Raw genomic sequence first — 121,048 nt, 5'->3', positions numbered from 1 at the left:
ATGGTTTCGCAACGAATTTGTCAATGCCATAAAGTTTTACCCTGGTCCGTCATTCCATAATTCCGTAATTCCGTCATTCCCCGACAAACCATTATACATAGTTTTTCTAGACGCTTTTGGTATGTGAGTTAACCACGATGACTTTCTTTCAGATCAAGTTTAAGTTTCGTTCCGCTTCGCTAATCTTTTGTCGAAATAACGAGCTTTGGACTTTGATAAATTGTTGAAAATCACAGTTATACGGACTTTTTTTCTAAACGCTTTTAGATATCTGGAAGATTTTTGGTATGTGAGTTACCGATCAAGTGTAAGTCTTGTTCCGGTCGGCTAATTTTTGCCGACATTCCGAAATTACAAAATTTGATAAATTGTTGAAAATCACAGCTATACAGACGTTTTTCTAAATGCTTTCAAATATTGGGCTAATTTTTGGTATGTGAGCTAACCATGATGACTAACAGATCAAGTAAAAGTTTTATTACGCTTCGCTACTTTTTGCTAAAATTAAGGGTTTATAACTTTGAAAATTGTTGATTATCACAGTTATACTCTTATACGGACTTCTTTTCTATACGCCTCAAGATTTAGCTGATTTTTGATATATGAGACTACCATCATGTTTGTGTCAACATGTGTTATTGAAATTCCAGATTTTTCAACTTTTTGAGTCGAAGCCATTCGTGACGCTTTGACACATCTAATTATTGTTTTGTGTTGTCAAAGGATTTTTTACTCATCTTTCTTATTGAGTTATCATTTTGGGTGAAATATAAGGCCGCCTTTAGATTTAATGTTTATTAGTTTTGTCTTTGTTTTATTAAATTCAAGTTAAATTATTCATAACCATATTTGAAAGAATTGTGTAAAATTCTGTACATTTTTGTTTTAAATTTTAAATTTACATTTGAATTCGTTTATTAATTACACCTTTACTGCAAACATTAAAAAACATGATATATCTTGTCTTCTGTATCATAGGTATTTAGCTTGTTCAAAAATAATGTACAATCAAAATTATTCTGTTATTTTTGTTTATGAAGCTTAAAAATAGCATCAATTTTAAAATGGTAGAAACTATTTGATTTATATCTATTGATTTTACTATTTTCCATCCATGAATTGTCTGCTTCAGCTTTATGTGTACATATATTCAATAAAAAAAAGTAACAGTAAAACTTATATTATTAATTCCTATCAAATAAAGAAGGATTAGCACATACATATCCATTAACGTTCAACACTCAAGAATGATCTATAACCCCACAACGCATAAATTGCTTTTTGTTCCGTTTTGTGTTTCTTTATCTAATACGTTCTCCTATTTATTTGTATTGTAGTCCTGTAATATTATGTTGTCATTTCAATGTTATATCTAAAATTGCCATTAAAGTGCGAGATTTGTTATGCCACAAAACCAGGTTCAACCCACCATTTTTATCTTTAAAAATGTCCTGTACCAAGTCAGGAAAATGGCCATTGTTATATTTTAATTGTCAGTCGTAGAGCAATAACTTTGAATTATGTTGTTCTGACGCTATGACTTAAAAAAAAAGATCAGAAAAGTGTTGTACCTTTACTTTGAGTATTTATCATGAATTTATCAATCATATTCTTTCTTCCGTAATGCATATTATTTCTTATACTAACTTGATAACAAGAAATTAAATTGTTGTTGTTTTTAAAGTGTTCAATGCAAGAATTTATAATAATTAAAATAATTTGAGTTCAAGCTATATTGATATAAAACTGTAAATGATTTCCGTTGCCTTTCATTTCGTTTTAAAATTCATTTAATTAAGATCTATTTCATATAGAAACAAAAACATTTTATTAAAAAAAGTAATCTCACGACTGGTTATGTAAATAAAAAAAGTAACACTTTATTCTAGTAGCTGAAAATTCTCTGTAATGCATCTGAGCATTTAAAAAATTTGGAAGAAATTAAACATGAAAATTGATAGTTCAACATCTGTGTGGAGATGCATTCAATACACGTTGTCAACCAAGTGTTGGTGTTGTATTGATGTATAGTTCATACATAATAACCCCATACCAAATTAAGAAGCACTGAAATTAATTTTTAGTTAAAAGAAGATGGAATCAAAACAACATTTGATGATATTGTCTGTTATTCTAATTGCAAAGTGTTACGCGAATATTCAAATGACACGTACTAATTTTATTATTGAACCAAACACTACCATACTAAAGTCAGGGACTACACTTCAAGTAACGGCGAGATCAGCAATTGAATGTGTTAAAATATGTAGCAGCACGCATGACTGTTGTAGTGGAAGCTTTGATACCTTATCAATGGAATGTTACTTGGATCCTGATTGTGTGGTTAAGAGACATACTGTGCTAGACTCTATATCATACAGTAAAACAGGTTAGTACAGCTTGTTGTTTGGTGTGAGCCTATGCTCCGTGTTGAAGACCGTACTTTGGCCTATAATGGGTTTCTTTTATAAATTGGGACTTGGATAGATAGTTGTCACATTGGCACGCATATTGCATCTCCTTATATATAGTTAATTGCTTTAGAATACTATCATCAATAATTATTTTAAACGAACAATTATAAGGTTTACATTTCTTTTCATTGTTTAATTTTATGTACTATAGAATGTTATTCTTATAAGTTTGAATTTTATGATGATTTCCCAATGAGATAACAGTCTAACATAGGACAATTGTAGAGAATGAACACAACAGTAGGTGAACAAAACCCATACCGTATAAAAAACTATCAAATGCATCGCATGTGAAACATTTAAGAAAATTGAACAAACGAAGGGGTATTCAATTCATGGTCAAATATGGACATGGGCGGATCGAGGGATTTATTTTAAATTTTTAATAAAAAAAAAAGAATGTACGACCTTTTAACCCGACCTGAATATTTCAATGCCAGTATAAAGAAAAACAAAAAAATCTACAGAAACAACTCAAGACTAAACTCACAGAATCCATGAATAAACTAAGGGGGTTACAGATACTTAAGGAACGGCTTTTAAGATATCTATTGTTTTCTCCCGGCTATGTCATCTGTTGGGAACATGGGATTTTAATCCTGGTATCTATGAAGAGTTTATTTGCAACCCCTGGGTCGATGCCACTGTAGGTGGATATTTATTTCCCCGAGGGTATCACCAGTCCAGTAGTCAGCACTTCTGTGTTGACTTGAGTTATCATTGATATGTTCATAATAATAAATTAACTGGTTTAAAACAAACAAAAAATGGGGAAAAAACTGAGGCATTTCTACCTCAGAAATAGATTACCTTAGCTGTATTTGGCAAAACTTTTAGGAATTTTGGCCGTCTATGTTCTTCAAGTTCGTACTTTAATTGGCCTTTTGGGTCTTTTTTTATTCGAACGTCACTGATGAGTCTTTTGTAGACAAAACGCGCGTATGGCGTAAATATAAAATTTTAATCCTGGTATCTATGATGAGTTTCTTTGTTATTATAACTACACCAAAATTTTCGGAGCGCAACCACGCGAGTCATTTAAACGGTCGTACAAGTTTCTTAAAGATACTCCAACATTATGAAATCTTGGCACAGAAGATTTATTAAAGCATCACTATGTTATCTACGTAATCCTGATGGAAACAAAAGTTAAGGAATAAAGTTTCAACTGGGTTTTGTTTATACTGGATATGTAGGTTCTTTTGGAATAAATAACTAAGGTAGGTTCACAATTGGAATTTTCAGTGTTTTTTGCGTACAATTTTTCTAGGTGTTAGAAAAAGAATAAACTGTGCTATAATAACCTTTGTTATATATTTAATGGAATTAAAGTAAACAACATATTTTAAGTAGATTTCCATCTTCCATATTTCTTATCAAGATTCTTTATTAAGTTAAATATTTTTTTTTTGCGATGTTAAAATGATGACATTTTGTTCCGAAACGTTTTATGTATGGAGTTATATCAATATTTTTTTTTTCATAAAGACATATATGTAATTAAGGAATAACAGTACTGTAGTTGAAGAGTTGCCACCGTCAATTGTAGATTTGACGGTCGCAAATGCAGTTTTACTGGCGACGCGTAGCGGAGACAGTAAAACGGAGATTTGCGACCGTCAAATCAAAATTGACGGTGGCAACTCTTCAACTACAGTACTGTTATTCCGATTCTAATGCATTTCAAACAGAAAAAATACGATAAAACTTGAAAATAGACTTAATTTGTCAAATAAAAAAAAAATCCGCGAAACTTTATGAATGATTTTGGCACAAAGACGTCATGGCTAAACGTGACGTCATACAAATGAAAACTTACAAACTGGAGGTTATTACGTTACCTGTACGCTTCAAATTCGGATAAAATTACATTAAAACGGCAAATTCGAGGTAGGTGTTGTTTTATTTTCGATTATATAGTAGTAATCGAACATTTGTTGATTCATCAATTCAAAATGGCGGGTCTCTCCTTAGTTACGCCTGGTCAACTGTAGATTTGACGGCAACTTTTAGCCAATGAAAAAAATGGTTACATCCAAATTGCATTAGAATTACTTTTCTTTCAGCTATTTGTAATGGAGGTGCGTTTGAATATTTTTTTACAAATGCATACATTAAGAGTGGAATTTGTCAAAAGAAGCTTTGTCTAAAACAAGATGCCCAACATGTGTGTCAGGAGAACAATGCAACACTCATTAGACTGGATTCTCCTGAAAAGAACATGGCGGTACAGACTTATCTTAGATCGAAAGGTCAGCATTGAAGTTTCATATATTATTTTGATGAACGATTGATAATGAAGCCTATCGATGTCTAGTAAAGCTCATCTGTTTTTCTAAAAGGAGAATTTTTGAAACTTTAATTAAAAAAAGACCGTCAGTGATATAACATTAAGATTACTTTCTTATAATAACGATCCAATTAAGGTAAATTCGGTCGTCGTTCGTTTTACTAGGTGTGTTCTACATTTTTTCTAAAATTATGTAAAAATGAGACTGTGTACAATGCTTTAAAAATTACCCTTTAGATTTTCTTTCTACAATTGATTTTATGAATTTCATATTAACAATGATATTTCTATTATAATTCTAGGTTCTTTGGGTGTTGCCTACTTCACTGCTGGCCAAAACTGCTTCCTAGTGCCTCCTCGTGGACAGATAATGCAGTCGCCCCATTTTTGTAACCGTCAAGACTATAAACGTGGATTTATATGCGAAAAAAAACTCCCATAACAGCACAATCTAACTGTCTTTTGTTACTATAGAGATAGTCAAGAAGACACACATAACCACGTTCATGTTGAAAATTAAAAAAACTTTTATTTTTCAATACAAACTGGTCAGATTTGAAACTTATTACAAAGTCTGATAAAATGATTTTGTATACTAATTGTTGTTTTGTATTGTTCCCGTTTATTTATTAGAAATACTACATTTTATCATGGAAAATGAAGGAAAGAACAGAAAAGACAGAATTCATTAAAGTTTTTAAAAAAAATGCAATTACTGCCAGTATTTCTTTCCAACGTTTAATTTAAAATCAATTCTTACTAGACAAAATAACACTAGAAAAGTTTTTTTATACGTCTCTTTTACTAGTTATTGTCTTGTATAAAGCTGTTAACATCATACGACATCTATTTCATAAACCGGATGGACACTTTGACAAATAATGACTTTAAATGGTGCTCGAGCTTTACGAAAATTAGATTTATCAAATTCAATAAAAGAACAAAAGAGCCAAAAAAAAAATCACAACAAAAAATCTGGCACAGGATTCAATGCCGTTTATAAAGAAGATCTTACAATGGTAAATCAGTTCATCATTGCAAGGACTCATGATACCTCTCAATAATTGGTACGCTGTATTTTTAATATTCAAATGGAATCAATCCTATAAAAAGTAATCGTGGAAACTATATAAGAAATAATTAATTAAAAGCGTTATATACTGACCGAGCTTAGAAACGCAACACTAGATTATTTTTGTGTTAATTTGAATGAATGTGTCCCCGTCAAAAGCGATGACTGCATGTTACAAACGCCAAAATAATTTTCAGAAAGGTCAACAATTCTGTCTGACATGTTTTGGGTTCTGTTTTACACCTTCTGGATTTGCATTTGTTCAACCCATTAATTAGTTTTGGCAATAATGCGGTTGGAACTTGAGGGCTTTTAAGGTTTTCCTTCAGTCGATTCTGTGGCAATTCAGTTGATGGGATACATTATTGGCATGAATATGTACTCAATGGCACTCGGCAATTTGATTAGCAGTTGACGTTGCGGCCGTAAACATGTCTGACAAATGACGCTGCGTAATCAAATTCTGTTGACGTTTCATTGTCACTAAACGTTTATCTGTTCATTGATGGCCTGCAACAAATCTTGTCTACTTGTATCGTTGTCGAAAAAATAGTGAGACGAGTTTCTTAAGTCATACAGTATGGTTGCAGCACGTTTATGTTTTAATGTTTGCAGTATTCATAAGGGGTAATTCAGTTTTTTGTTTGTCTTTGCAAAATGGAGAAGCAACATTTTCAAACTGGTCGAAGTGAGGCAAAGGATTGAAAGAACTGTTTCACAATGCAAAACAACTGAAACAATCTTTCATGGTTCCAAAATTTTGCTTTAAGAAATTAGTGCGACTTCAAAAATTCGGTATGTTCAATAACCAAAGGTAAGTCAGATTTTGATATTTTTTGTACGGAGAAAGAAGTATGATAAGCATGCAAAGTAGTTGTAAGAAAATCAAATACGATTTGGTAAAAAAATCAGCAAATTGAGTGTTGCGTTTCTAAAGTCGTTCAGTATATAATGAATGAATTTCTCTTTTGTATACCATGCAATCAGAACAGTAGGGTAGGCTAACGGAGTATTGTGTAAAAAGAGTTTCGTGTAAATTTGGTATAATGTGTTCTCTTGATCTTCAGGGTGAGCTATGCATGTTTATTAACTTTCGATATTAAAATTATGGGTTTAATTGTTCGTCATTTTGTTTCTGTATATATTTGAAAGGCTGTTTCTTCTACAAAATCAATGTGCTGCACAATAACAGCCTTAATTCATCTCTACACAATGATCAACTTGTAAACTTTAAAACATTGCTTTAATGAAAGGTTGATGAGATAGAGGATGTGCGGTGAAATGAAAATCAGTCTTCAACTCATTTCAAGTGAGTTACTGTTTATTGCAGGAAAAGATATAAATATAAAAAAAAAGATTTTGATCTACGGAATACGGGTTAAAAATAATTAAAAAAATATAACTTGAAGATATGTTTCAGGTTTTGATTTTGCCATTTGATAAAGGACTTTCCGTTTAGCATTTTCTTTAAAGTTTGGTAATTTTTCTATTATTGTTTTTATAGTAAAATATGATATTCAAATGAGTTTATTGCTTTGTTTCATAAACAGAAGTTAATGTTTTTTTTGCTACAGCAGAATCAATGAAATTGTATCTGCAAGGCATATACAACATTAATTGCCACCCTTTAATACGATATTCCTGACTTGGTTCAGAACATTTTAAGAAAAAGAATGGGTTGTACCTGGTTTTATGCCTAGCCAAAGCTCCCGCTTATTTGACAAGGTTAATGAATATTGCTAAAACTGATATCCTTTCATGGTATTTAAAAGATACTTTAACCAGTAAACCAAGAGTTTCAAGTAGTGAAGTTGATATCATCCCTTCGTAGGTTTTACTGACGTCATCACGAGTATAAGCATCATGATACGTGTCACATGTGCAACTGGATCTGGTTACCATTCGGAGCACCTGAGATCACGCTCAGTTTTTGTTTGGGTTCGTGTTGCTCAGTCTTTAGTTTTCTATGTTGTGCTTTGTGTACTGTTGTTTGTCTGTTGGTCTTTTTTATCCATGCCGTTGTCAGGTGTTTTTGTTTCGACTAATGAAGTTGAATGTATCTCTGTTATCTTTCGCCCCTCTTGTAAATGCCAGTACATTTTCAACCTGTTTTGTTCTAACATAACTATTCATCAAGTGTACTAAGGGGATACCGTATATGTGCGGTGATTAAATCTATGAACATTATAACACTCACTGACATCGTTTGGTGTAAGAAAACAACAGGATATCAGACCAGCTCATTGTGTTGCTTAAATAATTGCAAATTAGCCATAATAGCTTTATATTTATTTATGAAAAACATGACAAACTGAAAAACATCGAGCTTTCAGTGTTCAAACTGTCTCATATGCTCCATATCAACGATATTATCACATGGCATACTATACTTGTGTTTTAGATGAATGCCCTACTCTCACAAATAGAGGAAATTTCACTACTACAACGGAGTTCAAGCCATGCAAAAGATTGATCGACTGTTCTAAAGAAATATTGTATACAATCAGCATTTGTTGTACCATCATTGGATGCATCGTCAGTCTGACCCGGGCCCCAATTTGTATACGTTAAGTTCTGACCAGATATCCATTTGAATTGTCCCTCATCCCATACGTCACTACCGCCAATCCACCATCGTACCTCCGACGTCATGTCTACAAAAAATTAACTATTATGATAAAAAGTAAAACAAATTGCAAATCACTTTCGGGAAAACATTCTTGTTCATTTAAAAAAATATTAAAAAACAAAAACAGTAGTTTGCCGTCATATAAAGAAATACATAAGATCAAACTATTTGTTTCAGGAACGATGTGATATAATATTACATATGGTTCAGCAATTTACTATTTTAATTGGATATAACGATCACGTGTTTCAAAGCATATTTTACGTATCCGTACGCCTTGTTTCTTTTTTTACGTATATTGACGCTATATTTCTATTTATATGTATAGTGGTGGTCAATATAAAAAAAGTCTTGCTAAATTTTAATTTTTAACGTCATGAAATAAAGAATAAACACAGAGGAAGCGCCGCAGCACACACACAGAAAGTTTGTAAGTTTATGACTAGATATTTCAAGAATTCAACGGTTTAATGCAGACGCTAAGAATACAATAAAGATAATGCAACAAGCTATGACGTTGTTAGAAATATTTATATTTATATAAAATGTTATAGTTCTTGCAAAATGTTTAATATATTTACAAATTCACAAACATAGCATGTTAAACGTCAATTACTTAATACATTGTTTACAAATGTTATATATAAATTAAGGATTTTCATTCAGTCAATAATTTATATATGGACCTGTTAGATTATATTTACACTCTGAATTCGTCCTTGGTCAATATAATCTGCACAGGTCCATATATAATGTAATGACCTCGCCAGAAGTCAATAATTGATAACTATAAAACAGAAGATGTGGTACGATTGCCAATGAGACAACCCTCAACAAGATACAAACTGACACGGAAACAGCTATATGTCAATGCTTATCAACTTTATAAAAATTGAAGATGTGGTACGATTGCCAATGAGACAACTCTCCAAAAGAGTCAAAATGACAACTTTGTACTTTATTTGGCCTATTTAGCTTTTTTTGTTTCGAGCGTCACTGATGATGGCGTAAATATGAAATTTCAATCCTGTTATCTATTAGGATTTCATTTACTACCACCGGGTCGATGCCACTGATGGTGGAGTGTTAATTCCCAGAGAGTATCACCAGCCTTGTAGTGAACACTTTTCTGTTAACTTGATTAACTGTTTATTAACAAAACTTTGATTTTTGTTTTCAACACTTAGGCTTTTCTACCTCAGGATTAGATTACCTTAATGCTGTATTTGGCAACACTTTTAAGAATTATTGGCCTTCAATGCTATTCAACATCGTACTTTATTTGACCTTTTTAACTATTTTTAATTCGAGCGTCACTGATGACTCTTTGTCGACGACGAAACGCGGGTTTGGAGTAAATATAAAATTTCAATACTGGTATCTATGATGAGTTTATTTATATAATGAGTTTAATACCCGTCAGGCCTTCAACAATGAGCAAACCTCATGCCGCATAGTCAGTATAAAAGTCCCCAAAAATTAGAAATTTAAAAGTATTCAAAGGAGAACTAACGGCATAATAAACGTGCAAAAAATAATGAACGAAAACCAAACATGAAACAGAGCAACAAACGACAACTTCTGAAATACAGGCGCCTACCTTAAGGAAAACAGCTACATTCACAATGTGTCGGGGCTAAGCATGTGAGCGGGATCACAATCCTCCCCTAACCTAGGACAGTAGTGTAACAGTACAACCTTTGAACAAACTATAAAAACATTTGAAAAAGACTTAACTGATCAAATGGATACAAATTGAATACATAAAAAAATCATAGTGTGTACGTGGCTTGGTACTTGTACATCCCTACATTAATAAGACACTGTGTAAAGATAGGTGAGTACTCGCAGTTACTGACAGCTAGTTAGAAGCCAATACCAACTAATAAAAAAGCATGTGTCTAAAACAAATTAATCAATAAGTGCATAGCCAACATCTAATGGATTTAGTGCAAATACACAAGAAAAGTCATGACCTTGTGTAATGTAAAGATAAGGAATCGACAGATTGAAGATCCATGAAAGTGCATATTTATATAACTAAAAAAAACAGTTAGCTTTTAATTAATTAATAACAAAATTAATACTTTTACCAATAAAAACAATAATAAAGATAATAATAAAATGTTGAATTGGTAACCGTTTATAATAATAATAAAAAAGAAGATATGGTATGATTGCCAATGAGACAACTTGTCACAAGAAACCAAAATAACACAGAAATTAACAACTGTAGGTCACCGTCCGCTTCAACAATGATCAAAGCCCATAGCGCATAGTAAGCTATAAAATGACAGTGTATAAGTTTATTTGAAGGATCGATATGTTAACCAGAATCGTCTCTATATCTACAATAACATTTCAATAAACATGTGCTATCCCATTTGAAATAAGTTTTTAACAGGTAATCAAACTTTGTAACCATAAGTCCTATTTATTATTATAGTGTTAAAGTGTAAAACAAAATGCAATAAATTATTTTTGTAAAAGAAGATAATACAATTTGTTAAAATTGCAAAACAAAAGGTTTATACAATTCACAGTCTAGCATACAAAGTATTAAACTTTGTTCGTGTTTTTGTCCATTGGAAACAAATCTGTCTATCAAAACAAACTTACTATGTATTTCATATAAATATATCAGGAACCGTTTGTCTTTCAATTCACTGTCTAATACAATTAGGTCACCATTCTCGTTTTGACATCTGTTTCTGGATTGAGACCAAGATAATCTTTCCGTCGAGTCAAAGTAGAACTTGAGACACACGTCTAATTCCCATGCGTATTCGTAGCCATTGTATAAACAAGTTTTAACCTCTGTAAATGAAATGAGTACGTTTTCTTTAAAGATTATCTCGGTGTGTAGACTATAGTACCTATGCAAAAGTAGCTTTGTAATTTAAATACTCCTATTGTATTGACTTCCAAACTCATAAGGCAAGAGACCATGCTTACGCTTTGGTCTACATCGAAACAACGAAACAATAAAAAGTTCAGCAAAACGCTACACAGAAATTTGATATCTGATTGTTCCATACGAAAACATTCATTTTTTTTCTATTTTGCATTAAAAACTTGGATGGCTTGACTATAATTCTCCTTCATAAGTGTGAATAGTTTAATTTGATAGAATTGGATCAACATTTTGAGTGAAGTCCAATATACGGAACGGATCACTTATTAGCAACATAAGGTTTCAATACCAACTATTTTATCTTTGAATTTTTGTTTTTTTTCTAAATTTACTAATTGCAAAAGAATTAATCATACGAAATACTAAGGATTTTATTATTCCAGGCATAGATTACCTAAGGCGTATTTAGAACAACTTTTTGAAATTTTTGGGTCCCCAATGCTCTTCAACTTTATACTTGTTTGACTTTCTGACAATTTTGATCTGAGCCTCACTGATGAGTTTCATGTAGACGAGACGGGCGTTTGACGTATCATAAGCCTGGTACGTTTGATAAAATTATTAATAGTTTCAAAAATGTATTACAAATATATTTATTGAGCCAACAGGACAAAACAAAAAGGCAATAGTTCTGACTACTATGAAATTGGTACCATCAATAATATAACTGCAACAGAAACATATGCATATCAATCAAACAGATAACTAACGGCAAAAGTCATTTATTGATTTTTCATCCGAATAATTAATTGATAAATTCAAAACAAAGAAACTGACAAAACTGAGATAATAGCATGATCTTCTAAAACAAATTTAATAAAAAAAAAACTAACTCCAAGGTAGTTTCAAAAAAGTCCATGAACCCTGACAAAAGTATTTGCTCAACTGTTCGATTAAATGAAACAAATGGGAAATTACTGTCAAAAGAAATGTCATATTCCTGACTTGGTAAAGGCATTTTTTTTTTAAACAATGGTATGTAAAACCATATTTTATATCTCAATTTCAAACTTGTATTGGAGTTGTTAAGAGTAAACATCGAACGAGACTGTGTAAGCATCTCTTGCTATGTGTGCATCATTCGGCGTCACTAATGAGTCCTTTGGAGACGAAACGCGTGTCTGGTATCTAAGATGAGTTTATTCCCATCACGAATTCCTAAAGCATTTATTAAATGTGTCAATGAGTTTGGTCTTTCAATTTAGCATCGGGCAAATAGGACAAATCCTAAAATAGTTCAAAGGAGGCTCGAGGGTACAAAAATTTCAGCAAAATTTTAAAAAATTTTGTTTTCATTACAAATTTTATTCATTACACTATTAGTTGTTACTTTATGAAATGGTACAAAAATCCACTTAAACAATCGATTCATTTTTGCGCCAGATGACTTTTTAAAAAAACTACAAATTATCTCCCACTCTTTCACTATGAATATATATATATACATATATCAATATATATAAAGAACATCAGTTGTTCGACCTGTTAGTCAAAAGCATTTTGTTTAAATATACTTTTTCACTTTTTTGGTCTTTTAGAAAGTGTCGTTTGTGCTGTATTTAGACTCTTCTACAACGAAATTTGTTTTACATGCACACGCATAAAAATTGCGGTTTTTATCCAACGCAATCATAGGTTTGAACGTAGTTTTCAATTTAGACTTGCATATATCAATAAATATATAATGATCTGGATAATAGAATAATAGCCAACGATAAATCTTAAAGGATCATATAATTATGATACAGAACACTACAAAATATAATATATAACAAGTCTAAAAGGGTATAACATCAATTAAAAAATAACAAAAATCGAAAAAATATGTTAGATATTTCGGATAACAGATATCCTTCATCAGTATGCTAACAAAGTTAAATAAATCATGTCAATCTATTCTAATTATAAAACTATCACAATCTTGAATTTATACACACACAAACAACAAACAGTTTAAGCGAACATTAGAGACGCTGTTACAATTTTAAAACTTTCAAACACGACCCAAATACTGTTAAGATATTCCAAAATAAAGAAAGTAATGAATAGATGTTGGTTTTTGATTAGAAAAATTAGTGATACATTTTTACTAAGGTTAAGTTAAACGTGAGTGCGTACTTATACATCCCTTCCAATCCAGTAACTTAAACCAGTATTATTAAAAAATGTCTTTATGTGTTAGAGTCCAGTTCGGAAGCCGGAGTTACTGGAAACAAGTTTAGGCAGGAAAATGAGTTATGGTAGGGATCATGAGTGACTCGTTCTACTTTTCTTTTCATTAATGCCCTCTAAGGAAACTGTCATGAGCTTTCTCGTCCAAAACCTTTCCCGAGCAAGTATGTCGGCCCTTGTTCAACCCTCCTTATGATCTATGATAGTGATGGTAAGATTTTTTTATATCAGCTTGGGCGTGCCAATGTGATCTCAAATGACGTCTTATGGGGAAGTCGTCTGTGCAGTGCACTTGTTTCATTTAGAGAAAGCGTTTTGCTCACATTTACACGTATGTATCTCTTTCTTTGAGGTAGTTTAGTTACATCGCTATTTAACCTCAAATCCCCTGCGATGCGTGAAAGGGGGTTTCTTTATTTAATTTTGTTTTAAAAAGACAAATTTTCTACCGTTCGATTTGGTATACAACATTTGACTTATTTTTTATAAAGTTGACTTATACAACAGAAAACGGTTACTCAAACTGTCTGGGAAAAAAATGAGTTTTGAAACGGGGAACACGACCATGGAGCAGACAACAGCGGAAAGCATATGTGTACACTTCTTCATTTATCACTTGGGATTAATCGTTCATTTATCTATTATTTTTACCTTTTGTTCTAAAATAAATACCAGACAGCTCTGTTTGAATTGAATAATTATCAGTCTGGGTGTGAACCGTTGTGCATCGCCTTGATGAATGGTTGTAATAAATTGCATCACAGAAGTCTTCAGAGTCACACATACAAGCGCATTCTATTAGGCCTAGGGTAGTTATACTTTTACCAATGACTCCCTGTACAGGACTAAAATCAAGTTCAGGAATGTTAATCAGGAATTTTTCTGCTTTACCTGAAAACATTAATAAAATCATCATTGTTAAGACTATTTGTTTAAGAATACATAGTTTGACATTTTTAACCTTGAGCTTAAGGAATTCTAATGGAAAATTCTTTGGAATAATTGAACAATCTATTTAAAAAAAATGTGTACTTATATTTTTGAACTGTTGGCAAATAAATATGAGTTTAGACTTTCTAATCATGAGCTTAGGAAATCCCTAATGGAAACTTACGTAAACTGATTATCCAGCCTTTTTTAAAAAACAAAATATGAAGTTTTCTTTGGTAGGATTGTTCTTATTTATGCTGTTAGTAAAGGCTCAGTAATAATGAAAGCATGAATTATGATACATCAAACGAACTGAAATAATCAACATGTGATCAAAAAGTTCCATTATAGGTAATGACCGTATCTTAGATATAAGTCAGATAAAACAGCAAATTGAAAAAAAATATGCATGTTTTTATTATAGCGAAACGGATAGTTTTCATTATAAAATTTATGTACATATAATTATTTGGTAGAAAATTCTTTAATTTGCCCACATTTAGGATAAGTTTACTTTTTCTAATTGCTTGCTTCCACGCAATTCGCCGAAATGTTTTCCGTATGCAAGTGACCCTTCTCGCAGAAATCCAGTGATTGCAATACGCATATATCTGTCATTGAAATACACTATTACCCGATTGTAAATGGTAAACGTGTGCTCAATATCCATTCTTCCTTCTTTGTTGATTGTTTACTATAAGGAGACAATTCGTAACTACGGCTTCAAAACAAGGCAATTGATGAGCTCCCATATTTGTTAAAGCATAAAAGACAGACAAAAAAATGACGAGTTTACGATATTTTTGCGTAAGAAAGGATAAAATTGTTTACAGAAGACTAAGTTTATGATATATTCATGCATGGATTAAAACATTGGACAAAAAAAATTGAAATCAAGACGTTTAATAAGTGTATGCCTCGGAAGCTCTTTTCTGGATTTACCTTCATTCAAAGCCAAACATTTGAAATCCAAAGATGCATAAGTATCAAAACCGTTGAAGAGCTATATGACAAAAATACCCAAAATAACTGTAATGTTTTATTATATTTCTTTAAAGTGTTGTTCGTTTAAATAAAACACCAAAGTCATATTTAAGCAATGTCTCACTAATTGCAGAACCATGTCGTTGAAATCTTATATAAGAGAATTCCGCAAAACTGCTTAAAATATATTTGATGAATTATCTCTAACTAATGAACTATTATCTGTTTAACGAAAAATTCAAAACCGTTTATAATTGGTACAACTCCTTCAAAAACGTATTACCCCATATAGATTGTTCTCAATTAAATGACTAGGGCTAAAGTATAAAGTAATCCAGAAACGACATGATAATGTTTTTTATGATCACTTTTCTTTAAAGTAACATCGATTATTTTATATAATGGGGTTTGATTTACAGTGTGAATAATGAATGTACTATATTAATGTAAATATTCCTATATGCAGTCATGCTAAAATATACAAAAAGCGTTGAATTTCAATAACATATTTCGCGTTTATGCTTTTAGCATATATTTATAAAAAAAATGTTGCCGTTAAGAAAATAAGCTATTATGAATTGATGAAGTATGAGTACTGCCATTTTGTAACTTAGGAACATTTGCATAATTTAAATTATATAGATCATGTGATGCTCACTCGACGGGCAGTTATAACAAGCATTTTCAAAACTTCATTTATATCAACATACAGATATAAGGGAAAGAATGATGTTGGTCTGAGATCGAGACAAATATATTATCACGAATGTATATGTATAGGCTACTGTCAATACTGTATAGAAAAGGTCGTATACATCATGTAGGTCAGATTAAAAGAACACTAAGGAAACTAACCGTGAAAAATTAGAAAAAAAATCTTCACGCCATTGAAATCTTATTGTCTAGTACCAGTTACCTTCAAACCTTCGCAGTTGTTCTCAAATATTTCAGAAAGGAAGCATGTTTACAAATTTTCATGCACTGTGAAAATATTCTTTTACTTGTGCCTCGAATTTTAAAGTTCCAAAGACCTATAAAGATCGTTATGTAATCAAAGTGAGAAATTATTTATAAATTGAGAATAGATGCTTATGCTGAATCGAATTTTGAATAACTTCATTTATCCATACAATCATAACCATTTCCCTAAAATATGATATTTTTATTTGTTTATATCCTTTGGCTTTAGATTTCACTTCCTAAATTAAATTAAGAATATCTCAAAATGTTAAATGCAAAGCAGTGTAAATTTTCACTACTATACGACGTGTTCTGGTATGTTGTACATCTAACAATTTTGTATTAATTTTTTATGTTCCTGTTACAGTTTCGGTTGGATAATCTGTGACTTCTTTTCGTTTATAGTCAAAATAATTATAAAATAGCCTTTCAATAACATAACTGTGATGAAAAGTTCTGTCACGCAATGTTGTCATTTCAGCGATATTTTTGTATAGTGTCATAACACGGGAGGTTTGGATAGTCATTAAACCAGGTTCAATCCCAATCTTACATTTCCTGTTACAAATGAGGAATATGACAGTTTTTATCAAGTAGTTCGAATCTATGAATGTTGCCGTTTGTTTTAGTTGCACTTCAGTGTTCTTATTGTTCCTTTGTCTTCGGAGTTCCTCTTAAAGTTGATGTGTTTCTCTCGGTTTTTGTTCGTAGACAGCAAAAGTTTTATCTCAATCGAATTATGACTTATGAACACCGGTATACTACTGTTGCTTTTATTAAGTTCATTATTAAGATTATATTACCATGTTGACTTCAATAAATTCTGTATCCCATATTGTTGACGTTTTTGCATGTTATGTCTGTTTGTTTTTTCACCATTTGCTGCATAAGGATATGCATGTATCAAGTTAGGGGTTCGTGTTGTTTATTATTTAGTTTTCTATGTTTTGTCATGTGAACTGTTGTTTGTCTGATTGTCTTTTTTATTTTTTGCCATGGCGTTGTCAGTTAATTTTAGATTTATGTGTTTGACTGTACCTTTGATATGTTTCGTCCCTTTTTTAGGCGTATGACAGTTGATAACCTATTCGTAAGATGAGTTTGAGGTTTTGATTTTTTTGTTAATTTACTTTTTTAATGAGAGGGGAACTTACAACACACTTCCTTATTGGACAGGCATCAATCATTGGTCAGTCATCCACATCTTATAGCAAGATATACACTATATGTCTGGCTTTAGTCAGAGAGAATATCACTCTTTATATGTAAAGTCCAAAACTCTTAGACATTTTATCTAAAAAAAAAAATTTGTGTTTTGCCAAAGAAACTGTTTTCATAAATTCTACCTATAACTTTTGAACTAGTTTGAATATCGGTCTATTTCTGTAATTTATTCTAACATACTTTTGACTTTTTAACCCTGTATGCTTACATTGCCTATGTAAATTTTAAAACTGTTTGTATGCACATTGAACGACAAATTTATGTGACGTATAAAATTTTCTGACGTCAGACATTCAAATCAATTAATGTGTTCGTAGATAGAAGATGTTTTTGTGTTCGGTTAAATTGTCCCCTTTTAAAATTGTTATACGATGATGACTGATGTACCCATATTTTGACTATTTTATTTATTGTGACTGTTTATTTAACGCATCATGTAAATGTAGCGGAATTTGATGAGACTGTTATTAAAGTGAGAGGGTTAGCGCTATAAAACCAGGTTTAATCCACCATTTTTCTACATTTGAAAATGCCTGTACCAAGTCAGGAATATGACAGTTCTTGTCCATTCGTTTTTGATGCGTTTTGTTATTTGATTTTGCCATGTATTATGGACTTTCCTAATTGATTTTCCTCTGAGTTCAGTATTTTTGTGATTTTACTTTTTTCTACACAGTTCATTATCTAATGAAATCAAGTGAGACACACATGTTCCACATAACTCTAACTCAAACAGTGCGACGTATGGAACATTAGTTTTTTAATACTTCTAAAATTTATAAACGACTCGAATCATATCAATTGGGAAAATCTTACGAAATTGATAATTGTTAATTGCATTCAGGGTATGAGGGGAAAATATAATACATTTTAATGCACATTAATACATTTTAAAAAAGAAATATGTCGAAGGACTATGATTTATAAAGGCGAAATCAGTAATCTATTCAAACGTGTTGATACACATGACCTCTGCGATCTGGTTTTACACAAATGTTACTCATTTTGTTTAAATCGGTTGTCGAATATTTATTTATCCTATTCTGCACATTTCTTGTTGACAGTAGTTAATAGTTTTCTCCACGTCTTTTTTCTTTTTAAGACTCGTGTGGAACCATTTCTTTTCCTGGATATCAATTTTGGTGGAATTAGGAAAACTCGTGTTTTATGGATAAATGATGTCGTGGTTTTGCTAATCCCTGCATACGAAGTATTACGAAAATTCGAAATTCGTTGAACAGTAAAATTCGTGGTTCGCCTGTATCCAAGAAACCCATAAACGAAGAAAAGTGTATGTATCTTCTTGTCATTTGAATATTTTCATCTTTCCATAATTTTAGATCATTATTCACATTATACCCATTCATAACCCTACTAAAATAAATATATTTTTTAAAGAAGTTATACATTCATATTTACCTGTTGAAAAAATGAGAATTAGCAAGCCCTTCCAAAGCAATTCCATCATAAATTCTAATCAAACTGTCACTCTGCAACTTATATATCACCAGCTGATGCTATCGGATAAAATAGATTTTAAATATATGTATGTACATGAAAGAATTCCTTATTCCGTTCCGATATCATGCATGGTAAACTGATGGATTGGAGTGTAAATTTTACGTGCAATATAAAGACAACAAATTTATTTGTCTGTAAAAAAAAATGTAGGATTTGGAACTTCTTACCCATACTCTAACAGAAACGAATAAAAAAGGAGCCATGGGTCGAGATTACTTTAACCTGGAAACGTATTGACGTTTGTTTAACAAGATATGGGTAATATTTCCTTTCCATTAAACAAATGGCCAATTGATCAACATTGAATAAATTTGTTAAATTATTAATAAAAATTAGAATAAAGTCTAAGCATCTCAGCTAATTGTGAAATATATGATTTACATCGGGATATTTTTTATTATAAATATCAATAACTGCTGAACACTTATGGTGTGTCCTTTGTTAATGTTTTACCTTTTAACTTCTATATTTCTAACATTTTCTGATATTTATTTTATTCTCCTTTTGATTTCACAGAGAATATCAATCTCATATATATTGATTACAACACAGTTTAAGGTGGGGGTTTTTCCTTCTTTAACAAAATTATTTTTGGTTTCAATGCATTTTTCGAGGGAACCTATACTAAAAGATTATAGCTCATAACTACAAACTTGAAAGATCATCTCAAGTCTCGAAGTCCTTCCAGTTCGGTATTTTTTATGTTTTGCTTTGTAATATATTTTTTCTGACGTAAGAGAAAATTAAGCATATTCTGTATTTACACAAAAACTGATACAACAAATTTACGAGGAGGCAAGATTAAAATGACACTCAGTAAATTTTATGGACTCATCAATTGGTTGATCCATACGATTTGTCTTTGTCTAAAAAAAAAACTAAGGCTAGTGTTACTGTTACAAAATATTGGAAATTATTATAAATAAAGGAATGTATCTCCCTCATGCAAAGCTTTGATTCCTTTCACGGATTTGGCTATACTTTTTGGACCTTTTGAATTATAGCTCTTCATCTATTATATAAGCTTTGGATTTCAAATATTTTGGCCTCGAACATCACTGAAGAAACATGTTTTGTCGAAATGCACATCTGGTGCAAGAACATTGGTACCGTTAATGTTTATCTTTACAGTACTGCGATTGTGGTTTAAAATTTACGTCGTCTTGTCTTTTAAGTACCGAACATGACATATTCCCGATTATAACTGTTTTGCTGAGTGTAAATTAGCTATAAGATGTGTCACGGTATTTGTTTATACAACATTCATGTATCTAAATACGATGTTGTATTTGTGATTCTGAACGGATGTAGTTAAATGTCTTAACGTTTGTAGTTGTAATACTATTGTTTTTTTTAATTTCTATTCGTATTTAAAAGTAAAGATAATGCATCACCCAATAAGTTTCTAGTTTAAATCATCTAAAAGTACGCGAATTATTAGTTTGACAGTTTTATTTAGAAGAAAAACCGACATAAATAGATAAACAATAAATTATATACTTAATGACACAATCCTTCACGAATAGTTTTGTATTTGTTATCAAATACATCTATTTCTATAATTACAAACCTGATTTTTAACTATATCATCTTTTTAGAAATGTACATGTGTCGTCACTGTTGGGGCGTCGATTCAATCGTGTGACTAACATTGCGGGGTTTGGTTGTGCTGTCCTATGTTGTTTAAGGTTTGATTCGGTGGTTAGTCAGCAATTCGGTGTTGATATGGATCATCAACGCTCTTAAAATTTAATTTTTAATTTAAAAAAAAAAGAAGAAAACAAAAGCGACGTTTAGTGAGATGGTGAAATCGATCATTCAATTGAGCATGGGGAGTAGAATTGTAATGCGTAGAAGAACCAAAGGCCTGTAAGTTGTTGCAAAATTGCAGGGATTTTTATCTAAAATTCAGCAGTAGATTCTTTAAATTTTTAAGAATCCACATCTGATTGACACTACAGGTTTAATATATATCATCACAATATTTTTAAAGACCATCTTTCACTATAGAAAGAATAGTAGTCAACGCTTTCGAAAGATGTCCTTTTCCGTTCTATTGATCAGTACTTCTGACTTGTGTGTCTTTATATGCCATGCTAACATAAAAATCGTAAACCATTAATGCTTTATGTTTATCCCATTTTAGCTAATTAAATAACTTTTAAAGCAGCTCAATTGGGAAATTCAAATTAAAGGTGCGGCATGGGATAAGTAGTTATTTTTACCCTTTTTGTTAAGTATGTAATTATTTCATTTGATTACTGATGCAAAAGGACTCAGACACATACTCTTTATCTGCTTTTTCAAAGATAGCAATATTATATGGCGCAAATAATTAATCTTCACAGAGAAGAACTCAATAGATAATTAAAACTATTACAAGAAAGGATTATAGAGAGAAAAAAATGAAAAGACAGTTACATTATTGAATGCAGTAACGTATTTTGCCAAGGATTATCACAGATATAAAACAAAAATATACTTTAATGTATCTTAAAAGTATCTGCTTTACCTTTCAAAGCACCTGAGATCACCCCTAGTTTTTGGTGGGTTTCTTGTTGCTTAGTATTTAGTTTTCTATGTTGTGTCATGTGTACTATTATTTTTCTGTTTGTCTTTTTTCATTTTAGCCATGACATTGTCAGTTTATTTTCGATCTATGAGTTAGACTGTCCCTCTGGTATCTTTCGCCCCTTTTAAAGCAGTACGTATATTACTCGTGTTATCAAAACAAAATATAATAATATTATAATTTAAGCTTTTTGTCAAAAGGGTTGATCCATGGAGTATGGTGAAGTTTTTAATTGACAGCATATAAGTTGAATTTTGAGAATTTTTCCAGCAGACATTGGAAACAGATGTGGGTTTCTCCTTTTTGTCTTTTTCGTTTTTAGCCAGGCGTTGTCAGTTTATTTTCGAATTATGAGTTGGACTGTCCATCTGGTATCTTTCGTCCCTCTTTTACAGTCTTTTCTTATTGTCCTATAAATCGGATTTGCTTCATACACTTTAGAGAAAACAAAACAAGAAAATCAATGAAACTAGATCATTATATCTTTCTTACAGGTGTGTAAATGAAAAGTTAAATAACAATAAAAACGAACTCCGATTGAAATTTAAAACGGATAGTCAATTACATGTATCAAATGACAGAATCTGAAACTCAAACTAGTCAAACGAATGAATAACAAATGTCATATAACTGATTTGGTACAAGATCTGGTGGTCATTGAAATGAAAAGATATAGAATGTTGTAAGTCAAAAGAGCCTTATAAATGAGTTTCGGTACAAATTTTCGTGTAACCTTGTATTTTTTGATATTCATTGGGTAAATAAGGATCCTGTTGCTTGTTTTACTTCCAGTTGTAGCCCATATAGATTGGATCATCACTATTTATATTTTTATAAACAGCTGAATCTTTTCGATATCGAGCATAAGATTATTAAATAATTTTACTTGTATTGAGTTGCTTCTTCATTTGCTTTCTTTTATATTCCTATGCGTCCTTGTATTTAAAAAAAAAACCACTCAGTCTGTCATTTTGTTTTATTATCATCTTGTAGTGAAATTGTGCCGTAGAAACAATTGATGTGCAATTAGGAAAACAGAAATATAATGCATGTCACATTGGTTATAGGGTATATTATTCTTGATTCCAACTAAAGGCATAATTATTGTTATCTCGGTCTCTAGAGGAGAGTTGTCTCATTGGCAATCCGTCCACATCTTCTTTTTATATATATCTTTATAATCATCTTTAAAAATGTCGATATGATCAATTAGACAGAGATGATTGAAAACCAATAAAACTCGATACACGCATCTGCAACATTGTAATCACTAAAATGACGTACTGATCCTCAGGACATCATTAAGAATTCTTGTAATGCTACCGAGATTTATCAAGACAATGTTCAAACATAAAAGTTTACTTATTTTAAAACAAAGTGGATTTTGTTACATAAGAATTACTTTAAATGTGCATGTCAGTTTGAAATTTCTAATATCCGGCGGCCTTTACATTATAAAATTTTATTCTAGATTGAAATAACAAATAGTTGTCTTATAAGAACAAGACAAATAGAAAAACAAATAATCCGTTTGCGGAAAAAAAATGATAACCTTGTTGCTACAACAAATCAATTGCAAAAATCTAAGTTGCAATATATAAAGAAATATATAACACTATTTATCTAAATAAGAGTTTTTACTGATGACTTGTAACAATAGCTGTTGAGTGGTAAAAAAAGGAAAACGATAATAAACGGGAAATTAAAAAAGGTCGAATTCCAGGATGAACAAACTACATCATGGCGAATATAAAGAAAGATAAAGAGACAAAGAAGGTTCAATAGAATGCTACAGATAAAAGTTAATATTGATCAAAACGAACCGCACGAAACCGGAGATGAACTCAGGTAATAACTAATTTTAAGCCTTGAGGATTGAATCTAAAAATATTTTTTTAAAATGTATTAGGAAAAGCCAAACAAACAACTTTATTTTAGTACGTGGAGACCAAACAACCCGATCTTAATCTTCTAGAAAATACTGAATTTAATTTTAACAATGTTCCGTGAAACCTTTGTCGTCCCTATTGCAAGATCAGAATCGACAAAAGAGTAAAATAAAAAAAAGAACTCCGAGGAAATTTCAATCGGAAAGTCCCTCATCACATGGCAAAATCAAATGACAAAACACATCAAACGAATAGACAACAACTGTCATATTCCTGACAAAGTAACATTGTACATTATTTTCGAAGAAAATGTTTTCAACGCAGCAAAATTCTTAAGACCAAGGCATAAAGCTAAGACACCAAAACAAACTTCAAACCAACTGAAACCTTTCAATATCTGCACAAACACAGCTGACACTTAAAAAGCATTTCATAGAATTGTTTTAAGGTCAAATATTTAGATTTTTAAAAAAAAGGCAGTAAATCTTAACTTTTTAAAATAGGTCTTCTTTAGCGAGAGTATGACATTTCCAAAGTCAATGAATTTGTGATAGATAACTACTTTTTTTATAATTATTTGTTTGTATTTAATGATCCAAACTTTTTATTTGTTTCTATCGTTGAACACGAATATTAGCATCCGACCTGATACAAATCCGTTCTCGTAAACTGATCAGTTGCAAATGTTCCCAAGTTTGTTCAGAACACAATGGCACAGAGCTTCGAGTGTTGTTTGTATAAAAAAAATCATGTAGCCATTTTTCTAGGTCTCTTGTTATGTTATGTTCCTCCAATGATTAAACAACTATAGCCAACTTGAATGTAAATATTGATCCCAGAATAAAGACCTATGGAAATCGTTTATTCTACTAATTTCTTTTTTAGTTTTGTTTTAGTATAAGTTTGACTAAATGTTTTATGTCTCATAAATACTAAGAGTACAATGTGAATCCATACTTTAACCAAATTCTACTATTTTACCAATTGTCATATGATAATGAAATCAATTCCTTTTTCATTAAGAATTATTATTTGTAAGTATGAGATTTTATCAACAAGTGCCATGCATATACATTAACAGTTAAAAGTAAATGTTAATACAATAGAATCGTATAAAGATAAGAGGTACCAAAGGTATGGTACATTTCAGCAGAATATTGAGAAAATTCGTGATTATTTAAAAATAAATATCATCAACATGAAAGTAACGGTAAGTGTTGTTTTTAACAATTAAAAGCAATTTCGACGGGTCTTTACTGAGTTTAGTCTGTGATTCGTAACCGTACAAAAACAGGTCTGCTATTAAAGGGGCAAATTAGTGCCCATATGGATGCCTACAACCTGTCGATAAACTTTGTTGCAGAAACGAACATACAAATTATAAAGGGAAACAGCTTCAATCATCTCATCACATCTCCAGTAAGTATATCTAGGATATGTACCTTTAGCATTAGGGAAGAACGCTTTAAATGAGTTGCAGCAAATTTATTTGCATTCAGATTTACAAAAAGACCATTTAATTAAATAGGAAAACCTTTTTAGATAAGATAGTGTGGAAGTAAAGTGTAAAGAGAAGAAAAATCAAAACTGTCAACAGTATCAAAAGGGGCATCAAAAGCACGTAATCTATCTAAAACATCAAAATAATATTTTTCACTCCAAAAATAGTTTATTCCACTATGTACATATTTTAATACACAAGTTTATGATAAGCTCTTTAATAGAAGTTAACGAACTTGTTCAAAGCACCGAAAGATTAGTTGTAGAGCACTTACTAGAGACCGACATGAACCGATATTTCAATGTTTTTTTGTGTAGTTTGTGTAGCTAATACATAGTAGGGACCTTCAAATGTTCAGACGTAGCCTTACGCATTGGTGCAGTAGTGATATGTTTGTTTTTAATATGACTCTCTGTGGAGCGGATGGACTTGAATGTAGATGAATTTAAAAATCCATTCTTAAGAAAATCCATGTAGTATATGCGGCATACCACCACCTGATTGTTGACTGATGGAATATCTAAAGAAAAAATGGCAGGTTGAACCTGGTTTTATGGCTAGCCAAACCTCCCGCGTATGTGGCAATGTTGAATATACCGTTAGAATTACAGCATTGCATGACAGGAATACAGTAACAAATAACACAAGAATACTCAGGCAGATACATACATAAATTAATCATAGAACAGTACATTACAAACATGTAATAATATTCACTTTTAATTTGAAATTAAATATTAATTTAAGAAATATATCTATTGGCAAATTTCAACAACATTTCATTACAATAAACCGCCGGCTCTGGAATTTGTATTAATATTTTTTAACAGTCGAGTGACATTGTTTTATTTTTGTTCAATCGCACATTGATTTTTTTCATTAAATCTAAATAGAAATTCTCAAACAAACGATTCTGATTTTTTAAATATCAAAAAAAAAAATACCCGGGGTAATACAAAAACAAATCTAAACTCATGAAAACCTACAACAATCATTCAATGAGTATTTCTATTTATATAACTCTGAACTATCAATGGCTATACCTTTGAAATTGTTATCGTGTTTTTAGGTTAAATGTGGAAAACGTCAGCTAATATCAACAAAATAATGTGAACTGACATGAGCAATCTCTGAGACACCATCTGCTTGTCTGCGATTACTTTGAATAAGGAGCAAATAGAATATCAGCAAAATAGTACAAGTATTTGTGTTAAAAGACCGCTGAAATAACAAAATTGATTGTTCAGGACTTCGATTTGAACATTTCCCCAGTTTTTGGTGAGGTTCGTATTACTAAGTCTTTAGTTTTCTATGTTGTGTCTTGTGTACTAGCCATTTCAGCAAAATTTTAAACATTTTTGTTTTCATTACAAATTTTATTCATTACACTATTAGTTGTTACTTTATGAAATGGTACAAAAATCCACTTAAACAATCGATTCATTTTTGCGCCAGATGACTTTTTAAAAAAACTACAAATTATCTCCCACTCTTTCACTATGAATATATATATATACATATATCAATATATATAAAGAACATCAGTTGTTCGACCTGTTAGTCAAAAGCATTTTGATTAAATATACTTTTTCACTTTTTTGGTCTTTTAGAAAGTGTCGTTTGTGCTGTATTTAGACTCTTCTACAACGAAATTTGTTTTACATGCACACGCATAAAAATTGCGGTTTTTATCCAACGCAATCATAGGTTTGAACGTAGTTTTCAATTTAGACTTGCATATATCAATAAATATATAATGATCTGAATAATAGAATAATAGCCAACGATAAATCTTAAAGGATCATATAATTATGATACAGAACACTACAAAATATAATATATAACAAGTCTAAAAGGGTATAACATCAATCAAAAAATAACAAAAATCGAAAAAATATGTTAGATATTTCGGATAACAGATATCCTTCATCAGTATGCTAACAAAGTTAAATAAATCATGTCAATCTATTCTAATTATAAAACTATCACAATCTTGAATTTATACACACACAAACAACAAACAGTTTAAGCGAACATTAGAGACGCTGTTACAATTTTAAAACTTTCAAACACGACCCAAATACTGTTAAGATATTCCAAAATAAAGAAAGTAATGAATAGATGTTGGTTTTTGATTAGAAAAATTAGTGATACATTTTTACTAAGGTTAAGTTAAACGTGAGTGCGTACTTATACATCCCTTCCAATCCAGTAACTTAAACCAGTATTATTAAAAAATATCTTTATGTGTTAGAGTCCAGTTCGGAAGCCGGAGTTACTGGAAACAAGTTTAGGCAGGAAAATGAGTTATGGTAGGGATCATGAGTGACTTGTTCTATTTTTCTTTTCATTAATGCCCTCTAAGGAAACTGTCATGAGCTTTCTCGTCCAAAACCTTTCCCGAGCAAGTATGTCGGCCCTTGATCAACCCTCGTTATGATCTATGATAGTGATGGTAAGATTTTTTTATATTAGCTTGGGTGTGCCAATGTGATCTCAAATGACGTCTTATGGGGAAGTCGTCTGTGCAGTGCACTTGTTTCATTTAGAGAAAGCGTTTTGCTCACATTTACACGTATGTATCTCTTTCTTTGAGGTAGTTTAGTTACATCGCTATTTAAACTCAAATCCCCTGCGATGCGTGAAAGGGGGTTTCTTTATTTAATTTTGTTTTAAAAAGACAAATTTTCTAACGGTCGATTTGGTATACAACATTTGACTTATTTTTTATAAAGTTGACTTATACAACAGAAAACGGTTACTCAAACTGTCTGGGAAAAAATTGAGTTTTGAAACGGGGAACACGACCATGGAGCAGACAACAGCGGAAAGCATATGTGTACACTTCTTCATTTATCACTTGGGATTAATCGTTCATTTATCTATTATTTTTACCTTTTGTTCTAAAATAAATACCAGACAGCTCTGTTTGAATTGAATAATTATCAGTCTGGGTGTGAACCGTTGTGCATCGCCTTGATGACTGGTTGTAATAAATTGCATCACAGAAGTCTTCAGAGTCACACATACAACCGCATTCTATTAGGCCTAGGGTAGTTATACTTTTACCAATGACTCCCTGTACAGGACTAAAATCAAGTTCAGGAATGTTAATCAGGAATTTTTCTGCTTTACCTGAAAACATTAATAAAATCATCATTGTTAAGACTATTTGTTTAAGAATACATAGTTTGACATTTTTAACCTTGAGCTTAAGGAATTCTTTGGAATAATTGAACAATCTATTTAAAAAAAATGTGTACTTATATTTTTGAACTGTTGGCAAATAAATATGAGTTTAGACTTTCTAATCATGAGCTTAGGAAATCCCTAATGGAAACTTACGTAAACTGATTATCCAGCCTTTTTTTAAAAACAAAATATGAAGTTTTCTTTGGTAGGATTGTTCTTATTTATGCTGTTAGTAAAGGCTCAGTAATAATAAAAGCATGAATTATGATACATCAAACGAACTGAAATAATCAACATGTGATCAAAAAGTTCCATTATAGGTAATGACCGTATCTTAGATATAAGTCAGATAAAACAGCAAATTGAAAAAAAATATGCATGTTTTTATTATAGCGAAACGGATAGTTTCATTATAAAATTTATGTACATATAATTATTTGGTAGAAAATTCTTTAATTTGCCCACATTTAGGATAAGTTTACTTTTTCTAATTGCTTGCTTCCACGCAATTCGCCGAAATATTTTCCGTATGCAAGTGACCCTTCTCGCAGAAATCCAGTGATTGCAATACGCATATATCTGTCATTGAAATACACTATTACCCGATTGTAAATGGTAAACGTGTGCTCAATATCCATTCTTCCTTCTTTGTTGATTGTTTACTATAAGGAGACAATTCGTAACTACGGCTTCAAAACAAGGCAATTGATGAGCTCCCATATTTGTTAAAGCATAAAAGACAGACAAAAAAATGACGAGTTTACGATATTTTTGCGTAAGAAAGGATAAAATTGTTTACAGAAGACTAAGTTTATGATATATTCATGCATGGATTAAAACATTGGACAAAAAAAATTGAAATCAAGACGTTTAATAAGTGTATGCCTCGGAAGCTCTTTTCTGGATTTACCTTCATTCAAAGCCAAACATTTGAAATCCAAAGATGCATAAGTATCAAAACCGTTGAAGAGCTATATGACAAAAATACCCAAAATAACTGTAATGTTTTATTATATTTCTTTAAAGTGTTGTTCGTTTAAATAAAACACCAAAGTCATATTTAAGCAATGTCTCACTAATTGCAGAACCATGTCGTTGAAATCTTATATAAGAGAATTCCGCAAAACTGCTTAAAATATATTTGATGAATTATCTCTAACTAATGAACTATTATCTGTTTAACGAAAAATTCAAAACCGTTTATAATTGGTACAACTCCTTCAAAAACGTATTACCCCATATAGATTGTTCTCAATTAAATGACTAGGGCTAAAGTATAAAGTAATCCAGAAACGACATGATAATGTTTTTTATGATCACTTTTCTTTAAAGTAACATCGATTATTTTATATAATGGGGTTTGATTTACAGTGTGAATAATGAATGTACTATATTAATGTAAATATTCCTATATGCAGTCATGCTAAAATATACAAAAAGCGTTGAATTTCAATAACATATTTCGCGTTTATGCTTTTAGCATATATTTATAAAAAAAATGTTGCCGTTAAGAAAATAAGCTATTATGAATTGATGAAGTATGAGTACTGCCATTTTGTAACTTAGGAACATTTGCATAATTTAAATTATATAGATCATGTGATGCTCACTCGACGGGCAGTTATAACAAGCATTTTCAAAACTTCATTTATATCAACATACAGATATAAGGGAAAGAATGATGTTGGTCTGAGATCGAGACAAATATATTATCACGAATGTATATATATATAGGCTACTGTCAATACTGTATAGAAAAGGTCGTATACATCATGTAGGTCAGATTAAAAGAACACTAAGGAAACTAACCGTGAAAAATTAGAAAAAAAATCTTCACGCCATTGAAATCTTATTGTCTAGTACCAGTTACCTTCAAACCTTCGCAGTTGTTCTCAAATATTTCAGAAAGGAAGCATGTTTACAAACTTTCATGCACTGTGAAAATATTCTTTTACTTGTGCTTCGAATTTTAAAGTACCAAAGACCTATAAAAATCGTTATGTAATCAAAGTGAGAAATTATTTATAAATTGAGAATAGATGCTTATGCTGAATCGAATTTTGAATAACTTCATTTATCCATACAATCATAACCATTTCCCTAAAATATGATATTTTAATTTGTTTATATCCTTTGGCTTTAGATTTCACTTCCTAAATTAAATTAAGAATATCTCAAAATATTAAATGCAAAGCAGTGTAAATTTTCACTACTATACGACGTGTTCTGGTATGTTGTACATCTAACAATTTTGTATTAATTTTTTATGTTCCTGTTACAGTTTCGGTTGGATAATCTGTGACTTCTTTTCGTTTATAGTCAAAATAATTATAAAATAGCCTTTCAATAACATAACTGTGATGAAAAGTTCTGTCACGCAATGTTGTCATTTCAGCGATATTTTTGTATAGTGTCATAACACGGGAGGTTTGGATAGTCATTAAACCAGGTTCAATCCCAATCTTACATTTCCTGTTACAAATGAGGAATATGACAGTTTTTATCAAGTAGTTCGATTCTATGAATGTTGCCGTTTGTTTTAGTTGCACTTCAGTGTTCTTATTGTTCCTTTGTCTTCGGAGTTCCTCTTAAAGTTGATGTGTTTCTCTCGGTTTTTGGTCGTAGACAGCAAAAGTTTTATCTTAATCGAATTATGACTTATGAATACCGGTATACTACTGTTGCTTTTATTAAGTTCATTATTAAGATTATATTACCATGTTGACTTCAATAAATTCTGTATCCCATATTGTTGACGTTTTTGCATGTTATGTCTGTTTGTTTTTTCACCATTTGCTGCATAAGGATATGCATGTATCAAGTTAGGGGTTCGTGTTGTTTATTATTTAGTTTTCTATGTTGTGTCATGTGTACTGTTGTTTGTCTGATTGTCTTTTTTATTTTTAGCCTTGACGTTGTCAGTTTGTTTAGATTTATGTGTTTGACTGTCCCTTTGATATGTTTCGTCCCTTTTTTAGGCGTATGACAGTTGATAACATATTCGTAAGATGAGTTTGAGGTTTTGATTTTTTTGTTAATTCACTTTTTTAATGAGAGGGGAACTTACAACACACTTCCTTATTGGACAGGCATCAATCATTGGTCAGTCATCCACATCTTATAGCAAGATATACACTATATGTCTGGCTTTAGTCAGAGAGAATATCACTCTTTATATGTAAAGTCCAAAACTCTTAGACATTTTATCTATATAAATAATTTTTGTGTTTTGCCAAAGAAACTGTTTTCATAAATTCTACCTATAACTTTTGAACTAGTTTGAATATCGGTCTATTTCTGTAATTTATTCTTACATACTTTTGACTTTTTAACCCTGTATGCTTACATTGCCTATGTAAATTTTAAAACTGTTTGTATGCACATCGAACGACAAATTTATGTGACGTATAAAATTTTCTGACGTCAGACACTCAAATCAATTAATTTGTTCGTAGATAGAAGATGTTTTTGTGTTCGGTTAAATTGTCCCCTTTTAAAATTGTTATACGATGATGACTGATGTACCCATATTTTGACTATTTTATTAATTGTGACTGTTTATTTAACGCATCATGTAAATGTAGCGGAATTTGATGAGACTGTTATTAAAGTGAGAGGGTTAGCGCTATAGAACCAGGTTTAATCCACCATTTTTCTACATTTGAAAATGCCTGTACCAAGTCAGGAATATGACAGTTCTTGTCCATTTGTTTTTGATGCGTTTTGTTATTTGATTTTGCCATGTATTATGGACTTTCCTTATTGATTTTCCTCTGAGTTCAGTATTTTTGTGATTTTACTTTTTTCTACACAGTTCATTATCTAATGAAATCAAGTGAGACACACATGTTCCACATAACTCTAACTCAAACTGTGCGACGTATGGAACATTAGTTTTTTAATACTTCTAAAATTTATAAACGACTCGAATCATATCAATTGGGAAAATCTTACGAAATTGATAATTGTTAATTGCATTCAGGGTATGAGGGGGAAATATAATACATTTTAATGCACATTAATACATTTTAAAAAAGAAATATGTCGAAGGACTATGATTTATAAAGGCGAAATCAGTAATCTTTTCAAACGTGTTGATACACATGACCTCTGCGATCTGGTTTTACACAAATGTTACTCATTTTGTTTTAATCGGTTGTCGAATATTTATTTATCCTATTCTGCACATTTCTTGTTAACAGTAGTTAATAGTTTTCTCCACGTCTTTTTTCTTTTTAAGACTCGTGTGGAACCATTTCTTTTCCTGGATATCAATTTTGGTGGAATTAGGAAAACTCGCGTTTTATGGATAAATGATGTCGTGGTTTTACTAATCCCTGCATACGTAGTATTACGAAAATTCGTAATTCGTTGAACAGTAAAATTCGTGGTTCGCCTGTATCCAAGAAACCCATGAAAATTGGCATCCAACGAATTGTAATGAGTCGACAGCAATTATTTCGATTTAAACGAAGAAAAGTGTGTGTATCTTCTTGTCATTTGAATGTTTTCATCTTTCCATAATTTTAGATCATTATTCACATTATACCCATTCATAACCCTACAAAAATAAATATATTTTTTAAAAGAAGTTATACATTCATATTTACCTGTTGAAAAAATGAGAATTAGCAAGCCCTTCCAAAGCAATTCCATCATAAATTCTAATCAAACTGTCACTCTCCAACTTATATATCACCAGCTGATGCTATCGGATAAAATAGATTTTTAATCTATGTATGTACATGAAAGAATTCCTTATTCCGTTCCGATATCATGCATGGTAAACTGATGGATTGGAGTGTAAATTTTACGAGCAATATAAAGACAACAAATTTATTTGTCTGTAAAAAAAATGTAGGATTTGGAACTTCTTACCCATACTCTAACAGAAACGAATAAAAAAGGAGTCATGAGTCGATATTACTTTAACCTGGAAACGTATTGACGTTTGTTTAACAAGATATGGGTATATCCTTTCCATTAAACAAATGGCCAATTGATCAACATTGAATAAATTTGTTAAATTATTAATAAAAAATAGAAAAAGTCTAAGAATCTCAGCTAATTGTGAAATATATGATTTACATCGGGATATTTTTTATTATAAATATCAATAACTGCTGAACAATTATGGTGTGTCCTTTGTTAATGTTTTACCTCTTAACTTCTATATTTCTAACATTTTCTGAGATTTATTTTATTCTCCTTTTGATTTCACAGAGATTATCAATCTCGTATATATTGATAACAACGCAGTATAAGGTAGGTTTTTTCCTTCTTTAACAAAATTATTTTTGGTTTAAATGCATTTTTCGAGGGAACCTATACTACAAGCTTGAAAGATCATCTCAAGTCTCGAAATCCTTCCAGTTCGGTATTTTTGATGTTTTGCCTTGTAATATATTTTTTCTGACGTAAGAGAAAATGAAGCATATTCTGTATTTACACAAAAACTGTTGTCTAAAAAAAAAACTAAGGATAGTTTTGCTTTTACAAAATATTGGAAATTATTATAAATAAAGGAATGTATCTCCCTCATGCAAAGCTTTGATTCCTTTCACGGATTTGGCTAAACATTTTGGACCTTTGAATTATTGCTTTTCATCTATAATATAAGCTTTGGATTTCAAATATTTTGGCCACGAACATCACAGAAGAAACATGTATTGTCGAAATGCACATCTGGTGCAAGAACATTGGTACCGTTAATGTTTATCTTTACAGTACTGTGATTTTGGTTTAACATTTACGTCGTCTTGTCTTTTAAGTACCGAACATGACATATTCCCGATTATAACTTGTTTTGCTGAGTGTACATTAGCTATAAGATGTGTCACGGTATCTGTGAATACGATGTTGTATTTGTGATTCTGATAGTTAAATGTCTTAACGTTTGTAGTTGTAATACTTTTGTTTTTTTAATTTTGTATTCGTATGTTAAGATAATTCATCACCCAATAAGTTTATAACGTTCTAGTTTAAATCATCTAAAAGTACGCGAATTATTAGTTTGACAGTTTTATTTAGAAGAAAAACCGACATAAATAGATAAACAATAAATTATATACTTAATGACACAATCCTTTACGAATAGTTTTGTATTTGTTATCAAATACATCTATTTCTATAATTACAAACCTGATTTTTAACTATATGATCGTTTTAGAAATGTACATGTGTCGTCACTGTTGGGGCGTCGATTCAATCGTGTGACTAACATTACGGGGTTTGGTTGTGCTGTCCTATGTTGTTTAAGGTTTGATTCGGTGGTTAGTCAGCAATTCGGTGTTGATATGGATCATCAACGCTCTTAAAATTTAATTTTTAATTAAAAAAAAAGAAGAAAACAAAAGCGACGTTTAGTGAGATGGTGAAATCGATCATTCAATTGATCATGGGGAGTAGAATTGTAATGCGTAGAAGAACCAAAGGCCTGTAAGTTGTTGCAAAATTGCAGGGATTTTTATCTAAAATTCAGCAGTAGATTCTTTAAATTTTTAAGAATCCACATCTGATTGACACTACAGGTTTAATATATATCATCACAATATTTTTAAAGACAATATTTTACTATAGAAAGAATAGTAGTCAACGCTATTGATCAGTACTTCTGACTTGTGTGTCTTTATATACCATGCTAACATAAAAATCGTAAACCATTAATGCTTTATGTTTATCACATTTTAGCTAATTAAATAACTTTTAAAGCAACTCAATTGGGAAATTCAAATTAAAGGTGCGGCATGGGATAAGTAGTTATTTTTACCCTTTTTGTTAAGTATGTAATTATTTCATTTGATTACTGATGCAAAAGGACTCAGACACATACTCTTTATCTGCTTTTTCAAAGATAGCAATATTATATGGCGCAAATAATTAATCTTCACAGAGAAGAACTCAATAGATAATTAAAACTATTACAAGAAAGGATTATAGAGAGAAAAAAATGAAAAGACAGTTACATTATTGAATGCAGTAACGTATTTTGCCAAGGATTATCACAGATATAAAACAAAAATATACTTTAAGGTATCTTAAAAGTATCTGCTTTACTTTTCAAAGCACCTGATATCACCCCTAGTTTTTGGTGGGTTTCTTGTTGCTTGATATTTAGTTTTCTATGTTGTGTCATGTGTACTATTATTTTTCTGTTTGTCTTTTTTCATTTTAGCCATGACATTGTCAGTTTATTTTCGATCTATGAGTTAGACTGTCCCTCTGGTATCTTTCGCCCCTTTTAAAGCAGTACGTATATTACTCTTGTTATCAAAACAAAATATAATAATATTATAATTTAAATTTTTTGTCAAAAGGGTTGATCCATGGAGTATGGTGAAGTTTTTAATTGACAGCATATAAGTTGAATTTTGAGAATTTTTCCAGCAGACATTGGAAACAGGTGTGGGTTTCTCCTTTTTGTCTTTTTCGTTTTTAGCCAGGCGTTGTCAGTTTATTTTCGAGTTATGGGTTTGACTGTCCATCTGGTATCTTTCGTCCCTCTTTTACAGTCTTTTCTTATTGTCCTATAAATCGGATTTGCTTCATACACTTGAGAGAAAACAAAACCAAGAAAATCAATGAAACTAGATCATTATATCTTTCTTACAGGTGTATAAATGAAAAGTTAAATAACAATAAAAACGAACTCCGATGGAAATTTAAAACGGATAGTCAATTACATGTATCAAATGACAGAATCTGAAACTCAAACTAGTCAAACGAATGAATAACAAATGTCATATAACTGATTTGGTACAGGATCTGGTGGTCATTGAAATGAAAAGATATAGAATGTTGTAAGTCAAAAGAGCCTTATAAATGAGTTTCGGTACAAATTTTCGTGTAACCTTGTATTTTTTAATATTCATTGGGTAAATAAGGATCCTGTTGCTTGTTTTACTTCCAGTTGTAGCCCATATAGATTGGTTCATCACTATTTATATTTTTATAAACAGCTGAATCTTTTCGATATCGAGCATAAGATTATTAAATGATTTTACTTTTATTGAGTTGCTTCTTCATTTGCTTTCTTTTATATTCCTATGCGTCCTTGTATTTAAAAAAAACCACTCAGTCTGTCATTTTGTTTTATTATCATCTTGTAGTGAAATTGTGCCGGAGAAACAATTGATGTGCAATTAGGAAAACAGAAATATAATGCATGTCACATTGGTTATAGGGTATATTATTCTTGATTCCAACTAAAGGCATAATTATTGTTATCTCGGTCTCTAGAGGAGAGTTGTCTCATTGGCAATCATTCCACATCTTCTTTTTATATATATCTTTATAATCATCTTTAAAAATGTCGACATGATCAATTAGACAGAGATGATTGAAAACCAATAAAACTCGATACACGCATCTGCAACATTGTAATCACTAAAATGACTTACTGATCCTCAGGACATCATTAAGAATTCTTGTAATGCTACCGAGATTTATCAAGACAATGTTCAAACATAAAAATTTACTTATTTTAAAACAAAGTGGATTTTGTAACATAAGAATTACTTTAAATGTGCATGTCAGTTTGAAATTTCTAATATCCGGCGGCCTTTACATAATAAAATTTTATTCTAGATTGAAATAACAAATAGTTGTGTTATAAGAACAAGACAAATAGAAAAACAAATAATCCGTTTGCGGAAAAAATTGATAACCTTGTTGCTACAACAAATCAATTGCAAAAATCTTAGTTGCAATATATAAAGAAATATATTACACTATTTATCTAAATAAGAGTTTTTACTGATGACTTGTAACAATAGCTGTTGAGTGGTAAAAAAGGAAAACGATACTAAACGGGAAATAAAAAAAAGTCGAATTCCAGGATGAACAAACTACATCATGGCGAATATAAAGAAAGATAAAGAGACAAAGAAGGTTCAATAGAATGCTACAGATAAAAGTTAATATTGATCTAAACGAACCGCACGAAACCGGAGATGAACTCAGGTAATAACTAATTTTAAGCCTTGAGGATTGAATCTAAAAATATTTTTTTAAATGTATTAGGAAAAGCCAAACAAACAACTTTATTTTAGTACGTGGTGACCAAAGAACCCGATCTTAATCTTCTAGAAAATACTGAATTTAATTTTAACAATGTTCCGTGAAACCTTTGTCGTGTCTATTGCAAGATCAGAATCGACAAAAGAGTAAAATAAAAAAGAAGAACTCCGAGGAAAATTCAATCGGAAAGTCCCTCATCACATGGCAAAATCAAATGACAAAACACATCAAACGAATAGACAACAACTGTCATATTCCTGACAAAGTAACATTGTACATTATTTTCGAAGAAAATGTTTTCAACGCAGCAAAATTCTTAAGACCAAGGCATAAAGTTAAGACACCAAAACAAACTTCAAACCAACTGAACCCTTTCAATATCTGCACAAACACAGCTGACACTTAAAAGCATTTCATAGAATTGTTTTAAGGTCAAATATTTAGATTTAAAAAAAAAAAGGCAGTAAATCTGAACTTTTTAAAATATGTCTTCTTTAGCGAGAGTATGACATTTCCAAAGTCAATGAATTTGTGATATATAACTACTTTTTTTTTAATTATTTGTTTGTATTTAATGATCCAAACTTTTTATTTATTACTATCGTTGAACACGAATATTAGCATCCGACCTGATACAAATCCGTTCTCGTAAACTGATCAGTTGCAAATGTTCCCAAGTTTGTTCAGAACACAATGGCACAGAGCTTCGAGTGTTGTTTGTATAAAAAAATTATGTATCCATTTTTCTAGGTCTCTTGTAATGTTATGTTCCTCCAATGATTAAACAACTATAGCCAACTTGAATGTAAATATTGATCCCAGAATAAAGACATATGGAAATCGTATATTCTACTATTTTTTTTTTAGTTTTGTTTTGGTATCAGTTTGACTAAATGTTTTATGTCTCATAAATACTAAAAGAGTACAATGTGAATCCATACTTTAACCAAATTCTACTATTTTACCAATTGTCATATGATAATGAAATCAATTCCTTTTTCATTAAGAATTATTATTTGTAAGTATGAGATTTTATCCACAAGTGCCATGCATATACAATAACAGTTAAAAGTAAAAGTTAATACAATAGAATCGTATATAGATAGGAGGTACCAAAGGTACGGTACATTTCAGCAGTATATTGAGAAAATTCGTGATTATTTAAAAATAAATATCATCAACATGAAAGTAACGGTAAGTGTTGTTTTTAACAATTAAAAACAATTTCGACGGGTCTTTACTGAGTTTAGTCTGTGATTCGTAACCGTACAAAAACAGGTCTGCTATTAAAGGGGCAAATTAGTGCCCATATGGATGCCTACAACCTGTGGATAAACTTTGTTGCCGAAACGTACATACATATTATAAAGGGGAAAAAATAACAGCTTCAATCATCTCATCACATCTCCAGTAAGTATATCTAGGATATGTACCTTTATCATTAGGGAAGAACGCTTTAAATGAGTTGCAGCAAATTTATTTGCATTCAGATTTACAAAAAGACCATTTAATTAAATAGGAAAACCTTTTTAGCTAAGATAGTGTGGAAGTAAAGTGTAAAGAGAAGAAAAATCAAAACTGTCAACAGTATCAAAAGGGGCATCAAAAGCACGTAATCTATCTAAAACATCAAAATAATATTTTTCACTCCAAAAATAGTTTATTCCACTATGTATATATTTTAATACACAAGTTTATGATAAGCTCTTTAATAGAAGTTAACGAAGTTGTTAAAAGCACCGAAAGATTAGTTGTAGAGCACTTACTAGAGACCGACATGAACCGATATTGCAATGTTTTTTTGTGTAGTTTTGTGTAACTAATACATAGTAGGGACCTTCAAATGTTCAGACGTAGCCTTACGCATTGGTGCAGTAGTGATATGTTTGTTTTTAATATGACTCTCTGTGGAGCGGATGGACTTGAATGTAGATGAATTTAAAAATCCATTCTTAAGAAAGTCCATGTAGTATATACGGCATACCACCACCTGATTGTTGACTGATGGAATATCTAAAGAAAAATGGCAGGTTGAACCTGGTTTTATGGCTAGCCAAACCTCCCGCGTATGTGACAATGTTGAATATACCGTTAGAATTACACCATTGCATGACAGGAATACAGTAACAATTAACACAAGAATACTCAGGCAGATACATACATAAATTAATCATAGAACAGTACATTACAAACATGTAATAATATTCACTTTTAATTTGAAATTAAATATTAATTTAAGAAATATATCTATTGGCAAATTTCTACAACATTCCATTACAATAAACCGCCGGCTCTGGAATTTGTATTAATTTTTTTTAACAGTCGAGTGACATTGTTTTATTTTTGTTCAGTCGCACATTGATTTTTTCATTAAATCTAAATAGAAATTCTCAAACAAACGATTCTGAATTTTTTTCAAATATCAAAAAAAAAATACCCGGGGTAATACAAAAACAAATCTAAACTCATGAAAACCTACAACAATCATTCAATGAGTATTTCTATTTATATAACTCTGAACTATCAATGGCTATACCTTTGAAATTTTTATCGTGTTTTTAGGTTAAATGTGGAAAACGTCAGCTAATATCAACAAAATAATGTGAACTGACATGAGCAATCTCTGAGAAACGATCTGCTTGTCTGCGATTACTTTGAATAAGGAGCAAATAGAATATCAGCAAAATAGTACAAGTATTTGTGTTAAAAGACCGCTGAAATAACAAAATTGATTGTTCAGGACTTCGATTTGAACATTTCCCCAGTTTTTGGTGAGGTTCTTATTACTAAGTCTTTAGTTTTCTATGTTGTGTCTTGTGTACTAGCCATGGTGTTATCATTTCATTTTCGATCTAAGGGATTGTCCCTCTGGTATCACTCGCCCCTCTTTTTTTAACACTGCCACTCGAACTCGACGCAGCCAATGTCAATGCCATTACAACATGACGCTTGTGTTAAGTTTTTCATTGGTACATTAACGGCTCGTGACGTTGTTTTGTCGTTTACGACCCATTTATGTTGCTCGACTTTTGTACGAAATTTCAGAACTTTGCACTATATTTACACAGGTACTAGTACTTACATTCAGATTATCTATTCATTGAAAAGAATTAACACTTATGATTGTCTTTTTTTTTAAACTGTACTCCTTTTCAGCATCAAATTAACTTATTCAAAGTATATATAACAAGTAATTGCCAATGCACAAGATTGTTCATTAGGGCAATTAGCGTACTGTATGGCATGTTCAAGATACCATCATTACAAATATATATGCAAGTCTTGACATATATATCGCGTGGAAAGAACATGTCCCAAAGCTTGTTGATCTTCAATAGTTTAAATTCATCAATCCGTCTTCGTCAGGAAATTTGAAAAGCACCTCCATTATAAAACTGCTTGCATTTAAATTTTTTTTCTTATTTTCAAGTCTTACAAAATAACAGAATCATAACGTTTTTTTCAAAAGTGCACAAATACAATTATACAATAAAAATACATGGATTCTGGATCAAGAAGAACTATGCAAATCCGTCTGCCTATTGCTAAAATAAACAATAGACATTTTATAATGTAGTCGCACTATCTAGAACCGAAACAACAATGACAGAGACAGAAATTGGGGTACCACTGACTGCCTAAGAGGGCTCCTCTTCTAAATCCGCCTCTGAATAAATAGTTAACACTGTATAAATCAGTTTGTATTTGATTTCGATTCAAATGACGAATCAAGACAGTTTGCTGTTTCATAATTTTTTTTGATACGAAATCCGGCAAAGAAGTCACTGCCTATGAAAAAAAATGTGTCTTTTTCAAAGAAATAAAATTCCTTTACCGTGTCAGGTTCAGACGAGAATATTTGACGAGACTGTAAAGCTTGTTTTGATTTCTTTTATACGTACCTTTATCATAAAGGGGTATGAGATGACAGAAATAGGTACGACTTGATTTGTTCCGAGTAATCAATCATCATTTAAGTGGCAGATATTGCAATGTTGGATTTTGCTATTTTTGCCGTGACATTTGTTGGAGGACTTATAGCAGTTGTTATTTATCTCTATCCAGTTAGATTTGAATATATTTGATAGCTTAAGCGTTAAAATTATTAAGTCATTTCACCAACTGCGTACACTGAAATGACTAACATACCCTGCTTTCAATTTGACAGAATGTGAACATTTTTTATGGAGTGATTTCGCAAAAGATTGTGTATTTTACAGTGCTGATAAAAGACTTTACAAATGCCTTGACAACTACATATAGAGAATTATGAGGTCTTGAAAGGATCATTTTTTTTATGTGACAGCTTCCTCACGGCTTATAATCTACACACGCAGAACATTTGGTTTTGTAATAAAAACTGTGGGAGAATTTGCAGGTTGTTCTTGAGTGGAGTACCCCATTTAAAAAGGTATGTTCATTTCAAAATCTCAATTTTCTGATTCAACTGATCAAAATATTGAGAATCGGAGACTGATTTGATGTGGTGCATACTTTAACGAAGAGATACATGTATCATTTACTGTTGTAGGTTGAGTTGAAATTTGACAAAATCATTATCCCCATAAAAATTGCAGAAAAAGGAGACATTTAAATTTTGAAATGGTTCTAATAACAAATCAATAAATTCATAATTTTCTTTTTTCGGTCAATTGATATGAATGTTGTTTTGGGAAGGGCATGTACGCTGTCCGGTGTTGATAGACATCTTAATAAATCAGAAAACTACAATTTTTCATTATGCATGCGTGAGGGGATCGGTTTTGATTGAGGACATCTTGAAGCATGACGGGAAGGACAAACATTTTTTTTAATTTTCGGCTTTGTGAATTTTGTTAACTCAATAAATGTGATCAATGCTGATCAGAAAGCACAGATTTGTCTATATACTTAAATAGATGTAAACTGATCACAGATTCAATGAAATCAAACTATAATTTGTTTGTTCAATTTCAGGAAATGCAACTATTCAAAGGAAAAAGGAAGTGAGGACTAAAATTGGCTTTCTTCAAAAAGCCATGAAGATATCCAGTATCCCCGCCTACGAAACGAACCAAAACCTCTGGGAGTAGTCCTGTCTTCAAATGTACGTCTGAGGTCACCACATATAGTGTCGCCAATCAAAACCTCGACACCATTAGACGCAGTCTGTTCACTCAAAATTACAAAATATTTAAAACAACAAAGACAGGTATACGGAACTTATCATTTACGAACATCGATGAAAGCCATGATTATCTCGAGGAAGACCATGTAGTAGACAAAAAGGAAGACATAGAAGAAGACGATGTAGTAGACCACGAGGAAAACCACATAGAAGACCTTGAAGAAGGTATAAAGTTTTCCAAAGTGCTTTAGATAAACTCTAAGAGGTAGGGGAAAGTGAGAGAGTTTGGAATTTTTCATGATTACAAAGTGGACGTTTTCTTTTTAACAACATTGCATTCGACCCGTTTTTGGACATCGTTGAGTGGTTTGAAAAAAGACGAATCAAGACGAATGAGATCCTCCCCATCATCTCTGCAGTAGTTTTGTTTTTTGGTTAGGAAGCAAGTTGTTTGGATGTATGTCGCTTTTTTAGATTCATGTCTGGTGCAAAACACTTAAAGTGACATTTTATCAGGAACTTTAGCATCTTTGTCTCCGTTGACATCTAGAGTATATTTTGCATGTCCAAACGAAAACATTTAAGAGGCATCAATCCACTAGGGTCAGACTTCCCGTCAGTGTATAGTCCAGGTTTAATAAATTCAATGATTAATATAAAGGTCGAAAAAATTGCAGAACAAACGTCCTACATACTAATGTTTGATGGAAAAGAAGTCAGGAAAAAGGGGTTTTAAGGATGAACAGTCATTGCAAGATGGAAAGGAAATCAATGCCAAAGAAATAAATGCAATTTCAAAGCTCGTACAATTAATTAGGAACATAAATATGATAGACCCATTTGTTAAGTACACACAGTTACATGAAAGACAGAATGTTTTTGACCTTCTCAAAAAATGCTTTTATATAATATCCTCCAATATCTGGGAACTCAGAGAATTCAAGAAACGTAAAGAGGGTTCGCTTAGACGATTGAAAAAAATATTACAAAAATGTCATCATATTATGTGTTAGCCACAGAAGGACAGTTCTTAACATTAAAACACTCACTGACAAAGAACGATAAACCACTGTTGATGATGTATGAAAAATAAAGTAGTGTTAGAAAAACTCGTTTTGTTGCTTAAATGATTGCATTGGCTCTTACTAGCTTCACTGGAATTTACAAAAGACATGACAAACTGATTCAAATTTAAGTAATCTAGTCTATTTCAGGTGTTGAGGTATATTCAAATCCCATTCAAAAGCTGATTTTCAAATTAATTTTATAAAATGAATCTGATGCGGCAAACCATCACTATGACTTAAACCTTAACACGGAGATTGAATCTAGCTATCAGTTTTAAAGTGTCCAATATGCTCCTTATCAACGAAGGAGAGCTCTTGCTACATGTCACCATATACTTGTTTAGATAATTGCCCTACTCTCACAAATAGCGGATCTAACCCAATCAAAATGAAGGTCATACCATGCAAAAGATTGCTATTCTGTTCTAAAAAATATTGAATACAATCGGCATTTGTTGTACCACCACTTGATCTATCGTCAGGCTGACCCAGGCCCCAATTTGTATACGTTGTGTTTCGACCATATATCCATTCGAATTGTCCCTCATTCAATACGTCACTCCCGCCAATCCACCATAGTTGCACTGACGTCATGTCTACAAAAACAACTATCATGATAAAAAGTAAAACATATTGCAAATCCTTTTTCGGGAAAAACGTTTATATAAAAAAATTATTTAAAAACAAAAACAGTAGTATGTCGTCAAATCAATCAAGACAAAGCTCATGTCGCATAGTTCTTTATAAAAGCCCTCCGAAATCACAAATGTTAAACAATTCAAATGAGAAATCTAGCGGCATAATAAATATACAAAAAATAATGAAAGAAAACAAATTTGTAACAGTGCAACAGACGATAAATCACTGAAATACAGGCTCCTGCCTTATAAAGAATTACAGCTACATACCTAATGTGAGCGGGTTCACAACCCTCCACTTCCTGTGACAGTGGTGTAACAGTATAACATAAGAACAAACTATAGAAATTAGTTGAAAGAGGCTTAACTCATCAGATGGATACAATAGAAATACATATTAACAAAAAGATAGAGTAGACATGGCCGGGTACTTCTACATTTCAACAATTAAAAGACACTCTAAATAAAGATCTGAGAGTACTCGCAGTTACTGACAGCTAGTTCAAAGCCAATACAAACTTATTTAATTATTATAAAATTATAATCCTGGTACTTTTGATAACTATTATTTTGCCTTCGACTGTTGTCTGCTATTTGGTCGGATTGTTGTCTTTTTGACACATTTCCCATTACCTATCTCAATTTTTATTAAAAACAATATGTGTCTAAGACTAATTCATAAATCAGTACATATCCAACACCTGATGGATTTATTGCAAGGACATCAGAAAAACATGACCTTGTGCAATTTCAACATAAGGAATCGACAGATTGAAGAGTCATGAATGTGCATATTATGTATCTCACATTAATATTTAGTTTGCTTTTAATTTACTGATAACAAAATCAAAACACCAATAAAAAATAGTATTCAAAGATAAAATAGAATAAGTTTATTTAAATAATCGATACGTTTACCAGGATCGTCTCTAAATTAACGGGCGCGATAAATAACATTCCCATAAAATAAGGATGTGCTATCCCATTTGAAATAAGTTTTTTTTACAGGTATCAAACTTTGAAACCATAAGTTTGCTCTATTGTTATAGGTTTATAGTGTATAAACAAAACGGAATAAATAAACTTTTGTAAAGGAAGTTAATTCAATCTGTTAATAAATGTTGTCCATTGGAAATAAATCTGTCTCAAAATATGAACTAACTGCGTATTTCATTTAAATATATCAGGAACAGTTTTTCTTTGAATTCACTGTCTACTACAATTAGGTCGCCAGACTCGTTTTGGCCTCTTTTTCTGGATTTAGATGATCTGTCCGTCAAGGCAAAGTTGAACTTTAGACACAAGTCTAACTCCCATGCATATGCATAACCATTGTATAATCACGTTTTAACCTCTGTAAATAAAATGAGTACGTTTTCTTTAAATGATATCGCTATGTGTAGACTAGATTATATTAGCACTCCAAATTTATTAAATTTCGAACTCATAAGTCTAGGGAACATGGCTACGCTATAGTCTACATTGAAAGGCGACAAAACGACTAACAAGTTATCAAAACGCTACAATAAAAGCTGGAAGGCGGCTGATTGTTACATACCAAGATTTTATTTTCTATTTTGCACTTCTATAAAATTGAGAATGGAAATGGGGAAAGTGTCAAAGAGACAACAACCCAACCATAGAGCAGACAACAGCAGAAGGTCACCAATAGGTCTTCAATGCAGCGAGAAATTCCCGCTACCGGAGGCGTCCTTCAGCTGGCCCCCTAAACAAATATATATGCTACCTTTGATGACTTGACTATATTTAGAAGATAACTGTGTTGTATTCTAAGCTTGGCCTTCGTAAATCGGAGATTTTACTGTCGAAAATTGAGTTGACCTAACGACGCGTAGCGGAGCTAGGTTAACGGATATTTGCGACAGTAAAAAACGTTGATTTTACTGTCTCAAATTGAGTTTAGGTAGCAATACACAGTTAGGAAAAAACTTAAAATTGACACTCATAATTTTTAAACACTCTCTCTCCCCTCCTTTCTAACAAATAAGGCTTAATATTTGTGTTATGCATGTACATATTTATAGAAAGTGAATCTTCATAGATTTAATTTTTAATGGTCATAATGGTGAAATATAATCCCTTTTGAGTGTAACAATGGCAACAATCTGCCTTTCTTTGATAAAATATTTAGCAAAAAAAAGGGTTTACTTGTCATAAAAGTCTCCAAATTTGGTCCAATGGAAAATTTCAATCAATTACAGTGATACCTTTCCTGAAAGCATAGCTTTACATCTATTAATTGGTAAAAAATAAACATATTAATTTCTGCTCGTTTTTTTCATAAAATTGAATTGAAAAGATCGAGCGCAGAATCTTTTTTGATAAACACTACAATAATTTATGGACTTATGGACGGTGCGGATGGAAAATACGGATTGTCAAACAGATAAAAGGCATATAAAATGTTCATATAAACCCACTAAGAAGGCTTTATTATTGTACATTGCTACCTTAATAAGCAACGCGTAGCAGAGCTATTTACGGATATTTGCAACAGCAAAATCAAGTTTTACGACGATCAAGCTTAAGATACAATACAGTTATCTCCATTTTTATGCAGAATATTCAAATACACACCATTTTAGATATCATATGGCTTCAAGTTTTACCAAAAACAAATTTTAGACTCAAAATGTGACTTTCACATTTGTTTTGTGAGATTTCACATACCAAAAAAAGATCGGATTCACAAATGGTGGCTTTCTTAGTCACGGACATGTTGAAGGTTAGAATTCACCCCTTCAAAATATTTGTCAAACTCTAATGAAAAAAGTCGTTACAAACGGATTGCATCAGCATTCCCCTTCATCAGTGTGAATAGTTTAATTTTATAAAACAAATTGCAATTGAAGCAACATGGTATACAACGTTTGTCTTTTTTTTTAAGTTAAATCATAGAACAGAAAACTGTTACTTCAACTGACTGGAGGACTATATATGTGTGCACTTATCTCTTGAGATTCATCGTTCATTTATTTATTATAGTTACCTTTTGTTCTATAATAAATACCAGACAGCACTGTTTGAATTGAATAATTATCAGTCTGTTTGTGAACCGTTGTGCATCGCCTTGATGACTGGTTATAATAAATTGCATCACAGAAATCTTCAGAGTCACACATACAAGCGCATTCTATTAGGCCGAGGGCAGTTTTTCTTTGACCAATGACTCCCTGTACAGGACTAAAATCAAGTACAGGAATGTAAATCAGGAATTTCTCTGCTTTACCTGAAAACAGTTACATAAGCATCATCGCCAATGTTAAGACTATTTGTTAACAAAAATTAGATAGTATTTGCATAATTTGACGTTTTAACCTTGTGTCTAAGGAAACCTAATAGAAACTATTTGAAATGATTATTCAGCTATTTCAAAAATGTGAAATGATTTTCTTTATTGGCCTTGTTGGTATGCATTATCTTTAAAACATCTTACTTAAAAACTATTATCTATCGAACGAAAAATACAAAATCGTTTATAAATAGTACAACCAAACATGTCTTGCAATATAATAAGGTTTAACTACTTCAAAAAATGCATACCCCATATACCCATATAGATTGTCCTCAATGATATGACTAGGGCTAAAGTCAGTGTTAAAGTTATTGGAAATCTAAAATAATTCAGAAACAACAGAATAACTTTTTTATAGTCCCTTGTCTTTTAAGTATAGTATCGATTATTTTATATAATGGGGTTTGATTTACAGTATGAATAATGAATGTACTATATTAATGTAAATATTCCTATATGCAGTCATTTTAGCTTACTCATCAATGGAGAAAGTATACAAACAAACGTTGAAATTCAATCACGTCTAATGTTACAGAATTGTATCTAGCTTTTATGTCCTTATATAGATATAGGAAGATGTGGTGTGAGTGCCAATGAGACAACTCTCCATCCAAATAACAATTTATAAAAGTAAATCATTATAGATAAGTGTACGTCCTGCAACGCAGAGCCTTGGCTCACACCAAACAACAAGCTATCAAGAACCTCTAAATTACTCTGAATATAATTATGTTATCAGGAATACATTTACAGGCTACAGTTCATTATATACAGAAAAGGTCGTGTACTTTATGTTGGTCAGATTGACGGAGCACGAAGACAGCCTACCATGAATACCTCTGAACAAATCCTCACCCTTGAGAAATATATTGGTCAGTACCATTTACCTTCAAACCTTCGCAGTTCTCAAATATTTGTAAAAAAAGTTCGTTTACAAATATCTGTGTACTGTGCTTGATAATACCATTTTCATTGTGCAACGAAGTTTCAAAGTTCAAAGACTAACAAAGTTCGGTATGTATCTAAAGTGGAAAATTATTCATAACTTGAGGATAGATGTTTATTCTGATACAAATTTTTGATGGGTTTTTTATTTATAAATACAAACATAAATATTCCTCCAAAATCTAGAGCAACTTGATAGTTTTGATTTGTGTATCCTTTGGCTATTGGCTTTCACATCATAAAATTAACGAAAACTGACTTAAAATGTTAAGCCAAGTAAATAAGTGAGTACAATAAAAAAAAAAATAGGAAAAATAAATTACATCCATTGTTGTCAGTAGAAATGAAAATATTCAGACAATAGGAAACTCCAACTACAATATCAATGTCACGTCGTTTAGTCAAATTAGGAAAATTTATCATTGATCGGATATCAACATCAAAATTCGACTTAAATCAAAAACTATTCTGAAACAATAAATCATAGCAATCCCCGTTTACTGTAAGAAAATCATATTTAATTGAGTTAGAACATCCATATAATATGGAAGATTCTAGAATGAAACTTGTTAAAAAAAAATCTCTATTATCAAGAATAAATATGCTTCCAGTTTATCTCGGGTAAAACATATTCAATTTTATATACAACATAAATTGTAGCTGCTTAAACTGTTTGCATCGTTTTAAACAGGTAGTGCTTATGAAAAGAACATGAAATAGGAAACGACCTTCGATAAGTAATCAGATTGAAAAGCAGTGTTATATGTAGTTTATATTTTTGTTTCTATATAACACACCACCCAAAGAACACAAACAAATCGACATTTGTTCTTTACTGTAACTTTAATAATCATTCAAGTCGCCTTTAAAAACATTTGGATTAAGCACATGTATAGTTCATTTTAAAGTTTGTACCCAAATTTTTTGACGTTTTTACCTACTATGTGCATTTTTGCGCCTGTCCCAAGTCAGCAGCCTCTGGCCTTTGTTAGTCTTGTATTATTTTAATCTTAGTTTCTTGTGTACAATTTGGAAATTAGTATGACGTTCATTGTCACTGAACTAGCATATATTTGTTTAGGGGCCAGCTGAAGGACGGCTCCGGGTGCGGGAATTTCTCGCTACATTGGAGACCTGTCGGTGACCTTCTGCTGTTGTTTTTTATTTGGTCGGGTTGTTGTCTCTTTGATACATTCCCCATTTCCATTCTCAATTTTGTTGTTTTGCTCATACATTTTTGTCAATAAAAAGGAATTCAATGCAACTGTCATACAATTCAGAGGTATAGATAGCTATAAACCCGTCTTTAGTCCACCGTTTTTTACATAAGTATATGCATGTACCAAGTGAGAAAAATGAGAGTTGTTATCCTATTCGTTTTATATATTTGAGTTTGGTTTTTATCGTTAAAAGGACATTCCGTTTTTAATTTCCCTTAAAAAAAAAAAATTGTGTGTTAATTCACTTTTTTCAATGAGAAGTGAAGTTACAAGACACTGTGATCCAAACTAGCCCTCAATAAACAGACATCATTGGACAGTCATCAACATCTTATAACAAGATATATACTACTGTAAACCAACTTATTTTCGCGGATACTTTATTTCGTGTTTTACCCTTTCTTGACCACTTCGCGGCTATTTAATTTCGCGATTATTTGATTTACTTGATGACTTTATTAAGGAAAGATCAAAGATTGACACATTCACGACGATTTATATTCGCGTTATTTTTCTACTCGCGAAAGTCTCGAAAATAAATCGCTCGCGAAAATAAGTTGGTTTACAGTATTTGCCATGCTATTATCAAAGAGACCACCTCTCTATATATGTATATTCCAAAACTCTTTGGCATTTTATATATCTGTTGATAGTAAGGATTGCAAAAAAGTGCTTGTATGTAAAAGGAAGAAGATGTTACGGGTAAAGAGAAAAGAAAACACCAATCGAAGAGATATAGTCAACACCTTATCCTCTTCATATAATAAAATTGATAATACACATGACTTCAGCGGCCTGGTGTTATACAAACGTTACTCATTTTGTTTTAAACGGTTTTGGGATATTTAATTGTCCTAATCTGTACATTTCTTGTTGTCAGTAGGTAAGATTTTCTCTACTTCTTTTTTTCCCTTTTTAGACTAATCCATTTGGATCCATTTGTTTTCGATGGTATGAATTTTTGTGGACTGCTCAAATTTAGTTTTTAGTGGATTTTTTAGCGTATACAAAAGTTTTGATTCGTTGATCATTTGAATTTGTGGTTGACCTGTGTCCACGAAACACACGAAAAAATGGTATCCAACATATAATAATGTATCCGCAGTAATCGTCATGATTTAATAGAAGAAAACGTATGTATATTCTTATCATTTGAATACTGTCATCTTTCCATAACATTAGGTCATTATTCTCGTTAAACCCCCTGAAAACAAGCATATTTAACAGCAGTTACACATCAATATTTACCTTTTGACAAAATGAGAACTAGCAAGCTTTTCCATATCAACTCCATCATAAATTGTAGCAAAACTGTCACCATGCAACGTATATATATATATATATCATTAGCTATTGGTGAAACCAGATTTAATCTATGTATGTACATGAATGAATTCCTTATTCCATTTCGATATATCATGCATGGTAAACTGATGGATTGAAATGTACATTTTACGAGCAATATAACAACAACAAATTATGTGTCTATAAAATAAAGTAGGATTTGGAACTTCTCGTTCAATCTCCAACAGAGTAAAATCGAATGACAAAGAAGGGATGTGTCGAGAATACTTAAACCTTGAACAACATTATTTTGGTTTTCAATAATTATTTCTAGGGTAACAATACTAAAAGATCATAGCTCAGAACCACAAACTTGAAATTCATCTCCAGTTTTGATAATTAACCGAATTTCGTTTTGTTTCTTTTCCATAATGTTCGAAGAAATATTTTAATGGCAATGATTGATATTTTGCTTTTTAATATCATTTTTTTCTCGTAAGCGATAGTGAAGCTATTTTTACCACGACTTCGATTGTGGTTTACCATTTACATCGTCTTGTCTTTTAAGTACCGAACATGACCAAATCCTGAATATGACTGTTTTGCTGATTGTGAATTAGCTTTTCTATAAGACGTGTCACGGTATATGTTTATAGAACATTCAAGTATCTAAATACTATGTTTTATTTGTAATTCTGATTGTATATTGTTAAATGTCTTATCGTTTGTAGTTGTAATACTATTTTTTTCTATTCTGTTGTTTTCACACTTTTTGTTTAGTATGGCATTATTTCGTTTGATAACTGATGCAAAAAAGAGTCAGACATACTTACTTTATCTGTTTTTTTCAAAGATATTATCATTATATGGAGCAAATAATTGGCCTTCACATATAAAATCTGTTTTAAATCTATTACAGGAAAGGATAATGGGGGGAAATCATAAAAAAAAAACATCGAACGTGATTGAATGGAGTAAATTATTTGATCTAGCGATGTTCACATGTTGCACATAACCTTAACTCAAAGAGTCCGACTTATGGAACATTAGTTCTGAGTTTCTTAATATTTTTTCTGAAATATATAAACGACTCGAATAATATTAGTTTGGTAAAATTTTGACAAATTTATCAATGTATATTGATTTCAGGATATACGAGGAAACCAATGCACAGTTATACATTTAAAAAAGAACATTAGTCTAAAAACTACAATTTCAAAATAGTCATAATCAGTAATCTAAAATCGTGTGACACATTCTAAATAGTAGGCAAATGGAATTTTTTTTAAATCTTGTTAGAATTATTTTCAGTTATAACAAAATTCTGTTGATAGTAAGGATTGCAAAAAAGTGTTTGTATGTAAAAGGAAGAAGATGTTACGGGTAAAGAGAAAAGAAAACACCAATCGAAGAGATATAGTCAACACCTTATCCTCTTCATATAATAAAATTGATAATACACATGACTTCAGCGGCCTGGTGTTATACAAACGTTACTCATTTTGTTTTAAACGGTTTTGGGATATTTAATTGTCCTAATCTGTACATTTCTTGTTGTCAGTATGTAAGATTTTCTCTACTTCTTTTTTTCCCTTTTTAGACTAATCCATTTGGATCCATTTGTTTTCGTTGGTATGAATTTTTGTGGACTGCTCAAATTTAGTTTTTAGTGGATTTTTTAGCGTATACAAAAGTTTTGATTCGTTGATCATTTGAATTTGTGGTTGACCTGTGTCCACGAAACACACGAAAAAAATAGTATCCAACATATAATAATGTATCTGCAGTAATCGTCATGATTTAATAGAAGAAAACGTATGTATATTCTTATCATTTGAATATTGTCATCTTTCCATAACATTAGGTCATTATTCTCGTTAAACCCCCTGAAAACAAGCATATTTAACAGCAGTAACACATCGATATTTACCTTTTGACAAAATGAGAACTAGCAAGCTTTTCCATATCAACTCCATCATAAATTATAGCAAAACTGTCACCATGCAACGTATATATATATATATCATTAGCTATTGGTGAAACCAGATTTAATCTATGTATGTACATGAATGAATTCCTTATTCCATTTCGATATATCATGCATGGTAAACTGATGGATTGAAATGTACATTTTACGAGCAATATAACAACAACAAATTATGTGTCTATAAAATAAAGTAGGATTTGGAACTTCTCGTTCAATCTCCAACAGAGTAAAATCGAATGACAAAGAAGGGATGTGTCGAGACTACTTAAACCTTGAACAACATTATTTTGGTTTTTTAATAATTATTTCTAGGGTAACAATACTAAAAGATCATAGCTCAGAACCACAAACTTGAAATTCATCTCCAGTTTTGATAATTAACCGAATTTCGTTTTGTTTCTTTTCCATAATGTTCGAAGAAATATTTTAATGGCAATGATTGATATTTTGCTTTTTAATATCATTTTTTTCTCGTAAGCGATAGTGAAGCTATTTTTACCACGACTTCGATTGTGGTTTACCATTTACATCGTCTTGTCTTTTTAGTACCGAACATGACCAAATCCTGAATATGACTGTTTTGCTGATTGTGAATTAGCTTTTCTATAAGACGTGTCACGGTATATGTTTATAGAACATTCAAGTATCTAAATACTATGTTTTATTTGTAATTCTGATTGTATATTGTTAAATGTCTTATCGTTTGTAGTTGTAATACTATTTTTTTCTATTCTGTTGTTTTCACACTTTTTGTTTAGTATGGCATTATTTCGTTTGATAACTGATGCAAAAAAGAGTCAGACATACTTACTTTATCTGTTTTTTTCAAAGATATTATCATTATATGGAGCAAATAATTGGCCTTCACATATAAAATCTGTTTTAAATCTATTACAGGAAAGGATAATGGGGGGAAATCATAAAAAAAAAACATCGAACGTGATTGAATGGAGTAAATTATTTGATCTAGCGATGTTCACATGTTGCACATAACCTTAACTCAAAGAGTCCGACTTATGGAACATTAGTTCTGAGTTTCTTAATATTTTTTCTGAAATATATAAACGACTCGAATAATATTAGTTTGGTAAAATTTTGACAAATTTATCAATGTATATTGATTTCAGGATATACGAGGAAACCAATGCACAGTTATACATTTAAAAAAGAACATTAGTCTAAAAACTACAATTTCAAAATAGTCATAATCAGTAATCTAAAATCGTGTGACACATTCTAAATAGTAGGCAAATGGAATTTTTTTTAAATCTTGTTAGAATTATTTTCAGTTATAACAAAATTCTGTTGATAGTAAGGATTGCAAAAAAGTGTTTGTATGTAAAAGGAAGAAGATGTTACGGGTAAAGAGAAAAGAAAACACCAATCGAAGAGATATAGTCAACACCTTATCCTCTTCATATAATAAAATTGATAATACACATGACTTCAGCGGCCTGGTGTTATACAAACGTTACTCATTTTGTTTTAAACGGTTTTGGGATATTTAATTGTCCTAATCTGTACATTTCTTGTTGTCAGTATGTAAGATTTTCTCTACTTCTTTTTTTCCCTTTTTAGACTAATCCATTTGGATCCATTTGTTTTCGTTGGTATGAATTTTTGTGGACTGCTCAAATTTAGTTTTTAGTGGATTTTTTAGCGTATACAAAAGTTTTGATTCGTTGATCATTTGAATTTGTGGTTGACCTGTGTCCACGAAACACACGAAAAAAATAGTATCCAACATATAATAATGTATCTGCAGTAATCGTCATGATTTAATAGAAGAAAACGTATGTATATTCTTATCATTTGAATATTGTCATCTTTCCATAACATTAGGTCATTATTCTCGTTAAACCCCCTGAAAACAAGCATATTTAACAGCAGTTACACATCAATATTTACCTTTTGACAAAATGAGAACTAGCAAGCTTTTCCATATCAACTCCATCATAAATTATAGCAAAACTGTCACCATGCAACGTATATATATATATATCATTAGCTATTGGTGAAACCAGATTTAATCTATGTATGTACATGAATGAATTCCTTATTCCATTTCGATATATCATGCATGGTAAACTGATGGATTGAAATGTACATTTTACGAGCAATATAACAACAACAAATTATGTGTCTATAAAATAAAGTAGGATTTGGAACTTCTCGTTCAATCTCCAACAGAGTAAAATCGAATGACAAAGAAGGGATGTGTCGAGACTACTTAAACCTTGAACAACATTATTTTGGTTTTCAATAATTATTTCTAGGGTAACAATACTAAAAGATCATAGCTCAGAACCACAAACTTGAAATTCATCTCCAGTTTTGATAATTAACCGAATTTCGTTTTGTTTCTTTTCCATAATGTTCGAAGAAATATTTTAATGGCAATGATTGATATTTTGCTTTTTAATATCATTTTTTTCTCGTAAGCGATAGTGAAGCTATTTTTACCACGACTTCGATTGTGGTTTACCATTTACATCGTCTTGTCTTTTAAGTACCGAACATGACCAAATCCTGAATATGACTGTTTTGCAGATTGTGAATTAGCTTTTCTATAAGACGTGTCACGGTATATGTTTATAGAACATTCAAGTATCTAAATACTATGTTTTATTTGTAATTCTGATTGTATATTGTTAAATGTCTTATCGTTTGTAGTTGTAATACTATTTTTTTTCTATTCTGTTGTTTTCACACTTTTTGTTTAGTATGGCATTATTTCGTTTGATAACTGATGCAAAAAAGAGTCAGACATACTTACTTTATCTGTTTTTTTCAAAGATATTATCATTATATGGAGCAAATAATTGGCCTTCACATATAAAATCTGTTTTAAATCTATTACAGGAAAGGATAATGGGGGGAAATCATAAAAAAAAAACATCGAACGTGATTGAATGGAGTAAATTATTTGATCTAGCGATGTTCACATGTTGCACATAACCTTAACTCAAAGAGTCCGACTTATGGAACATTAGTTCTGAGTTTCTTAATATTTTTTCTGAAATATATAAACGACTCGAATAATATTAGTTTGGTAAAATTTTGACAAATTTATCAATGTATATTGATTTCAGGATATACGAGGAAACCAATGCACAGTTATACATTTAAAAAAGAACATTAGTCTAAAAACTACAATTTCAAAATAGTCATAATCAGTAATCTAAAATCGTGTGACACATTCTAAATAGTAGGCAAATGGAATTTTTTTTAAATCTTGTTAGAATTATTTTCAGTTATAACAAAATTCTGTTGATAGTAAGGATTGCAAAAAAGTGTTTGTATGTAAAAGGAAGAAGATGTTACGGGTAAAGAGAAAAGAAAACACCAATCGAAGAGATATAGTCAACACCTTATCCTCTTCATATAATAAAATTGATAATACACATGACTTCAGCGGCCTGGTGTTATACAAACGTTACTCATTTTGTTTTAAACGGTTTTGGGATATTTAATTGTCCTAATCTGTACATTTCTTGTTGTCAGTATGTAAGATTTTCTCTACTTCTTTTTTTCCCTTTTTAGACTAATCCATTTGGATCCATTTGTTTTCGTTGGTATGAATTTTTGTGGACTGCTCAAATTTAGTTTTTAGTGGATTTTTTAGCGTATACAAAAGTTTTGATTCGTTGATCATTTGAATTTGTGGTTGACCTGTGTCCACGAAACACACGAAAAAAATAGTATCCAACATATAATAATGTATCTGCAGTAATCGTCATGATTTAATAGAAGAAAACGTATGTATATTCTTATCATTTGAATATTGTCATCTTTCCATAACATTAGGTCATTATTCTCGTTAAACCCCCTGAAAACAAGCATATTTAACAGCAGTTACACATCAATATTTACCTTTTGACAAAATGAGAACTAGCAAGCTTTTCCATATCAACTCCATCATAAATTATAGCAAAACTGTCACCATGCAACGTATATATATATATATCATTAGCTATTGGTGAAACCAGATTTAATCTATGTATGTACATGAATGAATTCCTTATTCCATTTCGATATATCATGCATGGTAAACTGATGGATTGAAATGTACATTTTACGAGCAATATAACAACAACAAATTATGTGTCTATAAAATAAAGTAGGATTTGGAACTTCTCGTTCAATCTCCAACAGAGTAAAATCGAATGACAAAGAAGGGATGTGTCGAGACTACTTAAACCTTGAACAACATTATTTTGGTTTTCAATAATTATTTCTAGGGTAACAATACTAAAAGATCATAGCTCAGAACCACAAACTTGAAATTCATCTCCAGTTTTGATAATTAACCGAATTTCGTTTTGTTTCTTTTCCATAATGTTCGAAGAAATATTTTAATGGCAATGATTGATATTTTGCTTTTTAATATCATTTTTTTCTCGTAAGCGATAGTGAAGCTATTTTTACCACGACTTCGATTGTGGTTTACCATTTACATCGTCTTGTCTTTTAAGTACCGAACATGACCAAATCCTGAATATGACTGTTTTGCTGATTGTGAATTAGCTTTTCTATAAGACGTGTCACGGTATATGTTTATAGAACATTCAAGTATCTAAATACTATGTTTTATTTGTAATTCTGATTGTATATTGTTAAATGTCTTATCGTTTGTAGTTGTAATACTATTTTTTTCTATTCTGTTGTTTTCACACTTTTTGTTTAGTATGGCATTATTTCGTTTGATAACTGATGCAAAAAAGAGTCAGACATACTTACTTTATCTGTTTTTTTCAAAGATATTATCATTATATGGAGCAAATAATTGGCCTTCACATATAAAATCTGTTTTAAATCTATTACAGGAAAGGATAATGGGGGGAAATCATAAAAAAAAAACATCGAACGTGATTGAATGGAGTAAATTATTTGATCTAGCGATGTTCACATGTTGCACATAACCTTAACTCAAAGAGTCCGACTTATGGAACATTAGTTCTGAGTTTCTTAATATTTTTTCTGAAATATATAAACGACTCGAATAATATTAGTTTGGTAAAATTTTGACAAATTTATCAATGTATATTGATTTCAGGATATACGAGGAAACCAATGCACAGTTATACATTTAAAAAAGAACATTAGTCTAAAAACTACAATTTCAAAATAGTCATAATCAGTAATCTAAAATCGTGTGACACATTCTAAATAGTAGGCAAATGGAATTTTTTTTAAATCTTGTTAGAATTATTTTCAGTTATAACAAAATTCTGTTGATAGTAAGGATTGCAAAAAAGTGTTTGTATGTAAAAGGAAGAAGATGTTACGGGTAAAGAGAAAAGAAAACACCAATCGAAGAGATATAGTCAACACCTTATCCTCTTCATATAATAAAATTGATAATACACATGACTTCAGCGGCCTGGTGTTATACAAACGTTACTCATTTTGTTTTAAACGGTTTTGGGATATTTAATTGTCCTAATCTGTACATTTCTTGTTGTCAGTATGTAAGATTTTCTCTACTTCTTTTTTTCCCTTTTTAGACTAATCCATTTGGATCCATTTGTTTTCGTTGGTATGAATTTTTGTGGACTGCTCAAATTTAGTTTTTAGTGGATTTTTTAGCGTATACAAAAGTTTTGATTCGTTGATCATTTGAATTTGTGGTTGACCTGTGTCCACGAAACACACGAAAAAAATAGTATCCAACATATAATAATGTATCTGCAGTAATCGTCATGATTTAATAGAAGAAAACGTATGTATATTCTTATCATTTGAATATTGTCATCTTTCCATAACATTAGGTCATTATTCTCGTTAAACCCCCTGAAAACAAGCATATTTAACAGCAGTTACACATCAATATTTACCTTTTGACAAAATGAGAACTAGCAAGCTTTTCCATATCAACTCCATCATAAATTATAGCAAAACTGTCACCATGCAACGTATATATATATATATCATTAGCTATTGGTGAAACCAGATTTAATCTATGTATGTACATGAATGAATTCCTTATTCCATTTCGATATATCATGCATGGTAAACTGATGGATTGAAATGTACATTTTACGAGCAATATAACAACAACAAATTATGTGTCTATAAAATAAAGTAGGATTTGGAACTTCTCGTTCAATCTCCAACAGAGTAAAATCGAATGACAAAGAAGGGATGTGTCGAGACTACTTAAACCTTGAACAACATTATTTTGGTTTTCAATAATTATTTCTAGGGTAACAATACTAAAAGATCATAGCTCAGAACCACAAACTTGAAATTCATCTCCAGTTTTGATAATTAACCGAATTTCGTTTTGTTTCTTTTCCATAATGTTCGAAGAAATATTTTAATGGCAATGATTGATATTTTGCTTTTTAATATCATTTTTTTCTCGTAAGCGATAGTGAAGCTATTTTTACCACGACTTCGATTGTGGTTTACCATTTACATCGTCTTGTCTTTTAAGTACCGAACATGACCAAATCCTGAATATGACTGTTTTGCTGATTGTGAATTAGCTTTTCTATAAGACGTGTCACGGTATATGTTTATAGAACATTCAAGTATCTAAATACTATGTTTTATTTGTAATTCTGATTGTATATTGTTAAATGTCTTATCGTTTGTAGTTGTAATACTATTTTTTTCTATTCTGTTGTTTTCACACTTTTTGTTTAGTATGGCATTATTTCGTTTGATAACTGATGCAAAAAAGAGTCAGACATACTTACTTTATCTGTTTTTTTCAAAGATATTATCATTATATGGAGCAAATAATTGGCCTTCACATATAAAATCTGTTTTAAATCTATTACAGGAAAGGATAATGGGGGGAAATCATAAAAAAAAAACATCGAACGTGATTGAATGGAGTAAATTATTTGATCTAGCGATGTTCACATGTTGCACATAACCTTAACTCAAAGAGTCCGACTTATGGAACATTAGTTCTGAGTTTCTTAATATTTTTTCTGAAATATATAAACGACTCGAATAATATTAGTTTGGTAAAATTTTGACAAATTTATCAATGTATATTGATTTCAGGATATACGAGGAAACCAATGCACAGTTATACATTTAAAAAAGAACATTAGTCTAAAAACTACAATTTCAAAATAGTCATAATCAGTAATCTAAAATCGTGTGACACATTCTAAATAGTAGGCAAATGGAATTTTTTTTAAATCTTGTTAGAATTATTTTCAGTTATAACAAAATTCTGTTGATAGTAAGGATTGCAAAAAAGTGTTTGTATGTAAAAGGAAGAAGATGTTACGGGTAAAGAGAAAAGAAAACACCAATCGAAGAGATATAGTCAACACCTTATCCTCTTCATATAATAAAATTGATAATACACATGACTTCAGCGGCCTGGTGTTATACAAACGTTACTCATTTTGTTTTAAACGGTTTTGGGATATTTAATTGTCCTAATCTGTACATTTCTTGTTGTCAGTATGTAAGATTTTCTCTACTTCTTTTTTTCCCTTTTTAGACTAATCCATTTGGATCCATTTGTTTTCGTTGGTATGAATTTTTGTGGACTGCTCAAATTTAGTTTTTAGTGGATTTTTTAGCGTATACAAAAGTTTTGATTCGTTGATCATTTGAATTTGTGGTTGACCTGTGTCCACGAAACACACGAAAAAAATAGTATCCAACATATAATAATGTATCTGCAGTAATCGTCATGATTTAATAGAAGAAAACGTATGTATATTCTTATCATTTGAATATTGTCATCTTTCCATAACATTAGGTCATTATTCTCGTTAAACCCCCTGAAAACAAGCATATTTAACAGCAGTTACACATCAATATTTACCTTTTGACAAAATGAGAACTAGCAAGCTTTTCCATATCAACTCCATCATAAATTATAGCAAAACTGTCACCATGCAACGTATATATATATATATCATTAGCTATTGGTGAAACCAGATTTAATCTATGTATGTACATGAATGAATTCCTTATTCCATTTCGATATATCATGCATGGTAAACTGATGGATTGAAATGTACATTTTACGAGCAATATAACAACAACAAATTATGTGTCTATAAAATAAAGTAGGATTTGGAACTTCTCGTTCAATCTCCAACAGAGTAAAATCGAATGACAAAGAAGGGATGTGTCGAGACTACTTAAACCTTGAACAACATTATTTTGGTTTTCAATAATTATTTCTAGGGTAACAATACTAAAAGATCATAGCTCAGAACCACAAACTTGAAATTCATCTCCAGTTTTGATAATTAACCGAATTTCGTTTTGTTTCTTTTCCATAATGTTCGAAGAAATATTTTAATGGCAATGATTGATATTTTGCTTTTTAATATCATTTTTTTCTCGTAAGCGATAGTGAAGCTATTTTTACCACGACTTCGATTGTGGTTTACCATTTACATCGTCTTGTCTTTTAAGTATCGAACATGACCAAATCCTGAATATGACTGTTTTGCTGATTGTGAATTAGCTTTTCTATAAGACGTGTCACGGTATATGTTTATAGAACATTCAAGTATCTAAATACTATGTTTTATTTGTAATTCTGATTGTATATTGTTAAATGTCTTATCGTTTGTAGTTGTAATACTATTTTTTTCTATTCTGTTGTTTTCACACTTTTTGTTTAGTATGGCATTATTTCGTTTGATAACTGATGCAAAAAAGAGTCAGACATACTTACTTTATCTGTTTTTTTCAAAGATATTATCATTATATGGAGCAAATAATTGGCCTTCACATATAAAATCTGTTTTAAATCTATTACAGGAAAGGATAATGGGGGGAAATCATAAAAAAAAACATCGAACGTGATTGAATGGAGTAAATTATTTGAAAAAGATTATCATGAAAACAAAAATCTACATTTATGTATCTTAAAAGTATCTGGCTACCCTTCTATCATGTGTCTGTTTGTCTTTTTTCAATTTAGTCATGGCATTGTCAGTTTTTTTGTCGATGTAATAGTATGACTGTCCCTCTGGTCTCTTTCGACCCTCTGTTAAGCCTTTTTTAAAACCAGATTCTGGTGATCATTGAAATGAAGAAAAAAGATCAATGTTTTATGTCAAAATATTTTAGGAGCCGTATAGATACTAGTTTTCTAGTATTTGTAACCCTGTATTATATCATATTCATTTTGTATATTGGAATTATGTAGGCTTTGTTTACTTGCAGTTGTAGGTCATATAGTCTTGTTCATCAATATTTGTGATTTTATAAACAACTGAATATTTCACGATAAATCGATTCTTCGCTAATGTTTGCTGTTTTAGTTTTACTGAATTTGTCTACTAGGGCTGCTCGTCCAGTGATTTCATAACATAAAACAAAATAACAACTAATTGGCAAACAAGTAGGAGGTAAAGGTATTTTAAAGGCAGGTTCTGGTGATAAATGAAAAGAAATACAATGTTTTATAAAAAAAAAAAAAAAAACGCACACACACACACACATTCAAATGTATTCGATACAAATTTTCTCGTAGCTTAGTATTATATCATATTCATTTGATGAATTGGAATTATGTGGTCTTTATTTACCTCCAGTTTAAGCCCATATATAGTCCGGTACATCAACATTTATAATTTCATAAACAACTGAATCTTTAACGATACTACACTAATGTGTCATGTCCTGTCTCTATATGTTTATGTATGATCTTACTGGTGTTGCTTTGCTTCTTCGTATGCTTTGTTTTATCCTACTGTCCGTCGGATGGGTGCCGTATACGGTGAAGGAAATGCTTACCCTTCCGGAGTATCTGATTTCACTCCCGGTTTTTAGTGGGGTTCGTGTTGTTTATTTACTATTATTTATAACTGTTGATGTAAATGTCCTTTGGTTTTGTGAGTCTTTGTTCACTCATTGGTTTTGATTGTTATTGTCTTTATTATATCTTTATCTTGGAAGGAAATTGTGCTGGAGGAACAATTCATTTGCAATTAGGAAAACAGAAACATGATGAATGTCACATTTCACCTATGGTATATTATTCTTGATTTCAACTATAGGCATAATTTTTGTGTCGTTTGGTCTCTTGTGGAGAGTTGTCTCATTGGCAATCGTACCACATCTTCTTTTTTATATTCACCTTACGGATATCGACATGATCAAATAGATAGATTTTTACAGCAATTGATTGAAAAACAATAAAACTCGATACCTGCAACTACAACACCATAATCACTGAAATGTTTTGCTGATTCTCACATATTACAGAGATTTCTAAATACTATGTTCAAACGTAAAAATTTACTTATTTTCAAACAAAGTGGACCATTAACGTAAGAGGATTAAGTTATTTACGATTTACTTTGAATGTGCATGTCAGTGTGAAATTTATTAAATCCGGCGACCTTTGCATATTAAAACTGTATTCCAGATTGAAATAACAAATGGCCATCTTGTAAGATAAGGACAAATCATCAAAACAATTTGATCGTATTGCAGAAACAACAAACGGTACATAACAGAAGAGATGTGTATTTGAATTTGTGAATTTGCAAATATTTGAATATCATTTTATGGATTAAAATATAAAACAAAATTATTCCCGTAGTAATTGCTACAAAGGTTATCCTACATATTGAAGGTATTTTTAACAATCTTATAAATGTAGCTACCAAAAAAATATTATTTAATTTATTACCATCGTCCTTTCTTGATAACTTCATTCAAATTATCAATATGTATGATTGCCTTTGTTCCTTTTACCACGGGAGGATGTTTTGTATTTCTATCCATAATACGGACGCCACTTAAAGTTAACGACTTTAGGTAAACTCATCATAGATACCAGGATTGAAATTTAGTATTTGCGCCAGACGTGCGTTTCGTCTATAAACGACTCATCGGTGACAATCGAATCTTGATAAGTTAAAAAGGCCAAATAAAATAAGAAGTTGAAGAGCATCGGGGACCAAAAATTCCTAAATGCTTTGCCAAGTACATCAAAGCAAGCGATCTTTTCCTGATGTAGAAAAGCCTAAAAAAAAAATTAAAAAATCACATTTTAACAACAGTTGATTTTTAATTATGAACATATCATTGATAATGCATGTCAAACAGTCAAACACAGAAGTGCGGACTAATGGGCTGGTTTATAGTATCGGGGAACTAAAACTCCACCAGCAGTGGCATTGACCTATTGGTTATAACTAAACTCATCATAGATACCAGGGTAATCCATTGGATTTTTTTCTTAAAAAAATATTACAGATAATTAATAGAAGTTCTACAAATGAGCTCGTTTGTTTTGGATACCTACTACAAACATGTGCTAATGTGAAGGGGTACATAGAAACATAGTATATCCTATACATACTATTGTGAGAAAAGAATATTCAATACAGTCACCAAATAAATATCTATCCTTGATTGATTCGGTTGAAAAGAAATTTTAAACCTAAATATTCGTCTAGCTACATCGTGACGCCTATCGTTATAATATGTTGTTACGGCCAGAAATCGCCTTTATATTGTAGCCAACAAAAGACACAAATCAATAGTAAAATTTAACAATATTTAATATACAAAAGTTTACAAGAAGTATTTTACAAATATAAATGTTAACTTAACTGTCAAAATATGAGTCCAATCTGTTATCTTTATCTGTATCCGGAAATCTTTCGGAATCCAATTTGAATATTACGTTCACTACTAATGTCACAATCCAGTATGATGTTGTTTGTAGAATAAAAGTGTCAATCCAAATGCTGTGAATACTAATGTCTATCAATGTCTATGTCCAAGTTTAATTGTATGAGTTTAACTTTAGTGTCTGTATATATATAGTTGTGACAGATTATTCTAGAACACGCTAGAACGGAACATTGTGGAAAATCCTGGAAAGTTACAACGGAAGTTTCTGGAATAACGTAGAAGTTTAAATTACGCATCTTTTATAAGGATCATTCTAGAAAGTTCTAATCATTCTGTGATTGTTCCAGTGATTCCTAAACTGCACAGTTATAAGATTATTTGGTAAACAACTATCAGGCCATACAACACAAATTAGGCCAACATAAATAAACATAATAATTACAATATCATAACATGGCGAGCTTGCCCCACCAGGTCGGCGTTTTCAAAAATTTACCAGCATCAAATGCCATTTTGTAGAATTTTGTTGGCTAGTTATAATAAAAATATTAAACAAATTTTGAATAAAATATGTTCAGTATCCCGGACGAGCCCCCAATTTCTGTTACGGCCAGAAATCGCCTTTATATTGTAGCCAACAAAAGACACAAATCAATAGTAAAATTTAACAATATTTAATATACAAAAGTTTACAAGAAGTATTTTACAAATATAAATGTTAACTTAACTGTCAAAATATGAGTCCAATCTGTTATCTTTATCTGTATCCGGAAATCTTTCGGAATCCAATTTGAATATTACGTTCACTACTAATGTCACAATCCAGTATGATGTTGTTTGTAGAATAAAAGTGTCAATCCAAATGCTGTGAATACTAATGTCTATCAATGTCTATGTCCAAGTTTAATTGTATGAGTTTAACTTTAGTGTCTGTATATATATAGTTGTGACAGATTATTCTAGAACACGCTAGAACGGAACATTGTGGAAAATCCTGGAAAGTTACAACGGAAGTTTCTGGAATAACGTAGAAGTTTAAATTACGCATCTTTTATAAGGATCATTCTAGAAAGTTCTAATCATTCTGTGATTGTTCCAGTGATTCCTAAACTGCACAGTTATAAGATTATTTGGTAAACAACTATCAGGCCATACAACACAAATTAGGCCAACATAAATAAACATAATAATTACAATATCATAACAATGTTAATAAAAGAAACTTTTTTCAAATAATGTATATTATATGATATGCATAACACTTTAGAATTGTAAGAAAAATAATCTCACCAAGACATGTTAAGTATTCAAATTGTTAAAATGTGTTTGTTAAGCGATAATATATTTCTCTATTTAACATTCAACTATTCCCATCATGTATTTAAAATGTTCGTCACTTTTCATCGTGGTGACAAATGGAAGTTATAATCCTGGTACCTTTGATAACTGTTTAACGAATTTGACTGGCTAAACAGCCCTTGCACGGTCGGTCATCGTGGTGATCGGTAAATTCTTATTTTATAATATCGCTCGCCGTACGGCCAAGGGCAATGAACAAAATCTATACGGTAACCGCATAGCAAAATATAAAGAGGCCTCGACATAACAACGGCATAATTTATGTTCAAAAACAACATATAAAAAACAAACATGATATGCAGTAATAAATAAAGGCAACAGTAGTATACCGATCTTCATTAGTAATAAATCGATTGAGCGAAAACAATTCCGCGTCAAAAACCAAAACACAGCATTAAATGAGGTAAACAACGGAACGATAGAAACACTTAAATGCAACAAAAACAAACATGACCCAACATATAAAAACGGACTATTTGATAGCAACTGCCGTACTCCTTACTTGGTATAGAACATTTAAAGAAAAATGGCGGGTTGGACCTGGTTTTATGGCTACTTAAACCTCCCGCTTATGTGGCAATGTTAATGAGAACAACATTCGTAAAAACAATGAATGGTTTGATGACAAGTGCGCTAATGAACGAGAGAATTTTCATAAATTTCGGAACACTTTTCTGCGTCATCCGACAGATATTAACAGAACATTCTATATTTCATCCAGAAATTCATTTAATAAAGCGAAACGACAAGCCAGGGCAAGGTTTAAGCGTCGGAAAGGAATTGAATTATGTGCAACTGCCAAAACGAACCCTAAGCAATTTTGGTCAGCCATAAAACCTAAGACTAAATCACGCTGTGTAGTAGATAATGATGTACTGTTTAAACATTTTGAAACTATTCTTGGGGACAGCCCACCAGATATCTGCAACGAAGTATTAGACTTTCTAAATAATATACAAATAAGTGAATCCCACGTTGACTTTTTAGATTCTGAAATTACTGATGAAGAAGTTATAAAAGCAATACACAAATTGAAATCCGGAAAAAGTGCGGGTAACGACAGCATTATAGGTGAAATGTTCTCAGCGGGTCCACTATTTTTTGCGCCGATCTTAAAAACACTTTTTAATAATGTATTTGAAAATGGGATTTTTCCTGAACTCTGGTCAGAAGGACTTGTAATTGCAGTTCCGAAAAGTGGTGATTTAACGGACCCAAACAACTATAGACCTATTATATTAGTAAGTGTCTTATCTAAACTATTTACGTCTATATTAACAAGTCGCTTACTAGCGTGGTCAGAAGATGAAGAAAAATTAATTGATAACCAATTTGGATTCCGACCAGGCCGTTCAACTATAGATGCAATTTTTGTTATCCATGGAATTATTACACATATCCTGCAACGTAAAATGAAACTGTTTTGTACCTTTGTGGATTTCCGTAAAGCATTTGATAAACTAAGCAGACGGATCTTATTATATAAACTTCTACAAAATGGTGTCAGTAGCAAATTCGTTAATATGATCAAATCTATTTATTCGTCTGTCCAGCTACGCGTGAGATCTGGTGGTTTACTTTCGGACGCAATTAACAATTTACTTGGTGTGAAACAAGGGGACCCATTGTCTCCCTTATTATTTTTGTTCTTCATCAATGATATTATAGAAGATATGTCCGTAAATGCTAGTGATGACGTTGTACAACTGAATGGTTTTCTAATTTACTTAATTCTTTTCGCTGATGACACTGTATTGTTTAGTAAGTCTCCTGAAATGTTACAAAAATTACTAGATACACTATCAATCTATTGTAAGAAATGGAACATCGAGGTAAATACAGACAAAACCAAAGTTGTTGTTTTTAGAAATGGATGGCAGCCAGCTAACTTCAGTTTCGTGTATGAAGGTAAAGAACTACAGATAGTGGACTCTTACGTGTATTTGGGTATGCTACTTCATTACAATGGAAAATTTTTACATACCCAAAAAAGATTATCTCAACAGGGATCAAGAGCGCTATCGTCACTTCTGAACTCTTTAAAACATGTGTTTTTATCCACAAGTCAAGAATGTGTACTGTTCGATAGTATGGTTGGTTCCGTATTGAACTATGCATCTGAAATATGGGGTTTTCACCGTGCAAATGATATAGAGCAAATACACAACCGTTTCTGTAGATTTGTTTTAAAACTAGGTAAAAATGTTCCTTTAAGTTTTTTATGTGGTGAACTTGGTCATTTGCCTATGTATGTCTCAAGAAAACAAATTATTTTGAAATATTGGCTTCATATTATTGTAAATAAGCCACCTATTGTTTATGATGTTTACCAACTTTTATTAGAAGATGCAAACAAGGGTAAAAAGAACTGGGCGTCTAGTGTTCGTGATTTGTTGTTTAATCTTGGTTTGAACTATGTTTGGACTGCACAGAATTATGTAAATATACAGTTAGATGTTATAAAAACTCGTATAAAGGACCAGTATTTACAAACTTGGTATGCATCAATAAATGATTGTGAAAAACTATGTATTTATAAAAACCTCAAACCAGACTTTGTAATAGAGAATTATTTAGATTTTTTTATTAATAGTAACTTACTTACAAAATTGAGAAGTGGTACTTTGAAACTGAATTTAGAATTAGGGCGATATAAAAATATTCCTAGACATATGCGTCTATGTATATGCTGCAATATGGCTTGTATTGAAAATGAATACCACTTTATACTTGTATGTCCAGCTTACAGCACTGTGAGACAAGAACATTTGCCAAAATATTATTGTTCTTGGCCAAATAATTTTAAACTTTTTCATTTACTTCAAGCAAAATCAAAATCAATCACAACTAAACTGTGTAACTATCTGAAATATGCTTGGAAAATTAGATCATGTATTGTGAATTAATTGTACCTTTATTATATTATGTATTGTTCTCTGCTATCTGTTGTTTTGTCACATTGTATATACTTGTTTATGTATTGCCATAGCATATTATTTATGCTTTCGCAAATAAAATATTCATTCATTCATTCATTCAATAATAAGTGTTAAAAAAACAACACTGTATGACAGGGAAAATAAACGCAGGAATACATACTAAGGCAGATAAATACGTGTACATAAATTAATTATGTAACAGTTCATTACAACATGTAATCAAATTCACATTCAATTTGAAATTAAATATGAATTTAAGAAATATATCTATCAGCAAATTTCTAGAATATATCATTAAAATATGCCTTTAAAACGCCTGCTCTGTGATTTGTATTACTATTTTTTGAAAATAAATGCAGTTTCCAATAATCAATATAAAAAAGAAGATGTGGTATGATTGCCAATGAGACAACTATCCACAAAAGACCAAAATAACACAAACATTATCAATTATAGGTCACCGTAAGGCCTTCAACAATGAGCAAAGCCCATACCGCATATAGTCAGCTATAAAAGGCCCCTATAAGACAATGTAAAACAATTCAAGCGAGAAAACTAACGGCCTTATTTATATAAAAAAAAATTAACGAAAAACAAATATGTAACACATAAACAAACGACAACCACTGAATTACAGAATCCTGACTTGGGACAGGCACATACATACATAATGTGGCGGGGTTAAACATGTTAGCGGGATCCCAACCCTCCCCTAACCTGGGACAGTGGTACAACAGTACAACATAAGAACATGTCTAGTACAGTCGAGTGACATTTTTGTTGTTTTATTTTTCAGTCGCACATTGAAATGTTTCATTAAATCATGGTCAAAATTCTAAAACAAAAAAATCTTATTTTTTCAAATATCAAACAAAATTACCCATTGTAATACAAAAAAAATATGTTATCTCATGAAAACGTATAAAAAAAAACGTCAGCAAATACTAACAAAGGAATGTGAACTGCATGATTGTCGGAAAGCAATCCCTTAGAAACGATCTGCTTGTCTGCAATCACTTTGAATTGTGAACAAAAAAACTTCACAAAAGACAGTTCAGGTATTCTAGCTAGCTGTGTTACATGAGATAAGATCGCTGAAATGACAAATTGATGGCAAAGGGTTTCTCGTTCAATGTGATGACAATTTTCCACTCAACCACTCCATGATGTCCGTGTTCGGTTTATCAATGGTAACGTCACGCGATGGTGTTTTTTTTTTACCGTTTATGACTCGTTTATGTTGCTCGACTTTTGTACGAAATGTCAGAATTTAGCACTATTTTCACAGGTATTTGCATATGGATTTTTATCCACTCATTTAAAAGAATGAACAATTTCAAGATGACTGCGCGCTAACCTGTTTTTGAAGCTTGTACCCGGTGATTTTTTTCACCGTAAAACTAACTTTGATATTCAAAGTATACACAAGTAATTGTCAATGCACAAGATTGTTAACTATGGTAATTGGAGTATCCTCTGAAATGGACAAGATTCCGCCATTACAAATATATATGTAGAAGTCTTGTCATATATATATTGGGTAACATTTTCTGAAGCTTTTTTGCGCTTCAATACTTTAAATGTTATCAATCCGACTTCGAAGATGGAAATTTTCAAAGTCAAAGTGAATCTCCTATATTGAAAAAAACAAACTTTTAATAGTTTGAGGCGACACAATTGTTCTACAATTTTAATGAAAAAAAACAATTTCGAACTGCTTGCTGTTATATATTTGACTTTGAATTTTCAAATCTTTAAGAATTACAGAATCATTGCTAAATTTGAAATAAACATTTTATAATGTAATCGCACTATCTAGGGTAGAAATAGATAGTAAAACAGTCACGTAGCATATAGTTCTCTATAAACCAATTAATTTTTATTTGATATTGATTCAAGTGACGAATCAAGACAGTTTACTGTTTCATAGTTTGTTTTAATCTTGGAGCCTGCAAAATAGCCACTGCATATTACTGATTAAAAAAAAACGCCTTCTTTTTCAAAGATATAAAATTCAATAAAAAATTCTACCTTATAGCGTTTCATGCTCAGACGAGATAAGTTGAAGATACTGCAAACTCGAGACTGTAAAGCGTTGTTTTTGGAGGTTTTCTTTTATATGTAACCTTTTGTCATTAAAGTAAGACGAGGGACGAGTTTACAGAAATGGGTACGACTTGATTGGTCCGAGACGGAAAAGGTACGAAGTTTACATCGATTCATCAATCATCTACGTCGGCAATATTGCAATGTTGGATTTTGCTATTTTTGCCGTGACATTTGTTGGAGGACTAATAGCAGTTGTAATTTATCTCTATCCAGTAAGATTGAATATATTTGATAGCTTAAGCGTTAAATTAGGGTCAAGTTAGACCTCCAGATGTACACACTGAAATGACTACAGATCCTACTTTCAATTTGACAGTCCTGATGGGACCTTTTCATACCTCAATGTATTTTTGTGGAGTAATGTCCCAAAAGATTATGCAATTTTCAGTGCAAAAAAATACTGAGAAAAGGTAAAAGTGGCAATATATATTATAGCACAATAAAGCACTTGCAAGGGCTTGATGACTGGTCATGACTGCATACTGTTGTTTTGAGGTCTAAAAAGGCTAATTTTATTCTGTGACAGCTTGCTACAACATCTAAAATCATTAAAATAAAATTAACCTTTTCCATTGTGACAAAACAAAGAATCAACCTTGCAAGTGGCAGATCCAGAAATCCGCCTCTGCTTGCCACAAAAAAAGAAATTGCAAATTTTATATCCCCCCTTTTTAGCTCACCTGGCCCAAAGGGCCAAGTGAGCTTTTCCCATCACTTTGCGTCCGTCGTCCGTCGTCGTTGTTAACTTTTACAAAAATCTTCTCCTCTGAAACTACTTGGCCAAATTAAACCAAACTTAGCCACAATCATCATTGGGGTATCTAGTTTAAAAAAATGTGTCCGGTGACCCTGCCAACCAACCAAGATGGCCGCCATGGCTAAAAATAGAACATAGGGGTAGAATGCAGTTTTTGGCTTATAACTCAAAAACAAAAGCATTTAGAGAAAATTTGACATGGGTAAAACTGTTTATCAGGTCAAGATTTATCTGCACTGAAATTTTCAGATGAATCAGACAATCTGTTGTTAGGTTGCTACCCCTGAATTGGTAATTTTAATGAAATTTTGCTGTTTTTGGTTAATATCTTGAATATTATTATAGATAGAGATAAACTGTAAACAGCAATAATGTTCAGCAAAGTTAGATTTACAAAATTGTTAACTTGACCGAAATGGTCAGTAAAGGAGTTATTGCCCTTTATAGTCAATTTTTAACCATTTTTCATAAATCTAAATAATCTTTTACAAAAATCTTCTCCTCTGAAACTACTGGGCCAAATTAATCCAAACTTGGCCACAATCATCTTTGGGGTATTTAGTTTACAAAATGTGTGGCGTGACCCAGTCAACCAACCAAGATGGCCGCCATGGCTAAAAATAGAACATAGGGGTAGAATGCAGTTTTTGGCTTATAACTCAAAAACCAAAGCATTTAGAGAAAATTTGACGTGGGTAAAACTGTTTATCAGGTCAAGATCTATCTGCCCTGAAATTTTCAGATGAATCAAACAACCCATTGTTAGGTTTCTGCCACTTAATTGGTAATTTTAAGGAAATTTTGCAGTTTTTGGTCATTATCTTGAATATTATTATAGATAAAGATAAACTGTTAACAGCAATAATGTTCAGCAAAGTTAGATTTACAAATAAGTCAACAGGACCAAAATGGTCAGTTGACCCCTTTAGGAGTTATTGCCCTTTATTGTCAATTTTGAACCATTTTTCGTAAATCTTGGTTATCATTTACAAAAATCTTCTCCTCTGAAACTACTGGGCCAAATTAATCCAAACTTGGCCACAATCATCTTTGGGGTATCTTGTTTAAAAAATGTGTCCGGTGACCTGGCCATCAAATCAAGATGGCCACCACAGCTAAAAATAGAACATAGGGGTAAAATGCAGTTTTGGGGTTATAACTCAAAAACCAAAGCATTAAGAGCAAATCTGACATGGTGTAAAATTGTTTATCAGGTCAACATTTATCTGCCCTGAAATTTTCAGATGAATCACACAACCCATTGTTGGGTTGCTGTCCCTGAATCGGTAATTTTAAGGAAAATTTTCTTATTTTGGTTATTATCTTGAATATTATTATAGATAGAGATAAACTGTAATCAGCAATAATGTTCAGCAAAGTAAGATTTACAAATAAGTCAAATGACCGAAATGGTCAATTGACCCCCTAAGGAGTTATTGTCCTTTATAGTCAATTTTTAACAATTTTCATAAAATTTGTAAATTTTTATTAACATTTTTCACTGAAACTACTGGGCCAAGTTCATTATAGATAGAGAAAATTGTAATCAGCAAGACTGTTTACTAAAGTAAGATGTACAAACACATCACCATCACCATAACACAATTTTGTCATGAATCCATCTGCTTCCTTTGTTTAATATTCACATAGACCAAGGTGAGCGACACAGGCTCTTTAGAGCCTCTAGTTTCCATATTCCTTCATTTCCTTCTATCACAGGAAAACCATTCTGCAAATGACATTTATTTTTTACATTAATATTTTAACATGCATATTTAGTCAATTTTGAAAATTGTATGACCTAATTAACTTTTAACCATCAGTCCTCATCACTCTTGAGTGGGTCTCATTGAGGTCTTAGCATGACACGGATTGCAGATTTTTTGTAAGCGTGACACTGGAAAGTCAAATTTGTTTTTTGGCGTTAAAACAGGAATTAAGGTCTAGCAAGACACAGGAAATTACAAAAAAACGAGAATTGCTTAGGTACATAGTATAAGCAGGATACAGGAATCGGACAAAACAGTGAGCAGGATCCGGAATCAGAACCCCCCAATGAGACCCCCTCTTGACTACTATACTGGTCTCACCTTGACAGCTTTCACTCTTCACTTTATGACCACTCTTGCTCCCTGGTCAAAACCTTGTAAATCACCATAAATATTTGTTTATTAGCAATTTGCAAATCATCATATGCATTATCATAGAAGCATGCTGACATGATATATTGCAGCTTGTGACAAAACAATCTTTATTACCAATCCAATAGGTCATAGAACATTTTTGTAGAAACACATATTTAATTTTTATTGAAATTTTTAGATATTGTTCAATAAATAAAATAATTTTTCGAGAATACATAAAAAAGCATTAGATTGTTCTGAAAATTTAAATAAATTTTGACCTTAATAAATACAAGAGTTATCAGTTATTGCATGGATTTTTGTGTTGAATTTTCCAAAGAACACTACAATGCAATTTTAAAATTCTCACATTACTTTCTTAAAAAGAACCTAAACATTTAAATACTGAAGTGTTTAGCATGAAAATATTAATTTCCAATCAACCAACTGTATAGTAAACTTAAAAACAAACACCTATCTTCTGTAAATCACAATGGATTCGAAGAAACATTTACCAGGAGGGTTAGCCTAAAATTTAGAAGCCACATATATATCTGCTATATATTATTTTTTTATTTAAGGTACATGTATTAAAAAGCAAAATTATTATAAAATTTGTTACCATGAATGTTTATTTTATATATAATATATAATGTTTAAAGGAGCTTCCCAACTACTTGGAACATTACATTTTAAACATGTTAAAAGAAATTTGTACAAATGATACATGTAATAAATAGTTTATATGTATGGACATGATGGATATGCTTTCTTTTGAGATCAAGTAAGATTGTCTGCCTTATGATTATAAAATTTGATTTTAACTTTAACACTGTTCAATCCGAACTGGTGTAATAGTGTGTTATCCTTTTGTGTTTTAATTTAACTATAAATCTTGGAATTTTATTTCAGGGATCATCCAAGCCAAGTTCAATCCCTGGTCCAGATCCCACTACAAAAGAGTAAGTATAAGGCAAAAAAAAGTATGTGTGTTTACTGTACCCAATCCCATACCTATTCTAATTTTTATCCCCTACCCTGAAGATTTTTGGCCATTTTTAGCTCACCTGGCACAAAGGGCCAAGTGAGCTTATGCCATCACTTGGCTTCTGTCGTCGTCTGTTGTCGTAAACTATTTCAAGAATCTTCTCCTCTGAAACTACTAGGCCAAATACTTCCAAACTTTAACTGAATGTTCCTTAGGGTATCTAGTTTATAAATTGTATCCGAAGTTTTGATCTATCAACAGACATGGTCGCCATTGCTAAAAATAGAACATAGGGGTCAAATACAGTTTTTGGCATATATTTTAAAAACGAAAGTATTTAGAGCAAATCTGACATGGGGTAAAAATGTTCATTAGGTCAAGATCTATCAGCCCTGAAATTTTCAGATGAATCAAACAACCCATTGTTAGGTTTCTGCCACTTAATTGGTAATTTTAAGGAAATTTTGCAGTTTTTGGTCATTATCTTGAATATTATTATAGATAAAGATAAACTGTTAACAGCAAAAATGATTAGCAAAGTAAGATCTACAAATAAGTTAATATGACCAAAATTGTCAATTGACCCCTTAAGGGGTTATTGTCCTTTAATGACAATTTTTCACAATTTGTTCATCATATTTGCTAACTTTAAAAAATCTTCTCCTCTTAAACTACTCAACCAAGTTCAACCAAACTTCAACTGAATGAACAGTAGGGTGTATAAAATAAAGTTTGTGTTTTATTTTCTATTTCGTCAAAAAACATGGCCGTCATGGCTAAAAATAGAACACAGGGTAAAATGCAGTTTTTGGCTTATATCTCAAGAACTCCAGCATTTAGAGCAAATAAGACAATAAGTTAAAGTATTTATTGGGTCAAGGTCTACCTGTCTTGAAATTTTCAGCCGAATTGGGTGACTGCTTTTTCATGTATAATGCCCCTGAATTGATGATTTTAAAGAAATTTTGCAGTTTTTAGTTATTATCTTGAATATCATTACAGATACAGATAAACTGTTAATAGCAAAAATGTTAAGCAAAGTAAGATCTACAAATAAGTCAATTTGACCAAAATTGTCAATTGACCCCTTAAGGAGTTATTGCCCTTTAAAGACTTTTTTCACAATTTGTTCATCATGTTGACTTACTTTAAAAAATCTTCTCCTTTGAAACTGCTGTATCAATTTCAGCCAAACTTAGGCTAAATGAGTTTCAGAGTATCTAGTATAAATTTTATATTTTATTTCCTTGTATGTCAAGAAACATAGCTCCTATGGCTAAAATAAAACATAGGAGAAAATGATTTTTTTTTTTTGCTTTTGAAGAAAATAGGAAGATTCAAAGAACATTTAAATAAATTGAAAAGCCAAAATAATCATTGATGAGAGATTTAACCAAAAAAATTAAGGTGAGCGATTCAGGCTCTTGAGAGCCTCTTGTTAATTAAGCACTGTGAAAGTCACAATGTTGCTCCCACAGACTCCAAGGGGAAAAAAAACCTACCTACCTACCTATCCTTTTTTTCAGCATGTGACATTAAACACACATAATTTTTTGTGTGGCCTAAATTTTTAGAAACCATCTGCTATTCAACATTATACATGCAATCTAACTTATAAACAAAAAAAATACTAAATGCTTCCACAAACATGACAAATAAAAGAAAATACTTAAACTGAGAAATATTGAAATCATGACATTAGACATTTTTAAACATTCTAGATACTTTTGATACTGTTAGATTGATTTTGATATACATGTACATGATATTATCAAGTTATAATTTATTATTTACATCTTTAGAGATGGTAATTTAGCAGACATTAGTAGGGCTGGGAGTCTCCATGAGTACCTATTGGATATTCACAAGCAGTATGGACCTATTGCATCATTTTGGATGGGACAGCAGTTTGTGGCAAGTATTGCCTCAGCTGATCTATTTAAAGAACACCAGAATGTATTTGACAGACCTCGTAAGTTAATTTACTTTCATAGTTTTATGGGTTACTGTATACTATACTAAGATCTTTAAGTTGTTTTATCAAAGGTAAAAAATAGAAGTTGAACAATGTTGGCCATGTTAGCTGAAACTAAATGATTTATAGTCGATTTAGGCTTCACATTTCTCTCTCTGGTTCTTATTTAGGTCTTTTAAACCATTCTTGTGGTGGACTTTTTATCAATTGTTTTTGGGATACGATTGCTGTCAAGCAATCTGTAGACTTTTACCATTGACCCTATGACACACTCCCTCACGTCATTCGTTTTATTCTAAACATTCGGCAACATCTCAGATTCTTATGATTGTCTTGCTTTAAAAGGTAAAAACAAGCAAAACAATTGAACATAAACAACTTTCCTGTAATGTATTACTCATAATCTTCATGTATGATATTTTCCTTGACTTATATGCGTGTTTTTAACAATACGGAAAATCAGAATTAAACAGTATTTATATTTAGTGTTTTTATAAATTTAGAAACACGTCAGAGGGAATTCCCAAATTTTGATAACTTGCGAGAGTTCTCTGAAAGCTGATCGATAATTCTATTTCTGTCACAAGAACTGAAGTGGAGTATTTCTATATTTTACCGTTATGAAACTGATATTTGATACTGTACTCTCATAAAGAAATGGAGAACCATTCATCATATCATTTAATAAATGTTCTTGTTCCAAATCGCAAGTCGCGGTTTGTTTATGTATTAATGTCCATGCGTGGTCTCACTAATTAGAGACAAAAAGAATTGCAGAGACAAAAAGCGTCAAGAAGCGACAAGAAGAATAATATTAGCAACAAGAAACTATTTAGCGACAAGAAAACATTTTTTTATTTATATTACTTATTCGAAATAAATATGAAAAAAATATGAAAAAGAAAACAATTTCAACGACAGGAAAGTTAATTTTGATAGGGGGAAAAATGAAACTTGTAAATCTAATTCAGTTGCTACATTTATTTACATGATATTTTATAAGGTATCACAGGAAGTATATTTTGTCTTTTTATTTGTTTTTAAAACCATTTTTGTACAATATATAATTAACTTGCAAAATGCCTTATTTGTGCATAATTGTCCAGAAAATTCATACACAAATTGTGAAATACAAATTAAGAACTGAAATCAAACAAGAGGAAAACATAATTAAAATGTGAATATTTTTCATCATTTTATTTAGTGTATTGTCTCATTTAACGATATTTATCATGTTTATGCATATAGATTGAAGATTAAAGGAAACTGATGACTATCTTGAGTTTTCAACAGGTGTTCACTATTCGGTACAATAATTTTATATTCTGGTGTGTGTAATTGATGAAGGTGTTAATGGATGTTATTGTTGCAATAAAACAAAGGACACGCACCTAGTTTATCTCATTTGTTGCTCTTAATTGTGTATTACCTTAGAGTGAAGCCACAGCTAATGTTGGTCCTATCAGGAAAAATTAATTGTACAGTTAGGAAGGAAATAATATTTCATGTTTTTGTTTTATTAAATCCTTCAAAAGGAAGGTGACAAATCTTTTTGTTTTTATTTTCATTTTATAGCGTTTACATTTCCTTTGCTCTTACACATGTTTAATTTCTACATCTATCAATATGATAATAAAAAGTACACAATCTCTTCATCGAATTTTTTTTATTTCTTCATCTTTCAATATAATCCTAAAAAATATTTTAATGTATGTGATAACAAAATGTATTCTTGTCGCTAAATAGCTTCTTGTTGCTTTTTGTCACTTATTATTTTTCTTCTTGTCGCTTCTTGACGCTTTTTGTCGCTAATTAGTGAGACCCCACATGCGTGTAGTTTTCCTGATTTCAAGGGGTATCAGATTGAGTGATTCCCCGCTTCATTGATTAATTTGAAACTCATGGGATTCTTTCTATGTCTGTCTGCATATGGAGGGCTATTGTTGTTGCATAATTTTAAATCACATGCATAATTTAAATTAAAATAAATGTTTCATCGTAAAAATTACCTATAACACCCCTTCAGCAGATATGGAATCTTCCATGTTATCGTTTCGAGTTGTCTCCCTTTTCGAAGTATTCGTCAAGAAGAATTAACTCGTTAATGCCGGTAAACGTCGTATTATATTAAGAACGATCTCAATGTAAACAGAGGAGTGTGTACGGAAAGGAGTCATGGCCTCTGACCCAAAGGAACTTCAATAATCAAAGAGTAAGAAATGGGGTTCCTCCTAAACTGGTCCGCCGTTCTATATATAGCTTCGCACCGAAGGTCAGTGTAGCGATAAGTGAACACAATATGATAGGAGTCCAGTTTAGGGTTCCTCCTAGAATTACGGTGATAAGATACGGAAGCAAGTTAACTCGTACCACGGCATTGGAACAAAAAAAGTTAACTTGTACTACTGGGAAGTCGTAACATTCAGAAAAATATATAAAAAACATGATGTTTTATGGGTTTCTGTTTGTAAACTTAATAGAAATAAAGTTGAATTACTTGAATTTTACACAGGAGTTAAATGAAAACTTAGACAAAAATAAAGAATGTTTTAAAGCATTAATGTTTTAACTGATCTTTCAAACTAGAACATAGGCGGATCCAGCCCCTCCCCCCCTTTTTTTGTGGAAAAAATTTGGTTGATAATAAAGGGAATCATTGAAGCATGACTGGAGCGGCCCTCTCTTAGGTCAGTCAGTGGGCTCCCCCTAAGGAAAAGTTCTGGATCCGCCACTGTAGAACTTAATCCAGAGGAAAGTTAAAACATTGCTTTAACTGTACCTTATTAAAATTGAACATGTTGAATATGTATATATCCAATTTAAGTTAATTAAAGCTGTAATCCATGATCACAAATTGAATGCTATGTTTACAATTGTTGAAAGCCATGTGCTTTTTTTGCGGGGAAAATGCGGACCCCCTTAACATGATTCAGTTCAATTTCATTGTTACATTTATTTATAGACAGTAAAAATAATTTTGGCAATCATTTTGACTAACTGCGAAGATTTTATTATTCATGAAAAATTTTCTTCGGGTGAAACTGTATATACCTTAATTATCTACATCTGCCACAGTATTTTCTATCCAATATACAAGGAACATAAGCTACAAATTGGTCATTGTACTTTCAAATTATATACATTTTACAGACTTAAAGGGAAATCACACTATTGTTTATACGCATCGCTCTCGGCGCCGCTATAGTGTCGTAACTGTATTATGACGTCGCCGTTTTCGTGTCCGTCGTAAAGGTTGCTAATTTGAATAAAAATAGCGATCCGCTCGAAGTGACGTTCCACTAAAGCAGGAGAAATGACAATCAACATATCATAATTGTTTAGAACTGTTATAATTAAATAAAAAATACGTGTCCACAAAAAAGGGTCTGAGTGAATTGGGGTATGTTTACGGAATACAGAATAATGGGCAAATACTGCAGAATAAAAGGTAAAAAAAAACACCAGATGAATAGAGAATGAAGCTTAAATATAAAGAATAAAAAATATTGATTAATCAACACTAAGAACGATGGAAATTCATAGCATATTCAATATAATTTAGTACCCTCTTGGACAATTTTCTCGAAAACGAAGTTGGTGACAAATACTTTTCTTTGGCAGCGTATCGTCGCGATGCGGTATGTTGAGTTCATGGTATATTTTCGGGAGGAGGGGGAGGGGGTACAAATAGACCAAGAGTAGCAGCATGCAAGCATACACCTTCCGGAATCTGTAGTTTTCCGTCGAGTTGTAAATAGGAACAATGAGTTTCTAGTTTTCTCATAGCACATGCATGAAACGTCATAACTATAGTTTTTTATACTACATGTATAAATAATTCATCAAAAATCTCATTTCATATTTATATTTATCCGGCGCAGCCTGTCGGGTCAATACAAAGCAGGGTCAAAATTAATATGTTGTAGTTCTGAATACTTGTATGAACTAAACTTGCCAATGGACGTAAATAGTGTTTGAAGTGCTATTTGATCTCGGTTTTTATTTCACGTGTGACGACAGAAATTATTCAAGTGTTGTCCATCTTTCCCGAATGTTTCTTTGGCATCTAATGCCTCTCACTTTTTTATTTATTTTTTTAGGGGGTGGGGGGGGGGGGGGGGGGGGGGGGGGATGAAAACGAGTGATTTGTAGAGTAATCATATTTATTGAAATATTCAATTAAAAACGATAACAAAATAACGAAAATCATCCAAAATTTTACATCGGTTGCTGGCTGTCAAAATCAAAGAAAATTTAGCACCGTATTGTATGGTACATGATACTCAATCTCTCTTAAATGCTTTGTTCATGCTAACATTTGGGCACACAAAAATCATCTTCTTCTTCTTCTTTCATTACAGAGTCGGACTCTTCTTGAGTGTATAAATGACTCTTGCTCGTGAAATCATGAGCAAGCATTCATATTTTGTTGTATTTCTTCAAACTGTCGTTAGCGAACTGTAGGACCAGCAAGTTAGAAACAGCCCGCTAGACGTCAAATAATCTGGGAATATCAAACACTATGCATAGTTAAATATTTTGGTACTATTGATGACCTACACCAACAACAATAAAATGCTACGCTGAGCGCAGCCTGATACACCCACAGAGGTTGAACAGTTTTGGCATGTTTGGCCACAATATCCAAGCTTAATATATATATACTGAATTTGGACTGCGATCAAATTTTTGACATAATATAGGTTTCTGACACAAAATAGATATAGTCGAAGATCTTTAAATATTATTGAGCAATTGGAGATTTCTTCATGATATATATTCAAAAATTTGCAGAAAAAAATTATGCCCCCCCCCCCCCCCCCCCCCCCCCCCCGTCATTCCTTTTGTAGTAATTACCCCCAACCTCAATCTCATCCTTCCCTTTTTGGTATGGAACCTTGTAGTACAATTTTAGATAGATCCATACACTCAAACACAAGTTGGTGTAAATTAGTAAAACTAGTAAAATGCTTGTTTTTGAAACCTAATTCCTGAACATTTAGAGCAATTACATGTACCCCAACCTCAATTTGTGATATGAAACCTTGTGGTACAATTTCAAAGAGATTCAATACTTCTCAATGTCATATAAGAAATTAATGAAAATCAAAACGGAATTTACATCAACAAATTTAAACAATTCATCAAAGTTGTATGAAAATTGGAAAAAGAATCTCAGAGTTAGGCGTTCGAAAATAAGAAAAGCCCCCCTTGTTAAAGAATAAAACCCCATATCTCAGAATCGTACAATCGAAAATCTATAAAATTGATCCTACACCAATCGATATGAACAATGCACTAAAGTTTCATGAGAACTGCTGAAACTTTGCACTTATTGAGTTATGTCCGAAAACTTAAAAAAGACCTTTTTAAAAAGTAAAACCGTATAACTCTGACACGTACAATCTAAAATTCATAAAAGACAAAAGGAAGCTCACGCCAATAGATACAAAAATTTCACGGAAGTTTTTTGCCAATTGGTTGAAGCGTCCGACATGTTGACGGACAACGGTATACCATAATACATGTATGTCCCGTAAACGGGCGTATAAAAATTTCTTAACACGTACTATACATTTGGCTTTAAAAGTCTCCATCAAGAGAAATATTCAACACACACACACAAGCATGTATTTATGTAGAGTTACATGTCTCACAGAGTACTGCTTATCGTAACCAACACATTAATGGTCCGTCTGGAGAAGGAATATTACACTCATAAAGACAAAAGTTTTGTTCTGCTGATCATGAAATATTCGCCACTGAAAATTTTGCAAATTCATGAAAACAATAAAAAAAAAAAAAAACTAGTAATGCTAGTTCAAATCACTTGCCTGTCGACAGTAGTACAGTCAGATTGTCGGATTTCGACCATGATTGAAAAGGACAACTAGTTTTTTTTAATACAAAGGTAGCTAATTAACCTCTCATTCTTTGGCTCTTTTAAAAAAAAGAAGGCCAGTATGATTTAGCAGAGAGTGCTTAAATTGACACACCGATTCAATCAGTAATTATCAAATTAACTATCATTAATCAGTATTGGCAAACAAAAAGTATATATACCATCATAAAAGATGTGATAAAAGAATATACATTCAAAGAAAGAGAGTTGCACCAACAGAAAATAGAAACTGCAATATTTCATACTCTTAATTTCATCGGATCTCAAAATATGTATGTACTCTTTCCAAAATTTTTACTCTACCTAACAGTATAACTCGAAAGTTTCTAAGTGTAACTCTAGCTTTGACTAAAAATCTTACTCGAATAAATGTTCGAAATCAAAATAAAACTCGAACTCAAAATTTACCTGGAAGTCGAACTAAATTTGGTTCGATTATATATACATGTATATATTGAGCGTGGTGTAATTACGGAAATGTTAATTAACAAATTTCAAATTTCTTCCCAAAATGGTGTCATTAAGGACTTTTTTTTTTAAACATGGCATATCAGGTTTTATCTTCCCGGTGCGAATATATACAAGTTAGTGAATTTATTCTGTTTTTAGTCTACTGGAACGTGTTACTTTTCAGTCCGGATACCATCAGTCTTCCGAGGTAGAAGATTCCTTATCTGCAAGCTGTAAATTATTTCTTTAATACGGCATGAGGCAGACAATCGTTTACCCTATACAATGAATGCAATTAAAAAATGCAGATGATTTCAAGTTATTATCAATCTATCGAAACGTTAAACATTAAATACAGTAACAGTTATTATAAATTAATTGTCAAAGTTGACAACTTTGACAATTACTTTATAATAACTGTTACTGTATTTAATGTTTAACGTTTCGATAGATTGATAAAAATATCAATAAATAATCAAAATACCCTGAAAAATGTTATTATATTTTGTAGTGACAAGTTTTAGTCCAACCCGATAGTTCCAAGCATTGCCAGAAATGCTCTTATGCTAGCAACGTCGTTCTATAACGTTAGCTATAAATAATTCCCGCCAAAAATCGATAATAAGATTGTTTCCGTTTTAGCGGATTAAAAACATCGGTGACCCCCCATTTTTATTTATGGTTTTAAAATCTTCCCTGAAGCTGCAACTTATGCAGAAGTTTGAAGGAAAAAACATTAGTAGATTTTTTTTATTTCAAGAAAAATCTATAATAAATCGAAATTAAAAACGGCGGGAAATGTCAAAAGGCCTTGAAAAATAAGGAAACTGCGAAAAATAAATGTGTATAAGGTAAAAGTTACAATTGACTGTTATAGTTTTACGAATGAAACATCGTTTTTCAATAATTTTGCCTTCAATTAGCAATTTAGAGCGCTATTTCTATATTTCGGTATAACGCGATTCTTTACTTTTTGGTGACGTCATATCTCGAAAATAACATCGGTGACCCCAATTTTTTTTCCGCCGAAAATATTGTAAAAAGTATGATCTGTATACATGCAAAATTTCAATGAATTATTATTAGTAGTTTAAATAGTGTGATTTCCCTTTAAGAGGTATTGGGTGAAAGTAACGTATATCATGAATATTCATCATTTAACACCATTTGAATGCATTTAAATAAGTTGGTACGAGTTAGCAATGGTATGAGTTTGGTTTTTTTTTTAACGGTACGAGTTTACAATGGTACAGGATAACTATAATTTGATAAAACACAATAAGTACATGGCTCATACACTTGTAACGGGGATTGGCTATTCTTTAAGTTGAGTGACTATTCAGATTGTTACATTTTGCATGTGCAGTTGAATTAGTTTAGAGAATTTATACTATCCAGCTGTACCAGGGTTACCGGCCAAAAATGCTTGAGACTCGTCGACGACGTCGTCGTCGTCGTCAGTCGTCGTCGTCGTCGTCGTCCGAATACTTTTAGTTTTCGCACTCTAACTTTAGTAAAAGTGAATAGAAATCTATGAAATTTTAACACAAGGTTTATGACCATAAAAGGAAGGCTGGTATTGATTTTGGGAGTTTTGGTCCCAACATTTTAGGAATTAGGGGCCAAAAAGGGCCCAAATAAGCATTTTCTTGGTTTTCGCACTATAACTTTAGTTTAAGTTAATAGAAATCTATGAAATTTTGACACAAGGTTTATGACCACAAAAGAAAGGTTGGGATTGATTTTGGGAGTTTTGGTTTCAACAGTTTAGGAATTAGGGGCCAAAAAAGGGCCCAAATAAGCATTATTCTTGGTTTTCGCACAATAACTTTAGTTAAAGTAAATAGAAATCAATGAAATTTAAACACAATGTTCATGACCACAAAAGGAAGGTTGGTATTGATTTTGGGAGTTTCGGTCCCAACAGTTTAGGAATTAGGGGCCAAAAAGGGACCCAAATAAGCATTTTTCTTGGTTTTCCCACCATAGCGTTAGTATAAGTAAATAGAAATCTATGAAATTTAAACACAAGGTTTATGACTATAAAAGAAAGGTTGGTATTGATTTTGGGAGTTTTGGTCCCAACAGTTAAGGAAAAAGGGGCCCAAAGGGTCCAAAATTAAACTTTGTTTGATTTCATCAAAATTGAATAATTGGGGTTCTTTAATATGCCGAATCTAACTGTGTATGTAGATTCTTAATTGTTGGTCCCGTTTTCAAATTGGTCTACATTAACACTTTCCTTACTGAATTGTTTTTTTCCGCGACGTTGTGTGACCTGATCAAATTTCCGCGCGCAGTTTGCCTGGCCTGAATTAATTTGACGTGTGAATGGGGAAAAAAATGACGTTTTAGAAAAAACGTATGTATCTTTGTTGTTTCTCATCAAATCGGTTTCAAACTCGATATTGTTACTCTTAAGTATCAAAGGAGTGTTGCAATATAAATAAATTTACATGACAATACCTACTTTTGATTTTGTTTAACCTTTTGTGGAAAGAAAATGACGTTTGATTTGCAAAATCTATTTTTTTTTGTGACCGGTTTACATTTTTGCCTCCCATTTTCTAAATTAACAATACAAACGGTAATTAACAATTTCGAGTGTTCCTTTATCGAAGTTTTATAGAAAAAAATAACTCCAGAGTCAAAATTCTAGCTTATTAGTCAGAATAAATACGAATGAAAATGGTTTGTCAAATTCCGCGGCGGCCATTTTTTTACCTGTACAATGCAATCACCAGATAGGAAGTTGTGTCCCTGGATAAGTTGGAGTTGTCTTTCTTAGTCCGATGTTTTCTTTGAATTTTTGTATGAATATAGATATAAATTGACTATTGGGATCTTTTGTGGAATTTTTTGATATTTAAATGGAGATATCTAATGATATTTTAATCTGGTAAAATCAAAAATTTTGAGATTAATATGTACTTTTTTTTTTAATGTGCAAATATTTTTTTCTGTTTTTTTTTTTGTATCAAAACACTGACTGCATGGAAATATTAATTAAATGTAAGATGACCTGACACACTAATCCATGTACATTTAACACTTTAATAATGTGTTGATAAATTAAGTGAGACATAATTAAATGTTGAAAGACAATCATGAACTTTTAAAAATAAAATTACTTTGAAAAATTCTATGATTTATTTTTAAAATTATTTATTATAAGTGTCCTGACTCCATGGGATGCTAGAATTTTCACTGTCTTTGGTTTTGTATTGTTCAATGATGAAGATAATTTAATGTTCCTTATTAAAAAAAAATGACAAAAATTATTAAATGAAAATGTCAACTGTAACAACAAATATTAATTATGAATATCCTTTCAACAACTTATCTGTGAAAACCTTTTCAACAAATTATGTATATAATATCCTTTCAACTTAAAAATTGTAACAAAATAACTGTTAAAGTTTAATTTTTGACTGAGTGGGAGACAGTGAAGCAATGGGGTAGGCAAAGGGGTTTTCTACATTCAACACAACCATATTTTGAAACCTTTTTTCCTGTGTACCTTTAATATTTACCCTAGCCCAGCATATGTGACACCTTATCTTGTTTCCCAAAGTCTACTGGCAAACAGAGTTAACCTACATGTGTTTGATCTGTCTTGACGTGGTAGATTTCACAATATGACATACACTGTGTCTGACGCTACCAAAACCCAAAGTTTGATGGCCCATTTCTTTGTTTTAGGAGGCATGAATTGCTTGAATGCATCCCTCCCTTTGTAAGGTATCATGAATGGTCACCTATTGTTTGGGGACATGTTGGTCCCTCATTTTTGTCTGTTAAGGGGGTCTTTTATTTCTGAGTTTGTAAGATACATCATTATTAGCCTCCCATCTTTGCTCACCTCGCTGGTGCGTATCAGTGAAGTGAAGATACCTTATTATCTGCATAATTTCGTCCATTTCTTTGAAAAATTAAGAGACCATGACTTATATTTTTAATAACTTTAAACATGATAAAACCTTCAAGTGTTGGGATTAATAAATTTCAGGATAAAAACAATCTATGTACATTGTCAGAAAATATAACATTTTTGTCCTAAATTCTAAAGCTCATACAATTATATTTTATTTTCCGTCAATGTACATATATATTGAATATGAGAATAATTGCCCGTTAATATAAAAATATTTTTTACTTTAATACATGTGTGTGGCTCTGATCTGGCTGCGGTTTAACATCTTAGATTTGAGATGATTACATTCACATTTATATATGATTTATAAAAACATTACCGGTTTCATGTTAATTATCAAATCATTGCAATATTACTTTGCTCTTCATGGGCCCTTTAACTAGAATAAAAATATCTTATCTCTGAAATCAAAATATCCTATCTTTGGAATAAAAATGTCTTATCTTATCTAATTATAACTATCAATTATTTGGTTGTGAGATAGAAACATCTGGAAAAAATATCCTTCTTTGGGTCTCATATGTTTTGTGGACCAGTTACTTCTGGGATGAATGGGGAAGACTTCTTTCAAATTTCAATTTATAAAATTCTTGGTGCCATCAGTCATTGTTGGGGGACATATTTACATCTGCCAGCTGTAATTTTTTTCGTCTGAAAGTTCGCTGACCCTTCTCTTTCAACATCACTTCAGGACTGACAGGAGTGATCATGAGATCACCGATGTCATTTTGAGGTCAATGCATTTCATACCGTTGACCAAGAAGATCTACTTCTCCCACCGAAAATCCCTCAAACTCGTTCTCAGAACTATCGGACATTTTTGTGTCTCAGAATGTTACAGACACGATACAGACCATGAAACGACATTTTACTAATATTTACTATAATTTTGCGTCCTTGACATCGGCAAGTGAGAGAGGAATGTGATTGGATTGTTTTATTTAGAACTTCCATAAAAGGAGTGCGACCTTTTGCACTCGTGGGAAAAATCCAATTACCGCGCCGACGGAAGTCGGAATATTACTTGATTTTATTCTCCGTGCAATTTTTAAAATCGTTTTTCGTAATTTGTATCATAATGTTAATCAAAATATTCATGAAATTAAATTCAACTTTCAATCCAAATAACCTTTTTTCGACGAAAAAGATCACATGTTCGCATCACATGTCTTGTACAAAATGGCGGCGGCTTATTTTGTTTGTTGACGCTACCGATCTTTCATTGTATTGAAGTATATATAAGGTATCAAATTCAGTCAGAATTGGTATTCTTTAACTGTGATATACAAGCTTCCTGAAAACCTCTATATGTATTGGTTAAACGTAGCTTTACGGGGGGAAATGAGTTAAAAGACAAAAAAAATATGATTATCACGTGATTGTCTATGCCTGAAAGCATTGTTCGGCCTGGCTACGGGGATGCCTCAACACATTGTTCGGCCTGGCTACGGGGATGCCTCAACGCATTGTTCGCCTTGAAAGGGTTTTAAGGTCCAAAGGGTCCAAAATTAAATTTAGTTTGATTTTAACAAAAATTGAAACCTTGGGGTTCTTTGATATGCCGAATCTAAAAATGTACTTAGATTTTTGATTATTGGCCCAGTTTTCAAGTTGGCCCAAATCGAGGTCCAAAATTAAACATTGTTTGATTTCATCAAAAATTGAATAATTGGGGTTCTTTGATATGCCAATTTTAACTGTGTATGTAGATTCTTAATTTTTGGTCCAGTTTTAAAATTGGTCTAAATTAAAGTGCAAAGGGTCCAAAATTGAACTAAGTTTGATTTTAACAAAAATTAAATTCTTGGGCCTCTTTGATATGCTGAATCTAGACATGTAATTAGATTTTTGATTATGCGCCCAGTTTTCAAGTTGGTCCAAATCAGGATCTAAAATTATTATATTAAGTATTGTGCAATAGCAAGTCTTTTCAATTGCACAGTATTGTGCAATGACAAGAAATATCTAATTTCACAATATTGTGAAATAGCAAATTTTTTTTTGATTAAGAGTTATCTTTCTTTGTCCAGTATAGTAAGCAAGAAATATCTGCAAGAATTTTTTTTAATTGGAGTTATCTTTCTTTGTCCAGAATCAACTTAAATCTTTGTTATATACAATATACAATGTATATTCACTTTTTACTACCAAGTGATAAATTTAAATAATCTTTACCATTCAGTGATAACAAGCAGTTTTTTTACACCTTAATATTTTATGATGTATTTAAATGAGTAGTAATTGTTGCAAACTCCATTAGAATATTTTAATTGAAATTAGTTTTGGAATAAGGGAAAGGGGGATGTGATTAAAAAATTGGGTTCAATTTTTTCTCATTTGAAATTTCATAAATAAAAAGAAAATTTCTTCAAACATTTTTTTGAGAGGATTAATATTCAACAGCATAGTGAATTGCTCTAAGAGAAAACAAAAATTTTAAGTTCATTTGAATACATTCATTCTGTGTCAGAAACCTATGCTGTGTCAACTATTTAATCACAATCCAAATTTAGAACGGAATCCAGCTTGAATGTTGTGTCCATACTTGCCCCAACCGTTCAGGGTTCAATCTCTGCGGTCGTATAAAGCTACGCCCTGCGGAGCATCTGGTTTGCAACAGTATTCTTGGATCTATTTCTTTCCTCTTTGATCTTTTGAATTTTGGCCAAATCTCATGCATTTGTTTAATGAAAATTTGGCAGAACTGCTATACATGTGTCAATGAAAACTATGGCAATCGTATCCCTCAGAGCATTCTGCTCTTTGATTTGTGAAAAGTTTCCAAGATAACCTGAAAACATCTCTTTGTGCCAGATAATAATACAGAATTTACTTGAATTTTCCAGCACGGTCTGTTAAGGCAATCAGTCATGTGACAAAACATTAAGGCTAGCAGCAATTTAGGCGATTAATTTAAGATTTCATTTATCAAATAACATAACATATATATCTTAAGAATATTGATGAACGGGATTAAATAATTTGATTCCAACTGTTTGAAGGAAGCAGATCGAACAGGAAAAATTAAAGGCAAGAAAAAGATAGAAATTTATGTCTGGTGAAGCTAATTTCCTGCAGGAAGGTATAAACAAAATAAAAATGGGAAGGTCACATACCTTGGACCAATTTTAACCCCTGATTAAACAAGAGGTGGACTGTCACCTTGGACAGTATATAGTTTGTAAATGTAATCTTAATCTCCTATATAGTTGAGTTTTACAGTACTAAGACCTTGCCTTTATTCAAACAATTAAATTTATTTTATAGCTGAGTTATTCAAGCTGTTTGAAATTCTGATTGGACCAAAAAGTATACAGTATGCAAATAAGCAAGATGGCAGAACAAGGAGAAAGAATTATGAGGTGGCATTGACTCATGATGCTATCAAAAAGTACTATGAAACGTTTCAAATTGTAAGTTAAGTTTATGTGAAATGGCATGTAAGAGTTACCATTCTCATTTTATCTAAATGGATTATATATGATAATAGAAATGACTGTAAATGAGACAACTATCCACCAAAGTTCAAAGTGGATGTAAGCAACAAAGGCAACAGTATGGCCTTCAACAATGAGAAACACCCATATGGTATAGTAGGCTATAAAAGGCACTGACATAAACAATATGAAACAATTCAATCAAAAAAACTTAAGGCCTAATTTATACCTAAACAATTTACGAAAAACAAATATGATAGACATGAACCAACGACAATCACTGAAGTTCAAATCTATAGCTGTCTGTCTTGGGACAGACATATAAAGAATGTGGCTGGGTTCAACATGTTTATGAGTGCTTTACTCTCTCCCTAACCTGGGACAGTGGTGTAACAGTACAACATGAGAAAAAAACTATGAAAACAGCTCTATTTTTGATAGAGATGCATGTTGTTTTGACATTGGGTTTTAATTGCAATAAATGATTCAAGCTTCATGGATACCAAGTCCACATTAGTGATTTCTTCGTTTAAGAAAGTCCATTTTGACCTATTTCTCTATCCAATCATTCATGTTTCACATCCAAAACTATATAATTCTGTTGCTTGTGTTAATAAGATCTTTCTTTTTATTTATAGATAGCCAATGACCTATCCAAGAAATTCTCGTCACTTGTGAAGGAAGAACACATAGCGCTCAGTCAGTACATGAGTGCATATGCACTTAAAGTTGTGTTGTTAACTTTAATGGGTGACACATTTAAGGATGATAAAGAAGTTTTAGAATTCAGAAGATTGTATGATATTGTAAGTATAGAAATAGGAATTGAATGATATTACCCTTGTAACCATGTTAGCTTTACAAAACACCATCATAAATCTCAGATAAGGACAGTCTCACATTTTGAAAGATAATTAATTCATGCTATACTGTTGTATCTGTCATTATACCCCACGCAACGAGTTGCGGAGGGTATAATATTTTTGACCCGTCCGTATGTCCGTCACTTCGTCTGTCAGTCCGTCCGTCCGTCAGTCCTGTTTCTTGTCATCGCAACTGAATTTCACGAAACCTTTAGATAATAAGGACATACTATGTAGTTGTACATATCAAAGGGAAATTGCGATTCAATTTTTTTTCTAGGAGTTACGCCCCTTTGAACTTATTTGCTTCAATGTACTACTGCAACAGTTTGTCATGGTAACTCCTCTCAAATCACACAACAGAATTTCACGAAACCTTTTCAGATGATAAGGACATACTATGTAGTTGTGCATATGGATGGGAAATTGTGACTCAATTTTTTTTCTATGAGTTACACCCCTTTGAACGTATTTGCTTCAATATTCTTCTGCAGCAGTTTGTCATCTCAACTCCTCTGAAACCACACAACAGAATTTCATGAAAATTTGTAGATAATAAGGACATACTATTTAGATGTGCATATTGGCAAGAAATTAATTTTTCTTCTACAATTTTTTTTCTTTCACTTATTTAATTTCTCCTATGACAATGTGGGGACGTGGGGTATGTGAGTGTGCTCACTAAGGTTCTTTAATTTATTAACCCTTTCACTGATTGCTGCCCAGACAGAAGCTACTCTGAAACGATGGCTTCCCTGGCTACTATTACTCAAGTGGGAGATCTTCATAATAAATGTCAATAAAAACTTGTTTGTACTTATTTGTGTATTTATTTCATTCACTAACACCATGTTCACAGCTTTGTTCATGTTTTGATAATTTTTTCTTCATAAAATATTCAAATTTTCCAATTTTCTGCATTATTTGGGTGAAATTCTCAAAATTCTGCTTTTTGACCCCAAATCGTAATTTTTTAACCCAAAATAGCAAAATTTTGAAAAAATTTATGAGGCTGTACAAATTCCTCACATTGAACGATGTCCATTCCAAGTGTTTTGTACATAAAAAAAGTTTATATTCACATGTGAAAAAAACATCAACCAATGAATATCTTTTTCAAAGTTTAGCTATGGTCAACATAGGCCTGTAAATATTGTGAAGATCCATTCAGCTGCTAAATGAATGTTTTTTCAAGAATACTAAAAATTAAAAAGGATGTATTTTAAAGGTCATATTTTGATGTTGATAGTTTCTGAACTCCCTACTTAATTTATAAGTCCAAATTAAAGTGAGTTATGAGGTTAAAAGAAATATAAAAAAAAGTTGAGCCTTTTCATTATATACCCATTACTGTATCTGAATTTTAAACTTTTTATTTGACAGATAAAAGTAACACATCAGTTACATCCTTTTAGATGAAGATTTTGTTCAATTTCAGGCTTGGGTGGAAACAGAAAAACAATTAACAGATGTGCCGGAACCAGACAGTCAACGCATGAAAACATTTAAGGATGGTAAAAAAGTTACTTAAGATATTTAAGAACTGAATGCTTTTTGTAAATTCATTAGGGTGTAAAAGCATTGACCAAAGTACATTTTGTATGAAGCGCCATAGCACTTCATTCTAAAACAGTGTGCACTGTGAGTGAGACAATGCTTTTACAACCCTATGAAATACCCAAAAGAAGCTTTAATACTTAAAATTACATTTTAACACAATTACTATCAAGTTTTTCTTTTATTTGCCTGTTCACTATATTGTGGAAACGTGTGTCATCATGAATGTTATAATTTATTTTGAAATAAAGGTTAATTTCAGACTGACGTGATACAACTGTTTGACAACCAAAATAATGCAATTATTTCTTGATGTAGATAACAAACAGATATGCTTTTGCTTTGTGTTACATGCATCATATGATTATTAATTGACAATAAAGACAAAGTAACAAACTGGTCTCTGCATCAAAATCAGTAAGCAGTTAACTTAGTTTAGGCATAGTTGATAAGTCTGAAATTATTGTTTTCTTCTTTTTGTATGCCCTCGAAACAGCAAAGGGAGGCATTAAGGGGTTGCCCTCAAATGTTCTTCTGTACATCTGTACATCTGTCCATCTGTTTGTCCCGAAATTGATTTCTATTCCCTTACTTAAGTTTGCTTCAACCAAATATTTTTCACCTTTGTCACATGGATACATTCTCCATTTTACTTAATTTCTTTCTTATTTTATTTTAAAATGTTTATGTGGCTGAATTTTATCATTCATTTGTCCTCCCTTGTTTATTGGTAGCAAAAGACAAGCTGTATAAAATAATAAAAAGAACGTTGGACCATAGGAAGAAGAATCCCGCCAAGAAGGGAGAATTACTTATGATTGACATCCTCATAGAAAATTGCCAGGATGAAGATACTTTACTCTCAGAAACTTTTACTTTTATTATTGGTGGATTTCATACTACAGGAAATCGTAAGTCATTATTGTATATGTTTTATATTACAATGGCTGTGTATCAATACAACTTTTCACAATAAAATGATTAGAAGACATAGTGTAAGAACCTAGTTATAATAATCTCATGCATGGCTTCTGTGGTTCAAATAATCATTCATCAGTAAATTTTCACTTTTCAATCATTTAGGTCATACTCAGGGAATCCCACACGGGGTTTAGCTCAGATAAATGAGATCTAGTATAGAACACTCCCTTAAGGAATCTTGTGATATGTGGATGTTGCCCAATTGAAATTATCAAATGGAGGTAAAACTATAGCCATATTGAGGGATACTTTGCAACTGTTCTGTATTGTAAATAAATAATAAATGTAAAGAAACCTGCTATCTGACTTGGACCGCTATGGTAATTTAAACTGCAAAATCATGACTGTTTTAGATATTTTGAATAATCTTTAGTAATACATAGAATATACAAAGATTTATTTGACTAAAATTCTTGAAAATATTTGTTTGTATATTTTTTTATTTCAGTACTGACCTGGTGTTTTTACTTCCTTGCCACACATCAAGATATCCAAGATAAAGTTTACAAAGAGATTAAGAGTGTCCTTGGAAATGATGAAGTTGATCACTCCAATATCAATGATTTAAAGTAAGTTCTCTAGTATAAATGATTTGACATAAGTCCTCTGCTATCAATGGTTTAGTATAAGTCCTCTGCTATCAATGGTTTGACATAAGTCCTCTGCTATCAATGATTTAGTGTAAGTTCTCTAGTATAAATGATTTGACATAAGTCCTCTGCTATCAATGGTTTAGTAAAAATTCTATGGTATCAATGATTAAGTTTATTTCTCTAGCACCAATGATTGAGAGTAAGTCTATTATCTATCTATAGATAAAAAAAAAATCAACCACAATATCAGCCGTTGATTTGATCAGTTCTCTTTTATGAAGGATTTAGTGTAAATACTCTCATATTATGCTGGAGAGAAATATCCTGGTTATTACTGCAATTTGATTGGTTACCTAACCTGTGGATATGTATTACAGGGAAAACAAAGATAAAAATGATAAAAAGTGTTGAGATCATGACACTAGTATCATATAATTGTTATAAGGGCTTCACATGAGATTAGACACTGACAGGAAATAATTTAGCCCAAACGCCCTTTGAGAATCCTGAATAACATAAATTATTGTCCTTCCTTACACCTTTATCACCCTGCTCAGTCACTCCGTAATTCCTGTATCATTGCTTATAAACGAGAGCAGGAATTATCAGCTTACCTGTTAAAAAGGTTCACATTATTGTTGGCAGCTGATATTTGATGATATCAATGAGTAGAAATCCAGATAATCTATATATGTATCAGTTCATAAGTTCTCTGGTATCAATGATTAAGTTCTTTAGTCACAATTATTAACTGTCAGTTCTCTAGTATTTTAGTGTATTCCTTGCCAAAGAAATATATAATAATATAATAAAATATTTGGAATTTTAGTATTAGTATTTATAGGTTTGCAAGGGAATGTTTATCCCATACCACTTTTGATTTTAATTGATGTAATGGAGTCTGAAATAGTTCAATGTTAAATGCAATATATTTTGTTTTTATGAAAAGGTATTTACGACAAGTTATAGATGAGACCCTAAGATGTGCAGTCATTGCCCCTTGGGCAGCAAGATTCCAGGATTTTGACTCTGAATTAGGAGGACACAAAATACCTAAAAATGTAAGTTGTTGATTTAATACCAATTACAAAAGTATTGGGGTGTATGATATTATTGTAATGGCATTTACAAGAAGTTGAAAGAATTTGTATAAATTGTAAACAACATTAAAAAATAGGGAGAAGTGGTATGATTGCAAAAGAGACAACTATCCACCATAGCTTAAATGAGATGGATGAAAGCAATTGTAGGCAACCATATGGACTTCAACAATGAGAAAACCCCACAGTGTCGCCTATAAAAGTTGGAAGTACTGCATATTCTGAACCTTGCTGAATATACATGATTGAGATTTTTAACTATAATGAGTATTTGATGCTTGATATTAGGATAATTTCTGTCATGTATATCAATGATATTTCTTTACTTCAATCCTCTTGAATACTACACCAATTAATCTGAACTAATTTGAGAACAAGGAATATTTGAATAACCTATTACAATCTTTAGAACAAAATGACTGTTTGAATGCATGTCCATTTAGTTTATACTGTTGACCAGTAAGAATGATATATTGTTGAAATTAGTTCTGTAAACTTATGCATTCTTGGAATTAAAAGGCCCTTGATTAAAACAATTTAATATTTAAGATATCAATAAAAATCTGTTACTTTTATGACTTTTAAATGTGCATGAGATAGACATTTTAAATTATTATTAGAACCATGATTTTCTGTTGATGATTTTCTATTAATTTGTAACCTGGTATAAGTTTAGAAAAGTTCACATTTTATGTAAGTTAGATAAAAATAGTTTGATAAGGTGAAACATTTGTCCAGTTTTATAGAATTAGGGAAGTTAAGTTTATGTATGAAATCTATCAACCTGTTTATTTGATTTAGTTAAAAAGAAATGGTTGCATATGTATTCTTTTATTACAATTTAATAGTTTTCTGGAGTATATTCTCTGTATTACTGTAATTATTTATCAAAGGTACAAGGATTATAATTTGATATGCCAGGCGCGCATTTCTTCTCCATAAGACTCATCAGTGAAGTTCAGATCAAAAACGTTATAAAGCCAAACAAGTATAAAGTTGAAGAGCATTGAGACCCCAACATTGCAAATTGTTGTGTAAAATTGTTTTAAACTTTGCTGCAAGGAAAACAGGAAGAATCTTTAGAAAAATATCTTAAGAAGTGCAGTGGTGACATTATGGGGTTTCATTAGGTTGCAAATAACATCAAAGCTCTTTAGTGAATTCATAGAAAATCAAATATACTCACTAGGATAATTTGTTGAGCTTGTTTAAAAATAATTAATTATGATAAATTATTTTGTTTTGTTATTTAGTTATATTTAGGATTGTTTGTTTTTTAGACTCCTGTAATTCATGCTCTTGGTGTGACACAGCAGGATGAGACTGTATGGCCAGTACCCAACAGGTTTGTATGATAGAATGATTAAATAAGGTTAAAGAAAAAGATTTGTATAAAACTGAGTTGTAACCATATACATTCTTTTTATTGAAAATTTAAGTTTACATGTACAGATGGGAATTTTCATATAAACATGATGTCAAATGAAAATCTACTTTAGAAAGATCCCATTGTCAACACATTCATCATACAAATCTGTTGATGTTTTGATGTGGTAAATTTCTTCTGGTTAGGCAATTTATTCTACACAAATCATGCTTCAAATGATACTCTAGGATAGACACTTAACAAATATGAAAGGTTTAGTTATTGGTCTTCTTTCGCTCATGAATAATACCCTTACTGAAAGAACATTTGCATATTAGTTAAAATCTCTCACACATACTAGTTGATTCAACTAAAGTAGACACTTTTAAAAGTGATTAAAAAGTGTCGAAATCTTTTTATATCAGATGAACCTGAAATTTGAGGCCAAAATCAGCCCTTACCGGAACTACTCCTTTAGTTAGTTTTCTTTGTCCACAGAATACACATTGAAATGTGACTGAACATCGACTTAGGCGCCTAAACATAATCAAAAGTCTTAATTTATGACAGCAAAACTTATTATTTTTCAATATATCACATGATAACCATATGTTTGTTGTTCCTATTTCATGTCTAGAAATTTAATGATTTTGTTTGGTCCCCATGAAAGTAGATATAACAAAATTGATTTCAGTAGTTAACAGTTTTTGATAAATCTCTTGCTGAAATAATAAATAAATCTGACAAGTTTCAAGCCAGTATGTATTTCAACACCTTTAAAATGAAAATAGACATTTGTCTAATATTGTCTGATGATTAAGAAATATCTATAGCTGTAGATTAAAATCTTATATATTTTCTGTAGATTTGATCCTGATAGATTTAATGAAGAGAACAGTAAGAAGAGACAAAGTTTAGCTTTCCAACCTTTTGGATTTGCTGGGAAAAGGATTTGTCCTGGATATAGATTTGCCTATGCTGAAGCTTCTGTCTGCTTCGTGTCCTTACTTAGAAAGTTCAAGTTCAATATGGTGGAGGGTCAAGTAATTACTCCTGTGCATGGTCTTGTAACATATCCTAGTGAAGAAGTGTGGATAACCATTGACAAAAGATAAAATAAATTATAGAAAAACTTCTAGCATCTTGTTTAGGATTATTATCCTAAATATTATTGTTCAACCAAGCTTTTGCATAGTTTCCATATCGACTGTGGGATTTGCCACACAAGGCTTTTTGCTGTTAGAATACATTTGGCAAGGGTAGAATAGGAAATAAAGTGTTTATACCATCAGATAGTTGAAATATTTGTAGCATGGGCCAAATAGGTTTTTGTTATTTTTTATTTTGAGCACTTTTTAGCAACCAATTTATGAAATGAAAAAAAACAGGAAAAACTAGATTTTCAATATCATAATTCCATATCTCTCAATACATATATATATAGTGGTTTGAAAATTTTTAATTTATTAGAAATATTTAATTTAATTACATTGAGTTATTGAATTGTAATACATTTTTCAAATTAGTGTGTGTGAGATTTTGAGGTAGGTTGGCTATGTTTCTACAGATTTTTTTTTATCTGGCTTAGAGAAAGTCAGAAATGCAGTACTAACACAAGTGAAATTCCATTTCAAGTAGGATTGTGACAAAGTTGTATATTTGTGGTAATTTGTGACAGTTGATCTGATCATGATCACATCAACAAAACTTGAAAAAAAGATGACTTTATAATAAGATTAAGAACCATTTATTATATCAAATTCAGTATTTTGAGATGGTTCATTTAGTTTTTGAATTGTGTTATTTTGGTTATTTTAAGTCTAGTTACATTGTTTTTATTAACAATCTAATCATTATATGGTTTAAAACAAAAGCATCAAACTGACTGTGAAATAACAGAAGGCATTATCAATTTTGTTTTTGTTATGTTTACACAAAGCTAACAGTATTCTCGAACGACTGGTTCATATTGTTATTCTGTACCTAATTTGTCTTTTAATGTTTTAAAAATCATAAGCATTTAGCCTTTAGAAAATCTTATATGCATTGCACATAATATATAAACATATGGTTGTGTCAATTGACAAAACATTCAACTAAAAAGATATAGACATTATATTACTTTAGCAAAACATTATATATACACATATACCTTATGGAAATATTTGATTTTATAAACATTACATGAGATGCTGCATACAAATCACCACAAATGCATTTTTACAACTCAGTTTTGAAAAAAAAAATTCTATGTATACAAATGTTAACACAATTAGTGATTGCCTTATTGTGTAATAAAATATAAGTAGATCACAAATGTCTTGCATTTCTTTGTCTAACAAGTCAAAACAGGAATATCATAGAGAATGTTACTTTATACAGATATTTATAACAATAAAGGCAGAATTCAGGTTCTTGATATTGAAGACTTGACCATTGTAATAGTCCACCAGACACCAAGTATTGACTCATATTGATCAATATATCAATAGGTTGCTTATATGTTATAATTTATAAGTAATGTTGATACAAACAGTATTCACAGCTAACTTTGATCATTCATCTTTCCAGTAAATATGCTGATATCTTAGATACATTTACTTAACATAAACAGACCACTTGCTACATCTTGAGATTAATTTCTCTGGCATTTGACACTTTGAATTACACTGCAATCTCACCGGGGACATATTAATCTATTCTTAATCAGATATATGTTACTGTTATTCACTGTATGTGATGAAAGGTATAATAGTTTCAGTTTCATAAAAATAATTACACATTAGCTAGTATATATAAACTGAAGATCCGTGCTTTCAGTCTCCTCCTACTAGATGATTGATGTACCCAAAAATCTGTGTGTTAAGCCATATGCATGGTCTTTGTGCAAGCATTCCTTGGTTCAAAGCAGTCTAAGTTCGTCAAGACAGCTTGACAGTGATAGACTTTAATTTTCTATTGTGGGTAGGATTTGCCCGTTTGGCTGGAGTCTTCCAATATATTAACAATATCCTTAATTCCATGAGAATGAAAAAGTGTTCACAAGATTGTACATAGGTTTCTACTGGGGCTATGTCATATGTATGTACCAGGTAACTTTGAGTCATTGGTAAATTGTATGTATTTGGTAGAATCGTATGTTGTGTATATATTTATTTGTCGGGATTCTGATAAATTATGGCCGAATTGGTTTTCAATGCCACTCTCAGCACTATTTCGTGTCGGAGGATGTCTGAGAGAATCACCGACCTCTGGTAAGAAAACTGACAATGCTAGTCAATCAAGATTGGAGTCGAGTGCACCTTCCATGTCCAGGGTTCGAACTCACAACCTCACAAGGTAGTGACACACAAGCTTTTGATATATTAGATCGACTACTTAAGACTGCTCGGCCACATCAGGTTCCTGTCTTCTTTAAACTCCTGTAACTCATTTACCAACGAATCATGCTACATACCTGTAAAAACTTCATTTAAAATGTTATATAAACGGCATTGAAATCTGTTAGTCGGTCTTGATTGCCTGTTTACTTTTAAAAGCATTAAATCGTCTTTGTTTAACATTGTAAGTGTGGTTGTTTTACCTAAGCTACGTGCAAATGTTTGAAGATTTGTAGAATGTCTTCTATGTACCCCTGTTACTTTGGTTGTTATGTTTGAGGTTTTCTCAGAACTGTGTTTCTGTCAAAGTTACACATTACGATAATCATAACTAGTATGGGCACTGCGGTTAATTAATTCAGTATCGCATTTGCATCAGCTGCTTTCAAATTCTTCTACAGGACCTAACTTATGTCTATACTGACCCCTGGCATGTACGAGTTTTCGCGCTGAAGGGAGTGTTTAGCACTCAGAAACATGTTGAATCCCGCCATGTTATGAATGCACCTGTAAAAAGCTGTAATTCAGGTTGTGGTTGGTACCTGTCTGCCAAATTGTTTTCGTTTATTGTTTTAAAATTTGATACCTACACTAAATAAGCATGATAAATAATCGGGTCGTCAAAATGTTCGACTTAACATTTTTTGTTGTTCTTATCATTTTTTCTACAGTATAAATTATGCATCTAGATCTATACTGTTGATCTTTATTAGACATCTATAACATAGATAATGCTGTGCAAACGTCAACCTGCGTGCTCAGTATATATATATATACAAGTGCAATTGAAGTTGGATGAAAACATGTGGTTTCTGTTTACATCTTGAGTCTCGGAAGTTTCTCTTTGATACATTCCTGGGATGTAGCTTAGAAGACTTCAAGATGCATGATGTTCTAATCGGTCAATAAATGTGTTATACAGCTGTATTTTTAGGCATCTGTAGATGTACTGATCTGAGCGATTTTTTCTGAATGATATGGTCTTGTTGAGGTAAATGGTCTTCTCGTGTAGGATATAATGTTGACTGCTGGATTTCGGTCCGTGTAACACTTATCAATTCAAAGTTTTAAAAAGTTTTGAAATTTTAGATTTTTGGAATTTTGATCAAAGTTTTAAAATATCAAAAATTTCAAATTGTGTTAAAGTTTTGAAATTTTGAAATTTTAACCAAATTATTAAAATAACAAAATTCTAAATATCGTTTATAAATTTGATATTTTAGAAACTTGATCAAACTTTTAAAATACTAAACCTAACGTGCAATTTTGATTATTTCACTTTTGGAAAGTTTAATTTTTTAAATGTTTGCTTAAAATATCAAAAATATAAAGGGGCGACAAGAGGGGTACCTGTAATCACTGATGTAAACACGGCTCTGATAAAAACTATTCTTAGTTATAAATAAATATCATGACATATATCAAATCATTCTTAATAACAAAATAAATAATGAAAAGAAGAAGTCGTTTTTTTTATGAAACTTATTAGACATCACATGGGATAACAGTATCCTGAATTTTAAGGTTGTGCATCTATCAAAAAAAATAATAATTAAACCTACTTAAACCGGAATCAACTACGTTGATTTAAATCTCTTATATAAGGTTTAGCGTTTGAGATAAATAATTCAAAGCTATTTTGTGTTCCCAGTGCCCAACATTTAGAAGTATCAGTAAAAAAATGACAAACTCGCAGTAAACCATATAGTATTATTCGCCTTTTTGACGTTCCTGATGAAGGTAGATCCAGAAAAATCGCTTCGGTCGCATACAACTTAAAACGTTTTCCTTTCTTGTTTATTGATTGCATGATGATAATATATTGCCTTTTATGATTTATTTCAGTTTCAAGAAATGATACGGAAGGAATGCTTAATATATAAAGCGTCGCAATGAAAGTTGTGCTAGGCGTGTTTCAGCTGGCCCCTAGACAAAAAAGTGTACTGGTTCAGTGAATATAGACGTAATACTAAACTTCGAAATATAACAATGAACTAAAATCAAAATCATACAAGACTTAAAAGGACAGAGGCTCCTGGATTGGGACAGGCGAACAAATGCGGCGGGGTTTAACATGTTTCGTGAGATCACAACCCTCCCCCTATACCTCTAGCCAATAAAGAATGAAAAACACACAGTAATACGAACAGTAAAACGCACTTTAATAGGAAATACAAGTCCTATGTCAAAATAGGAAACAAACTAAGAAACTAATCAACATGACAATGATAATAAAATAACAAAGGACTACTATATATATAAGGCTAGCAGTTACTATCATACGCCAGCTTCAGACCTCAACTAAACTAATTGAAAGGTTTTATATGTCTTCATTATGCACACTCTCTCCCTGTTGCATTTATTGCTTATTTGTTCCGGAACATTCATGAACTATTTCTCACTGGCAACAAAAAAAAACGATAATTTAAAATAGGTTGTTTACATACAAATTACGAAGAAACGTAAGATTCAACTTCCGAGGACAAAGTTTCCCTTATAGATGGATTTAAATATGTTTTAACTTCACATTGGTCAAACACCTCTTTAATTGTTTCGTTCTTATTTTTCTTGAATTTCAAATTTCAGTTTCAGCGTTCCGTCGGTGAATTCTTTACTTAAAATTCAGCGGTTTACATTGTACTAGTTTTTCGAGAGCAACATTGGTGTACGGCCAAAAATGGAAAAAAAATCCATCATGCAGCTGACAGTGTGGCTTCTTTTTGCACGCCCAATTCTGACTGGATGTACATGTGTACTTTTAGTTTGCTCAAAGTCGATTGTCGTACGATAACTTAAAAATACCCAAATGACAAAATGCAAATACGGGACAATAATATCCTTTAATACAAAAAAATCTATTCCTTTTGTTTACTATTATAAAACAGTGGTTAATTTAGAACCTATAATGGAGCAACGTGTATGATAACCAGTCCTTTTGTCGAAGCACTAACAATTTTATTAAGTTTTTCATCGCTATTAATCAACTTGTCTGGTTCAAAATTTAACACTAAAAGGCATGGACAATTTTTCTTTTGTCCTCTGCTGGCACAGAATATTATATCATCAAATTAGGGATCAGAATATTTTAATGTACCATTATCGAAGCTCCTAGTGGTGGTATCAAGTGAAAAAACAGGGACTATCTAAATATTGGTTCCCCAGAAGATTACCATTTATCGCTGATAGAAACTTTTGAACACAATTTTCAAAATGCCGGCACCTACAACTGGATAGATGGGTGTTTTATGTAGTACAGTGGCAACTATAACATAAACATGAATGCAAGTTGGGTGCTTCATGTAGTACAGCGGTAACTATTACATAAATATGAATGCTCGTGAAAATAATGTTTATGGTATACATTTAAATATGATATGAAAGGTTTCAACTTTTACAAAACCAGAGCTATACGTTGGATTTAAAAGTTTTTACTTTATTTTGCCTTTTCAATTTTATTTGACTTTATTTGCCTTTTTAACTTCATTTGGTTCGAGTGTCAATGATAAGTCTTTTGTAGACGAAACGCGCGTCTGGCGCAAAAACCGGCAAAATTTATATTCTGGTATCCATCTATGATGAGTTTTTGTAGATACCTTGTAACAGTATCTTGGTTCCAATTTGCTGATATTGGATCTTAGTACCGTCTTAATTTCAGCGTAAATAAGATTATATTAAAAAAACTACCACACTGTGGACTAGCACAACCTTAATTAGGAGACCATGCATTCAGTATCATAAAACCAGCAGGTAAATGGTCAATATCAGAGCCGTACGTCTGGTCTTTAAATAGATTATCTTCTTTTAAGAAATATTAATTTTGTCATCCAATTTTTCACCGCTTACTAATGTCAATTTTATTTCATACATAAACTTTTAAGTATCAGTATGTTTTTAATTCATATTGTTTAGTTTCGTTCCGCTTTTATTTCGTTTCGCTTTTTACAGGTATCCCTCTTATTGCCCCTTTTCTATTTTGATATTTTAAGCAAACATTTAAAAAATCAAAATTTCAAAAAGTGAAATAATCAAAATTGCGCGTTAGGTTTAGTATTTTAAAAGTTTGATCAAATTTCTAAACTATCAAATTTATAAACGATATTTAGAATTTTGATATTTTAATAATTTGGTTAAAATTTCAAAATTTCAAAACTTTAACACAATTTGAAATTTTGATATTTTAAAACTTTGATCAAAATTCCAAAAATCTAAAATTTCAAAACTGTTTAAAACTTTGAATTGATAAGTGTTACACGGACCGATTTCCATGTGTTGCTTTGTAAAATTATCTAAATCGACTGTAGATTCTAGTGTCTGTCATAGTGGGTTTGCATGCTGTTTGTAACTTCCCCTGGTTCTCGACTATGTTGAAGTCGTAAATCTGGCGGCTCTTCTTTGGACCATTTCTAGAGAATCAATGTGATGTTTTCTATATGGATCCCATACAATACTGCAAAGGCATACTGTGGGCGCACTAGCTATGTGTATGCGTGCGCTTTGGTGCATTGTGGATACTTCGACATGTAACTTGTTGCTTCTAAGGAATGCATAGTACTCGGTTGATTTCTCTGATAACTTTCTTGATGTGTGAAACACAACATAGATCTTCTGGTTACACGAATCCGATGTGTGGATATTGGTGAGCTGTTGATATTTGATGTCCCATCATTTTATACTCTTTTATCATTTGATTTTTCTTTCTTGTTACCCTCAGTGTCTAGCTTTTAGCTGGTTTGGAATGTGACTTTTTGCCACCTCTCTGTCCATTTAGTGAATGTTGTTGTAGTTGTTTGCTGTCCTCGCTTCACTTGATTGATAGTAGGGAGTCGTAGGGTTGATTGTGATAATATTGTTCCTCCACAGTCGTTGATGTATATAAGAAAACAAGGTGGTCCAAATAATGTACTCTGTGGAACTTCTGGTCGTATTTGTTTGATCCCACTAGTGTCTTGTGCCTCAATCCTTTTTGTTGTCTGGGGGGGACTATGGGATAGGAGTCATGCTTTTCGTTATTCAAATTTCATTTTACTGCCATTAAACAAACACATGTATTGCAGACGACATTAAATTAAGTCCTACATTTCCGGTAACCCGAAATACCAAATAGAGGTATATAACGCTAGCTTCTACATCTAGACATAATCTATAATGCCGAAATTATTGTTAAGCGTTAAGTGTTGTATTTTATCCCATAGTGTGGTATTTTCTTTAGAAGTCTTTGGTGGGGAACTGTATCGAACGCTTTTGAGAAATCAAGGATAAGAATTTCTATTTGTTCTCGATGGTCCAGTTCTCCTGCAACTTTTCCTTTGTGTTAATGAGTTAGCTTTTGCATGATCGGTTACGTCTGAATCCGTGTTGGAAGTCAGATAAAACTTGATGTTTCTCAAGATGTATCATGATGTGTTTATAGAATATGTATTCCATAACTTAAGAACTGCTCATATGTTTTTGGGTTTGTTTTTTCTAGAAACAGTGCAATTCTAAATTCATCTAGACCATCTGCCTTTGTTGAGTGCAGGAATGTAAGCTATTTCTCAAACCCTTCCGTTCTGATATGCAACTGATTTTCATAGTCAACACTGGTTCCAATATTTGACATATGTGTTGGTATCCTCTGTCGTAAAGACACTATCATAAATAATGTTTAGTATGTCTGCAGGTTGTTCTACAGTGTGATATTCCCATTGTGTTTTTTTTTCTTGATTTTACATATTTCCAGAATTTCAGTCTTGCTAGGATTTGTTTTTTTTTTTTTTTTTGTCCTCTTGATTTAGGATTTGTCGAACATAGCTGTCGGGTGTATCATTCATCATCTTCCTTATAAGGTCTCTCGTCTCTTTGTTCTTGTTAACTTTTTTTGGTATTGTGTTTTTAACAGCATTTTAGTGTGTAGAGATCCATGGCACATGTTGTTTACTACGTCTAGTTTTCTGTGAAATTAATTCTTTAGTTGATTGTAGTGTTATCTTTTTAATATGTCAAGTTTTCTTCTACAGTGTTTCCTTACATGTTGTTCCAAATTTGTCTGGGATGTTTTCTTTCAGTCCATTCATATCGCCCGTTTTGAATAGTTAAAATGGAGAATGGAGAGTGGAGAATTTATTAATGTGTTTAAGAGACAACAACCCGACCAAAGAGCAAACAACAGCCGAAGGTGTGCCAGTCCGGGTTTCTTTTTTTGTTTGTTTTTGCTTTCAAATCTATATTTGCAATGACTACTTGGTGGTCACTCATTCCAGGATGTACTTCGGTTTTACTCAAAATATCCTGGATTTGTTGTCATCAGTAGAACTAGTGTGCTTTGTCCTCTAGTTGCTTCATTTATCATTTGGTTCATGTCGTTGCTGTTTCAGATTTAATTAGCTTTTCCATACTGTGTGTTAGAATTAACAGTGGTTGTTTGCCAGTTGATATGTGGCAGACTAAAATCTCCTCCTAGTATGACATTTGTCAGGTTTTGGCTTGTGTCCATACTGCAATTAATAGATTTTCTTTATTTTTTTCTTTGTCACTGCATGTATACCTATAGTAGATACATGTGTGTAGGAGTTGTCGTCCCTGTGTTGATCTTACAACATACAATTTCACAATCACCCTCAGTCAAATTTTCTGTCTCTTCTGTATGGATTCTGGAATTGGTATGGAAATACTGTGCTACGGGCTATTGTTATGTCCAAGTGAGATTATGTCCCTTGTCTGATATCTGGTTTGTGTGTTTCAATCAGGGTTTGAAGTTCTACCTTTTTTCTTGTCGCATAAGGCTTCTGTAGTTTACATCAATGATTCTTAGTTGGTTGTGATTATGATTGATCGTATGCTGGTGGTTGGTGTTTTAAGCTGGAATTTCATTCGAATTCACTTTCTCAGAGTCTGATAGTGAAAATTCGTATGACTATTTCGGAGGAAGTAACTGATAATCTTAGGAACAATCATGCTAAGTTTCATCCAAATCCATTCAGTAGTTTCAGAGGAGAAGATGCTGCTGTTGCTGCAGCCATCCCGAAAATCTGTATGCCTCTTTCGGATGAAGGAACTGCTGCTGCGCATTTTTAATTTTAATGTGTTTCCGAATATCATTTGACATAGTCCCCATACGCGTTGACATATGTTGCACTGAAATCTCTTCACCTTTTATGCATGTGTATACAATCTCCCTTTATATGTTTCTTTTGAAAATTCAACAAGTAATACAGGTTGTCATTATTAGGTCAACATACTTTGAGATTATCGTCTCGCCAGACAAATTTGATTCGGTGCAATGTGATTTTGGTGACTTTGAGGTAATTAAATTGTTTTTCATATACGATGTCCGTGATATCTTCGTTCAAACTTTTTTGGATTCGAGCGTCACTGGTAAGTCTTTTGTAGACGAAACGCGCGTCTGGCGTATATACACAATTTAATCCTGGTATCTCTGTTGAGGTTATTCACAAAGTCCGAGGAAAAATTAAGAAGACCCGTCTTATATGTAGCTTTTGTGAAGTTGAATCAATCATAAATGCGCCTCCGTTATCATTTTCAAACAGCGCGAATCATCGCTCGACACGTAAAGGAAAAATTCATCCATAGTTTAGATACAAGTGTAATTTTAGCAATGACCAAAAACAAAAAAAGTCTAACAAATCCCATTTATTTCACTATTTTGTATTGACGATATCCAGTCACTCAAATTTCTGTTAACAAAAATCCCTGATCATAAATTACTAATAATACATAAATTATATTCATTGAAATCCAAAACAAGAGCATAGTGAACATACTGGTTCATATAAACACAGAAAAACGGTGCCACAGGAACATCACCGTCCAAAACAGGAAAATTAACAATGCGGTGGAAAGAAAAATCAGCGCCCGTTTTTCGTATATTTTTATGTAGAGTGTCTTTGTGTAAATAGTTATCAAAGTTACCCGGATTATGAAATATCTAAATCTAGGAATACAGTTATTGCAGTTATTATTTGACATTGCTAAAATCAGATCATTGGTGGGAAATGAAAGTTGTGCCGATTATTTTGAAACCGTTATAAATAGAGAAAATCTGAAAGGAGCATCAAGGTTCAGAATGATGATCCCTACCAATTGCATATATATTTGAAAATTGTCAGACGACATCTTATAGGAGTTATTGTCCTTAAATGACATATCTTACCTTTGTTTTCATTCTTGCCTTTTATCATGAAAACTATACTAGATAGGGATAAACTTTGAAATGCAAAAATGATCACCAAGACAAGTTCTCCAAATAAGTCTACTCAGTTTGTCGAAATCTTAAGTCCATTGTAAATTACGGGTATTGCTCTTTGGTGACGATTTTTACCCATTTTTTTTCTCGTTTTTGCATTTAGGGGGGGGGGGGCATTTGTCTCTTAAGAATTATAATAGATTGATAGAAATTTAAAGAAGCTAAAATAATCAGAAAGGCTACAGTCTGCCATTAAGCAATGCAGACCGATTAAGGATATTATTCAACAACTCTTTATTGGAGTTTTTTCCCTTAAAAGGCGAATTTGAAACTCTTTTTTTTTAAATATCTATATTCTAAGGTGTGGAACTGCAAGTATACTATCAATTATCGTGTTTTAATTTTAAAATTGTATTGACTTTGCTGATATTTGTAGGGAGCATTTCAGTGTCAATAATATATATGATTCTTTTAATAATGTTCCATATATACAGGTATTGTTGCATTCTTAAAAGAAATTGGAATTTATTATAAAATACAAAAATGTTATTATATTTAAATCGATTTTAATGTTTGATCACGTTTTTAAAGTCATAAGAAACGAGTGACCGGTGAAAAATAATGTTCTTCCAATTCTTAAACCAATGTATACAAACATCATAAACTTAGTCTTCTGTGCTCGAATTTATCATTTTTTTCGTGTAAATTTCGTATAATCGTCAATTTTTTTTTCAATCGGTCAGTGTTGTTGTGAAAATATGGCAGGTAATTAAAGTTCGTGTTTTGAAGCCGAAGTTTAACGATTGTCACCTGTTTGTCAACAATTGACGAAAAATAAAAATAAAAAAGCATGGAAATTGAGCACGTGTTTAACATGTTAATTCAGATAATAGTTTATTTTAAGGACATCCATGCGTATTGTGGTCACCGGATTTTTACGAGATGGGTCACACTGAGGTCACCTTGCATACGGAAAATATATCGGGGGAATTGCTTGCTGGAAGGAAGCAATTCAAATAAAGTAAACATCTTCTAAATATGAATAAATTAAAGAATTTTCTTCAGAAAAAAGTATATGTACATAAGTTTTACTTTGAAAACTATCCATTGAGTTATAAAAAAACATATGCATTATTTTTTTTTGATTTGAGGTTTCTTATGACTTTAAGTTTTGATTTTTATTTGTAAATATTCAATTTGCTTTAGTCTAGAATTTTAGTTTATTCAAGGACCTTTCGTCTTATGTAAAAAAAATCGAATTCGCACTCGCCGCGATATAGCCTTTTTGTGATAATGCGGCGTAAAGCAACCAACAATCAATCAATCAATCGAAGTTGTGGCGTTTTCCTAATGAAATTAATCTTTGGTCTTCAGATTGATTCTCGTATGTCACATGATTGAAAAAAGTAGTCCTCCAATAAATATCTATTTTATACGTGAAGTAGCGTCAATATCCAAAAATACTTTTGAAAAATATGTATATAAATGTTTTTACTTATTGATGTCGTATTACCAACATGATATCTGCAAATTATATTGTCTTCCACAGTCTGGTGAAAGAATACATATACCGGAAGTGAAAACGTTACTTCCTGGATAAACACTGAAATACAGAAATGAAGTTTTTTTGTTTTATTTGTGGTTTTCTATTACTGACATTAGTTGATTCCGCTACTAACGTTTCAACAACACCAGCACACACAGTAGAGGCACCAACAACCCTTCATCCTGTCACAACTTTAACACCAGAACAAGGTATAACAACGAAAGCTAGTATAGGAACCACAGGCACTTGTTTCTATCCATTGGAAGAACCACTATCAACGTATATTTCGTAAATATACGTTGATAGTGGTTCTTCCAATGGATAGAAACAAGTGCCTGTGATAGGAACAGTACAGTCATCGTCATGCATTTTTTATAGTTCTAGACTATAAATTTTCATACGAAATCAAATGGAATGACAATGTGGTTAACATATATTCAATTAAACAATAAACCTCTAAAACCAAATCTAGGTATTACATCAATATGTTCAACACACCGACAAGTGGCTTTGTCCACATTACCATGTTGGGAACAACCCCTCAAAATCAAAAGAGGGGTAACTATGGCACACTGTTTTACTATTTATTTTCTATTAAAGACATCTAACAAACTTCATAAGATATCATATAGTTTATAAGACATCTTATATTGTTTATGAGATATCTAGTTCATAAGATATCTCATACATTGAATAATTTTCTTTTAAATATATCTTTATATGGTGCAATTAGTTGATAAGATATCTTATATTGTTTACAAGATATCTTATACATGTTATATACAAATATTTTTAATATATCTCATATACTTTTAAAATAAGACACATGTATCTTCTAAACTATATAAGATATCTGTATGTCTAAAAGAGATATCTCTTATTAATATTTCCAATATCTTATTTTATTAAACTAGATTAAGTTTGTTTCCATGTCTCTCGTACTTTTTGAATAATATTATAACATTTATAAGTCTGAAAATTACACTCAACAGTGTAAGAATAAGATTTTCATGCTGACAATTTTTGTTCCCCAAGGTATTTGTACTCACACCTTAAATACACCCGAATTGAGTCTCAATTGCTAAGCCTCATGTCCAGTGTCCTTGACCACATCCCCTACATAAAAATTTAACTTTTAACAGTGGTAGTGACTAGTGTTTCCTTTCATGTAAGGTGAATCTAGAGTATTTGAATTTTTAAAACTTTTTCAATCTACACTATGGTAAGATAATTATATAGTAATGTTCAGTAACCCCCTGACTTTGATGCAGATTTCCATGTTTTTGAAAGCAGAGAATGAAAAAAAATAGATTATAATTTTCATTTAAAAAAAATGAATAAATTGTAATATAGTTGTTCCAAAACCAATGTAAGTTCAAGTACAAATAAAAGCAAAATCTCAGAATAATAGGACCAAGTACAAAAGAATGAGGGACAATGTACTTGAAAATACGTATTTGCTGCTTTTCTGATAACTTATGTGATATGCACGCAGTATTTTTAGAATAAGAGCAAAACCTCAGAATAATGTAACTAAGTGAAAAGAATGAGGTAGTATGACAAGTCTATAATGATATCACTTGCATATCATGCATATTGAGTGTTGAATATTCATACATGTATAATATTAGCGGCTTGATTATAACTGTCAATCAATAATGCATTATATTATTAATGAAAGTATTGTTAGCTTTGAAATAACCAAAGTCTGGCTATCTTTACTTTATGTAAATTAAACACATTATTAAATCTCATTTTAATAGAATTTATTTGTAATTGAACATGTATTATATTTAAATAGAATGTGCTGCCAGAAACAGTAGCTGTGAAGAATGCTTGAAGCTTGCCAAGGTAATCCCCAAACAATAACCTCATGGTTGTACAGTATAAGTTAGAGTCTAATGTCATTTTGTAAATCCTATATTCTTTTTAAATTATGACTTGTAGTGCTACAATACATGGATGTAACACTATTGTTTAGCATGGTCACAGTTCCTTTTACGTGAGTCATTAGGTTGTAAATTCACTGACCTAAAAACTATGCTTATAGAAATTAAACACTAGCAAGTTATAAATTTACTTCAAGACAAACTCATTTTCACTTACAGTATTAAGAACGGGAACAGTTTCTTTTTAAAGTCTGAGCTCTAACTGATTGTAACATATGTGTAATATACATTAACTTTTATTTTGTATTTCTGCTTTTTTACAGTTTTACTTTAGCATGTTTAGTACGATTCTCTCCTGTAAAATGCAAGTGTATAATCGTTTAGTCACCAGTTTAATTAGTAATTGAATATATTTAACATTTTAAAGTGATTTTTGGGGTGAATTTTTATTTGTCAAGCTCAAATCAAAAAAAATTTGGACTTGAATATTCAAAAGTCATATGACCAAAAGAGATCTAATTAGAATAGCTACATTCACCTGAGGTAAATAATATTTTACTATTGTCAGTCTTTCATATGAATTGTACTGTTATCTAACATATTTGTCTTCTCTTGTTTTCAGTGTCTGTACTGTAAATCTAGTGGGCAATGTACTCCATACCCTGTTGGAAAGGTGCTGCCACCTAGCAGTGTGTGCCAACTAGATCATGCTAGATGGGGAGTCTGTTGGTGTAGGTTTTATTAGTTTATTTTTGAGACAATCAGATGATAAATTAAATAAATTGTTCAGGTACTGTGAATTCATTTATTTTCTTGGGTATCAATTTTTCGTGGATTGGCAAAACATTCAGTTTCGTGGATATTTGATTTCGTGGTTATGCCAATATCTGCATACAAAGCATATAAAAAAATTACATTTCATTGAACATTTAAATTCATTGTTATAATGTACCCACAAAATCCAAGCAAATTGGTATCAAAAGATATTAATGAATCCACAGTATTTTTATGCCCCACCTACGATAGTAGAGGGGCAGTATGTTTTCTGGTTTGTGCGTCTGTCTGTTCGTTCATCCTTCCGTTCGTTTGTCCGTCTGTCCCGCTTCAGGTTAAAGTTTTTGGGCAAGGTAGTTTTTGATGAAGTTGAAGTCCAATAAACTTGGAACTTAGTATACATGTTCCCTTTGATAAGATCATTCTAATTTTAATGCCAAATTAAAGAATTTATTCCAATTTCACGGTCCACTAAATATAGAAAATGATAGTGCAAGTGGGGCATCTGTGTACTGTGGACACATTCTTGTTTTTTATATTTAGAAAATGTTATTCATCAGGTTATGAAAAATAATTTAAATTTTATCTTTTCATGTTTTTCATTAGAAGCGCTGATTGTTGATTAAATTTACATATTTACATTTTAGTGAACTTTGAGGCCCAGATTATATCTATGGGAGTTTGAGAGTTTATATATTTATTTTTAAGTGAACTTTGAGGCCCTGATCATATCTATGGGAGTTTTAGAGTTTATATATTTATATTTCAGTGAACTTTGAGGCCCTGATTATATCTTTTGGAGGTTTAGAGTTTATATATTTATATTTTAGTGAACTTTGAGGCCCTGATTATATCTGGGAGTTTTAGAGTTTATATTTATATTTCAGTGAACTTTGAGGCCCTGATCATATCTATGGGAGTTTTAGAGTTTATATATTTATATTTCAGTGAACTTTGAGGCCCTGATCATATCTATGGGAGTTTTAGAGGTTATATATTTATATTTCAGTGAACTTTGAGGCCCTGATCATATCTATGGGAGTTTTAGAGTTTATATATATAAATATTTCAGTGAACTTTGAGGCCCTGATCATATCTATGGGAGTTTTAGAGTTTATATATTTATATTTCAGTGAACTTTGAGGCCCTGATCATATCTATGGGAGTTTTAGAGTTTATATATTTATATTTCAGTAAACTTTGAGGCCCTGATCATATCTATGGGAGTAATAGGAGGACTGATTATAGTGGTGGTCACAGTGTGTATCTGTTGCTGTTGTTGCTGTAAAGACAACAAGAAAAAGTAAGTTTGTTGGCACATGAGATCTGAGGTTGTACACAAATCCTCATTTATTACACAGAAACTTCTTTGTAACGAACACAAATTATGGAGGTCTATTTCCTTAGAAAAAAACTTTGACCACACCATTTGATCAAAATAATGTTTTTACAAAAATGATTGCATAAAGATAAAGGTCGCTTTTCCATGATATGTCAAAAAAGATGATTGGGAACCAGTCTACAATTGGTAAGGCAGACAACTTTAAAGTGTGTAATAAGAGAGTAAAATCAGTAATTTGCTAACTCTTTTACCATGTGAAACAACAGAGATAATAATTTTCAAAAAAAAGTTATTTATTATTATATTCATTTTAAATTTCGTAGGATTAGCTAAGAATAAGGCTAAATATATTCTTTCCCATAGTGATACAGATATAAAAAAAATTGAGATTATTTTTGAATTTCTTGAACAATTATCCTGCAGTTTTCTTTTGAAAATTACTGATTTATAAATAATTTAGTCCATAACACTATCAGTTGTATAAGTTTTATTTACATTCCTATTACTATTCATTCTTTTCATTTGTTTTAATCTATAGGTATGCTAAAGAAGATGAAAAATGGGAGAGAAAGAAGGCTGACAGGAAAGAAAAAGCTAATGAGAAGTAAAGTCTATTATTTAAACACAAACAATTTTTGGAAAAGAAATATTATAATATGAATATGGGGCAATTCTGTTAAACTGTTTTCAGTATTCCTTAATTTTAAATATTTCCTTATACATGTACATTGTTTTATGAGAAGAAATAAGATTTTTAACTTGCTTACATCCACTTCATTTGAACACATCTCCTTATTATATTATTTTAAATAATTTAACAATTTTAAAGATATAGATTTGATTAAGTTTAAAATAATAATCAAAACATTTTATTTTATACAATGAGCATTTTGTTGTTTATCATTTTAGGAAAGCTGAGAGAAGAGCTAAAACAGATGAGATAAGGAGGAAATATGGTATGTCTTTATAATAACTGAAGTGAATGTTTGACATTTGTAACAGTTGTGTATGGTTATCTTTTAGAAATTACTAAGGTGGTAGCCAGCAATAGGGACCTGGAAAGGTCAACTGAGCTAGAGGAGTACTCAACCATCATAGCTCATGAAGGATTGATATATATATAGGATCCTGAAAAGGTCTGCTCTATCAACTGAGCTAGAAGAGTACTCAACCATCATAGCTCATGAAGGATCGATATATATATATATATAAAGATATATCAAGTCAACAGAGGAACCCCTTGGCTTGCCCCACTTCATAGGTCATATCATAATGACAGTGGATAACAGAGGAACCCCTTGACTTGCCCCACTTCATAGGTCATATCATAATGACAGTGGATAACATCAAACCCTATCCTTATTTCTCTTATCTCTTTTCTTTGGTTTCTCAAACATGTGGATAGGGAATTTAAATGTAAAAGAAGAGGCTAGGTTTTCAATATGTAAAAAAAACAACCCTGTACTAGCCTTGAATTGAACTTAGAACTTCTGGCATAGCAAGCTACCACTCTACCAATTGAGCTAAACTAATACTCCACTTCTGAAGTCAAATGAAAGGTGGTTTTATATATTCTTAGTCCAGGGAAGTACGCCTAAACAGCAGTAGAAAATTATAACAGATTTAAAAACCAAAAACATGTTATTTTCTGATTATTTGAATCCTAATCAAATAGATTGTAATAAACTAGGTATTACTTATTTCTTTTATCTCAATAAAATGCTAATATCCTAACATTTCCAGACCACAATTTGAGACTGTTCATGACTTCATAGGTCATGCAACACAAATCTGATCCATACAAAGCAATAGACAACTTTCGAGTCAATGCATTTCCGTCAAAAACTCTGGTTTTAGTGAATGTCATTTGTGCTTTTAGGGGCGTCGTCACTTCCATTCCAATGTTGAGTGAGTGGTTGGAAAACTATAATTCTATATTGTAAGATATATTCGGCAAATTAAATTCTCAAAAATGACAATCAGCACTGCTGCCATCAAGGAATTGTCATTAAGTACCTACCGAACAACCATTATTTCTAGTTTACCCTGCACAATGGCGATCACTAAGAACCTTGATGAACGTTAATAGTGCAGCGATACAGGCGACCCCCTCTATCTGGTAAATGCCATCATAAAGGCGGGTATAATTGACAAGTTCCTGGTGACGGATGAACTCGAAAGTGGTCTATTGGAGTTGCTGTTGTATAATTTGTGTACCTTATAACAAATTGTCATTATCTCTTCTTAAAAATTGGAGCTAACTAGAAACGTTTTTTATATTATTATTTAACCTTATCAGGAATTGAAATCAAAGGTATGGAAAAATGTTGTAATCGGTGTTGTAAACTGTTATGTTTTATAGATATATATGTATTTAGTTTTAACTTAGATAATGCAATTTATATTTATTGATATTTTCAATCTTAATTTTAGAGTGAGGTAGTGTATAGGTTACTGCTGTAACGGGTTTTTTTTTTGTAAAAAAAGAAATTAATTCTTTCATAATTACAAAATTGATCTTCTCTGGTTTTACATCTTAAAAAAATCAATCTTTGTGTCTTTATTTACTTTTTTCTGTATTTCAGTTTTATTTTCACTTTTTTTTCTCTTGCTTGTAACAAATGTTAAGAATGTGAGCCATAGATATTTCTCTTCTTATGTTATCATCAACACATTATTTTTATTCGATCTATATCAAAGTTAACAGTTATCCATGAATGCATATTGTCCATACATCAGTCATTCCCGAGCAGGTTCCATACAATGCATTGGTTTTTTTTCACAATATTATAGTGTATTTATGAAGAAAAATGTTAACCATTGATTTATGGTGTTTACCCCGGTAGTTATTTTAGCTTTATCTATTTCAGTTTTCATTATTACAAATGTAAATGTGACAGTGTCTCCTTGGTCATACTTCAGTAACCTTAGATATTTGCGATGGCATAAATTTAAAGTTTCTAACTAAGTATTCTAATATGACGTCCTTATTACGCTTTGTAAACAAAGCCGTGTTCTAATGAGCACAAAATATGTTTGACACATGCGCACAAACTTATTGTGTATATAATTGTTATTTCCATTGTTATCCTTTGAAATATATACATTTAAGCAACTAACGTTAACGTTTATAATTTTTTTTTTTTTTTTATAAAACAACATATATTTACACTGATCGTAGTTTTTAATCTTATCAAATATGAAATGTAATGCACAGACTCCTCGGGGAGGAAACAGGAAAAGCCAAACATTTTAACGGTATTTTCGTACGTTTCGACCTATAAAAATACTGTATTTGTCCTATTAGAATCGAAATAATTCCTTCATGTCATGCTCTATGCTCATTTTAACATGGGTAGGCATTATATTTGACCACATTTTACACCTCGCTAACACTCAGTGTAAAATATCAACAAATATAATGCCTACCCATGTTAAAATGAGCATAGAGCATGACATGAAGGAATTATTTCTTAATTATTGATAAAGATTGATTTATGATATGCCTTTAAAAATTGTTCAAATGTTAAAAGTTTTTGTTTGAAAACACAAAAAGTCATGAACTCAATTTAAAAAAGACATCCCACTTGTTTGTCATCATTTGTAAAACAAAAATAAACTAATATATATAATGTGTAAATAATGCCGTCAACACTCATGGGAAGGAATAAAATAGACAAGTGCCATATCTGACCCTGATTTCATAAAAAATAAGTCAAAAATGGAAATTTTTGTGAAATCAAATAGAGTGTAATTTTTGACGTCATCAAAGGAAGGCAAGTATGCAAAATTTCAGCAAAAAGACCTATTTCCTATTTCTTCTCAATAAATGAGCTATGATTAATTGAAATATTGTCAATAGATCTTATCTATAGTAAATATAATCCACAACAACAAAAAAAGTCATATTCTTGTGTCAAAAGCTAAATTGTGCTGAGTCCAGAAATTGATGAATAAATTTAGCAGAGTAAATGTATCAAATGTTTTGCCATCTTTACAAAATCTCATTAAAACTTTTCATGATAACTGAATGCAGTAAGTAACAAGGTTCCTAACAAGGTTCCTAACAAGGTTCCTAACAAGGTTCCTAACAAGCACATGAACATGCAGAATGATGCTCATAATATAGAATCTAAACAGGAAAAATTACAAGAAGACTTTATAGCAAGAATTGTATTTAAGATACATGTATGTAAAAAAAAATTGAATACAAACAAACTATGAAACATTAACATGTTGAAAAGTCTAGCTAGGGTTGTCTGCAAACTTTGGTAGAACATTTTTAAGGATAAACAAATGACGAACTACCAAAACATCCCAAACAAAGCAATTAAAAATGGGTTTTGAAGATTAAGTTACCATTTGAAACTTCAATACTATATACATGTATATTGATGGTTTATTTTGTTGTTTTGCAGGTCTTGTGAAAGAAGACAATCCATATGAAAGGTTTGAAAATGCCTAAAGAATACCACCAAAGGTCGAGACTGTGTCCTGGGGAGTTCAATCTTATTACTGTAAGATGACTGTGATTATTGAAAGATGTTTTGAAAATGAAAAAGAAATTTATGTAGATCACCTATCTGTTTGAAATGAAAATGAAACATTTGGGACAAAGAGTGTTGAAAGTAATATCGCGTTTAATGTTAAATGAAGAATGTAAAATGTTTGTATGAATTATGTTTTTTTTTCATTTCCAGTGTAAATATTTTCTTTTGTATATGAAGCTTAAACTTAAACCAAGACAAGCAGTAATAGTTAGGCCTATTAACCACACATATGAAAACAATTTGTTAATGATACATCTGCTTAAAGTTGGAACAGTAGTCCTTGTAGCTCTGCTATGTATGTATTTTGTCATTTGATTGATTAAGTAACAAAAAACTAACTTACATTCAAGCTTTAATGACTAAGATAGAATATGTTTTAAAAAAAAAAGTCCAATATTCAGACTTATGCATAAATACAAATAACATGAATATTTAAACATTATAAAACCTTTGAACATTCCTACTAAAATTTTGGATAGTTCACTTAAATGTTAATTTACAAAGGTTGTGAACTGCAATGTTGATTTGTTTTTCACTGTTACTTTATATGAGTAAATATTTGTGTCTAGGAAAGATAAAACAATTTCTTGGTGGATAGTATAGAAACAAAATTATATAATTGAACTTTCTCCTTTTAAGAAAGATGAACTATATTGTAGTAAAATATGTGAATGAGCCCACCGTCCTCTGACCTTGCCAATTTAAGAAGGTTTATCACATAGTGAATATTTTATATTAGTTTTTACACCAGGTTCAAAGGTCTTCCAAAAATCATAAAGTTTATTTTTCTAAACATTTGATATGCATGTACTTTAAAGAAAGGAAAGAAAAGAACAAAAGTTATATTCTTAAGATTTGATTAATAATTTTGGACAAAAACTTGTATTAATTAAGTGTAATGTAAGCTTGTATAATAGAAATGTAATGTATGATGTAATATTTTTATTAGTTTTAAAACACCGGTTATATTGTATTGTTTCTGTAATACATTCAATGGGCAATGTTATTGTCCACTTTAGTCAGATTTTTATAATTATTTATTTGATTTTCTTTGCATTTAACCAGTTTTGACAGATTTTTTATAAATTACAAATTAATTTAACATATGATTTCCCATGATTCTTTTGGAATATTGTACTCCCAGAGTTTTTCACTAAATGGTTATAGATTCTACTACTTGACCTTATTTATGATATTAGTCCATTCTCAATGGTTTACTATTCTACATGCTTGTTAGGCCACACAATTCATATTATGAGGTTAACTACAAGTATTTTCAATGGATGAAAAACATCAGTAGAATTATCCTGGACATGGTGGTAAAATCCATCCATATTGGCACAAGTTTTAATTTAATATATTATTCAGTTTTGGTTTATATCATCTAGAAATGTAATTCTAAGGTAACAAAAAAAAAAGTCCCATTGAGACACATGTAAACAAGTTAACAGGATCAGCTAATGAAACTTGTGTAAAATCACCATCAAAATAGACCTTAACAGATTTTATACTAGCTGTCTTTTTTAATATTACAATGTATAAGGAACACAATTTTCAGCTTATAGGATTTTTTGTTTTGTTATGAAAGTGTTTTTGTGATAATGCTGTGCAATCATTGTAAATAGTGTTAGTCAAGCTGTCATTGTCTTTATTGGTTTGTGTCATTTCAGGAATTTTTTCTTTTTCTTATACTTTTCCAAACAAATTATTTCTGCCTGATATTTTTTTGGTACATCACTTCAAGTTTTGGGAACAGTTTGAAAAACCATGTATGTACTTTTTAAAACAATTTTCTGCATATCAAAAATGTTTTTTTTTTCTTCAAGAGAATGTATATAAAACAAATATGTATGGTGGGCACCTTTTGGATGTAATGATAATAAGGAACCTTTAATCTATTAAAGCTGAATACCACTTTGTTTAAATGGCTTTCACTTCTGGCAACGTGAACAGAATTTTTTAATCCATATTTAACATAAATATGCATTGATTTCTACTATAAAAGAATACCCTACCTTAGTGAGAAAGTCCATCAGTATTTTTTAAGACAATCAAATGTTTGGAAGATACTAGGAACAATGTGAGGAGGTAAAAGTCACTTTAAGAAAGTAAATTAACGAAAAATTTTCTCTCTTTTTTTTTAAATACTCCAAATTATAATAGGCAGACTCATAGGTTTTACTGGTGAACATATTTTAGAATTTTAAAATTTCAAATTGCAGTGATAACTCATCACTCTTAACAAAAATTTAACATTAGATTTGAAGACTTACAATACTCTTGCCCAAGTTGGTAAAATTACTATTTCATTCCTTATTCTGAAGATTGTACCTCCTGATGTGTTATTTTTGTAAATAAATGATTAGATTGTTAGGAATGTTTGTATCTACATTATATTCCAACTGCAGTTAATGTCACTGAATTGAGGACAAAAGTTATGACAACAGCAGTAGATAT

General features: G+C 31.4%; 2 protein-coding genes across 3 annotated transcripts; both read left to right on the top strand.

Annotated features, from left to right (window-relative positions):
* Positions 1–41,332: 41,332 nt before the first annotated feature.
* LOC134706413 (cytochrome P450 20A1-like) lies at positions 41,333–99,349 on the top strand. Of its 2 annotated transcripts, none has more exons than XM_063565330.1 (11): positions 41,333–41,406; positions 74,695–74,744; positions 76,573–76,742; positions 90,299–90,444; positions 91,107–91,274; positions 92,770–92,845; positions 93,623–93,799; positions 94,318–94,438; positions 95,412–95,523; positions 96,843–96,907; positions 97,794–99,349. In XM_063565330.1, the coding sequence occupies exons 1-11, from the start codon at positions 41,335–41,337 to the stop codon at positions 98,041–98,043; spliced, it is 1,407 nt and encodes a 468-aa protein (XP_063421400.1). In that variant the 5' UTR covers positions 41,333–41,334; the 3' UTR covers positions 98,044–99,349. The 2 variants fall into 2 exon arrangements, with proteins under 2 accessions (XP_063421400.1, XP_063421399.1); XM_063565329.1 differs by lacking the exon at positions 41,333–41,406 and adding an exon at positions 70,969–71,114.
* Positions 99,350–109,989: 10,640 nt separating this feature from the next.
* LOC134706412 (pituitary tumor-transforming gene 1 protein-interacting protein-like) lies at positions 109,990–120,219 on the top strand. The gene is made up of 7 exons (XM_063565328.1): positions 109,990–110,245; positions 111,838–111,887; positions 112,548–112,656; positions 113,894–114,002; positions 114,580–114,645; positions 114,951–114,997; positions 118,460–120,219. The coding sequence occupies exons 1-7, from the start codon at positions 110,107–110,109 to the stop codon at positions 118,504–118,506; spliced, it is 567 nt and encodes a 188-aa protein (XP_063421398.1). The 5' UTR covers positions 109,990–110,106; the 3' UTR covers positions 118,507–120,219.
* The last annotated feature ends 829 nt before the right edge of the window (positions 120,220–121,048 follow it).

This window comes from Mytilus trossulus, chromosome 2, assembly GCF_036588685.1.
Source record: "Mytilus trossulus isolate FHL-02 chromosome 2, PNRI_Mtr1.1.1.hap1, whole genome shotgun sequence".
Taxonomy (NCBI): domain Eukaryota; kingdom Metazoa; phylum Mollusca; class Bivalvia; order Mytilida; family Mytilidae; genus Mytilus; species Mytilus trossulus.
Note: the sequence above shows the minus strand (reverse complement) of the source record. Positions and strands in the feature narration are given on the sequence as shown.

Coding starts and splice junctions, on each gene's coding strand:
- LOC134706413 (XM_063565330.1), top strand. CDS start 41,335: ATGTTGGATTTTGCTATTTTTGCCGTGACATTTGTTGGAGGACTTATA. Junction 76,743..90,298: donor GAATGTATTTGACAGACCTC/GTAAGTTAATTT, acceptor TTTATTTTATAG/CTGAGTTATTCAAGCTGTTT. Junction 96,908..97,793: donor GTATGGCCAGTACCCAACAG/GTTTGTATGATA, acceptor TATTTTCTGTAG/ATTTGATCCTGATAGATTTA.
- LOC134706412 (XM_063565328.1), top strand. CDS start 110,107: ATGAAGTTTTTTTGTTTTATTTGTGGTTTTCTATTACTGACATTAGTT. Junction 112,657..113,893: donor TAGATGGGGAGTCTGTTGGT/GTAGGTTTTATT, acceptor TTTATATTTCAG/TAAACTTTGAGGCCCTGATC. Junction 114,998..118,459: donor TGAGATAAGGAGGAAATATG/GTATGTCTTTAT, acceptor GTTGTTTTGCAG/GTCTTGTGAAAGAAGACAAT.